This window comes from Emys orbicularis, chromosome 4 (assembly GCF_028017835.1).
Source record: "Emys orbicularis isolate rEmyOrb1 chromosome 4, rEmyOrb1.hap1, whole genome shotgun sequence".
Taxonomy (NCBI): domain Eukaryota; kingdom Metazoa; phylum Chordata; order Testudines; family Emydidae; genus Emys; species Emys orbicularis.
This window is the reverse complement of record NC_088686.1, coordinates 83,465,064-83,609,242: the sequence shown is the minus strand read 5'-3', so window position 1 is coordinate 83,609,242 and position 144,179 is coordinate 83,465,064. Positions and strand designations below refer to the sequence as shown.

Genomic DNA, 144,179 nt, shown 5'->3' with positions numbered 1-144,179 from the left:
TCATTTGGATTTTTTTCTGGATACTCAATCTAATTTCTACTTTGTTTCATTCTATCTCACTATTCCTAATTATATCTCCTTGGATAAAGCTAATGAATTCCTTCTCCTCCTTGGAATTGCAAATGCATGTTTAACTCTGGAGTTCTACATCTCAGCATGCTGCTCAAATATTAGAGGAAAATCCTGTGCTAAGCACACACACCACATGATTCTCAGATACTTCACACAAACTTACTGAGTTTTCTCCCCTTATAAAGATAAGTAACAACCCTGCTTTGCTCTCTTATTTTGGTGGACTAATATAGAAAACTTCCCCATACTTGTGTGTGCAAAACTCTCACTCTACCTTTCAGTCTCTCCAAGTAGCCAGCTGTTGTGCTGTATATTCTAGATCAGTTGCTGGGGTTAGTCTGCTCCCTGTTTTTATCAATTATTGAATTCCTATAGTTTTCTCAGTAATGGGAACGCACATTCCTTTCTGTCAAGGTGCAGTGAAGCATGAGCTGACTTGAATGACTGTCAGCAAGGCCACCTGCTCTTCAGTTTATTGTCTTTTCGATGAGCAATGCACCAGGTGGGTGCCTCTGCAAAGCAATGACTGTTACCTCTCTACTTCCCCTGTTTCATTTTTTCAGTGTCCTCATTAAAGTCCTGTGATGGGCAACTGAGCAGATATGGTTCATGTCTGTTTGACTGATGAGGAAGCAGCACCTGCCCTAGACCCCTAGCACTCTTTTTCCATCCAAGTACATCAAACCTGTCTTTGATCTTGTTCCTGCATAGTAATGCCCATCTGGAGTGTAAAGAGAGCTAGAGGAGAGCTGTGGGGAAAATCTGCATCCTCAAGGTTATAAAACTTCTTGTCAACATATAATGAAGCTTGAGCATATGCACCATCACTGTATGGAAAGGTAGGAGTGGAAGGACTCTATGGGCACCATGTAACAGAAGTAGAATCAAGATATCACCAGCAAACGGAATTGGTCTAGTGTAGTCATGCTCAGCTCCCCTAGACTTCAGTCAAGTTGCACCTGCCCACACCAAGTCTGAATTTGGCCCCAAAACATAAGTAGCTCCAAACCTAAATCCACAAAGAATGAAGACAGAGCTAGTTGCGTCCTGTACCATGCTGAATTGAAGGGAAATAATTTTCTGTCCTAGAAAGGTCCCCTTCATGATCCTAACCAGGACCTTGAAGAACGCAAATAATGAAAGACCCTGAAGAACCCATCCCAAATTTAATATGAAAACATTTTGGGGGCTGCATTAGTTCCAGTCAGATAATCAGTAAAACTATTGACATTCATTAAATCATCCACTTCTTCACAGCAATCGTCAGCCTTAGAGCCAAATTTTGCCCTTTTATACTTGAGCATAACTACAATTGACTTCATTGGGATTTGCGTCCACTTATGCCAAGGTTGAATTTGGTCCCTAATGTATTAATTAAAGGCCTTCAGTTACCTAAGGCACAAGTATGATACCCTCACAGACTGAGGCAAGCAGCATATGTTATTATCTATAAATTCCTTAAGTCAAACTTAAATGAACTCTATGTTCCTCTTTAAGAACAAATGTTCAACATTTTCTCCAATAATTTGAAAATGTTACTGTGACAGGAGCCATCAACAAAACGCTTCAGTGCAGATAAGAAAATTCTCAGTGCAAAGACAAATTGGCTAATCAGAGAAACCTATTGTTCACACCTCTGAGAACTCAGTGAAGAAAGATCAGGCTTCATAATGTTTTAAAGCTATTATATGGAAGCCTATAGTGTTCAGTCACTCACATCTTTTGAAAAGCTGAACGTTCTGATATCCAGTTTTGTAGGTCTTGTAGGAATAGTTCTGGACCTTCCACAACAACAGGATAATGTGTCTGCGATAACAGAACAAACGTACATGATTTTAGAGCTAAGGATAAGGCCTGCCCTCATAACTATCCCTGTGGTTCCCTTTGATTCCATTTTGAGATGTGCATCAATCCATAGAAAAAAATTCGGGTTTAAGCCTCTTAAAAGAGTTTTGGGAAATTTTGCAAAACAAAATGTTAGGAGACTCTTTCTGAGGAGAATAAAGATGAGAAATGTATTATTTAACTAATAAATAGTTCAAGCTAAAACTTTGGACCTGAACACTCTATTTACCCTCACTTAGATAATCCAAACATCAAAGTTTATCCCTACCTGTATACTGGCCTGGAACAAACCCCTGGATCTGTGCATCAGTGAACATCTGGAAAGTTTTAGTCTACACCCAGATCCAAACTCAGAGGCTTTCAGGCCCATCTCTACAACCATCCCATCTCTGCCAAGAAAAGCTGTGTAAAAAGCCAGGAAATGCCAGCAACATTATTTCTTGAATCATGATTTCTAAAATTACTGCTTAGATTATAATTTAAAGTATTCATTTATTAAAGGGCAAAAAGGACTTTAGACATAAAAATATTCTGATTTTTTTAATGAAATTGGTTATTTGATTTTTGAAACTTGAGGGGAAAATATGAAAGAAATTATCTTTAAAACATAGTCCACTCTTTGTGTTCATTAGATGCTATAATGGATTAAACTGTTGCCGCTGCTTAAAGGCTCTGAAAAATAGATCATATAGTTTGTGGATAAAATAAATAAATAAAAGAAAGAGGCTTATGGCCTACATAGCACAGTGTGACCTTTTCTGCTACAAAAGTCTCCTGGCGTTTTCACAACGAGGCATTCAACATCACAGTCCACAGCTACAATGAATGTAATATTGAATTTGCTGTTGCTGAAAACCATTAATAATTCACTCTTGAATAATCAACATGAAATGTTAGGTTGCCATGGTAAGAGTCCTATTCATAAAAATGTATTTGGGCCATTTGAGCATGAATGTGGCATACTTGTCAAAGTGTGCGTGTGTCTGTGTCTGTGTCTGTCTGTCTGTGTACGAACAGACAATTTCAGTTGGGGTTGCCTCAAAATATACAATCTGCAACTCATTAAATACTGTATTGTACCTTTTTTAACAAATCAGCAGAGGTCCACTGAAGTTAATGGAGCTGGAACAATTTATTCTGGTAGAAAATTTAGCCCTTAAACTGTAAGGCACTCAAACGTCACCAGTTTGAATGGGGTGAAGTGAAGAATTGTATTTTACATGTATCTTCTAGTTGCACTCATTTGTGGATACCTGTGAGTTTCATGTTCATATTGTAATAGACCAATGAGAGAGAGAGTGTGTTTGTATTTCACTGCCCTCTACTGTATAGAATCAGAAATGCTGAAGTGTATGTCATTGGGCCATGAATTTAATATATGCTAACATGTGCTGCTGTAAAAAGGTCCATGTCATATTTTTGTGTGAGCTGAAGATAATGAACAGATACCCAAGTAATCACAAAACACTACTCTAATCACATTGGCAGTCTCAGCAGAGAGACATAGGGCTGAATAGGCTATAGAGACTGAATTCCCTCATACTCCTACAAAACAGGGAGGTGGGGGTTTTCAAAGGCATGCTTAGAATTAGGTGTGCTTAGGTGTGCCCAAGTGTGCTTTTAAAAATCTCCCTTGAAGCAGGCACACAACTGAATCAGCTTCAGACATTGGCATAGCTGCTCCCTTTCTGTGGATAAATACAGAGTGAAATCTATTCTCCAGGGCTATCCATTCAGTACCATTCATGAGCACCAAATTCACTTCAATGATCAACAACCATTTTAACCTGAGCTAAATCACAGCTATTGCTGTGGCTGATGGAAGAAAATCTGGGGGGTAGAGGAGTTTAAGGGAGAGATGTATGGAAAAGAAGAGGCAAACATGCAGGGACAAAAGAAGGTAATAGGATCTAGCTATGGGCATCCTAAATAAATACTATAGTTGAAAAGATTTGGGGCCAAATTCAGAAGCAATGGTGGAAGCAAGGTGAAGCTAATGGAATAGCCTCTTCTACCGTGCCTGCTTGTGGCTGCTTACCTTAAAGGGAAGTAGTTATCAGCTTCAGGTCTAGTTGTTAAAGAAGGGAGTGGGGGGAGCAGCATTAACCATGAGATGAAGGATGTTCCAGTGGTTAGGGCGCTAGCCTGGGCAAATTGTCAGACATGGGTTCAGTTCTCTGCTTTGACACAGACTTTCCGCACGAACCTGGCAAGTCACTTAGGCCTAGTCTACGCTTAAAAAGTTAGCTTGACAGCTTCAGTGCTCAGGGATGTGAAAAATTCACACCCATTAGAGTGATAGCTATGCCAAACTAACCCCCAGTGTAGACACGGCTAGGTTGACAGAAGAATTCTTCCATTGACCTAGCTACCACTGCTCAGAGAGGTGGATTACCTACAGCAATGGAAAAAAAACCTTTCTATCACTATAGGAAACATCTACACTATGGCAGTGCAGCACCACAGCTGTGCTGCTGTACACCTATGGTGTAGACATGGCTTTAGTCTCTTTGTGCCCCATCTGTACTTCCTTATCTCACAGGGGTGTCGTGTACATAAATACAGAAAAGACTGAGACATTCAGCTATTTTGGTGATGCTATATAATACCTTAGATAGAACCAAATGTAGAATAGAATAGAAGTATGTTTAATGCTTTCTATTTTCATTTGGAATTTTGTTGGAAGCAGATGTATTTAAATCTCCCCCTGCAGTGCTCTGATTTCATCATAGACATAACAGTACTGGGCTAATGCCCAGTGCAGAGCAGGACGTACAACTGACTAGGAACAAAAGAATAACTGACCTCTCAGGTTATATTGTCCAAACTGGTCGAAGGGCAAAAAGTGAAGAACCAGCATAAGTGGTGACAAAAAAAATAATTTTAAAAAATGATGAGTTTCAATAATACAATGTATTATTATTAATACAGAGAAAGCTACATTTTAAATACATTGGGTCCAGTTCTGCCCTTTGATACATCTGCAGGCAGAAAGCAACACCTGTGTCCTGTGGCATAAGCTTTCGTGGGTGAATACCCACTTTGTCAGACGCATGTGCATGCGAAGTGGGTATTCACCCATGAAAGCTTATGCTCCAATACGTCTGTTAGTCTATAAGGTGCCACAGGACTCTTTGTTGCTTTTTACAGATCCAGACTAACACAGCTACCCCTCTGATATCTGCAGGCAGAGTGGGTTTTGGATTTTTATCTTGACAGTGTCCCTTTAAATACAGGGAAAGCAATACTCTACAATCATTACTTGGAAATGGTAGTGTCTCTGTTATTCCCTTAATTGGGCTTTATTATCTTACTTTATGGCATTTTGTAAACAAAATGTCCACTTGCCATCTGTGAACTCTCGCCTCACAACCTCATAAAGGAAGTTTCTGCTTGGCTTGCTTTGGCTTTCTCAATCCATCATTTTTAGTATTAGTTTCACACTTTCATATAGCTCCCATATGTCATTGAAATTATATTCTATTCATATGGCAGTATTCATCACTATCCGAAGGCTATGTGATGGCAGAACTGGGAATATTGTCATTTTTATCATCAATTCCTATACACCGCATAAAGGTTGCTGAACAGTACACGGGGATGCATGTTACCTTTCCACACAGCCATAAGCAACTGTGTGCTTCTGCTTTCTCAAATTTTGATCTATTGGTAGGGTCTTCCCATGATTGGGGAGATTCAGCTCTGAGATCTCTGTCCTGTTCCTTATACACCAACAGTAGGGTGTGTAGTAACCACACCATAGACTGAACAAGCAAAGGCCTGTTGTTCTGACACAGAACTAAATGATCTTTGTATGATAAGTAGGCATGAGTCAAATTCATTTTGGGTACTGGAAGTTTCATCCACCAGGTTCAAACTTGCAGAGCGTTGTGTATGCCAGCTGATAGCCAGATGCTAGAGTGGATTTGACCATTAGTATAACCCCCATCTCCTGGATGGATTCTAGAGATCCAATTCAAAGCCAGCGCAGGTTGGTGAAACTTCCAGCAAGCTGTAAGAAGGTGTAAGTCAAAGTAAGTCCTGCCAACTCCTTATCTTGTAAGTTATACCACCTTGGATTCCCTTGGACAGTGGCAGAATGTGGGTGAGTACTTCTAAAAGAGTCTCACTGAGTGAGTGGAAGTTAATAAAAGGAGGGCCTGACTTACACATTACCTCTGAATTTGTGGTGTGTTCATGTCTTGTGCATTATAACAGCCAACACTCGAGCAGGGACCAGCCTGGTCCACTGAAAGCAACTTTTCCATGTGAATGCAATAGGAGCCTCTCTGAGCCAGAAAGAACAGAGGGGCAAGTAAAAGTGCCCTCTGCGGACTTAACAGAGCTTTGTGGCTCAAATGTGGGGGAAAGTTCAGCTGTGCATTCTGAGAGAGTCTATAATGACAAACCCAATTAAGCAGTATGTAGCTGGCCATTGAAATAGTGGTTAGACATGTACCACATCCCTCACATTCCTTTCTAAATCATTCTTGTGATGAGTAAATATAACACAAATGGTGACAAACATAAATTGCAGTGATGAAAATAGGTATATGGGAAGCACTGTAGAAAATCCTGTAATGCCTTAATTGAGTTTATTTTAAACAACCCCCTGCATTGTCAGATATAACCCCGATATATTTTTAGCACTAATCCACAGTCATGTGTGATTCAGATATATTTATATTTTAACCATTGTTACTTCAGTGTATGATCAGAAAAGATAAGAGAAAGAATCACTATGTAAAGCACAAATATGATTAGCAACTCTGAGATACTGATATACTGTACATTAGTACAGGCTTTTGGTATAAATAGTATATAGGACTGGTAGCCAGGATTCCTGAGTTCTATTCCCAGCTTTGTAGATGACTCGCTGTGTAACCTTAGTCAAGTCAGTGAGGGGCACAGTTTCAAAAGTAAGTGTGCTAAACTGCACATTGACTTTTAACAAACTTCACGTGCATGCATGTAGCCTTGATTTGGACATGCATATAGATATTTTTACCCACAAGCCACAGTTTGTACATACACACAAACACCAGCTTTTGTTTAATGACCCCACCATGGATCATCAGTGAGAATTAAACCTAGGACCTTCAGCACTGAAAATACAAGCCACTTCCACTCAAGCTATAAAAGTAACTACAGTAGGTTGAAGCAGTAGTAGACTCCAATCCTCTATGTGCACCAGCCATTAGAGTAAAACACTTAAACAATGAGCTACATTTGTATGCTCACACCTTGCACATTTGCATGTGTGTAAATGCAAGTGCCTTTGAAAATGTGTCCTTCAGATTCTGTATTTTAGTTTTCTTCATAACACTTATCTATTACACAGGGATGTTGGGAGGTTTAGACAAGATTTATCAAATGCTCTAAGATCCTCACATGAAATGCACAATTGAGCCCTCATCCAAAACCCACTGAAATGAACAGGAGCCATTAACTTCAATGGGCTTTGGATAAGGCCCTAGAATAGGGTGACCAGATGTCCCGTTTTTAAAGGGACAGTCCCGTTTTTGGGGACTTTTTTTATATAGGTGCCTATTTCCCCCCACCCCTGTCCCATTTTTTCACAGTTGCTATCTGGTAACCCTACCCTAGAAGGGCAAGATGTTGTTGTTGTTAAATCCCAAAAGTAAGTCAGAGTGCTTCTCTTCCACCTTGGAGACTGTTTAATCAACAGTTCTTTGCTTGTTTTTGTTTGCTTGTTTGTTTGTTTTTGAGGATGGTGGGGATACTCAATACATTATTTCAGGTCAAATATTTATGCATCAAAATAACTAGACTAGCTCTTTGTATTTGCTTTTACAATGGAGAATTATACTAACTTCCCTAATTATATACTTAAATCCCTGATACAACACAAAGATCCTTCTTGCCTGACTTATTACTGCTTTCTGACTTGTTTTCAAATAATCCTACGAAGCTCTGCTGTACCTTTTGGCACTCAGTGAAAACAAACACACATCCATCTAGCAAAGTATAAATACTGGCAGCTTGGAAACATCTATAATCATAGACAATGGAATAACTTGTCATGGAATAATTTATGGCCACATGGCATTAAAAGGTGACTAGATTAAGGGTCAGATTCTCTGGCCTGCTCCACTGCTAAGGGAATTGAGAATGCCTTTAGTTCTCCTGCTAAGGGAGCTCCCAGTGGGCACAGAGATGTCATAGACCCTGGACTCTTTAATTCCCCTCTCTACCTGTGCCAGCATTATTCTTCAAAGGGATATTTCTTCATTATATACAGTAAGCAATGTTGAGTCTAGTCATCCTATCTTCTAGAACTGGAAGGGACCAAAAGGTCATCCAGTCCAGACCCCTGCACCTTCACTAGCAGGATCAAGTACTGATTTTGCCCCCGATACCTAAGTGGCCCTCTCAAGGACTGAACTCACAACCCTGGGTTTAGCAGGCCAATGCTCAAACCACTGAGCTATCCCTCCCCCCTTAAGTCATGATCCCTTTAAAGTCAGTGAGAGTAGCACAAATCCTTTCTTGCAATGGCGTAGAGCTGGCCATAACTACAAATATTTCCTCTAGGGTTCAGTAGAAATATGGGTCCCCTCTCCAAACAGGGAGAACTGTTTAATGCATAGAGCCAACAATTAATTGTTGCCTGTTTCACAGACACACACCATTACATTCTTTCTTACTCACATTTTTCCATGAGACATTGGACATCTCCTGAATGGCTGGTTGTCTTTCATAAATGATTATTTAACAGATTTGGTAACTTTTCTTTGCCTCCTGCTGCTCTGTTCTGCTGCACAGGATCTGATATAACATCATAGAGCATAAGTAATGAGAGAGAATCTACTTGTTGCAACATGACACGTTGAACCTTAAATTGTTAAATAAGCCATGGTTTTAGGGTGGGTTTTGACTGCATTTCTTGAATATTTTTCTGTTAACCCACAAAGCAAACGCCAAACCAAGTTTTTGTGGAATGCAATGAGCTGGCTATCTGCCAAGGTAGACATTTCCATTCTGCGCTTCTTTGTATGTTTCACAGTGATACATTCCTAGTCACAGGGAAGTTTCCGATCCAGTCTTCAAGCACATATTGCTTGATGCCTTCAAGTTGGTTTCGTTTCTTCCACTACCTTTAATAAGCACATCAATTGCAGCACAGTTAGAAACTGCAGTTCTGAGAAATGGAATCTGTCACTGCAAAGAAAATGTTGTCGGGTTTTTCAGACATCATTTTAAACTGCAGCAAAAATGATCCAGAAAAAAGAGAAGAACCTCATTATCCCAGAGTAATTTAAATCTGATTTTTTCTTCTTGGGAAAACAAGGAAAGGAAAGGAAGCCACAGCTGTTCTACACAAGAAAAATGGCTTAATTCCCTCAGTTAGGTCTCTCTTCTTTGCTGTCTGCCCAGAGGAGAGGATCTACCTCCTCAAGGTTGAGATGTATGAAAGGGTCGTCTGAAAGGAACTGATGGTCTTGTTTTTAAGGTCCTGGACTGGGAATGAAGGTAATCGGGTTCAATTCCCAGCCCAGCCGCAGACTTCCTCTGTGACTTTGGATAAATCACTTAATCTACCTTATTCTTCAATTTCCAATCTGTAAAATGAGCATGATAGCCTTTCATTTGTCCCACCTTTTGTGTGATTTGTCTGTGTGGGGCAAAGACCGTCTTTTAGTATGTGCAAAAGTAACTAGGCTACAATCCCATTTAGGCTTCTAGGCACTATGTTAATAGAAATAATTACAAAGAATGGATCATACGAAAGGAACAGCTTGCATCGCTCCACAGTGACCAGTGTGGCCAATCTAGAAAAAAGGTTACAAAAAACACAGGTCCTTGAGGGAGGGAAGTGGAAGCAGAAGGAAAGGTGGATGGAGTAACAGGATGCCATATATATTTCTCCTTCCTTCCAACCCCATGTAAAAGACAAGAAAACAATGTATGAGGGATACAAGCTTTTGTGTAAAATAACTACAGTTATGGAAATAAGTTAGTCATGGGGTGATGTATGCAATTTACACTTCAGCCCTTGGCCTCTAGATTGAGACAACCCACATGGGCATCAGTTGATGCCTATGTTTGGTTTGCTGTTATGGAGATGCATATTCAATAGAGCACCGAGTGTTGAAGGTTACCAGGCTTATTCGGATACCAGCCTTCAAATAACAGTGGCTTTTAGTCACTACTGACATAGGATGAATTAGAATGGCTGACCCTAAGGCGAAATGCTCTATATCTCATTACCAGTCAGCTGGAGCCATCCAGCACCCCAGGCTCTTTGTTAGGAATGTTTTAGCAATCTTTGACCTATGATGGTTGGTGTAATCCCCTCAGATTTGCAATGGCTGCTGTATTGATTCACAAAGCACAGGGTTTTTCTACCTGCTATGTGAAGCTTGAATAGAACAGACGTATTATGAATTGTTACTACCAAGTAGGATTAAAAATGTCAATAAACACTTTTTAAAGTCAATTACAATAATTAAATATTGTCTTTGTGTCAGTTGGCCAATATCTCTGCATAATGAATCCATTTCATACATAACAGGTCATGGTGAATGGTGTACAACATTTGGTGCTGAACTTTCAAAAATTAATTGCATTTATTAGAGCGGAAAAAAATCCATAGCAAATGATGGGGGAAAACACCTAACTAGTAAAATATAATTGTTCAGTTCTATAGTATCATGGAAGTGCTGCATACACTGGCCTACTAAAATGCTTCAGTGGAGCTTGCAAGTCAAAAAGGCAAATAATAATAGCAATGCTAGCATTTGATCTTTTTTGTTATTACACCTTAACTTGTTCCCCCATGATATAGAAATTCTCCAATACAGTCAATGTTGCCTGGCTTACTAAATATGACAAACAATGTAGCTGATTTGAAGGTGACTTGCTGCCTATTTTGTAGTGAATAAATAAATGCTACAAATTCAATTTGTCATAGCCCACCTGAGCCCTTTTATACTGCGATGTCAAAGCATCATGGTATCAATTGCTGGTGATATTTTAATCTAGAAAAAGATTTTCAGAACAGGGACAACTTCTGTTAATAGATGTTGGCATGTTCTCTCTATATGGCTTTGAGGGAATCTTGACATACATAGACCCTGCCCCCAAACAATTTACAATCTCTATTTCTTTAATATATGTGTGCATGGAGCCTAGCACACAGTGGTCCCCAACCTGAACCTCTAGGCACTTCCATAATACTAATGAACAATAATAATCATATCTTAAATGTATAGACCTCCTTCTATTCAGATGATCCCATAATGTTTTACGAGATTAAACTGATATGTAACTCACCAGTTTATTTAACCTACTGTTGGGGTGACATTCAGCAACTGCTTCATAGGGCATAACAATACCACAGTTTAGGACAGGAAGTGGAGGATATAATTTAAACTGTGGGTACTATTTGGATATGCAGACTGTAATTATCCATGTCTGAATTTGGCCAAAGCATTGGAGTTAACATTTTTGTTCTAACAAAGAGTGTCATGAACTCCTTAACTGCCACAGGACCTTGGTACTGTCTCTTTGAACGATAGCATTTTCAAAAGTATAGTGCCTCAACAAAAATAGCATTGATCAACATATCACTATCATCTTATTCATGTAGAGCTTTTTCTTTCCTTTTTTTTTAAAGGTAATTGTCATATGTGAGTATGAACCAATCTAGTAAAAGTTTACAACCCCTACTGTATTGTTGCTTTACCTTTAATCATAATTTGGTATTTACAAGCAAGGTAAATCAATGAACTTGCAAGGAAATGAATGTAAATTAACCATGAGTCTTAGCTTAAATAAATAAGAACGCTGTGCAGAATTTTAGAAACATACAGTAAAGACAATAGGTACTCTCATGAACATACTGACATGTATTCCATTAGAATTTGAGGGATTCTCCGAAACTGCTGTTGTACGGATTATCAAATCCAGGGATAGGCAACCTATGGCACGCGTGCCAAAGGCGGCATGCAAGCTGATTTTCAGTGGCACTCACTCTGCCTGGGTCCTGGCCACCGGTCCAGGGGGCTCTGCATTTTAATTTAATTTTAAATGAAGCTTCTTAAACATTTTAAAAACCTTATTTACTTTACATACAACAATAGTTTAGTTATATATTATAGACTTATAGAAAGAGACCTTCTAAAAACGTTAAAATTTATTAAATTAGAGTGAATAAATGAAGACTCGGCACACCACTTCTGAAAGGTTGCCAACCCTGATCAAATCAGTAGCCATAAGAAAATTCCCATATTTTAGCAGAATTCCAATTGACATTCAGGAACTCTGAAAACAATGTATGACTATATGTGGTTTTGAATAAGCTGCAGTTAGAAATGTCATAAAGCATCATGGATTTAAAGAGCTAATTCAGAAGAGATTTTTTTTATTTCTAAATACAAAGCCTGATAGCTTTTAATAGTGGAGAAAGTATTGACATATACTGCCACCTGTTGGGAAATGTATAAAACTTCTCTCTCCCATAAGTATGCAGCAGTGATATCCATACATACTGATCCCAGCATGCATCCAGTATATCTCTCTGTGTTATCACTTATTAGTGTGTAGGAGGATTGAAACATCCAGTTTTTCTATACAAACAGTCTTCTTACTTCCATTTGAGGGCAAATGAACAAAATGAAACCCCACGACTTAGCTTACAAATCAATAGCTAAGTCCGGAGCAGAATTAGTTTTTTGAAATACTTCAAAACCATGAATCTTTGCATGTAATAATATACACATGAAATGTATCTGTTTGCAGGGATCTTTGACATTAAAGCATATGACTTTAAGTATAGTATAAAGTATATTTCAGAGGATATTTGAGATTTCCCTTTGGAAAGCTACTATCATCACCCCAATTCAATAGATCATCAAATAATTTATTCCTATGATTTTCAAAAGAGAAAAACTATAGGTAGCAAATATTAACACCATAGATGTGCTTTAATAATGTAATGAACAAGAAATTATAATGAACAGGAAATTATAATGTTTCTAAGTGGTGTGGCTATTAATGATTCCATGGCACTTTTTATAAGGATAGGGGCATTACCCCAGGACAAATTGCTACATGAGTAATTACAATTTGCCCACTTTAAATTCCCTAATATCAATTGGGTGCTGTGTTCTTCTCTTCCGGTCCTAAATTGTATTGTAGCTGTATGTTATAAACAGCTGCCACATTCCATATTGCAGCAGTGTGTTAATTGATTCCTATGCACATGGGCCAAATCTTTTCTAAGCAAGCATGGCGTGGGCAGCAGTTCTTATACTCTCAAAGCTGCAGATAAATTCAGTGAATGAGACATTGTGCCATCACGGAAGAGGGATATCAGAATCAGGGCAGGGCTAGCTATTTGCTAGGGGAAACTGTATATTTGGTAGCCAGATTTTCCCTCCAACCATGCCTCTTTTACACTGGTCCATGCCCTCTGCTATGAGTAGTCTGGGTCTCGTTCATTAGCAGCACGGGCCTGTTAATGCACCATGGCAGAGTCTCATCTTCACTCCCACGCCTGTTGCAATGCAGCTTGCATGCGTACTTGGATCAAATGAGTCTAAATGAATCCAAGGGCTCAGTTGTGGAACCCTAATATAGGTGAGCACTTACCAGCATAGTCCCATGGGCTTGAGCGGAGCTACTCTTATAAGCGCTTGGCAACATGAACAAGGGTTCCACAGCTGGGCCTTAATTGAGACTAACTGGGCCACATGCTAAGGTGAAAGTTAGATTCCCTTAGACCTTCTTACACCCGCTCTACCAATGTGTAAGACAGGTATAATTTAATGTATTTTGCACCTTCTTCCAGCTGACTCTCCTCTCACTTACCCTGGTTTTATACAGGGGTGGCTCCAAGCACCAGCACATCAAGCACGTGCCTGGGGCGGCAAGCTGCGGGGGGCGGCCTGCCGGTCGCTGTGGGGGCAGCAGTCAGGCTGCCTTTGGTGGCATGCCTGCGGGAGGTCTGCCGGTTTCGGCGGCAATTCAGCGGCAGGTACGCCAAAGGTGCGGGACCGGTGGACCGCCCGCAGGCATGCCGCCGAATCCGCGTTACCAGCGGACCTCCCGCCGGCGCGCCACCGAAGGCTGCCTGACTGCCATGCTTGGGGCGGCAAAATACGTAGAGCCGCCCCTGGTTTTATACTAGTGGAACTCACTGATGTACTCTTGATTTGCACCAGCATAACCAAGAGGTGAATCAGTCCTATTTAAACTCACTTAGGGTACGTCTTCACTACCCGCCGTATCAGCGGGTAGCAATCGATTTATCCTGGATCGATATATCGCGTCTCGTTAAGACGCGATATATCGATCCCCAAACGCGCTCACCGTCGACTCCGGAACTGCACCAGAGCGAGCGGCGGTAGCGCAGTCGACGGAGGAGCCGCGGCCATCAATCCCGCGCCGTCTGGACCCCAGGTAATTCGATCCAAGATACTTCGACTTCAGCTACGCTATTCGCGTAGCTGAAGTTGCGTATCTTGGATCAATCCCCCCCCCCAGTGTAGACCAGCCCTTAGAAATATCTCCTTTCAAACATGGCATTCACACTCTCTCTCCATCTAAATTGTGCCCACTTAACCCAAGGGAGTCAATGATGGCGTAACTCACACTTTCCTGTCCTGCTACTTTGTTTTCTTCTGGGCCTTCAGCATGTAAGAAGCTGCAAGTTAAATCGTGTGAGATTTACTCTAACCTATATGTTCCTTCAGATCCTCATAGTGAAGCCTACCCCAATCTAGCATCCCTTACACATGACTAAGTTGGTTTAAGGGATTTTATATACAATTAGGGAACATGATCATCTGAATTTGGCCTCTTGTCTTCCCTGTATGCCAGTGCATGTACAGTCAGACATTAGCTTTAAAGTACTTTGAGATCCTTTGGAATGAATAGGTTTCAGAGAGGTAGCCGTGTTAGTCTGTATCAGCAAAAACAACGAGTCCTTGTGGCACCTTAGAGACTAACAAATTTGTTAGTCTCTAAGGTGCCACAAGGACTCCTCATTGTTTTTGGAATGAATATAAATGCATAAATAAAAATATAAATTCATATAAGCAGCTTTTTAAACTTAATGTCCAGATTTTAATGATTGTATGCTGTGTTGCTGGGAATGGCAAACCGCGACCACTGGGAGTTGAGGGACTCTGTGCCCAGGGCCGCCCAGAGGGGGGGGGCAAGTGGGGCAATTTGCCCCGGGCCCCCTCAGGGGCCCCTACAAGAGTTTTATGGGGCCCCCATGAGAGTTTTTGGCGGGTCTTCAGCGGCAGGTCCTTCAGTACCACCGAACACACCCGGATCGAGTGAAGGACCCGCTGCCAAAGACCCGGAGCTTCTTCCGCTCCGGGTCTTCGGCGGCAATTCAGCAGCAAGGGCTTCTTCCGCTCCAGGTCTTTGGCGGCAAGGGCTCCTTCCGCTCCAGGTCTTCGCCGGCAGTTCGGCGGCGGGTCCTTCACTCGCTCCGGGACCTGCCACCAAAGTGCCCCAAAGACCCCAGGCCCCCTGAATCCTCTGGGCAGCCCTGTCTGTGCCTGCAGATGCTCCAAGTAAACAAAACGTCCCGACCCGCCAGCGGCTTACCCTGACAGGCCGGAAGCCAACATTTTCTGACCCCTGCTATATTTTAAAAGTTGGTGTCACAGGAAACACTCAAAAAGTTTTGCTAGAATTATTTTAATGTAATCTAACGAAAAACCTGTTGTTATAATAATAACTGAACAAATATGTATTCACCTTCAAAATTACAGTCAATATTTAAAATCAGTAAATGGAGATTTAAAACAAGTACCTTAGAACAATATGAGACTTTAAAAAGTCTTAAAAACCTTCAAAGTCTGAATCAGTCTCTGATTCACCAAACAGTTCATTAAACTCGACTTCAGTCACAGCTGCACGAGCATTGTCATCATAGATGTCGGCAGTGTCGTCTTCAGACTCAGATTCCTTCTCGTTATCATCCTCTGTTGTGTCATCATCAAATATGACATCATCTTCTGACTCATCGAGTGCATTGCTGATACAGCATTTCCAAAATGATTTTTCTATCATTTCCGAGGGAATGGACTCCCACGTGTCCTTGACCCACTGGGCGACCAGATTGATTTCGGGCTTCCTAAAATTCCCGCCTTTTGTCAACTTCGCCATGCCTGAGCACATCCATTCAGACCACATTTTGTGTAGCCTGTTTTTAAAGGGTTTGTTCAAGCAGACATCAAGCAGTTCTAGAACTGAAGTTAAGCCTCCAGGTATTACAGCCAAAGTATTTTTCATATTTTTGGCCACATTTGTCACCTCATCTGTCTTGTGTGCCCTGAACATGTCCCAAACGAGCATAGAGGTTTCTTGAAAAGTGCTCCTGGTCTCTTATTCCACACTTTTTCCAGCCATTCAATAGTCCCACTTTCATCCATCCATCCCTTTTCGTGTGCATGTACGATGACATCAGCAGGAAATCTCATGTTTTTAGGCAAGGTTTTTCTTTTAAAAATAACAACAAGAGGGAGCTTTGGTCCATTTGCCAAACACGATAAAACCACCATAAAATGGATTTTTTTCATGGCCAGTGGTTTTAATTAAAACTGTTTTTTCACCAACATTGGTTACCGTACTGTTGCTCGGGAGATCGAATGTCATCGGTGTTTCATCCATATTTCCTATTTGTGACAGTTCGTTTGATATTTTATAATAAATGTTTGGAAAGATTTGATTTTTTTCTTCCAGATCTCTCGGCAGCTTTTGCTCTATCTTTGTTCGCTGACAAAGACAGAGACCATGACGGTTCATGAAGCGAGTACACTAACCCACTGATGCGACAAACATTGACGGCTTTACTGACTTGTATTTGTCGTCTTTTGACATTTGCAGAGCATGCAGACGAATTCCAGTTCTAGTGACAATGTACCCATTTTGTCGACATTCAACAACCCAATTATTGAGATCTTTCTCCAGCTCAGGAAATGAAGCACACCTTTTTCTTGCTTCTTGGCATGTCTTTTAGCATTGTTTTATTTTTTTGCCATTCTCTTACTTGCTTCTCATTGATACAGAATTCACGAGCAGCAGCGCAATTATTGTTTGCTTCTGCATATTCAATAACTTTAAGTTTGAACGCTGCATGATAAGCAGACCATTTTCTTTTGATTTCACTGTTCATTTTAAATACTAGTATGAAAATAGATTATTATTATTATAGTTATAGATTTTGTAGGACTTTATATAGGAATGTCACCTGCTTTATCACTGTCAAATTATTATTGTTCTTTGTTTATTTCAAAACAACCCTGTAGACTGGCATGTCTGTGGCGATAACAGGCTATTTCAATTTTATTAGCGATTCCATCAATTCTGCGCGTTATATTTTCATATGGGCTCAAGACTTATGAAGTCCATTGGTAGAAATGCATAAAGAGATCAAATTACACAGTAGCGGACTGACACCAGTGCTATAGTACTATCATTCATTGTATTTTTCTGATTGTCTTGTAAGGTGTAGCATTTTGTGAAATGCCTGGGTCAAATGTCATGCAGATCTGCAGCACTGTTCTTTTAGTATTCCTTTCAAGCCAATCTAGTCCACTAAACAAAGCCTTTGCAACTTTAAAAGGCTGCAGTATTGACATCAATAAATGGGTCGGCAAACTTTGGCTCCCGGCCCGACAGGGTAAGCAGCTGGCGGGTCAGGACGTTTGGTTTACCTGGAACGTCCGCAGACATGGAGCCCCTCAGCTCCCTGTGGCTGTGGTTTGCTGTTCTCAGCCAATGGGAGCTGCGGGAAGTGGCAGCCTGGTGCTCCAGGTAAACAAAATGACAATGTATTAGATATTCAATTCAATAATCCCATAGAGTTTAAAATCATCAAATTTTGGTGTAGACCCGTTTATAAGCCAACCCCCGCTCTTTGATGCTTCACTTTTTTACCAAAAATATTCGGCTTATGAACAAGTATATACAGTAATTTATCCCAACCAATCAACACTGCAGCACACCAGGGGAAAAATGAAGAGAGATTCAACAAGGAAGGATGAAGAATTGAAGCATTCTTCTTAGCATAGGGCCTTCTCTCCATCAGTTTTCTAACAGGGTGCCACATTGTGTGAAGAGGGTTCTGTGCAGACATGAGCCCAAGGCCTGAGGTTTGGATTGCAATATGAATTTAACATTTCCTCACATTTGAGGGTGTTTAGATTCAGTGTTCTGGTTTGGTCAAATACACAGCAAAGGGACCAAGCTGTGAAGTACAGGTCTGGATTTGTATCCTGACATCCCCAAAGTCTGTGTGGGTTCACATCTAAACTTCTAGTTTGGGCCCATCTCTAGGTCTGCACTATGCTCCATTCAGTTAGCTGCTCTCCAGATGACCTGGAAGTAAACTAGGAAACCCTAAACTTGACCCTGAAATCTAGTTTTTGCTTGCCAGTTTCACAGACAATTTCAAATTCTTGGAGAACATAACTAGAAAAAAAAATAAAGGAACTTAAAATAAAGCTTAAAAGGAAAAATATAAATTATGGACCAAATCCTCAGCCATCAAATGTCCCATTTGCACTGTTCTGGCTATGCAAAAACCATTGAGCCATCCTAAACTGACAGATGAGGATTCCCATCCAGTCGGAGTCAGCCCTACACCACTTTCTCCTGACCCCACTGTCATGTCAAGGGGGATGGGCTGGCACTCTGGCAGTCCCACTACAAATTAACAGCATCAAGCAGCCTAAAACAAACCAGTTTAACTAAAGCATCCTTGAGGCTTTATGTTACACTAGGGATCAAACTGTACTCCAGCTGGGAATGAGGGAAGCACAGAGGTGGTTTAATGCCACACCACCATCACCCACACCAATAACCTGCACCAATGCAGCCTGGCTGAACTTGAGGATTGGGGACCACATACACATAGATATAGACACAGAGAGAGATTATGGTATATGTATAATTATACACTGAGGGATGGTGGTTGAAGTTTTATTTGCACTTGTTTGGGATGGCCGCATTACCCATGAGTGCCAATGTCATGAGTCTATGCCACACATTTTACAGAAAAGCTCCTTTTGAAATGTTTGAGAATTTAAATTCTCATTTCCTTCTGCTTATAAAACAAGATAGGCCCCATTTAGTATCAAGAGTCCAAGTGCATATGTGAAGGGAGAGAAAAAAATAGGCAACCAATTTTAAAGCCTCTAAAAACACTATAAATTTTATATTCCATAAATCAGGGTGAAAGTTGTAAAGTCCGATATTTTACAACTAACCAGGGCTAGCAATGGATGCTGCATACCAGGATCAATCCTGTAAATGGAAATTTTGTCAAAATATGGATTGCAGTACTGGGGTTATTACTGCGAACGTGTAATCTGTTTTCCAGGCAAAATAAATCCGGTATTTCTAGCCATGACATGTCATCAGACATTAGAAGTGATGCAGGTCGAGAAATGGATACAGTACATCCCACACTTCAAGCCCAGTAATCTTCTACAACATTTGGGACATATACAACAGAACCCCAATTTTACAAACATCTAGCTTATGAACAGTGAGTATATGAACCATTTTTATGCCATATAGTAATTTTTTTGTCCACTGAATGTAACTTCAATCCTTCACCCAAAGTCCAAGCAGCTGTACAGGCTTGAACAGACCGAGAAAGACGTTTCTCTCAAACAAAATAAAATCAGGCACACTGCATACATCTGTTACTATTCATCCCTACTATAATTTGGGGGTGTTACATTTTATTATTTTATTATTTTTATGAACTCGATCCCCAATTAGTTCATTAAATAGGGGTTCTATTTTAATAAAATCTTTTTGTAGCAATTTTTCTTATTGAAAATGGTGGCTGTTTGAAAGCTCCAGAGATTTGCAGTGTTAGAAGTGGGTGGAGGTGGATTAGTGGGTTAGAGCAGAGATGAGGAGGTCCTAGGGGTATAGTAGATACAGTTAATTCCATGGTTCTGCCATGGCTAGAAGAATAAAGTCCTTTGCCCCATGGCTACCAGAACATATGCAGTGTCTCTTCGTGTGCTTGTGCACATGTCTGTGTGTGTTTGTGTGACGTTGCACTCTATATGTTTATGGAAAGATGCTTATAAGTGTAAATATAACATAACTGGAATATGCTTTATGCTAGATACGCCATGTGACATATCTTTGCAAAGGTTATGATCTACTGAATATATTCAGCCTATTTGTATGCATGTATCATTTTTATATCTGAAGTTATGAGCTTTGGCTCTATGCTTGTATTTAAAGTGTTTGCTGTAGGAAACACATAAGGGAGGTTTGGCCAACATATTGTGAAGGGTCTATTCAAGTAATTGGGAGTATTTAACTACAGTGGATTTTGGGAGATGCCAATCCACATCTGAGCTTTCCTGGGAACATTCAAACTAACATGTAAACAATGGCGTCAACCTGCACAAAGCTGAATCATTCATGGACATGTGACTTGCCCAGGAGGCTACAAACTCCATCTTGTTGCTGTAATTTCCTGGCAGCCTCTCCATTTTATTTTTAGCTGGCTCAAGAGATGGCCTCTCTACCCCAAAGAGATGCCTAAAAGAAACTGGAACAAAGGACAGTAACTGTGGGGGTATGAGTGATTGCTGGACCCAGGCCATAAACTACAACGTAGGTCTGAAAAGGATTGTACCTGAGATAACATCTAGGGTGAGAAGTTAGTATTTGTAACTAGATCCTTAGTGTATTAAGTTAGCCTTGCGTATTTTGATTTATTTTACTTAGTAACTTACCTTGTTCTGTCTGTTATTACTTGAAACCACTTAAATCCTACTTTTATACTTAATAAAATCACTTTTGTTTATTAATTAACCCAGAGTAAGTGATTAATACCTGGGGGAGTAAACAGCTGTGCATATCTCTCTATCAGTGTTATAGAGGGTGGACAATTCATACAGAGTAAAACGGATTTATTTGGGGTTTGGATCCCATTGGAAGCTGGGTGTCTGGGTGCTGGAGACAGGAGCACGTCTTAAGCTGTTTTCAGTTAAGTCTGCAGTTTTGGGGGTGTGGTTCAGACCCTGGGTCTGTGTTGAAACAGGCTAGCGTGTCTGGCTCAACAAGGCAGGGTTCTGGAGGCCCAAACTGGCAGAAAAAACAGGCTCAGAGGTAGTCTCAGCACACCAGGTGACAGCCCCAAGGGGGTCTCTGTGACCGAACCCGTATAGTATGTTATATATACTTTGGTGGGAGCAGAGTTATGCCAACACCAAGTGCTTTATAAAATCTCACACAACCTTTGTAAGAAATGGCTGCCTAACTTTGGGCTTTGAAATTGATATTTAGGTGCCTAAATAAGTAATTCAATTTTCAAAACTGCCAAGAGCCCAGAAGTTTCCATTGACTTCTTTAGGAGCTGCTGCTGGATGCTCAGTGTACTTGAAAGTCATTTTTACGTGCCTAGATATGGATTTTAGGTACCTAAGGCACCCGTGCTTGAAATTTTTGGCCTAAGATTATATGGTATCTTTTAGCCCCTTCATTTTCAGTTTAAACTGATTTCTACTGAAAAAAATCCCAGTTTTTACAAAAAGTATTAGGGTTTTTTCCGATTTTCACCCTACTTTTGTATCATTCAAACATATGAAAAATAACTTGTTTTATTAGGAAAATACAATACATTGCATTATATATAATGTATGATAATACATTAGCCTGTGTGTATATGCAAAGCTGCCATTGAAGTACAGCTACGTATTAGTCTAGAAGATACATGCCTGTTTCTTTATTGTATGTGTATGCAAGCTCTGAAGCGCGTGCGCATCTAAACGTACTGGTGAATCTCACACCCACCATGTACACATTTCAAGCTGTTAGCAGAGAATGGTTTAAAGATCTGACACACTAAAATGGGAAGAAAATGAAAACCTGTATTAGAATACATTTCAGAACACAAGGAAGAATTCTAAGATTTAAAAAAAACAAAAACAGGAGAAAAGGATGAAGTGAGTGTATGCGCTGCAAATGGTGTGACCCAATTATTAAATGTAAATATTTATAGGCTAATAGTTCTAAGTCTACAACAGTAAACTGTTTATTCAAATGAAAAGTTTTATTTGGGGATTAGAGATGTATTGTTTTCTTAAACTCAGAGGTGGCATTGTGTTTTGAGTTCTGTTTTAGTTCTGCATCAAACCACATTGATGAACAGAATTCAAAGCATTAATCTACTGAATACTGTTTTCCTCTGTCCTTCTGTCCACCAAAATAAACCCCAGTATTTAGCTAGAAAAATTATTAATAGTTTTTTGCAACGATTTTTACCTGTTTTTGTTGTTGGAGTAATAAACACTGATAAACTCCAAGGAAAAATTAAATACAATAAAAAATGAAAACAAAGGGCCCTAGGTATCTTCTCTTTGAAATTGTTACTCAAGGTTGAACTGAAACCTGGTGTCTCATGGGCTGTTGTGTCATCAGCAGTTAGTTTTAAGGAAAATGCTTTATATTTCATAGGGCCTAATTCTGTCCCATTGAATTCAGTGGGAGTTTTGCTATTGACATCAGTGGGAGCAGGGTCAGGGCCATAGTTCATGTCTTTCATCTGTTCCATCTGCCCCCCAAATGTGGAGACTGAACACAAATTAAGTGGTCTTCAACACTGTTTGGTGCTGTGTCAATAATAAATAAAGATAATAATGAAACACATTTTGGTGGATTCTATAATACAATATATTTAATCATGTATGCCAACACATTTCAACTAATGTCTATGTATACATGAATAGAGTTGTATGAATAAATTATTAAATGAAAATCAAGTGAAGCAAAATATATGTGTGTAACAATGTGGCCGATTCTAGGATCCTGCATGGGGATGAAAAGCTTTTCTATGGAATCACCCTGATGTTAGCTGCTTGAACCCTGCAGACAGATGCAGAGGTAGTTTGGTAGTTTGACCCACTCTGAGGTTAAAATCAGACATGTCCAATTAACTTCAATCTAGGAGTATAAAAAAGTCTGGCATGTCTCAGAGATGGTGAAACTAAGGGCTGAGATAGAGGTCCTGAAGGAAACGCTAGGAACATTCAAGCTTAGGGAGAAAGCTTAGGCTGCAGTTTATGTTGTACTATTGTTAATTGAGTCAATAAAGCCAAACCCCAGGAAGGGATAACTTGACCTATATACTACATTTACACCAGGATGAGAACTCTGCTGGCATACAGTCTATTAAAGAAATACTCTGTATATATAAAATTATAAAGTACCTGGGATGATTTTACTAATAAGCTCATAGGACTGGATAAACACCTTGATACATCTGTATTGTTGAATGTAATGAGAATTCTAGTGAGCTTTTTATTTTTCAGTTGAAATATATATTCATATATAATATATAATACTACTGTTTCTTTTTAACATATCTATACTAGTGCTTCTCTGCCTGTGTCTTTCTTATATGATAAAGTACTTTCTTTTGCTGCCTACATCATCCCAATTTCTTGTCTCTGGATCATTCATGAGAATGTTTTGTAATGCCATAGAGAGAGTTTTAATGGGGAGCTTTAATGAGTAATGGAAATGATATGGGGAGGGCTATTCTGGCTTTGATTGGTTTGGACACTGATTGTTTAGCACTTATTGTATGTGACACCAGAAGTCTCACTACAGTTACATTCTTATTATGGGTAAGTCCAAAACAAAAATCCAGATCTGAAACCCACAAACTCTGGAAGTTAAGTATTTAAAATTCAAACCCAGACCTGTATGCTAATTTTTCAAATACCCCCTGTGACGTTGTGCAGTCTATATGGTTTTATAAAAACTTGATAATAAGTCAATATAATGTAACTGGGATAGTTTTAGAGAAAATATGGTAATAAGTCAATATAATGTAACTGGGATATGCTTCATGCAAAAGGTCTCTTGTAAGGTATCATTACAAAGCTTATAATCTACTGAGTATGATCATCTGATTTGTATAAATGTACCACTCTTGTATCTAAAACTAGAAATATAAAATGTAACTCTGAGGGCCTATTGTAATTATGTAAAGTGTGGGCCATTAATGATGGTTTGGAATCTTGATGACTCCCATTAACCAGGACCATTGTCTGCACATGGTTGTGTTTACCTGTTAGTCTTCCTGTATGTTTGTGTGCTGGCAAGTGGGCAATGAAGTCTTGCAGTGACATGTGATCATGTCACCTGAACTGGAATCCATCTTTAACCTGGTGCTTTTCCAGTGAGGGGGGGTGGAAACCCAGAGGGACAAAGGGTTCCCGCCTTATGCAAAAGATATATAAAGGGGTGGAAGAGAACAGAGAGGGAGAGGAGCCATCATGAAGAATCCCCTAGCTACCACCTGAGCTGGAACAAGAGCTGTACCAGGGGAAAGAATTGTGCCCAGGCCTGGAAGGTGTCCAGTCTGAGAAAAAGCTTACTGAGGTATCTCTGAGGGTGAGATTATCTGTATTCAGTTTGATTAGGCATAGATTTGCACATTTTATTTTATTTTGCTTGTGACTTACTTTGTTCTGTCTTTTACTACTTGGAACCACTTAAATCCTACTGTCTGTATTTAATAAAATCACTTTTTATTTAGTAATTTACTCAGAGTATGTATTAATACCTGGGGGAGCAAACAACTGTGCATCTCTCTCTATTAGTATTATAGAGGGCGAACAATTTATGAGTTTGCCCTGCATAAGCTTTATGCAGGGTAAAACGGAGTTATCTGGGTTTAGACCCCATTGGGAGTTGGGCATCTGAGTGCTAGAGACAAGAACACTACTGTGAGCTGTTTTCAGGTAAACGTGCAGCTTTGGGACAAGTGATTCAGACCCTGGGTCTGTGTCTGGAGCCAGACGGGAGTGTCTGACTCAGCAAGACAGGGTGCTGGAGTCCTGAGCTGGCAGGGAAAACAGGAGCAGGGGTAGTCTTTGCACATCGGGTGGCAGCTCCCAAGGGGGTTTCTGTGATCCAACCCATCACACCCCCATAACAAGAATAGCCTAAAACCAAAACACTTGATCTTGGGGGAAGAGGGGGTCTTCAAAATATAGATCCAAATGTAACAGCTTCAGACCATCTCTAGATTGTAAAAGTAAGTACTAGGCCAGCTCCCTTCAAAAAGAATAAACGTACTAAGAGATATAGAGCCTGATCCCACTCTCATTGAAGTCAATGGGAAAACAGCCATTGACTTCAGTGGGAACCAGATTAGACTGATAAGTAGATACTATGGGACTGGATCCCACAAGGTGCCGAGCACTTTGGCTCTGACCCAAGAATTACATAGGCATATGCTTAACTTTAGAAATAGGACCAGTCCCTTGTAACTTAATGGGGCTACTCATATGCTGAAAGTGAAGCACATGTCCATCAGGGCCACGATTAGAGTGCTCAGCACCTTGCAGGACCAAACTCATAGAAATTAAGTACTACACTAGTTACTATGGTGATGGGCATTTTAGGAATATGTGATAATATGAATGACTCTTTGAACTATGACAGTACAACTGTGAATGTCAGTACCAGGCTCTAAACTTTCCTCCCTGCATTACTTGTTAGCTGTTTCCAATTTGAGACAGCAGCCTGAAAGCTTGGTAATGCTATCCATGTCAGGGGACTCTGTGAAAGGAAGACACAGCAATCAAGATACCAGCCAATGTATTCAGCATTAAGAAAACCAGCAGTGGCTGCGATTTAAGGAACATTGATCAGCCTACACAGGGTTTGATTTTATTATTTCAAGGGACATTTCATTCTACATTTTCATTTTAATTAGGTTTGTTGCTAGCAAAGAAACTTATCATAACAGATTTTTCCGGACAGTAGATTACCACAAAGACAAAAGTCTGAAAAAGCGACTGATGAAGAAACTGAAGAAAGAAAACAATCACTATTGAAAGGGGGTAGGCAAGGAAATCTCCCTCCCCTGTGAACCCTGGCTGTACATAGTCAATATCGTCTGGGGAATGGAATGCATATTTGCCCTCCTCTATGTATATTTTTGGTGCTTTGTGTTATTATTTGCTAAATAAATGGTGAAGTTTTTTGACTCATCCTCAACTTTGAGACTTTTGGGTAAATTCCCCCATTTAGGGATAAATTGTTAAATAACTCACAAATACTTTAATTTTAAATACAGGTATGGCACACACACCTCTGAAAGTTGTGTTTATCTGAACATCAATGCCGCCCTAGATACCTAACTCAGGAGCAGAATGCCAGATTAACCTGTCTCAGTACCATTTTGCTTTCTCACACTAGCCTCTATTTCTCTCTATCTTTTCCCCATTTAGAACACATACCTGAGAGACTGGGTCTCACCCTGTATACTGCTATACAGTGGAGGTCATCTGTGGCCTTCCAGCTAACAGACCCTAGTGTTAAATGTTAAGGATTGTTGGACAGCCATTCATAGAGAAAGTCCCATGCCTCCAGAATTCACTTTCCCTGCTGGTCCAAAAGAGCCTGAGTTTATTGACCTTTAGACCATTGTAGAAGGCTAAGCTCTATCCTCAGATATACACCTGATGGGGGCAGGGGCTGGTAGTTTTTTGGTTTGATTGGGGTTTTGTTGTCATGTTGGAAAGAGGTGGTTTGGGAAAAAACCTCTTTGATAAAAGCAGCAGAGACTGAAGTTATGCTTATATCTGAAGGATCCTAAGACATGTTGGTGCATTTTTATATCAAATACACCAAATAAATAGAGATGACTCATGAAGTCACTGATGCTCCATGCTCCAGATTTTCTTAATCTATGTTTATTCCTGTAGGAGTTTGAAGACAATGCTTAAACTTCTTCCTTCTTTTCCTATCCTGCCCCCATTATGTGCTCCAACACGGAAAGAGAAAAAAAGTGTACTTATTGAAACCCTCTTCTCTCTCTTTTATCTGGCTGTACAATCAATGTATTTAAAAAGCACTACTATGTTTGCTTATATTTTAAAAATGTTTACTTCATCTCAAATTGAAAAATCTACCTACCAGCATGTGTCTTTGCTTATAGTTGATCTCTCTGTTGTGTTATCTTTCCTGTATAAACAATGTCACAGTGGCTAATACATTAGTCTATGAGTCTCTGAAATAAACATATACCTAGTAAATACTTCATAGTTTAAAATAAAAACAGGCATCTGGCTGTATGGTGCACAGAGGAGAGTCAAAGCTGGGGCATGATAATAACGCAATGGTAAGATGTGGCCAACTACAGTCACTTGGACATACCCTGTTTTCCCAGCTTAAATCTGTTCCCTTGCCGCTCCGTTTATCTGTTGATAACCTCTAATTAGTCATTTCGTTGTCAAGGGGGAAATGCTAAAGTGCTGTGCAGTTTACAGGAACAGTTATGTGTATATATATGATCTATAAATTCCCTCCGGAGGCAGCATGGTACCCAAGGCTAAGCTAATATTGCCAGAGAAGAAAGTTTCTGTTGCTCCACTATGCCAGAGTTCTGCTGTGAATACACGTGGAATTATTTTTTTTCTGGAGGTACTAGGATGTCTAGGGAAAAAACAGCGCCTGTAATTTCTACACAACTTCCACAAGTCAGATGGCCTAACGCCCATCTGCCTGGAAGAAGACACAGTTCTTTGCCCAGGTAGTGTGACACTGAGGTGCCTACGCTTTACAGCAATGTGCCCCCTTGCTCCAGGTTACTGAAATCAGCTCATCAAGTCTTTCATCCCAGGAGACACAAACCCAATATATAAACAGAGCCTCCTTTTGCACTCTGTCCTCGGAAGGTCCTGTCTAGAGCAGATCATGCTGATCCAACCTGACAACGTACAGGGATAAAGAGGGAGGCTCACGCCAGACGCATTATAATGCTATTGCTAGACAATATCACAGGAGGGCAACCAGCGATCAAAGAAACCTTTTGCGAGCAGACCTTGCTTTTTAAAAACACACACACACAAACAAACAAACAAAAAACCCAGAGAAGCCAATCAGTGGCTGGTGCTCGCAGACATTTCACAAGAGCTGGAGAGGGATTGTCCTATCATGAACACATTGTTTTTACTGTGCCATAAATAATGTCTCTTGTGTAACATTCAGCACGCTCCAGCATTTCTTATCCCCTCTTACCGCATTTCACTATAACTGGCACAGACCTTAAAGAGTTTTGCAATATAAAAATGGTTTTGGTTAGTTCCTCTGTTCCCTCCCTTTGTTAGTTAGAGCTGCATAATATAGACTATACATATACCCAGAGGTCCATTTATTGTTCATTTTAACCATTGATCTGGGCACCTCGCTTTGAGGCAGGTGGTTTGATCACATTTGCCTTTACATCTGCGGACGGTAGACAAATGAATCCTTCCCAGCGGCTCATTTTTGAAATTCCGTTCTCTCTCCGCCCTGCCTTTGACTGTTTTCCGTCTCGCGCCCTGGTGGTTTCATTTAGGGGGAGAGGCGTGAAGGATACAACGAAACAGATGCAATGAAACTGTCACCCACAGCCCAACACAGCACAACACACACACACGCTCTTCCTCCCATCCCACCCTCCAAAACTGACAGTCCCCCTCACCCTTCTGGCGATGCCATGGTCCTGAAAGCCCCCCTGTCTTCTCAAGAATCCAAGGGAGGTGGGATGCAAAGGAAGCTCTGTCTTTTGGATAACCCCCTTTAGCGTCTAAGTAGTAGCACAAAAATTCCTTGTATAATCCTCAAGGCTCCAAAAGGCAAGACTCCAGAAGCTCTGCTCTTCAGATTCCTCCACCCCCCTCCACTACCACCACCTCCTGTTGGATTGATATTCTCCACGTCTTTTAGGCTTTCATGTCTTGGAGGAAAAAAGCACTGCCACCCCTAGTGGAAAATGAGCAGCGGACGGCAGGGTTAGGCTGTGGAGGACACCTGGGCTTTGATCCCTTGCTTTCTCCTCCTGGAGTGTGTGTGTGGGGGCGGGGGGGGTGCATGTGAGTGAGTATGTGTGGGGAAGAGGTGGTGGGTGACTTCACATTGACATGGTGTTGGCTGAGGCTGGATTGGAAGGTTTTAGCCTTCTAGCTGTGGATTTGCAGTCTATCCTTCTCTATTTTAGGCAAGGGCTGACATCACTAGCTGCTGTTGCCCCTATAAATCCCCCCAGCCACTTATTTAAAGAAGAAGAAAAATCCCACCGAGGGAATGCATGGATCCAGAGGAATGACAGTGATTTCAGCTGCTGAGTTAGTGCAGCGATTCCGCCTTGCTCGGTTTTCATTACCTGCCCCCCTCTTTGCCAGTGGATTTTAAATCTACAGCGGTGAGGTTAAACGCAGGAGATTAGATTAGAACCACAAAGGACGCGTCTGAACAGTCGCAAACACACAAGCTCGTTTCCCTTTGCATTGTTCGTGCCGCTTTGCGAGCTCAGCAGCTATAAATCTCAGTCGGTCCCTAACGAGGACCCTTCCCAGTCTCGTCGTTAGCTTCTTCTCTTTGTTTCCGTGGCTTTGCCTTTGGGGGGTTGTTGACTGGCTTTTCCGGTTAGGAACCGAGGGAGGGGGGGTGTTACTGGGTCCTGCTGTGGCAGCTCTCGAAGCATAACTGGAAGTCTATTCGAGCAAATTAGAGCAAATGTTAGCCTTTTGGCAAACGGGGTGAGTGTGAGACACATTTCTGCAGCAGGTAAATCACACCGAATTATAAGGAGAAAACAAGGGGGAGAGGGGAGAAAGATCGCAATGGGGAAAGGGCACGGAAAGGGATGAAGGCAAAGAGTTAATTTCCCCCGGTAGATAGACTACTGTCACGTTCATGTCCTTTAAACCCGATTAACAATCGGATTGGGACTCCAAGGGAGGGGCGGGGAAGGGTCACACTACTGTATAAGTAGGGGTAGAGAGAGAGAAAAGAAAAACACACAACAGAGAAATTGGAAGCAAGTCAGCAGTTAGAGTTAATGCCGGAGAAGCCTTTTCCTGCATTTCTTCTTTTGATGCCGGAATAAATTAACTGACTTTAAATATTAATTTGCATTACTATTAATGAAGAGCCTTACAGAGTGTAAATCAGAAGGCTGGGGGGAAATTCCTCATACGGGTGATCTACATGTGTCTCTCTCTGGGCCCCCGGTAATAACGTGTCAGTTTCTTCTGCCTCTCTTCAACTGGAATGGGGTCCTTGACTTTTTACTTAGTCGGGGCCTTATTCTGCAACCCTTCCTCCTCCCCCCAGAAGGACTCCTTACGCGCAGGAATAGACCTGTGGAAGTTAAGGGAAATATTCACTTGAGTAACGATAGCAGAATCTACGTTTCTTTCATTCCTGATTTGTCTCTCAAGCTGCCAGAACAAGGGGAAAGTGGCGCAAAACCATGTCAATAACGGAACAGGTCAGGTCAATGGATAGATTAGATAAGCAGGGATCAGATCTGCCTTCGGCATATGAAGACTCACAAGCGAGAAGACTCTGCTTAGCTTTTTAGAAACCAGTAATGAGAGGCAAATGTGTGCTTTGGTGATGGCCTTTTGTATGTGGTGTGCTTTCAGATGCATATGAATGGAATCTTTGCAATAATAAAGTATGAATACAGTGAATAAATGTCTCCAATGGGGCTCTGCTGACCTCTGTTGGAGATGTGGGTAAATCAGTACTTCTGGAAGGAGACAATGAAGCTAGCAGAAAGGTGAATTGTCCCGTGGTTAGTCAATTTTAAGTGGTTAGTTTCGTTTAGTTAAATTAAAAAGAAATAGCTAAATATGCAGGAGACTAATCCCTGGGTTCGAGCTCCTAGAAACAATTAAATGGGGAGAAGCAGCAAGAACACAGATTGCAACACCACAGCGACTAGTTCTGCCAGTGACTATAGAGTCTCTGACTCTGCCCTCCTGCTGGAATTATAAAAATGAACAAACCTCTAATCATGATAAGTGTTCATAAAACCATAAGAATGGCCATACTGGGTTAGACCAATGGTCTGGTCTATCTAGACCAGAAGCCTGTCTTCCAACAGTGGCAGGTGCCAGATACTTCAGAGGAAGTGAACAGAATAGGGCAAATCATATTTAAATAGTTATCTACGAGGAAGAAAGAAAGCTGCACACATACATGCACCAGTGCCATTGAATCAGAAAGCTGGTGTTTTTTGTTACCACAATACAACATAACTGGTCATTTTAAATGGTAGCAATGGTAGGTTGTTATCCTATGTGTGGACTAGGCACTTGACGGGGTTGAGGCATACACTGTGCTAGTGTGTTTTGCCAATATTTGCTGTCAGCAAAGGATTGTAAAGATTCAAGACTCCTACATTCAATTCCAGGTTCTGGAGGGGAGTGTGCTATAGTTGTTATAGACACTTCTGTCTAGTCCTCCTCAAGCTTCTGTCCCCCCCCCCCTTTTCTCCTGTGTCCCCGATCCAGCTCCTGTCCCCTTCCCTTCTCTTTCTATCCACCTCCTCTGCTCATATTCTACTCCGGCCTCCTGGCTCCAGTCCCCTGTTCTTCTATCCACTCACTAGTTCCTTCCTCCCTGCTCCTATCCACCACATCACCCCCAGTTCCTGCATCCCTCCCCCTCTGCTTCCATCTACCCCATCATGCCCCAACTCCTGTCCTCCTCCTCTTCTATCCATCCTCACCCCATGGCTTCTACCCCCATCTGATCTTATCCACCCCCCCCCCCAAGCTCTTGCTCCCCTTCCCTTCTGCTCCTATCCACCATTCCACCCTAGCTCTTGTCTCCTTCCTCCTCTGCTCCCATCCAACTCCTCCAACCTCTTGCTCCTGCCTGCCTCACCATTCTCCATGTCAGTCAGACATCCTATTCCTTCTCCTCCATGTTGCCTAGGCATCACCAGGAGGACCACTGGAAATACAGGAGAGATAGTCCGCCTATTCTTGGTTCCTGTGCCTGGCATCGCAGCAGCAACTGCAGACAGCAACTGCAAGGAAAGTCCAGCTCAGTCCTGGGCTGGCACATGCTCAATGCAAATGGAATCTTTGGAGTTCTTAGCAGTGACGCTGTAGGAAGTCTCTACTGAGCTTATGCAAACTGAGATTTTTTTCCCCAGAGGCTTATAACTTGGCCAAATTAGGGGAAATTAACATGGGGACAACAAAAGGCACATCCCTGACATCAGGGTGACCCCCTCTCTCCCTGCCAAATTTTAAGCCTCTGATCTGAAGCATGTTGATGCTAGAACTTCTCAACCAAACAGGTGTAAGAATATTTTTAAAATAAGCAAAACAATGTATTTTCCCCTACTCTCATTCTTGGAAATGGCTGACCAGTTTTGCTGAAACTTTCCCAAAACATTCAGCCTGAGGCAGACACCAGGGGTAGAAAATTTCAAGCTGAACAGTTACATTTTGGCAAAGTTATAAGCAACTGAAAACAGCATCTTATAATGGAAAGCACTGTGCAACCTTAACTATAGGCAGTGCTACCAGCTCCACATATAATATATTGTGGCAGATGCTAAACTGATGTCAGAGTTGCTTCATTATGGAGTGACAAACAGCAGCTGAGGATCTGGCTGCTGATCTTGGCATTGCCCTCCTCTTAATTCAGGGGTGTCCAACTTTTTTAGCCTGAAGGACCAACATAGTCTTTCACTAAGATTAAGGAGACACAATGTAATACTATAGGTAGATTTTCTGCCCTGGTTCATTCCCCCTTTGCACGGATTAGGCAGTACAAAGGGGCAGACATCACCCACAAGTACTCTGCTGGAGATTACCCCAGAGTCGAATTGTCCCCAGCAGCCATAGAGTCAGCATAACTGGCTCTTATGCCTCCCACTCCACAGTTCATGGTGCAGAGGCAAAGGCGAGGGGGAGGGAGTGTGCTGTGCTTCATCTATCCCCTGCTGGTGTATGTTGCCATGGGGACCATAGCCAGCTGGCACAAGTTAGAGCAGACCTCAAGCATGGCAGGGAATCAGGGAGTTGTATATGGCGGTTGGTTCTCAGGTTTTCATCTTTTTCCACCTTTTCTGTGTCAAGGAGAGGAGCCATCACTTGCTAGGTGCTCCCATGGGCTCAGGTAGAGCAACCAGATGCCTATCTTGATTTCCCTTCCTCCCTGGATGTAACTGGTTCCAATCCTTCTGTTTAAAAATTGCAGGGTGCAGCTCAGAGGACAACTATCCTTGCAGATTCATATGCAAATTTCCTTCTTAACACAATCACCCTGGAAGGTCCTGATTTAGAGCCTTGTGTGCCACAAATACAAGAAGTTTGGACATGACTGCCTGTAAGAGGTCCTGACTCACCCCTGCAGCACCTCCTGCTGGTCGTCCAGGGAATTAGCTCACCAGCCTCTGGAGCGCCCTCTGCAGGCCAGTGATCCGCCTTATCCTCTGCTCTGGCCCCCGTGTCCCTCCCAGGACCCCAGTGCCCCTTGCTCTGGGTACTGCCCCCTGGCAGTACCCACACACTAGGTCTCCCCTCCCAGGGGAACCCCCACCCACTAACCCCACCTCACCTCAGGATAAGGCCACTGCCAGTCACCAACTAGCCCCCACTCTCTGGGGCAGACTGCAGTATAGGCCACTCATCATCGGCAAGGTTGGGACCGGACGCCTTGATCTAGCCATGGGCTGCCCTCTGCAACCCCCAGTACCCCTTAACCTATTACCAGGCTGCAGCCTGGGGCTATCCAGGCTGGATAGCCCCAGCTCCTCAGCCTTTCCCCAGCCCTGTTCCACTCAGGTACTCTCTGTCTAGCTCCCTACAGCCAGGCCCTTCTCTCTCTGAAGGCAGAGAGAGACTCTGAGTGCCTGGCTTCCAACCCCTTATATAGGCCTGCTGAGTCTGTTTGGGGCATGGCCCCAGCTGCAGCCACTTCCCCCAATCAGTTCAGCTTTCACTCTGCCTGCTCCCTGGGCTATCCCTGGCCCTTCCAGGCAGGAGCAGGTATCCACCCTGCTACACTGCCTCACACGGTATTCAAATATAAGCACTTATGTCTGACTAAATCTGCTTGTAGGTGTCTCAAGTGAACATTCAGGTGCCTAAGATGGATATAGCCATTAAATGCAGATTTAAGGGCCCAAGGATCAAATTAATCACTAGGTAATTCTATTGAAATCAACAAAATTATACCAGGAATGAATTTGGCTCTCTTTTCTTGGCTCCTATAGTTAACTTCAGATGTTCACTCTGCGCAATACCATCTTCTACCATGAACACCCACTCCTTTTAGAGGTATTCTAAAATGGTAGGCATATGCCAGCCTTTCGATCAGATTTTGCCCAAAAGACTTATGAATAGAAGCCAGAGAGATGAACCAGTCACTCCAGTGGAGTGAGAGAGAGAAGGTAGAGATTAGCTTTTAATAGGGATCTGTAGCGAGGCCATATTGGTTAACAGGGAGGTGGGTGGGCTCACCCACCCACTTCTAAAGGCCCCTCCCCCAGCCTAGCGGGAGGGACCACTGGACCCAGGAACCAAATAATTTCTTGGGACAACTAATGAGAAAACAGGGAGTGAGGTGACGGTCAAAGGTTCAAAATCAGGGTACCGGATGGGGACACCGAGCAGAGAACCCCGGACAGCGCCCACTGCTCCTCAAAGGTGGCAAAGGAGCCAGCGGACGCTGCCCAGTGGAACTCTGCCCGGAGACGTGAGACTAGGGAGGTACGGAAATAGGCCCCACAGTCGCAGAGCACCCCCACGTCCAACATCCCTGGTATTATAGATGGTGAGTTTGGCTAAAGCCAGGAAGAGGTTGACGAGGAGGTCTCGTGACTTGGTGGGGCCACGGATAGGGTGTGCATAAATGAACAGGTGCGGGGAAAAATGCAGCCAGACCCTCAATAAGAGGTTCTGGAGGAGCCGGAACAGGGGATGCAACCTGGCGCACTCGAGGTAGGCGTGCGCCAGGGTCTCCCTCACGCCGCAGAATGGGCAGGCCTCGGGAATAGGGGTGAACCGCGCCAGGTACACGCCCGTGCTCACGGCCTCGGGAATAGGGGTGAACCGCGCCAGGTACACGCCCGTGCTCACGGCTCCGTGAAGGAGCCGCCAACCAATATCCCCGGCGGGCCTTGGGACTAAGGTGGAATAAAGGCTGGCCCACCGGGGCTCCTCACCCTCCACAGGCATCAGATAGTCCCGCCATTTGGTGTCAGGGCGGGACGCGAGGGTGAGGAGATGCAACGTGTGGAGCACGAGCGTGTACAGGTGGTCTCTGGGCGCGGTTCGAAACCGGACCGGCTGCAAAGCGTGCAGCCGGCTCGGATTATGGGAGCGGAGGAGCCGGGGGGGCTCGCGGAACAGGGGCCCGATAAAAAGGTCCGGAGGGCCCGGGGTGAGGGGTGGGCGAGGAGCGCCCTCTCGCAGGGCCCGCCACAGGAAGCTGAGAGAAGGGGGCGACAAGGCAGCGCCCACCTCCTGGAGTACACGCAGAGGGGTCGAAAGGGTGGAGAGCCCCATGCGCTGGCCGAGCGCGCGGGGATCCACCCAGTCCCCCCTGGCGTAGTCCAGGAGGTCTCCGACCCTGGTGGTTTCTGCCAGGACCAACCTCCGGCGCACCGAGGGAGACTCCGCCACCTGCACCCGGAGAGCGGGGTTGTACAGCAGGGGCTCCGCGAGGAGATACGCGCCCTCGGTGCCCACAATGGACCTGGTCGCCGAAAAAAGCTTCCAGGTCCGGAGGAGGTCCTGGTAGAAGACCGGCAGCTCCGATAGGTCTCGCGGAAGGCCTCTCGGGTGAAGAAAAAGGAGCTGCCGGTCGTATCGGAGCCCTCGGAGGCGGCGGAGGAAGGCGTGCGCCAACGTGCTCCACGCCGGACTACCCGCACCATAAAGGAGCCTCTGCAGGGCCTGGAGGCGGAAGACATGGACCTGGCTACGAAGGCAGACCAGGCCCTGTCCCCCCTCCTCCAGGGGGAGACTCAGAACCCCTGCAGAGACCCAGTGCAGTCCCGGCCAGAAAAACCCCAGGGCTAACCTCTGGAGCCTGGCCAGGAGTCCCGGGGTAGGGCTCAGGGTGTTGAGTCGGTGCCAGAGCATGGACAGGACGAGCTGGTTCAGCACCAGCGCCCTCCCCCGCAGGGAGAGACATCGGAGCAGTCCCGTCCAGCTCCGCAACCGCTCACCCACCCTGGCCTCCAAATCCTGCCAGTTCTCTGGCGGAGAAGGGTGCGTGGCGGAAAGGTAGATACCGAGATAGAGCAGCGGACCCGCGCTCCACCTGATGGCTTGAAGCGTGGGTGGGAGGGAGCTCGCCTGCCACCCGTCCCCGACCACCAGGCCAGAGCTCTTGACCCAGTTGACCCGGGCGGAGGAGGCCGCTGAGTAAACGGCCTGGCAGGCCTCCACCCGCACCAGGTCCTCCGGATCCTGGACCACGAGGAGCACGTCGTCGGCGTACGCCGACAGGACCAGCCGCAGCTCCGGCTCCCGAAGCGCCAACCCCGCCAACCTCCGACGGAGGAGGCAGAGGAAGGGCTCGATCGCCAGAGCGTACAGCTGGCCCGAGAGGGGGCACCCCTGCCGCACTCCCCGCCCGAAGCTGACCGGCTCGGTCAGGGTCCAGTTGAGCTTGACCAAACACTCCGCCTCAGCATATAGCACCTGGAGAAAGCCGACAAACTGGGGCCCGAAACCAAAAGCCCGCAGGGTGCCCAGGAGGTACCCGTGGTCCATCCTGTCGAACGCCTTCTCCTGGTCCAGGGACAGGAGGGCGACCGACAGACCATCTCTACGCCCCAGCTCTAGAAGGTCACGGACCAGGTATAGATTGTTAAAGATACTCCGGCCCGGAACGGTGTAGGTCTGGTCAGGATGGATCACATCCGCCAGCACGGACCCCAGCCGCAGCGAGATGGCCTTCGCCACGACCTTATAGTCCGTGCTGAGGAGCGAGACGGGACGCCAATTCCGTAAATCGCGGAGGTCCCCCTTCTTCGGCAACAGGGCGAGCACAGCTCGCCGGCATGAGAGAGGGAGGACCCCGCCCTGCAAGGACTCGGCCCAGACGGCGACGAGGTCTGGGCCGAGGACATCCCAGAACACGCGGTAGAACTCCACGGTCAGCCCGTCCATGCCCGGCGACTTGTTGGTGGGCATGAGCCGGAGGGCTTCCGAGAACTCGGCCAGGGAGAGAGGCAACTCCAGCCGGTCTCGGTCGCCCGCGCTGACCGTCGGGAGCTCGGTCCAGAGCACCCTGCGGGCCTCGGCGTCGGTCGGATCCGGGGAGAAAAGAGCGGCGTAGAAGGCCCTGGCCCTGCCACGCATCTCCTCCGGATCCGTGAGGGGGAAGCCGTCCTCCGCCAGGAGGCAGGTGACATGCTTTTTGGCCCCCCTCCTTTTCTCCAGGGCGTAGAAGAAGTGGGAGCCGCGATCCATCTCCCGAAGGAGACGGATGCGGGATCGAACGAACGCGCCCCGGGCCCGGTGATCTTCCAGGGCCCTGGAGCTCCTCCCGCTTCTCCCGGTACGCCGCGCAGAGGGGTGGATCCTCGGGGCCGGAGGCCAGACGCCTCTCCAGCTCCAAGACCTCCCGCTCCAACTGCCCTATCAGCGCACCCCTCCGCCGGCTCGCGCCCCGGGCGTAGTCCCTGCAAAAGAGCCGCGCACGGACCTTCCCCACGTCCCACCACCGCCGCGCCGAGGGAAAGGCGCGCCGCTGCTCCCACCAGGCTAGCCAAAACTCCCGGAAGGAAGCCACGAAGCTCACGTCCTCCAGCAAACTATTATTAAAATGCCAATAGGCCGGCCCCGGCCGCTCAGAACTAAGAGAGGCCGTCACGGACACCAGATGGTGGTCCGAGAACGGGGCCGGCCGGACGCTGGAGGTATGGGCCCGGGCCAGATGAAAGCGGGACAAATAGATGCGGTCCAACCGGGAGTAATGCGACCGGTCGGCCTCCACCCGGACATAGGTGAAGGTTGTATCGTCGTCCGGGTGGTGGTCGCGCCAGACGTCCACCAGGGAGTGATGGTCTACAATCTCCCTGAGGACGCCCGCGGCCGTCTGGGAAGACTCAATCCCGGAGCGGTCCTGGTCCTCGAGGGTGGTGTTAAAGTCCTCGCCCAGGACCAGGCACTCGTGAGAATCCAGAGTGCCGAGGAAGGCCGCCGCCTGCCGGTAAAAAGGCACTCGTTCCGGGCCCGTGTTCGGGGCATAGACGTTGACTAAGTTTAAAAGCAGCCCCTCCACACGGGCCCAGACGTGCAGCAGGCGGCCCGGCACGACCTCGGCGACCCCCAGCACCTCGGGCCGTAGCCCGGGGGCGAACAGGGTGGCCACCCCAGCCGAATGGGCGCTGAGGTGGCTAAAATAGACCCCGTCCCCCCACTCCAGCCGCCAGCTAGCCTCGACGGCTGGAGCCGTGTGGGTCTCCTGCAGGAAGATCACAGAGTACCCCCCCTCCCGAAGGAAGGAGAGCACCTGGCTCCTGCGGAGACCCACCCTACAGCCCCGGGTGTTTAACGAAGCAAAGGTGGTGACAGTCATAGCGAGGGCTGGGGCGGATCTTCACGGGCAGGGGGATCGACGGCCTCCAGCGAGCCCCGCAAGAGCCCGGTCTCGACCCCAAAGGTCAAGAGGGAGTCGCGGAACTTGCGGGCCCGCCGATAGGCCGCGATGTCCCGCCTCCCGGTCCCTCTCCCCTCCCCCAAAAGCGCCTTCACGGCCCGGAGGACACGATGGAAGTCCCCCCAGCGCTGAAGGGCGAGCCGCACCTTGCCCTTTGAGCCGCGGGTGTCCGAGAGAAAGAGGCGCAGCTCATCCCTCAGCGCAGGGGGGGAGGCAGCGACCAACGCACTGCCGTCCTCCGGTGGGGCCCCTGAAAGGTCCTCGTGGCCCACGGAGACGGGCAAGCAAGGGGCCGAGTTCCGGCGCTGCTGCGCCGGGCAGCCCGTCCCCATCCCCGGCAAAGGAGAGGGCGGCAGAGGGAACAATGCAGCCCCTACAGGGACGGGCAGGGGAGACACGAAAACCGCCCCCTGAGGGTCGTCAGTAGGCAACGGGAACACGACAACCCCGGGGGCGGCAGTAGAACTGGAAACGGGAGGGAGAGAGACAGGTGAGGCTTCAGGGGCAGGAACAGGGGCATGGGCAGGGGCGGGATCAGGGACAGGGCTCGAAATGGGAACTGGGAATGGGGCAGGAGAGGGGACAGGGGCAGGGACGGGAATGAGCTCTCGACCTCCCGCAGCCACGCCTCCGGGGTGCGGCTCCTCTCGGCCAGGGTCTTGGGCCGAGGGGACGGAGGCAGCAGGGACAGAGGAAGCATCGGGGGCAGGAACGGGGGAAGGGGTGGGATCAAGGGCAGGAACCGGCCGCTTGACGTCGGCCGTCGCCCCTAGGGGCTCGGCGGCCTCGCACGGGGTGGTAGCAGCGGCCGGGCTGACAGGTAGGGCCAGGGGTGCCCCAAGGACAAGATCGGGGGCGGCAGAGTGGGGCGAGGGGCAGGGAGGAGGAGGGGGCTGCGGTACTAAGCCGCCGCCCAGATCGAGGCCCGCTGACGAAGGGTCGTCCTCCCCCTGAGTGACCGGGGTCAGACCCAGGGCCTCGATCTCATCAAATATCGAGGTAAACTCGGTCCCCTCGACCCCAGCTACCTCCCTGCCGGCCACAGAGACAACAACCGCCCCATTATCGGTCGGGGGGGCTTCCACCGGGGCCTCCTCAGAGGGCGGCTCGACAAGGGGGCCAGGAGTTTCTCCGTCCGCTGCCACGGTGTCCATGGCCGGCACCTCCTGCTGGGCACCGTCCGGGGGCGCGGTCGAAAAGTTAGTAGCCTCAGCCCCCCGCAGCATCTTTCAGGGGGCCTGCTCTCCCTCCTCATCGGAGGGGAGGGAGCGAGCCCGCAACCTGCGGGCACCGCGCTTCCTCCGGACGGTCACCCAGCCCTCCGAGGTGGAAGTGGAGGTGGAGGGCCGGTCAGCAGGGGCAGGGCCAGAGGGCAAGGATGATGGTTTCGGGTCTCGGGGTGGCAAGGGCGGGACAGCGGGGGGAAGGGAAACCTCCCCCTGGGGCGGGCCCTCTCCCGCGGCCGGCAGAGGCCTTCCCGCCCTCTCCTCCACGGGCCCCGCCGAACTCGACTCGATGGAGGCGAGGCCCGCCCGCTCGGCCGTCCCCGCGGCCCAAGCGGGGGCTACGGTAGAAGGAGGAGGGGCGGAGGCAACAGCGGTAGCCGGGCCCGCCGGCGGTGACAGGGCCGGCGCCCTCCTGGGTCCCGGGGGTCCCGGATGCCCCTCCGTGCTGGGCCAGGGGACAGTCCCTCCGGACATGCCCCGTCGCCCGGCAGAGGAAGCACCGGGCCTCCCCCGTCGAATAGTGGACCCGGTGGTGGGCCCCCTGGTAGGACACCAGGAAGGACCCCTCGAGCGCCACTCCGTCACGCGCCGCCGGCGGCAGTTGGAGCTGAACCTGCCGGCGGAAAGACAGGATGTGACAGAGGACGGGGTCCTTACAACCGAATGAGAGTGGGCTGAGGACGGAGATGGGCTTCCCCAGGGTGGAGAGGGCAGGCAACAGGGCAGCGTTGGGGAGGTAGGGCGGGACGGAGGTCAAGACCACCCGTACGCCCAGGTCCTCCAGCGGTTCTAAGGGCATAAACACGCCCCCCCACCGCCAGGCCCCTTTCCACCGCCTCCTGCACGGCGGCCTCCGACGCCAGGAAGAACACTGCCTTCCCGTACATTTTGGAGGCCGCCACGATGGCCATGGGCCCCACCACCCTCGCCAACGCCCGCACGTAGGTCTCGATGTGGGGCGAGGCAGGCACCAGGTGGCAGCGGACGCCGTGCCTCCTGGTCAGCGAGGGGAAGGGGCCGCGGCCACCAGGGATGGGTCCGGAGGCGGCGGTCGGGGCAGATGGTGCGGCGGCACGCGGAGGGGCAGCGGCCACCTGGGCGTACGCTCTGGGGGCCCGAGATGGAGCGCCCCCAGAGCTGGTGGAAGGGACGGCAGGAGAGGGAGGGGCCGCGGCGGGGAGGGCAGCCCCGCCCGCAGGAGGCTTGGCTTTTCGGGCGGGGCCCTTGCCCTTCTTATTACCTTGGCCCTTCCTGCCGGTGGAGGGGGCAGTCATGGCAGTGGCGGAGTCCAGGCCAGGGGCAGCCGAGGGGCCAGCCCCTGGGGCAGGCGGGGATAACGGGGAAACCACGGGGTCAGCAGAGGCAGGGATAGGGGCAGGGGCAGAGGCAGTGGCGGGGGGAGGGACAGGGTCCTCTGCTATGATGGTGCGGAGAGGCCCTGCTATGGGGAGGGGTGTAACAGACAGCCGCTCCTCCCTGCTGGGAGAAACGCAGGGGAGGAGGGTCCAGCAGGAGGGACGGGGGAATATGGGGAAGGGGCTAACCTCTCCTCCCTGTTAGGCTGTGGTAAGGGAGGGAGGGTGTCCCTGGGGCAGGGGGGAGGGGAACAAGGAAAAAGCAACCACTCCTCCCTGCTAGGCTGCAGGCAGGGGAGGAGGGCGCCAGCGGTGGGGCACACAGGGGCAAAAAAGGGGGTACAGGTACTAAGGAGGGATACTGGCTCCTCCGGCTGCACTGGGAAGGGAAGGGACTATAGCAACATCAGGGGGGCAGTGAACAGTGTACGTGAGAGGGAACAACTGAAAAGGGGGGGGGGGCACAAGCGCCTACAAAGGGGACAGGGACGCACCTGAAGAATGATCTTAACTAGGGAGGGCAGAGGGACAAAGGGGCCAAGGACTACAAGCGGAAGGGCGGGGCAGGCAACCAAAACTCAAAGTTTGGGGCAGGGCAGGTAGCACACAGGCAATGGCTAGGGCGGGGCAGGCAAACCAAACTGAGAGGAAAACACCCAAGGGGTCAAAGCAAACACCGGGCGGGGCAGGCTACAGGGGGAAGGGAGGGCCAACTAACACAGGGGCGGCAACAGGGAGGGAACCCCACCAGCCAAACGCAGCTGGGGGGACAGGCAAAGTCCAAGGTGGGGAGGCAGGTGCGCCCACGGGCGCTCGTAGAACTCAGTCCTCGCTGCTCACTGCTGCAAACAAACAGTCCCGGATGGTAAATGCAGCGGAGGGAGCAAACAGCCCCGTCGAGGGGCGAAGAGCAGGTCCAGGCAATACGTGGGGCGGTGGAGGGGGCAGCGGCGGGGGCGGTGGCAGAGGGGGAGCAAATGGACGAGGGGGAGGGCTCCGCGCCTCTCCCCCTCGCTCCCTTCAACAGCAACAGGAGTCACCACCACCCCAGGAGCAGAGATGGTCAAAGTCACTCAGTCCACAAACAAACCCCCCCACACAATGTCCCGCAACAGGAATCCTCTCTTCTTACTCTTCGACGGTGGCAGCAGCTCCAACTCAGCAGCAGCAATCAGCCGGCCAGGCAGGACCCCTGGGTGGTGTTGGGGCCTGTGCCACTCCCTCCAGAGGCGGGGGGGGGCAGGCCCCCAAGGGCCCCCCCGTCACTCAACAGCAGCAGTGGCAGTCCAGGGAGGGAAACTCCAGCCAGCAGCAGCGGTGAGCCAGGCAGGGAGACTCCAGCCAGCAGCAGCCCAGGAAGGGGGAGGGAGGCTCCAGACAGAAGCAGAGGGAAAAGAGCTCCAGCCACAGCGGACTGATCCCTCCCTGTAGCGAGGCGGCCTGGCTCCCAGTCGCCCCTGTAAGGGACGAGCCAGAACTGCCGCCAGAGTGGGCGGAGTCACCGCCGCCTGTCCCCGCCCCCCGGAAGTCAAGGAGCGGGACAGGAAGTATAAAGGCCAAGCCACAGCGCTCAGTAGCTGGCTGGTAGCGGGAGAGGACAGATGCTGGTGCCTGAGCTCCTGCTGGCCTGAGCCTGCCCAGAGCCCGGTTTCCTGCGGAGGACTGGCCGAGCCTGCCCAGAGCCCGGTTTCCTGCGGAGGACTGGCCAAGCCTGCCCAGAGCCCGGTATCCAGAGGAGCGGCCTGAGCTTACCCCCACCAAGGGTCCGGAGGAACCGACCAACCTACACAGCGCTCGGGGCCCGGAGGAACCCGTGGTCTGGGACACGGCAGACGAGGCTTAGGATGTGCAGGTACCCATGGAGGAGGAGATGGGAAGTGGCCTGGGGATAGCAGAGCCCGAACCCATGTCAGTGTGTTGCGGTCAGGATCCCCACTGACCCCGCGGCAGACGGACTGCTGCTGATAGGGCCCCAGGCTGGAACACAGTGGAGTGGGTGGGCCTGTGTTCCCCCCTGCCACCCCACGCCGGGTGGCAGTCTCTCCTTTTCCCTGCCTGAGGGCCTGAGCTCTGAACTATTATTTGTGTGCTCAATCCCTGCCTGAGGGCCTGAGCTCTGAACTATTATTTGTGTGCTCGATCCCTGCCTAAGGGCCTGAGCTCTGAACTATTATTTGTGTGCTCGATCCCTGCCCAAGGGCCTGCCTTGAACTGTTATTGGTTTTGTAGCAAGGCGGCCTGGCTCCCAGTCGCCCCTGTAAGGGACAAGCCTCACCCCGGAACGTCTACAGGATCTCTTTATGTACCTTTAAAAATTCACGAGTGTGACGAGGCCTTCCAAACCCTCAAAACAAGCCTCTGCCAAGAGCCAGTCTTATATAGCCCCGATTTTAACCGGACCTTTGTCCTGCAAACGGACGCTTCGGAGGTGGGACTCGGGGCGGTCCTCTCCCAAGAGGTCGGCGGGGAAGAGCATCCGGTCCTCTACATCAGTCGGAAGCTGTTCCCCCGAGAGAAGAACTATGCGGTGGTGGAAAAGGAAGCCCTAGCCGCGAAGTGGGCTTGTGACGCCCTGCGCGACGCCCTGCGCTACTACCTCCTAGGAGCCCCTTTCATCCTGGTCACCGACCACTCTGCTCTCCAGTGGTTGGCCCGCATGAAGGACCATAATATGCGGCTGCAGCGGTGGTACTTGGCGCTGCAACCTTATGCCTTCACCGTTCGCCATCGGGCCGGGAAAGACCACGCGAACGCCAACTTCCTTTCCCGCCTGGGGGGTATGGAAGGGTCTGGCCCCGGTACCCAGGAGCCAGCCTTGAGGGGGGGGGGGGGCCGTGTAGCGAGGCGGCCTGGCTCCCAGTCGCCCCTGTAAGGGACGAGCCAGAACAGCCGCCAGAGTGGGCGGAGTCACCGCCGCCTGTCCCCGCCCCCCGGAAGTCAAGGGGCGGGACAGGAAGTATAAAGGCCAAGCCACAGCGCTCAGTAGCTGGCTGGCAGCGGGAGAGGACAGATGCTGGTGCCCGAGCTCCCGCTGGCCTGAGCCTGCCCAGAGCCCGGTTTCCTGAGGAGGACTGGCCGAGCCTGCCCAGAGCCCAGTTTCCTGAGGACTGGCTGAGCCTGTCCAGAGCCCGGTATCCGGAGGAGCGGCCTGAGCTTACCCCCGCCGAGGGTCCGGAGGAACCGACTAACCTACACAGCGCTCGGGGCCCGGAGGAACCCGTGGTCTGGGACACGGCAGACGAGGCTCAGGATGTGCAGGTACCCATGGAGGAGGAGATGGGAAGTGGCCCGGGGATAGCAGACCCCGAACCCATGTCAGTGTGTTGCGGTCAGGATCCCCACTGACCCCGCGGCAAACGGACTGCTGCTGATAGGGCCCCAGGCTGGAACACAGTGGAGTGGGTGGGCCTGTGTTCCCCCCCTGCCACCCCACGCCGGGTGGCAGTCTCTCCTCCTCCCTGCCTGAGGGCCTGAGCTCTGAACTATTATTTGTGTGCTCGATCCCTGCCTAAGGGCCTGAGCTCTGAACTATTATTTGTGTGCTCGATCCCTGCCTAAGGGCCTGAGCTCTGAACTATTATTTGTGTGCTCAATCCCTGCCCAAGGGCCTGCCTTGAACTGTTATTGGTTTTTGTAGCAAGGCGGCCTGGCTCCCAGTCATCCCTGTAAGGGACAAGCCTCACCCCGGAACGTCTACAGGATCTCTTTATGTACCTTTAAAAATTCATAGACGTTCTCCCTGGTGCACATGCATTGCTATCCCTGTTGTGCTATTTCACAGCCTTCCTTTAGCAGATGGCATAGATTCTCACCTGCTTAAAGAGGGATGTTTGAGCCAGTTTAATGTTTTAAAAATAGGTCCTGGTGGGGAAAAAAAGAGTTGATACCAGCTTGTTTTTCAGATTTTTTTGTTGTTGTTGTTAATTATCTGAGCTCTGTGTTTAATTAACATTTTGCTCAGGCCACACTGTTGGGTTTGACTGTACATGAGGCCAGAATACCAGAGCTGTGACAGCTTGATCATTTCAACTACTAACTTCCTGTGACATCACAACCACAGGGTCAAGCAGAAGTTGAAGTCTTGCTGAAAAAGTCTCTCACGGGAACTCGCAGTAGCCCCTCCTTCAAGATATTTAAAACTAGACTCAGAAAGTACTGGTAAATGCTGAAGGGAACAGCCCTTCATTGGCCTCTGAGCCAGGATGGACCTAGCTGACCTATCAGGGCTTTTCCATCTGTAATTTCTATGATATAAATCAGGATGTGTGTATATGTGTGCATGTCTGTATGAGGGATTATACATGCACACATCTGAACACACAACCGTGTGGGTGTATGAATATGACTCTGTATGTGTGTGGACCAAAATGGATTACAATTCTTGACCTGGAATCTGACAAACTCTCAGCCTGGGTTGGAGTTTTCATGTCCGTGTCCTCTCAGAACAGATTCAGGGACTTTGCAAAATGAAGGGAAATTGAGTTCTGATGTATGTAACAGGTGTAATTATTTTTACTTATTCTGAAGTTCATTTCTGTAATTCCTTCAGCTGAATCCCTCTACTTGTATGATGGAGTACGTACGCTCTTACCCATCTGACTCTTGGATAGCCAGTGGAAAGCTGGGTTATGGTCACTCAGATATAGCCAAAGCCCAACCTTTCAGTTTTTCCTGTCTGGTCTGTGAGAGATTGGAACTAGTCAGGGAGAAGATAAGTGACTGAGGAGTGGATATGGCTGGGGATCATAATGCTACTAGGCCCAGCTGATAGGTATAAAAGGGAGAAGTTGAGGCTGGACTTAACTCACAATGAGATTTTGCGGTGCTGCTTGGACTCCAGAACACTGAGAAGGTTTTATTTGGGCATTGTTTATATCCAGAAAAAGAAGGAATTTGGGGTCTTATTCTCCTCTCACTCACATTGGTTTAAGTCCTCAATAACTGCTGAAGACAATGCAATTACATTGGTGTTACGCTGGTGTCAGTGAGAGGAAAATCAGGCCTGGCCCTTCTTTATTTCTGCTTTGGGAGTGAGCGACTCTTACTATTAAGGATAGAGAGATTCACCTTCCCCTTTCTTTCAGCCATGAAAGAGCTCTCACTGGATAGGACATGTTCCAATAGACAAGTATCTTCCTTTGTCATGCTCTTAGTTCACTCTTTGTTAATAGCCTTAGGAAGAAACACACAATGCTACCATTGACCTTCTGCAGGACAGTCCTCTCCACAAAACTGTCACCTAATTGCATCTAACCTCTACAGTAAGAGTAGGAAATCCCATACATTCACTGGCAAATAGTTCCTCCCACAGGAGGGATGAAATAGACCTGATTTTTCAAATTTAATTAAGACTTTTTTTTCTTGCCATGCAGCATGTCAGCCAAGCATAGTCTGCTGGCAGATGGCTGACTGGGAATTGAACTGGAACAGAAAAATGCAACATAAGAAGTCAATTGCTGTGGCCATATTCCTTAAACTTTTGAACTTTGGCAATGCATTTGTCTACTCATATTGCCAATAAAAATAATACTAGCCAAAAGATAACACATTGAGTCTCTCTGCCACTGAAAGCAAAATAAACTACATATTCCTATCTGCAGCAGTAATTGCCATCATTTTAATAATTTTCAAATCTGTAAATGCAGAGAAACCATTGAGTGCTAACCCTGTCTAACCAAGGTTTTCATGGAATCCTAGAAGTCAGAGCTGGAAATAGACTAGTTAGTTTATCATGACCGTCACTCTAACTCTGCAGGATTCAGTGAAGGGCTTCACTGATCATAAATCAAATCAGAATGTGTTAGAGATCCGCTCCCTTAGGCCTTACTAGGTCTTGGATATGCCCCCGAGAAAGCTTCTGAAAATATCTTTCAGGTTTTTAATACATGACAAGGACTTTACAACTGTGTTTAATCATAGTGTTTCTGTGTAGACCAATAACAGAGCTGGATGTATTCCAAAAAGCTGTCAATTGTTTACACCTTAAACCTGAGGTTTTGTGCCAATTTTGCCTTTCAATGTGCACGAACAGCACCCAGTGAGAGCAATGCACATGCATCCACAGGCAGAAAATACCTCTTGGTAGGAGTGATGTGGTAGACAAACCCCACACTGGAGAGTTAAAGGTGCAGGAACAATTCTGGGCTGGGGAAACCCCACTGCCCCATGGAGGAGGGATGTGGAAGGGAGTCTCTTCAGCACAGCAGGATGGTAGGTGGAGCGAGACAGACCTGCCCTTGCTGCTGCAAAGGAACAATGCCAGGAGGGCTTTCCCAGGGGAGGTCTGCTGCACAGAGCCAAGAATCCCTACCCTGCTGAGGAGGCTCAGGGGTAGGGTGACCAGACAGCAACTGTGAAAAATTGGGACGAGGGTGGGGGGTAATAGGAGCCTATATAAGAAAAAGCCCCAAATATCGGGACTGTCCCTATAAAATCGGGACATCTGGTCACCCTACTCAGGGGAGGCATTAGCCAGACTGCCAGTAGTGGACTCCTGCCTTATGCTCAAGAGGGATCTTGAGTTGGAACAGAGTGGAGGGGGAGGAACTGGGTTCCCCTACTGCATAACCGCTAAGCGGAGAGGCCCAACCACTGACAGTAGGACATAAAAAAGGAGACAGGGACTCTGAATAAAAGTGATATCAGACATGGTTAAATAGGTTAAAAAACAAACCTTCGTTTAATGTGCACAGTACTCAGGAGGGGGAAAGAATACATCGTACTATGGCAATACAGAGAATACACCATAACAAGCTCATCCATAGTAATTACTTCAGGCTACTCTTTCTAACCTCCAAATTCTCTCAAACCTATGCTCCTTTGTGAAATGCACACAGATCCATTTATCCGGCTGGCTATATACCACAGACTGAATTCAGCCATTACCAGTTGTCCTGCTTATGGGTGTCAGACTCAGGAGCCAAGCACCATCTTCCCACCCAGGGAGACAGGCAGGCTGAGATATGTTGAAACCCCTCACACAGAGAGAGCCTGTAAGTAAAGTGGCCTCACTGAACAGCAGAGCCTATGACAAATTGTCAGGGCATATGCCTTAACTGTATCCCAAATGTGGCTCATTGGTGGGAAGAGGAGCCTAAAGCAGTAGAGATTGTGAGAGAAACTACGAAACTTATAAAACGCCATTTCCAGACCCAGCTTTTTATTTCATGTTCTTCTCAATCCAGTCCTTGAATGGAATTGCTTTGGTATAGCCAGTGTAGAGTTCTAGGCTGCAAGTTTTATCGTAACCCCAGCTCACTAATCCCATCAGGTGCCATTTTAGCTCAGGAGACGCTTTTCCTGGCAAAGTTATGGCTGCAATGCCTCCAGTCTCAGCAGGGCAGATGTTAGAAAAGGCAGTGGGGTGCTGCCTGGCACAGAACATGCTGTCAGTGATGATGATCTGGATTCCATTATCCTCATATTGCTGCTCGCACAACAGCGAGTCCACCATCTGAACAGCTCCCATACGGATTGTATCATTCTTGTAGCTGGGATCCTTAATGTCAGCGAGTATCTTCCAGCCAGTAATCACTATTCTTAAATCCTCTGTGGATGGGTCCAAATCATGAGCAGATGCCAGGCAAATGGGTTGAACATGGCTGCTGATTTTGGCTTTGTCCAGGAGTTTTACGACGGCCATGTCGGAATCAAGCAATATGGGGTCATAGTTTGGATTCACTAGGATGGCAGAAATCTAGGCAGGAACCAGAGAGGGGGGAAATTACAGGATTAATAATGATGGACAATAGAAGAATGGGAAATCAGTGACAACTTTTCCATGATATTTTCACATTTCATTTCAGATGATTTCGCACCACTCAAAGGTGCCTTGTCCATGCAAGTTGGTCAAATCCTCTTTCAAATCAAAAACATGCAAAATACTCAAATGCGGTGTTTCAAAGACAACTTTTGCTTGGGATCAAATCAATTTTTACTGACCGTAAAAAGAGAGAAATCATGAAAGGCAATCAATTTTTCAACAACAATGGGCCCATTTTACAGTTGCAATGAACTTGGAAGAGGGAAATATATTTCAAGTAGCTTCACCTTTTATTGAGAAAACTTTGCCTAGTCCTTTAGTGGACAATGACTGACTGCATGTCCATTTCAGTCTGCCGAAATGTAACCGTGTCCTACAGCTGAACTAAAATATATCTTACTGAGTTTCTTCCAATAACTCACCACAAAAGAAACAGTTAATGCATTATGCAATATATAACTTTAGAGCCTAATCCTTTATCCCTTACTGGGCTGATAAGATGCTGTCAGAAGAAAACTCCAGGTAGCAGGAGCAGAATAGGGAAAGACATTCCCTATCAAGAATAGTAAAATACTCTGGAGGGGCAGAGGAAGGTGTGGTTAGGTACCAAAATGAAGCAGAAAGTTGAATATAAAATAAAAAACAAAGCAACTGTATTTTATTGGAGAGAACATATGAATGAACTCAATCAAAAAGAAAAACCCATTTAAAACTGCTGAGTTTCTCCTGATTTTGATATGAAACCATTAGTCTGCCCAGATTAGCTTGGAAAATCAATTAACTCATCAAATTACTTTGATGAGAACTGGGCCTGAACTGTTGTCTATGGATCTGGAGTCAGATCCAAACTTCCCCAAAGTTTGGAGTTATTCAGATCTGGGGCTGAAATGTATAATGAGTTGATGGTCACAGACCAGGATCAGTGGACATGTGTCTCCCTCCCCAAAAACATAATCACCGGTTGGCATCTCTTTTTTTGGCAATCTCAGCCAAGAGGCCAATGGTTTAATGGGCTCAAAAAGCTGAACTAGTCTATTCATCCCTGTTTGTCAGGAGTGAGGGATGTTAGTGGGATGATGTGCAGGAAAGCTTGCAGTGCTGCTAAGCCTCTCTTTCTCCCCCCCTCTCCCCCCCAACAGTTCTGTCAATGAACATGGGACTTCAGGCTCCAGGAATGTCAAAACAAAAGTATGTAAATATATATAATACATATTCCTAAGAATGGGCTTTTTTCTCTTCATTCAAGATGGACCACAGGAGTGGTCCGGGTCTGTATCTCTGTCAGCATTTCTCCACTCCCATCTGAATGCCTTACTCACCCGTAAGTTCTGGATGGTCTTCTCATTTCGGTCATCGTCCCTGTAGAATTTCCCCAAGACCACTTTGAGTTCCGCTGTCTTGAGGACAGTGATCTTTCCCAAGTCAGTGACACAGTGAGCTGCGACCACCACGGTGCGCTCGTTCACCAGGGCCCCACTGCAGATCAGGATCCACGCCCCCTTCCGGAGGCTGATATCCTTAACCCCATTGGCTTTCCGATAGATGGCTGCTTGCCAGGGCCATCTGATAGATGAAGTCTTTTGAAGAGTGATGTTTTCTGTTTTTCCACAGACTGTAAAAATACGAACCCAGGATGAGTTGATTCTTTTTCCTCAAGAATCTGAATGTCTCCATTTCCTGATTCCCAACTATGGTGCACCTTAGGGTACTAAACTTTATTGTTAGCACTAGGAAAATGTTTACCAATTCACCCTTGGATCAGCCTTGCAACATTCTACTCACTCACAAACACCTTGAAAATTTTTATTTTTAAAGGGTGAATAAAATATTAGTTTTTTTCATTCTCATTGGAATTTCTGGTAAAAGGAGGGAAGGTAGATTTTGCATCTGAACTAGTAATTTTCCATTACAGTTTTGTAAGACTGCCCTATAACAATATAACTACATAAAGATATGAAAGAATCAGAACGACACCACAGTTATGTGAAAATTCCACCCTAAAACCCATCTTAAGCAACCACACAAGAATCGACCAGAAATGGGTCATCTTGTAGAAATGGGCTTTATGCAACTAAAGACTGAAAAAATATTTCTAGATACTTGAGATGAGCCCAAACCAAAGCCCCAGATCCAAAGCCCTCTGAACTTTTGTTTGGATCTGAACTTTACAGTTGGCCCTATGCCAATAATGGGCTCTCCCAAATCCCCAGATTTGCTTAGCCCCTAACTCTGAACTAATTTGTACGCAGTTCTGAACTTTGCAAAATAGGCCCATCCTCAGCAGGATCGAGTAAAGGGAGTAGCCTCTTAAAAGTTCACTGGTTCCACTTTATTGCTTTTGGTCTGATATATCTGTAAATTATCTGCCAAAGCGCAGAGACAAGTGAAAAACGGAATTTGCTCTAAGTGGGACAGGAAAATGTGAATAATAGGAAAATGTTTCCAAATCATAGGCAAACTTGGTTATGTCTGTTGCTTTGCTAGATGATTAGAAAGCCTGCTGGCAAATTACAAAACTGAAAGCTTGACTCCTTGCTCAGTGTCATCAACAGAAGTTCCACTGAGGAGTAGAAAGAGTCATCTATCTTCCCAGTGTCATTGCACCTTCTCGCCCAGCTGGGAGCACAGGCAGCCTACATTGTTAGGAATCTCCAATTATCTAAGATGAATACATGTCCCCCCAAGGAGATGTGCACTTCTTTTCTTCTTAACAACTCACTTGGAACGCATGAGGGAGCCCGCCCGCTCCATTTTCCTGTCTTCAGACAGGTTCTCCTGCTGCTTCCCAGGCGGCGGTAGAAGGGAGAAATGCAGTCATACTGAAGCTGAGTGTGCAAATGCTGGTACCCTGGAGGCAGATCTCCAAAGGGCAGCGTTGGCTTCTTGGTTGGATATATTTCAAGCTTCTGTTTGCTGAATGCAGAAGAGTAGAGTTGATGCAAAGGCGTCTCTCTGTTTCACCACACAAGAAACACGGGGAAATAATATGACAAAAAAGATCATGATCATTGCTTTATCACCAGCTGCGCTAAGTACCATTTAAAACATGAGGGCTTTGCTTATTTGCTGGAAGCACAAGGCAAAAAACTCTCCAACACAGTTTAGCAGAATTCCCCTTTTGCAGCTCAGCCTTTATATAGATGGGGGGGAGGGGTTGTTTTTGTTTTTTTTAGTTTACTTTTTCTGGAGTGTCTCCAGTCACATAGGAATATTTTGTGGATAATAGTTCATGTTATCACCATTTGCGAAAGACATGTGATGCTGCATTTTTAAATGGAAAAATTATACTAGAACTGGGTGTCACTATAATTAATTTTCACTAGAGAGGAGTTTAGACTCATTCTTTTTCTCTAGTGCATTATAATAGGCAGTATTGGGGAAAGATTCAGACTAAACCATGTTGATAAAGTAGCTTGATTTAGCAAACAACAGAGATAATTACCATACCAGAGAATATATAATTGCATCAATCACTAAATTTTAGTTTAGGAATTGCACTGATTTGACGAAATATGGGACCTATTTTTAAAGTTTAAATGTGCTCTCAAAATGAAATTAACCAGTCTGAATGTGTACTATGAACTTTACAAAGCCAATATTTTAAATCCTTCATTCATGAGAATTACATGATCTTTGTGAGAAAGCACTTGGAAGTACATGAAGGTCTGATTGCTTGTGAGGAAACCTATTGAAATCTGCAAAAATGGACAGGAAATGAGTTTCCTGTGAGATTCCTGTCGAGCCAGAAATGCCTGGGGAATAGATTTTTTTCATGGTACTTAAGCATATATCCCTTATGGTCCCAGAGAGACAGCTTGTCTTATGTATGTGGATTACATGTGACACTCCTCAAAGCCAAGATACTAAGGCTGAGAGCAGTGGCAGTAAAGTCAATTTCTTTTCTTTAAACAAGAAGTCTGAATAGGAAGGATGGTCCAGTTGATAGGGCACTAGGTTAGGACTTCTGACACCTATGTTCAGTTCCCTATTCAGCTGCCAACTTTCTGTGTAACAGCAGATAAATCACTTTCTCTGCTTCAGTTCCCCAACTGTACAAATGTGGATAATACTTTCCTCCTCCATGGGGAGACAAATTCAATTAATGTGTGAGATGCCCAGATACTATGGTGATAGGGGCCAGATATGTTTCTTGGTGGCATGTGTGTTAAGCAGTGTGAATCTTTTAGAGGTGTGTGTGTGTGGGAGGGAGACTGAAGATATTGGTGATGTTTGCACTGCCTCTAAAAACATACAAGATCAGCACTGCAGAGTGGCACAAAACCAAAAAATAATAATGATTATAAAAAAATTACTCTGAACATGGCAGACTCCCCAGACAGATTTGGGCTGGGTTCTTTTTGAGAAATGAGCAAAAGTTCAGGGCAGGCTCTGATTTTTTTTCTGACTAAGCTTTCCCATCCCTATCCAGCCCAACTTCCTACCACATCATGTAGCATCTCTTTGAGTGATGGTGCCTACTGCAATAGACCACCCTAGGATGCCTTCCCCCTTCACCCCCAGTTTCTTCAGTAAGACCCCACAGTCCCAATTGCAAAACACCATCACTAGCCCCAAGGAGTCTCTGGGGAACCCCTGCTGGCTGTTACAAAGCTCACAACCCTAATTCTGGCTGCATCCCGTAGGGGGAATAAACGACAAACATTCTTAAAATTGAGGCATTACACTCTCACCTTGACTGAACCTGCATTGGAAGCACTTTCTGTCTCACCAGGTCAGAGATCTTTGGCTCTCTGCAGGCTAGAAAAAATACAATGTTGCACAATCCTTTTCCATGTTCAGAGCTCAAATGTTATGGTTCAGATACCTGCCCACCTTTCCTGTCATTAGCAACAATGGACTGGATTAAGAGAAGAGGCAATAAGTAGATATAGTTATATGCATTAAAATATATGCGGTAACACCCCTGTTGGCCCTGTTATAGAGAGATCTGATGATTATGTTACTGTATGTTTCTCTAAACAAATGCTCACTGTTGGAATGATAATTGTTTTCTCGGATATATACATGGCAAGGATTTGTAAACCTGTTAAACCTGCCTAAATAAATAGTGATAGATAGAAAGAAAAAGCTAGGATCCTCAGCTAGTCTCTTGTGGTATATTACATTCCCAGTAGACATTGAAAAGAGTTGAGCTCGCGCTCTCTCTCTCTCTCTCACACACACACACACACACACACACACACACACACACACACACACACACACACACACACACACACACACAAAAACTCTTTTCAATGTCTACCGGGAATGTGATATACCACAAGAGACTAGTTGAGGATCCCAGCTTTTTCTCTGCCCCTAAAAATACTTTTTCTATTTATCTATCTATCTATCTCATTTGCCAGGCACCCATCCTTGTAATATCTGCGTTTCTTCTGCCTTAGGCAGGTATAATAGTTTTAGCCATAGAGAGAGAAATGACCACCAGTGCTTTTGCAGAGCAATAATTAAAAGACCACAGCTGATTATTTGCAATCTGAGTGATCTTTTGTCAAAACTGAATTAAAATATATAATCGCCATCTGCCTAGGCATACATGGATAATCCAGATGATTGGGCACCTGGCAAGAAAATAGTAGGATGTTACAGATAGCTGCCAACCTGTTAGCTTGTACACCCTTCTGAGAGGGGCCTAATTCGAACGAGCATAACAAGTTGGCTCAAATTTGCCTAAGATAACAGAAGGGGGAATCCCAGGACTTTAAATTATGTATATTATAATTATTTTGGGGGGGGGGGAAATAGATATTTGATGGGTCCTTAATAATTCAGCTGATTGTGCCAAGATCTCTTTCCCTCCAGTAAAGTGGATGGACTGAGTGATTCCTGTTGGATGAGGTTCATCTGTATGTTTGAGAAGTCATACACTGTGGCATTCTACAGTATTTAGTTGCATTTTTGATTAATAACATATGTTAAATCTTGGGTAATTGTTAACATCAATCAAAAGGGTTAGAGGGAAAAGGTACTTTCTATCAATGGAGCACTTAACACAATGTGCAGCGAGGCTGTTTAAACCTTAAAATACAGGGAAAAAACCCCAAAAGGATAAATAATTGTCCTTATAATATTTCATTTTGTTTAACAAAAATCTGTAAATATGTATTACAAAATTCTCTCTTTGGGGAAAAGTTTAGACAGTTCCCAATACAAATTCCTTCCTCTTGTCGTGGTTCCCGTCACACGTCTATTAGACCCTGAATCAGCAGAGCACTTAAACACATGCTTAAGTGCTTTGCTGAATGCAGATGGATTGCTGAACCAAGTCTTGAAAGGCTGCAGACTGAAAGCCTGATCTTGCAAACCCTTACTATTGTAAGGAGTTCTGTTGACTAAGCCTGATTGCAAACTGGACCTTGTGAAAGCAAGGCTAATAATTCCTTATACACAATAGACCTTTCTTCATTTTCCAGTTCCCCGGTGGTCTTCTTTGATTCACTGACCCTACCCATATCTGATCCCAATATGGGGGTAGGGAAAACAAAGGTATTGGGGGAAATGAGATAAATTCCTATACTTTCTTAAAGGAAGAAACTTCTGCTGGAATCACTAGCATTTTCCCTGGCTGAGTTCAGCAGCCAGAGAGAGTTGGCAGACTATCAGCTTCTGTATCACGTGCCAATCTGATTGAGCCATTTCACACACTTTTATTGAAGGTATTTAGAAAACAGATAGTTGAACCAGAAAATAATATACAAAACAAACTCCAGGTAAAACATATCAGTTTTTATGAGCTGTAGCAAAGAGACTGAAAACTACCTTTTATGCAGATTGGTTGTTTCCCTGACCACTCTCCATTGTCTTGGCAGGTCCTCTGCTCATTACCACTAAGAACATATGAGTTGTTACAAAAGAAAGCAATGACTGTGCCGATTTTTGCATAGCGTCCGGTCATTAGCCCAGTGTCTTCCACCACTCTTCTGTAGCCATTGAATGGGCCACCAGGGTCTGAGCAGTTTTTTTCTTGTAGAACTAACAAGAAAAAAAAGTAAACATTTTTCACAGAGAATTAATTGTGAGCCCCTGATCATTTGACATTTCACGCAGACAATGCTACACAAATTATACTTAATTTACAATTATTTTTTTAAACTAAATGTGATGCCAGGCTAGTCAGCAACAAATACTAAAGGGACAATGTCAATGTAGAAGTCTTAGCCTAGAACTAATAGCCATACTGCTAACAGCACCATAGGTTTTTTTAAAAGCTGAAAGGCTTTAAACCGAAAACAATTTTAAAAATCTAATTTAGGCCTCAGTCCTATAAAACATTAGGCATAAGCTTAACTTTACACACAGTGAGTTGTTCCATTGGCTTCTACAGGACTACTTACAGTGCATAAAATTAAGCATATACATAAAACTTTGCAGGATCAGGGTCTTTTGCACCATTTTTCCTATTTTATTTACTTTCCACATTTCACTAGGTTTGGATAATGAAACTAAATTACTTAGGTTCACTTTTGTTTATATTCAGTTTCTTTTCTTTTCTCCTTCTCTTTTTTTTTTTTTTTTTTTTAAGCATTAACATAGATATCTTAACAATGCAGGGAAATACTGAAATATAAAGAACACTGATTTTCTCTGAAATAAAGAACAAACATGAAAACGTTCTTATTCACATTAGGTTCTGTCTATAAAAAAACTTTTTTTCTTTTCTTCCTCAAGCCCCTCCCCATTTTTCTTTTCCCTTTATTTATTTTGTTTTTCTCCTACCCTTTACTGCTTTTTTGTGGCTTACAACTAGTTGAAAATGTTCCTTAAAGTGATATTTTCCCCTACTTTTTATTTTTTTCAGCTTTCTGCTGTTTGTGTTACCCATTTAGAAGCTCTGTAATAAAAAGAATATTTCTTATTAATATTGTCCATTGGCAATCATTGACTTCCCCCCCTGCTTTTCTTATGAGGCTGAAATTAATGTGTATTTTTTTGCATCATAGATGGGGTCAATGCAACTCCCATCTATTTTCCTGAACTGGGCATAAGTCTTCATTTTGCCAGATACTTTCTGACTCAACAAAGCACTTAACCATATGACTAGCCTTAATCACATGCTTAAATCCATCCCTATTCTGCACAGTGCTTAAGCATGTTCTTTTTACATTAACATAAATGGGACTTAAGCACGTGATTGAAGTTAAGCATATGCCTGAGTGCCGTGCTGATTAGAGATGGACTTGATCACCTGCTTAAAGTTAGGCACATGCGTAAGTGCTTTGCCAAATCAGAACCATATTGAAGAGGCAGGAAGAGGTGAAGCTGAGCTCCCTGACGCTCAGGAGAGGGAGAGGAAGGAAGCTCTGTGCCTGCTTTTAGTTTAGTTCCATCATTCTCCCCCTTGCTTTACTCCTGTTCACGTTTCACAGATTAATTTCATTGCCTTCACAACACCTTGTGGCTGGTACATTGCTAGTGGTCATTGTGACGTTGTGCAGTCTATATGGTTTTATAAAAACATAATAAGTGAATATAACGTAACTGGAATATGCTTCATGCAAAAGGTCTCTTGTAAGGTATCATTACAAAGCTTATAATGTACTGAGTGTGATCATCCTATTTATATAAATGTACCACTCTTGTATCTAAAACTAGAAATATGAACTATAACTCTGAGGGCCTATTGTAATTATGCAAAGTGTGAGCCATTAATGGTGGTTTGGAATCTTGAGGACTCCCATTAACCAGGACCATTGTCTGCAGATGGCTGTGTTTACCCGTTAGTCTTCCTGTATATGTGTGTGCTGGCAAGTGGGTAATGAAGTCTTGCAGTGACATGTGATCATGTCACCTGACCTGGAATCCATCTTTAACCTGGTGCTTTTCCAGTGGGGGGGGGAAACCCAGAGGGACAAAGGGTTCCCACCTTATGCAAAAGATATATAAAGGGGTGGAAGAGAACAAGGGAGGAGAGGAGCCATCATGAAGAATCCCCTAGCTATCACCTGAGCTGCAACAAGAGCTGTACCAGGGGAAAGAATTGTGCCCAGGCCTGGAAGGTGTCCAGTCTGAGAAAAAGCTTACTGAAGCATCTCTGAGGGTGAGATTATCTGTATTCAGTTTGATTAGACATAGATTTGCGCATTTTATTTTATTTTGCTTGGTGACTTACTTTGTTCTGTCTGTTATTACTTGGGACCACTTAAATCCTATTTTCTGTATTTAATAAAATCACTTTTTACTTAGTAATTTACTCAGAGTATGTATTAATACCTGGGGGAGCAAACAACTGTGCATATCTCTCTATCAGTGTTATAGAGGGCGAACAATTTATGAGTTTGCCCTGCATAAGCTTTATGCAGGGTAAAATGGATTGATTTGGGTTTAGACCCCACTGAGAGTTGGGCATCTGAGTGCTAAAGACAAGCACACTTCTGAGAGCTGTTTTCGGGTAAACTTGCAGCTTTGGGGCAAGTTATTCAGACCCTGGGTCTGTGTTGGAGCAGACGGGAGTGTCTGGTCCAGCAAGACAGGGTGCTGGAGTCCTAAGCTGGCAGGGAAAACAGGAGCAGAGGTAGTCTTTGCACATCAGGTGGCAGCTCCCAAGGGGGTTTCTGTGATCCAACCCGTCACAGTCATGACTCACAATGCCACTCCCATCACCACGTGATCTCACAGAAATGGAGATGGGGGAATTAAGATACCTGATGTGCCTGTCTATAGTTACTCTACAAATACTTGACCTGCCTACAGGCACTGACCTGGGCTACCATTTGGCCTGTCATTCTGGACAGGAAGAAACCACACCACATCAGTCTATCCTTGTTGAGGAATGCAAAGAAATCACATCAAGGAGCCTTTTTTGTACACTATTTTCCATAGTAGCATCCAGCATGGTTGCACCGAGTGGTTAGTAGAGCCCTTGTATTTCAGAAGTACCTGAACTTCTCTGAACCAAGTAAGCTAACTGCCTCCACTTGAAAAGGGCCTTCTCCTATCTGACCCTGCATATCGCTGACTCTGTGAGAGCACTATCATTTCTACGGTGTCAGACTGTGACAGAAGTTAAGAATAGGGCTATGACTTATCTGACAGATTAAACAGAAGGAGAAGCCAGTTGGGAAGAACACGCTTCTTGCAACATAGATAGCTTCAATAATAGACAAGGCTAGAGGCAGATCAAGTTATAGACTAAAGAGGTGCAGCCAATGTCATCATAATGTTTGGGACACTGTCATAGACCCAACTCCAAAACATTTATTTCAGTTGGAGAATTTCTATCCATCCCAAAGGATGTCCTTAATTGTGCTTGCTGACCTCCAAGAGCTCTTATAAAGGAGTTCCCAAACATTCCCCAGAATATTTTGCATTGTTTGCCTCAGCATCTTTTTGAAAGCCCTACTCGAACCAGTGCAAGGGATTCTGGAATCTGGGAACAAAAGCTGTCCAGTGGGAAACAACTGAAACAGAAGCATCTTTCTGGAAGAAGACATATATACATGACACTGTTTGGCTAGGGGGGTGGAAAAGAAAGATTTGGATCTTCAATGGCAAATCTAAGGTTTGCCTTCATACTAGCAAGGCAACATTAACCAAAAGTATTTTTCTTTTTCTAGCATGACTGTCCTGTTGCTATGTTACTCTGTTCTCCCCACAATACGCCATTTAATCACTGCTATAGAGTGCAACAAACCTCTTCAGAAGAAACATCAGATGCACAGTAGTGCTGGAAATAGCTATTCATTAATGCACAAGACACACATGGTCCTCTTTTGTATTTCAGGTTCTAGAAATTGTGCAATCATAGTCCAAGCCCAGCAGTCTTTGCTTAGACATAGATGAAACAATGGGAGCTTTGCTTGAGTAAGGATTGCAGGCCTGGGCATAAAGATAGTAAATTAATATCCACTATAGTGTCTTAAAAATACAGAAATGAAAGAACATAGTGTTAAGTCATGGATGTGCCCAATTCCAAGTGAGATTTGGACATTCCAATATTTAAATCCCAATAGCTTGTTTTAATGACAATACAATGGATTAGGCATGATAAGAATCAAAACTTAAAGCAACCTTACCACATTCAGGATGATGTGTTGACCAACTCCCATCAAGCTGACAGTAGGCAACACGGCTCCCTTTTAAGTTGTAACCTGCGTTGCACTTGAAGTAAACCTGGGCCCCGTATTTAAAGTCATCTCCTTCCACAATACCATGAGCGGGAGCACCTGGAGTCCTACACATCACCACTGACAGTTCAGATATTTCAAAAAAATCCACTTTATTACAAAAACAGGACTGTGTTAGGAAGATTCTTTATGTAGAACATTAAAAAAATAGCTTAAAAATGGGCACAGGAGTCAAAATTACAAGATCAGGTACATGCAAGTTCTTTCAAAAATTCAGTGAGGTCCTGATCCTACAAACACTTATGCACATACTTAACTTTCAGCACGAGTGGTACCATTCAGTCCAATGGGATTACTCATGTGTGCTAAGGTAAGCACACGCCTGAGTGTTTGCAGGACTGGGGCCTTAATTTGCTGAAACTGTCCCTGTTCAAAGCTCCCTCCATCTCAATAGGAGTTTTGAAGGAAGTACCCTGTCAGTCAACAGAGAAATACTAGATATAATTTAGAACCTGGAAACCCCAGTATTGAAATTCTTTAAAATTCTTGTTTCAGCATTCATGTACTCTTTAATATTTCTCACTCACATCTAAAAGCATGTACAGCTGTGTTTTGTGGGGCCCAACAACGACCGTTAAAAATGGACCTTGTCATTTACCATAACGTAATATTTACCATTGCTACAGTATTTTCTATATTGGGATATACTGAAAAATCCCAATAAATTTAACTATTGCAGATAGTAAATGTTCAGGTCACAGCACCTTTTGTACACTGGTTGGCTGGGTAGCTTAATCACACCGAGGAAGAATGTCTCTAAGGACATAATAGAGAACCCAAGATTCAATGTCTCTCTTTCTGTGTATCTTGGGCCCTATTCTACAATTCGCTGAGAACAGATGCACCATTGAAGACAATTGGGCTCCACGCAGGCGTAGCCCTGCAGGATTAAGGCTTTACCTGTTTCAGTGGTGCCTGTTATCTTGTTATATAAGAGCAGTTGTGGCCCATAGAAGATGGTAGTCTCAATGCAGATGGGTGCCAGATAGATCTTTCCTGTTTCACACTTCTTTCATAGGGTTATGATTTTTTCTTTTACTGTGTTACTATTTCATTAACTAGAAGTGTAAAGAATATTGTTACTTATTAACTGATGGCCAAATCCTGTTCCTATCAATGTCAATGGCAAAGCCTCTCTGAGGGTCCAATCCTGTAATCCTTACTCATGACACATGCGAGTAAACTCACTAAAGTTATGCAACTACTCACATAAATAAGGACTATTTATGTGAGTAAGGTTTGCAAGACCAGGTCTGAATGTCGCACCATTCACAAGCATCAAGGGTCCATAGAATTCTGACCATTTTGAGAAATATTACACACTTCAAGCAATCATTTGGCAACGTGGCTCAGGGCCACTATCCGTGAGCCTTGGGAGAGAAAACCGTTGGACATTTAGTAACTAGAAAAGACCCCAAATCCAAACACTCCCAAACTTGGGGGGTTCAGAGTTTAGACCTGGATACATCCTTATCCAGAACACTCCAAATGGTAACCCTAAAAATTCAGCAAAGAATCTTTTATACAGTTATGGTTCCTAGTTGATAGCTTTACATATGTAAAGGAAAGAGAGCAGAGGGGGAATGTATTCATCATACTGTTCAAGCATTTTTTCTAGGTATTTTAAAATCTCTAAACATATTTTGCCTGCCCAGGTGTGGTCTCTCTATTCTCAGTCACTCTTCATATCTTTCTCGGAATGCTAATTTATTCCATCATGCTCCTAATTTTCCTATCTAAATATAAAGTCACAACAGACTTGTGAACTGCCATACATTTAAAAAAAAAGGGGGGGGGAAGTGCTATAAATATCTGTGAAACACACTCAGAATTAGTCTTCCTCTTCCATATAGGGCTTTCTGCATCTCTGGTAGTCCTAAACAATATCCCATATCAGCTCTACAGTATATTTCAACCAGTTTAAATTGTGCTTCCCAATCTTTGGGATCCATTCTGATAGAATCTTTGTCCAGCTACTATAACTTTTTCTGGGAGAATATCACAGACTCAGGGTATCTTTCTTGCTTGATATCTTCAGTTTCTAGTCCTGTTCATTATATTGGTTTCCAGTCTGGTGACCTTCTTAGCTTTGTCCATCTCATGGTTCTCTTTAACAGTTCAGTTCCATTATCTTGGTACAACACCCAACATCAAAATTATGAGCTAAATCACTTGTGCATGGGCTAATTTAATAAAGACACTGACCAAGAGGAATGAGCACCGGGTTGTAAGTCCTGAGTTCTAATCCTAGCTTGACAACAGACTCATGGTGGGGTCTTGGTAAGTTACTTTGCTTTCTATATCCCCCAGATGAGGATAATAAAACTACCTACCTCACAGAAATGGTATGAGGATTAGCTAATATCTCTACAGTGCTTTCATCATATAATGGCTAAGTATTATTAATAAAGACATTCCTTTTGCGACCTATATTTTTACCTGCTGTGTGTCTGTTCCCTTCTGACACAACAGTCTTTCAAACATTTATCTCACTTCTGTCCTGTTCTTTCACCTTTGTCACTGGTAAGCGAAGAATTAATCAATCATTTTGTTTTCTCCTTGGATCATTTTGTACGTTAGTTTTTGTTCTCATCAAACTAATAAGATTTTATATCACGGTGCATTCATCAGATTGTGCTATTGTAGCTGAGTCCTGCATTGTCTTCTATAATAACTGGACTGGCAGTCATAATAAAGTTACCCTTATAGCATCCTTTACCCTTTTGAGTTTCTCTGTTGTTTTGTTCCTTTCAGCTTCTCTTCCTTTTCATCCTTATCCCCTACTGTATTTTAAACAGCTCAGTTGGGCCCTTATCCTTTTCACCTCATGGCCACTTTTTGCAATGAAATCTCCACTGATGATACTGAAAGAAATCCTAGCACCTTGTGTGCTTCATATAATTCTTTCTTTTCATTGTTTGGATGGCTGCCTGTCAGGTGCATGAACCTGATTGATTCTCATCTCCCTCAGATTGTACAGTGCATGCAATTGAATTTTAGGATGGTCTTCGTTGTCTGAGATATTTTGTTAAAGCCTTTCAACATTCTCAGCTCCTTTCAGAATACACCCAACCCCCACAGTGGTCGGTGCAGCTATTATTAAAAAAAAATAGTGGACTACTTTGTGTAAGTAGATGTCATTTATACCTAACCCTGTGCCATACAATCCAGCAAAATGTCCAGCCATCTGCACCTGGTTCTATTTATAATTCTCTGTAGCAGCTGACCTCTGTTGGAGATCTGGTTTTAAGTCAAACTCTCACTCTGAAGCAAGATGAGCCTGAACCTGCCAGCTGCTGAGGATCAGGTCCTCTCTCTGAAAAAAGTGATTCCTATTGTCCTGTGATTCTAGCTTCACACCTTTGGGGATTCTTAAGTAATTACAGCTTTCACATGTTGATCAGATGTAGCATTACATGAGGGCAGGGGACTGGACTCGATGACCTCTCGAGGGCCCTTCCAGTCCTAGAATCTATGAATCTATTAGATGGCTATAGTGGGCCAGAAGAAGGAAAAACCTGTCTTGATAAACTATAGGAGGAGGACTTTCTCGCTGAGTCAAGCACAGGCATCAATGGCTCTTATCCTACTTCTAAGACTCAGGGAGCAACTTGGTGTCAATGCAATGTCCCCTGTTCTGTCATATATACCCTGGCAGTCACTGCCAAGCTTTTCAGATTACAACATTTCCTCCCACAGCACTTTTTCAAGCTATGTAGATGCAGCACCAGTGTGATGGCCATACTAGTTGGGGGTAGGGGAAACTTTGATCAGACACAAGCAGAGTCTCTCTGAAAAGTACCATCAGACCTTTTATGCCCACCCAGAGTCAACAGAACCTTGATTTTTAAGGACTCAAACAGAAGAATAACCATAAACAACTGCAATTTATTTACACTGAAGGAATGACAGATTGAGACAACTCTGCAAGCATCTGAAGCAATAGCTCTAGGCTGCCTAGGACTTTCAGACTCTGCTGCATAGGCTATATGCCTTCCCCTCTGAGAACAGAGGAGAACACCCACCTGCAACTCAGCAGATGGAGTAACTGAGAGAGGTTCTGGGAGGCAAATATGAATGCAAGATGATAATGGGCAGCAAATTAAACATGAGTTTTCAATGCAACCATACCACAAAAGTCAGTGCATTCTAGGGCTATCTAAACACAGATGCATCATGTCTTGGAGCTGAAAATAATCCCTCTCCACATGGCACTGGTGTGACCGTGCCTTGGATACTGCATTTGTTCTGGGCACCTCACTGCTAGAAAAACTGGAGGGAGTTCAAAGAAAAGTGACATAAATGATGTGGAATTTGCCCATGAAGAAAGGTTCAGGGCTGAGCATGTATACCTTAGCAATGCCTAATAGCCTACAATAATCTGAAGTCTGAAAAGATCAAGGATGGCTAGAAATTATTAAGGGCAGCACAAAGGGGTGTGTCTAGGGGTGATAGGATGAAATTAAGAATCAGAAAATTCTTACTGAATATCAAGAAAACTTTCCTTTTAGACTGCAGAATAGACTCCCAATGGAAGCAGTAGAATTTGCCATTTGAGAACTGAAAATTCAACCAGACAATGCACTAGAAAATGCCCTGGAGAGATCAATCCTGCACTGGTGGGCAAATGGACTGGACTATCTAACAGATCTTTCCCATCTTTAATTTCTCTTTGTTTTTCAACCTCCAGTCTTCCTTGGACATTTCACAGCCAATCTATCCTAAGCAGATCCTCACCACTGCAGTACCTAAGGTAAGCATGCACCCAGCCACTGCCTGACTTATATAGCTTGTGAGAGCTGAAAGGGTAAAAGCACAAGGTGGGATGGCTGCAGTCCTTTCTAGCAGAAATGCTGACACAGTTGGGACTGCACTTTTGTTAAAGAGATGCTCTAACAAAAAAAACAGATGTCTCAATTGCTTGTATAACACATTCATGGACTGTGTAATAAAATTTAATAGCACCCTCCTTTGTCTTCTATTGATACATCCTGGAAAAAGAAAAACATATCTGTCTTGTGAAATATATTAAAACTGTTCCTTGTTGGACAGATTTTTTTTTGCATTCAGAAAAAACTAGAATGAACGAACAAATGTTTTTAAAGTCAGATGTTCCATTATAAATAATACAGTGCAGATTCCTCTTCCTTTTTCAGTTGCTTTTGGGAGACATTCCTCAGTTCTGAATCATCTGTCATTTAGAAATGGTTTTCATGCTCATAATCTGCAATAGGAGAAACTGGATCAACTGCACTTTTTCTCCCTTCAGTGTCCTTCAACTCCCTGCTGGAGGTGCCATTTGTTCTTGTCCCATGGCCTCATTGTTGTTCAAACAAATGCCACTTTTCTGCTCTCCCACCCAGTTCCCCATATATATATATATATATATATATATATAATATATATATATATATATATATATATATATATATATATATAACACAATACATTATATCTAAATAATGCATCTCCTATTCAATAATAAATTGCATGCCCAGATGATACCTGATTTATCATCACTGGTCCTAATGCAAGTCTTGTATTTCCAGTCCATCCTCCTAAAATCTGACACAGTAGGGCCTATAAATGTTTTTTGTTTGTTTGTTTTTAAATTGCTTGTGTAGGCTTTTTAATGATGCTGCTGCTAAAGAAGTTGATCTGGTCACACAGTCCCAAGTCAGAGATTTGCTTCCAGTCTGACCTTTGTTCTAATGTGTACAACACGTTGTGCCTATTCAACTGCTTTCAGGGAAGGTTTTTCTATTAACTTGCAGTATTGCTTTTGCATAAGGAGTGTGTTGGCAATCTCACCTGAGAAGCCAAGGATTGAACTAAATGAGCCGCAGAGACTAAGCTCTCTTCTCACCCCTGCTAAGTGCACTCCCTTAGGTCAAGACTGAGGTGCCTTGGCAGTGGGCAGTATGGAGGGGAAGCTGCTGCTGCTTCTGATGTACTTCTTCTGTAGCTGAAGAGAGGCCCACAGACTCCACCTGGAACATTGTTTGTTAGTGTCATATTGAATGAAATTCATATACAGGAGTTAGCAGAGACGTGCACATGGATCTGGCAGGAAACCAGAATTCCCATTCCACAAGAAATTCCAAAATTAAAAAAAATCATTCTGAAATGCAATGAAACAGTGGTTGGTGTTTTTTAAAATTTCCCACCAAATGGGAATTCTGAAATTTCATTTTGATCCTTTTGAAATGTTTCTGAAGCTTCCTGAACTGCACAGAGCTCTGACAGACCACTGGGTGGAGAGTCAGGCAGCTCAGGGAGCTTGGGAACTTGAAAGGGCTGGCTCTGGGAGCCTGGGAGGCCGGGCTGGCTCTGGGAGCCTGGGAGGCCAGGCTAACTAGTGGCCTTCCAGGCAGGCTACTGAGGAGTGAGGGAGCCATGGATCTGGGAACCATTTTCCAACTGAAAATAAAAAATTTCCTGCAAAACTGGGAAATTTTTCAAATTTGCTGAAAGTGAATTTCCTGTCAGAAAATCATTCCAATGGAAAATTCCCACCCAGCTCTACCTGCATGAACTTCATGCAGCTCAATGCCCTTTACAGATACAGGATGCCTCCAACCCCGCTGAAATAAAGAGTGTTAAATCAAAATAGGTTTGAATTTTGCCTCAGGGGGCGGGGGGTCTCATCTGATCACCTTTTATTTTTTCTGTTCCAATTTTTCTTTTGAGGGCAAGATTATTAAAATGACTGCCTGAAGAGAGTTAGTTAGAATAATAATATTTAGCTCTAATCATCCATATATCTCAAAGAGCTATGCATTTTTGTAAAGGGTATCATCATCCCCATTTTGTTGTTGGGGAAACCGAGGCACAGAGTGATTAAGTGACTTGCCCAAAGTCAGCCAGTGAGTCGGTGACAGGGCTAGGAACAGAAACCAAGTTTCCTCACATCTTTATCCACCAGACCATGCTGCTTCCTCTGACACTGGAGTAGCTTGGGACACACCCTCTCAGAAAAATGAGAAACTTGATTCAGTGTAAAATAAATGTATCTTCATTTCAATCTATGTCAGTGGTTCCCAAACTGGGGTTCGTGAACCCCTGGGGGTTCGCAAAATGTTACAGGGGGTTCTCAGAAAAAAATTCCCTAATGGCGGACAGAACTGTCCCTAGGGATCTTGGGCAGCACAGGGCCAGCAGCCCAGAGCCCCTGGACTTCCAAGAGCTAAGCAGCTCAAAGCAAGCCTATCTATCACACTGAGGAGATTTAAACTTCAAGACTCCTTATAAGAAATGGAAAGGGAGGTGGATATTTTTTGATATTTTTAAAATTAAATAGGCAGCTAGTATTGTTTTTAAAATTATTATGAAGAACAAGTTTAAGCTTTGTTGTAACATGCGTTGTTTGCCTGGACTGCTCAAGACCTGAATGCTTGTGTAGGAGGAACTCTTTGAGTTGGCTTCTTAAATACCTTCATGCTCTTTCACATCTGATACTCCTTGATGAAACATAGGAGCCTTGTCTTATAACAGGCTTATTCAAAGTGATACAAGCTACGAAAGTGAGATCTTGGAAGAGTGTTGCCATTTTCATAATATAATAAAAAAAACTGTAATGATAAATAATTAATAATGAATAGTGTGTAATAAACAGTGTCTCATAAAAACAAATTTTATATTACTAAGATCACTGCTTTTATAATTTATATTCAGGTAAAGGAGAAAATCCCTGGAAATATTCATTTTTTAGGAGGGGGTTCACGAGACTTGACATTTTAGCGAAAGGGGTTCACAGGTTCTTAAAGTTTGGGAACCACTGATCTATGTGCTAGTCACAACTGCTACTGTTGCAGACTAGCTCTTCCAGGTGATAGCTCCCTGCAGGCGCCGATGATCCAGCGCCCCAGAGTGATTAGCACATGCTTCGACAGTGCCTCCACTGAACTGCTCAGCAGCTATCCTAGAGCACTGGGATGCACTTCACAAAGCCCCATAATTAACTACATTTTCAGACCTGATCCTTATGGTATTTATTGTCATCTATATTTTTCATAGAGTTTGTTCTCTACTCTTGCTCATTGGGTTCTGAAACTCCATGTGAACAACAAAGTTCTGATAACATTTATTCCAACCACATTTATTCCTTCTCTCCCTAATCTACACTCACGGGGGGTGGGGGGCTGTAAGTTCCTGGCTCTTGTTGGGGGGAGGACTTAAGTGGCCTTCCCCTGTGATAATCATTGTGTGACTGTGTAAAACAGCCAGGAAAGGATTGAGGGCTACCTGCCTGTCACATGATCTGGTAGGGATTTAAAAGAGGGTGTGTCATCTTTCTGCAGCTGAGACAGGGAAGGGGAAAGGGTTTCTGTGGGCTGCAGTACACACTGATCAAGAGAATTGCTTTCTTTGGTGCTACTCATGAGTTTTTGTGTTTGATCAATGCATTGTGTCTTGAAGCAAGGGCCTGCTGAAAGCTGAATTGCTTTGGAGGATATCATCCCTCCTCTCAAGGGGTGGTTGTGTGTGTGCATATGCTATATGTTTGTGTGTTTGGTGCTGTACAGAGAAGGAGGGGGAGGCCGGAGGACCAGGCCGGGTCCGAGACTGCCCCGAAGGAGGGGATGGTGATGACCAGGGCCCAAAAGAGGGGATTGTCGGGGCAGGGAGGCCCCAGACAAACCTGGGATCCCATGGGGGAGCTGGAAGGGCTACCGTGGGAAAGCTCTGCCTTGCACTGGAGAGCGTACGCAAGGAGAGGGACTCCCTGCGTGGCCAGCTGAGAGGAATACTGGGGAGATAGGAACACCCCACCCCCCCGGGATCTTAAGGGGGAGGGTGTGTAGTGGGGCAGCTCCCCCCACTCCAGCGGAAAAAGGGTTAAAGTCAGCCCTGGGAGAAGGTTGTGGCTGACAGCTGCTAAGCTGGGCTGATTGGGCCACGCCCCAATCAGGCCACAGCTGGCCTGTATAAAAAGGCTGAGAGCCAGAGGCTCTCTCTCCAGGCTGGGGGAGAGCAGGGCCTGGCTGCCTATAGCAGGGGTAGGCAACCTATGGCACGCATGCTGCCTGATTTTCAGTGGCACTCACGCTGCCTGAGTCCTGGCCACCAGTCCGGGGGACTCTGCGTTTTAATTTAATTTTAAATGAAGCTTCTTAAACATTTTATAAACCTTATTCACTTTACATACAACAATAGTTTAGTTATATATTATAGATTTATAGAAAGAGACCTTCTAACAACGTTAATATGTATTACCGGCACGCGAAACCTTATATTAGAGTGAATAAATGAAAACTCATCACACCGCTTCTGAAAGGTTGCTGACCCCTGGCCTATAGAAAGGGTACTGGGAGTGAAGCAGGGCTGGGGAGAGCCAGAGGAGCAGGGGAGCTCCAGACTGGCAACCCCCCAGGCTGCAGGGCCTGGTCCAAGGCCCATAGAGATACTGGGAGGCAGAGGAAAACAGCAGGTCTGAACCCCCTTGCCTATGATGAGTGGCTTTTACACTGCAGTCTGCCCCAGGGAGCGGGGGCTTGGTGATGACTGGCAGTAGCCCAGACTGAGACAAGGTGAGGATTAGAGGGTTGGGGGTTTCCTAGAGAGGAGAGACCCATAGAGACTGCTGGGGGTATTGTCAGGGGGCAGCCCCAGGGTAAAGGGGCACCGGGTTCTGGGAGGGACGTGGGGCCAGCTACAAGTGGGACACCGGCCCTGCAGAGGGCGCTCTGATGGCTGGAGGGCTAATTCACTGAGACAACCAGCAGGAGGCACCGCAGGGGTGATCCCGCACCTTTACACTCACCCACATTGTCTCTCTAATATCCTGGGACACTACATGGATACAACACTGCATACAACAATGAAAGGTTTCACCGTATGCACACAAACCTATGCAAAAAATGTTTCCATCAATAGTCATCTAAATTTACAGATAGGCAAAATAAGAAAAATGACCATGAGAAATGATTAGCAATTGATTTAAGGCTATTTACTTTGCATATTTTGACATAGGCTATTGATAATTTGTGTTTCATTAGTTATAAAGCTTTAACTTTTTGAATCTCTAGTTCTACTGTCAATAAATAATTAGTGTAGCCCCCCCACCATAAGATTCCCCAAACGTGAAAGTTTAATTTGATTAAAAAAAAAAAGTTCAAAAATAGACATTGATATTATTCAGCAAAATTATAAAAAAAAAAGAAATTGAATTCTGCCAAGCCTAGATATAAATACTGCAGCAGACCTCCTATCATTCTGTACAGAAGCTGCGGGGCAGGGCAGATCTATTCTTAGAAAAATATTCATGTTAACTGTGGCACTTTTTATAATAAGCTGTATGACCGAATCTCCAAGAACTGGGGAACTCTGCTACTGAACTATTATTGCCACATGAATACCAGCCAACATCCTCTAGCTATATAGTGCCTGTCACCATAGTACAGTATGTTCCAGTTACTAGTACCCCCTCAGTTGCCAGCAAAATGTTGCTGTTATCTGGAAGGCAGGTTTGTGAGGCTCCAGACAGGGAAGGAAGTGCTGGGACGTGCCTTCCCTGGCTGCAGTCTTGCAAACCAGCCTCTGGGCAAGGCAGCAGTGGGGAGAGGTGCTGCAGCCCAGACGCTAGGGCTTTCTATGGGGAGCGGGGGCGCTGGGGGCGTGTGGGGCTGCACTGTACCTCTCCCTGTGCTCTACAGGTGTTTGGACTCATTACGTCTCACTGCTTCCTTCCCGGGTTGCAGCCCCGCAAACCTGTCTGCAGCTGGGGCGTTTCTTCCAAAAAATGTTGTTAATAAGTGGCATGCTGTTGCCAATATTGAAATCCCACTAACATTAAAGTCAATGGGACAGGATTGATTCCCAGCTAAATGCTGCTATTAGCCAGAAGTTGTCAATATCCAGGTTGCTATCAAGCAGAATCTACTGTATCTACATTCATGGTGAGAGAAGTTGGTGATTCCTGAATCCTAACCTCAGCTCCAGCACAGTCACTTTCAGAGGCCTCGGCCAATTAATTCAGGGTATGTCTACACTGAAGCTGGAAATGTGCTTCCCAAAATGAGTAGACAGACATGTGCTAGCTCTGCTTGAGCTAGCATATGAAAAATAAGAGTGTAGCGGAGGGCTGAACAGATGATGGCTTGGGCTAGCCACCTTAGTACATACCCAGGGGGTCCTTTAGCTAGCATGTGTCTGTCCACCCACACTGGGAAGCATGCTCCCAGGTGCAGAGTAGACATACCCTAAGTGGCAAATCCTGTCCTCCACTCCAAGGCCAAGCACAGGGGAACTCCCCAGAAGACTCCTTTCCTACAAGACTGCAAAGAACCTCTGCAGATGATCATGTGGTCAACAGGTTTCTGTAGCTTCCACTTTTGACTGTGCTGGAGAAATGCCAACCAATAACGGTTATGGATCAACTGTCTCTACCCTCATTTCCCTTCTATCTCAGGCCCAGCACCTCAGTGCAGACAAAGGCCCAACAGAGGCAGACCGTTCAGAATCCATTGGGTGTACACCCTCTAGCAACCTCCCAGTGTCCAACTCCACCCTGTGTGATCAGTACTCCCATTATCTGCAGAAGTGGGGGGAGAGGTGAAGGGAACTAGATTGGCTCCTTAACCCTTTCAGTCTCAGTTTACCCATCTATAACATGTCTTTGAAGCTAAAAAGCTCTGTATAAACGTTAAGAATTATCATTCCTCATATGAAGCCCAAAGGAAATCATAACAGTTGATCATCAATCCACAGGTACTCTACCCAGTGGATTTCCAGACCTGCTCTCTGTGCCTCTTCACAAGTAATTTTCTTTTCTGCAACAGTTCCACCAGCTAGGAATAATTAGACAAATCTATGATGTAATCCCTACTGAAACCAAAATCTTTTCATTCCCTTCCAGCCAATTGGAGCACACCCCTGATGTTTTCCATCTCCCTGCTTCTGTGAATGAGAGAGTATCCATGTGAAAATATGCTTTGGTCACCCACTGTGATTTATTCATCGGGAGGCAATTTGGAGGCTGCTGCTTACAATTAGCCACTTGATCTTTATCAGCATTGTTCTTAGTCCTTAGAAAACTGTGTCTCTGGTTACAACCTTTCCGGTATTCAGATGGCCTATTTAATTATACAATTGGACCTATTTGTTCATAGGATGCTGAGCTAACTGAAATCCTAATGATCCCCACCATTCACCTTCTCTATGCACATTGAGAATTAATACATAGAACAAATTACAAAATATGTCCCTTTGTAAATGTTACATTCTCACACCGCAGAGAATGCAACCATCATGCAGCTGAAAAAGAAAACCACAGTAGTATAAAAGATTATATTCTCATCACTACATCCAATTATGAAATTGGCCCAAGTGGCCATTCCACTTGTCAGATCTCAAATTAAGAAGGGACAAGCCTGGTCAGCACTTGGATGGGTGACCTGCAAGGAAAAACCAGGTGCTTCAAGAAAATATTTGTATACGTGTCTTAAATGTAACAAAAATAATGATCAAATAGAAAAACACCATCTTAATGATCTAGACCTGTGTTAGTTTGGGCTACAGAAAGGCCTGTTCAGCCCTTGAATGCATAAGAGAAACAAGAGATTTATGATGGTCTGTGCTGTTTGCCTGTTTAAGAAAATGAGATCAAAACTACCAAGTGATGGTCTGAGGGTATTGGGAGGAAGAGAACTGAATGAAATAAAATGCAGAAACAACACCCTGCTGGAGAATGCTAAGCAGCTAAGCAAGGTACTTTGATTGGCTGAAAAAAACAGTTGCTGAGCATGTGAACAAAACAAGGAGGAGCATGGGGGCAGCCCGAAAGAGAACAAGAAGTGAGTGTGATTCCCCACTGCATTGTAGCTTATATCATCATTCACACCTCTGCAAAGTGGGTGTACAATGCTACCATTCCGATTTGGTAGTGTTTTATATCCACTTAGCACAGAGGTAAGTGGTTCCATAAGGTGCAAGGCAGTGAAGAATTGGGCCCACAGTGTGTAGCAGACAGGAGCACGTAGGGCAGTCAGCTTCACAGATGGTTGAATCCCAGAGTAGCAAAATCTCTGAGAAGAACCGTTGAAGAAAGGCAGAGGGAAACACTTAGTACTTCAGCATACCAGGAAAGTGTTCAATGTGATTCTCAGACTACCACAAACTTCAGTTTGTGCGTTTGTACCCGAAGAGCTATGAATTGTATTAATTAGCAGCCACACTGGCGGTCTCCAGAGAGAGCAAGGAGTAAATGGCGGTAGAGTCCCAAATTCTTGGCTACATTCTGGCTCCTTTGCACTCGTCCTGTGGCATAAAGGAGCCAAAAGCAACCAGGACACCCCAACTAGGTATTCTCCTGATCATAGATCTATTGTAATGACTTTATGCCAACCCTCCTCACAGCCACTAGCATAGGGACATGATAGTGGTAGGCCCAGGTGTGTTGGAGATGGGACTGGGTGTGGCTAGAGTGTTCTGTGCTTCAACTATTCTGGCTGAAGGTCTCTGTGAAAAGTTGCCATAAATTAGCTTTATAAGGGGGACTGTGTTAGCCCCGACTTCAGAAAGTGCAAAGATGGTGAAAACTACCTTTACCCACGCCCTTGAGCTGTGCCTTCTATAAAATGCAGGACAGAATCTGGGCCAGAGATTGAACTGCTCTCACAGAAGGCCTTGTCTTCACTAGGAAAAAGGTAACACATGGTAACTAGCACAAGGTAAAATTCTAGTGAAGACAAGAAAGTTGTAGTTTTAACATGGGTTAGCAGGTTGAAGTAAACCCCAGGCTCCCCCTACTGTTGTACCACAAGGTACCTTAAAATCAGTTTAAAATATACTGTACATCTTTTCCTAATGAAGCAAAAACTAGGAGAACTGAGAGCTCTAACTGTCCCCAGTGGTAGCAGTGCTGGAGTCTATGCTGTAGACAGGGCTCAGGCATTTTTACCTCCATATGGTCTAATCCTGCTGGGTGTCAAATGGGCATTGAAAAACAATCGGTGACAGGACCAGGAGAAACAATTTTAAAATGGTGCTGCTTCCTTCAGGCTTGCTCGAAACATCACCTGTTTCCCAGTAACAATACTTAGCCCATTACAATTTCAAAGCACTGCAACCATATAAACGGATGACTCCTCCCACCACTGCCACCAGGCAGCCAAAGGTTATCAACTTCTTCTCACTGATGGAAAAACTACTGCATGACTTGTCCCAAGCCATACAGTGAGTCAGTGGCAGAGCTGAGACTCAGACTGTATTTCTGTCCTCTGCACCATGCTGTTTCTCCAACCCCAAAACCAAATTTCTCTCCTTACATCCATTACTATCAAGGAAAACGGGGTTTGCATGATAGTAATTCCAGGTGCATGTTTTCTGTAGTCTAAGCAACTCTATGCCTACCTCTTAAACATATCTATCTCCTCAACAGTAGCATAGTGAGGTAAGCAGTGTCCTTTATGGTAGATACACAAGCATGGGGGGACAAAATCAGAAAGGCTAAGGCACACAAAATGAGTTATACCTAGCAAGGGGCATAAAAGCCAATAAGAGGTTCGATAAGTACAATAGGAGAAAGATGATGGAGAGGGGCCTTATTCCATCATAACTGGCCTTCTCCCAAAATGTTGAAAAATACTAGCCACATCACTAAGGCCTATGGTATTACCATAGAATTGCATTGAGACCCCATCCTAAGTAGCTATGAAGAGATGTACAGAGCAGTAAGACCTGCTTGGGTAGTCACATTGGGTATGTCTTCACTGCAATTAAGAGTAAATAACCCAAGTTGAGTTATTCTTCTCAAGTTACCCTAGCTCAAATGGGAGACCCCACAGTGTGCAATAGCACTTGAGCTGCTGTGTCCACACTGTCACTGCACTCACTTGTGTGTAGCACTAAGACTTTTTGGAGCACATCCCATGGTTCTTGTGATGCCGTAAACTAAGATGCTCTATGAATTGTTCCCCTCCACCACCCTCCACCACCCCAGTGAATTGTGGGTGAACTTGTCTGTCCTTTCTGGGCACATAGGAAGGAACTGGAGGACTACAGGCACTCCAGTGGACCTAGCCTGTGTCCATAGGCACCAACTCTGTGAAAATGGTGGGTGCTGAGCACCCACTGGCAGTCCCCCTATCAGCACCTCTCCCTCCCCCCCAGTGCCTCCTGCCTGCCAGCAGGCCCCACCAATCAGCGCTTCCCCCTCCCCGCGCTTCCATGGCGTGTAGGAGGCTGGAGGGGGCGGGAGGAGCAAGGATGCAGCGTGCTCAGAGGAGGGGGCAGAACGGGGCGGGAAGAGGCGGGGGGGGTGGGAAGAGGTGGGGCGGGGGTGGGTCGAGCCCCCCTCAGTACAATGGAAAGTCGGTGCCTGTGCCTGTGCCCACATACAGAGGGGTCATATTAAAAGCACATGAGTTTTGCTAATTCAAGTTTTAGCCTATACCTCCAGACAGGCCAGCCAAACTAATTTAAAAGCACGGTCACATTCAAGTGAAGTGTTTTTGTGTGTGGATGGGACTCAAGTTAACTCTGCAATGAAGACAAGCCCATTAGCACTCACTTTATTACACCTCCAAGTCTATCTGTGTGGGAGGGAGCAGGGCTTGTATTCTTGCTAGTCCTCATCCCAAACAGGTGAGCAAGGACAGAGGATGGGCAGTGGGTGGAGTCTTGGTTTCACCTCCCCAACGCATCAACTAGCAGAGCTGAGCTGATGCAAGGGAAGAAGCAAGCTGCACCCACATTAAAAAGCTGTAGTAAATTATTTCCTACTTGGAGAAATGGGTGCAGGGAGCAGGGAAGTAATTGTGACTGAAGAGTCACATTCTTTTTCAGGGCTCCTCCTCCTGGCGTGGCACAGCTGCGTACTGTCCCCCTGGCTGTCTCAGAGCTGAGCCTAAGGGTTGATAGTGGCTTCCCATGAATCAGAGGCATTTTATTACCATTGAACTACCAAAGTACAACCATGAGGCATGTACTTGGCCTTATGATGCGCATACAGTAGGATAATGCACCTGCTAATTGAAAAAACAGCAGTGGCTCCCTTTGGAGGTACTGAGTTACAATGATGATTTGCATTGATCACATAAGGAGTCCAGTTTGCAAATGTGGACACCTATATTCTATCAGCAAAAAGCCCTCAATCCTGGCCTTATCTGGAGATTTGTCCCTTGAAACACAGGATTAAAATGCTCACTTGTATAACCTCCACACAAAACCCAGCACAGACAGCAGGGCTCCACTTCTCTGACAGCAGGAGGCTGGGGGAGGAAGGATAAAGTTTCCTCCCCTTTTTATATACAACAAGTCAGTTAAGTATGAGGGAATCTCAATGATTTTCTTTACTGACCCTCTCCAAATCCTCAAGCCAGGCCTGTGCGTATTAATTTGTATGATGACAGTGGATGGGGATCAATTATAGTTGCAGTGGGGAGGGGCCTGAAACAATTTTTCATAGGCCCACTCAAAACTGCTAAGGAAAACTCTAGTAGTAGTGAGGAAACAGCATGCTACAGCTGAGTCTGTTGGCTATGCCCTTCATTAGGATGTAGAACAAATCTCTTGCTCCTGGCAAACAGGACTGAGAAACAGAAGAAAAATGGAAATCGGATCTGAGCAATGAATTCCCCATTCAGTCTCAGATCCCTGCATTTGCTCAAGAACTCAAGTTTGCTTGGTTTTAAACAAAGGTAACAGGAAATTTCAGAGCAGAAAGAGGTCAGAGTCTCTTGCTTGTGGGGCCAGCGGGCCCTGGGAGGGCTACTGAGTCAGAACGCTCAGTCCTGGGACGGAAAGAGTGGGGGAGGGAGCACCTCACTCGTTGCTCTCAAGTAGCGCTGCCATCTTTCTACAGTTTGTCCTCAGAGGACAAACTCAACTTTGTGATGTTAGGAAAGACTCCACCAATTCTGTCTGCAATTGCAGAACAATCCATCACTTTGTAAAACATCAGCAACATGATGACTCTGAGTGGCAGTTCCGTGCATGAAGCAACAGGATCAGACCTCTACTCAGTTTACCGTTGCTCCAATTTATATCTCTCAAGGATTTATTACTATTCTGTCCCTGGCTATCGCAGGAAACAACCCAGAGAAGCAAGAAATGAACAAGATGATCAGATCTTTGCTGTCTCTAATGTCTATGACCGCATGATTACTGAAAGAGAGAGAGAGAGAGAGAGAGACACACACACACACACACACACACACACACACACACACACACACACACACACACACACGCACAAACAAAAAGCTTGATTCTGATCTCACCTATACCAGTGTAAATCACAGCTAACTCTGTTGAGGTCAGTGGAGTTGCAATGAACTCAGTGTGAGGACAGAATGAGGCAAAAAGTATTGTTAATGTAATGTTAGGTTTCTCTATTTACTTGATTATCATAACAACATTCTTAAAGGTAGGCAGACTCTGGGAGTGGTGTTTATTGTATTTATGGGGAGAAAGTAATGAAACCCTTACTTAAACTTCTCCGCTGATTGGCATTTTGTTATTTAAGGTCATGTGATAGATACTATTTAATAGGGTCATCACAGAGGAATCGGAATTGTCTCAATTAGTAGTTTCTCATGCATTTTGTATGCAGTGTTGTTGTAGTCATGTTAGTCCCAGGATATTAGATAGACCTGAAGAAGAGCTCTGTGTCAGCTCGAAAGCTTGTCTCTCTCACTAACAGAAGCTGGTCCAATAAAAGATAATACCTCACCCACTTTTTGTCCATTTAAACATGCTTGACTGAATCATTATCAGATGTTTTAACATGTGTCCTCAACTCAGTTCCCTCAGCTGAAGCCTTTAAACCACCATATTAACACCTCTAATTGTAAATAATAAGACAATTTCCTGGCTGCCACTGTATGAGATAGAAGAGAGCATGAGCTGTGGCCTTTAATCACTTTATTAATACCTCAAATTGTAACTGACAGAATAATTAGGCTGAATATTGTCCCAGTGAAGCAGCTTGAACACGGTGGCCATGTCATCACAGTGACAGAATTTAGTTTAGAGGAAAAAAATGGTTCAATGAAGTTTGTACCATTAAAGCAGCTCTCCTTATTGTCTGGAATGACCCTCTATATTAGCGCATTTAAAACTAGACTTGACAGGGAATAATTCTGCATTGGCATGGTCAGAGTCTAGATGATCCAGTACCATACAACTTTTACAATTCTAACTTCGGCTGAGTCTGTCTCAGTCCCATTTACATGGCTTTCACTGTGCCTCACTGAGATGCTCCCTCCGTCTCTATTCCTCGAGAGAATGCAGGTCTAGTTTCTCTAACTGTTCCCCATGAAAATCTTTGCAAGGCGGCCTTCTGTTGCAAATTTTGTTACATCAATTTAATTTTGTTACATCAATTTAATATTCAAAGGCACTAATCTTCCTCTCACTTATACCCATTTTACACTGAGAGAAATCCATTGACTTCAGTGGGATTACTGCCCATTTACTCCAATAAAATTGGAAGGGGACTCAGACCCAAGGTTTCCAGAACTGCTTATTCAATGCTGCAAAGGTGACCTCACTTTAAATGTCCTATGTAAAACTAAAGCTGGCCTACACTTCCCCCTCAGCTCCATATCTGCAAGATCTGGTTGGTGAAAAGCTACATTGCATGATTCGGTCTCCATGTAATTCTTGGAACTACAACTCTGTTAGGAAACTACTTGACTCCATTTTTAAAGTATTACTGCCATGGATATTTTCCAGTTTGTCCCTTTGCTCTGAAAAATATAATCAAACTTGATTTTCTGCTTTTTTCCCCATGTACTTTCTTGGCAAAGTTTAGGATACAATTTGGCAACAATAAAGGAAAGATCTTTAAAAATGTTCCTCAGAAGCCAGTTTGAACAGAGATTTTATCATGATGCTTTCCCACTCAGATGTTTGAAATTCATGCATGGGGGAAAATATCAAGCCTTCTGTATTTGACAGAAAGGGTATGAGGTGTGTGCTGTAAAAATGTTCCTCCACGGAAGCCAAAGGACCACATGCTGCATCAGACATCATAAAATCCCCAGTATTTCATCCAATGGCACTGTTCCTTCTTAAATCAAATTAAAGGATTCATGTCTAGTTAAAAATCATTTTATAAAAGTATTTTAAATTGCTTCTTCCCTGAACTCTATTACTAAGCACCACTTGGATTTCTAAAACCAAAATGGATGTTTGTATCTCTGTTTTTGCCACTATTTATTCTGTTTGCTCTGTGTATTGCCCTGTGAAACTAGACAAGTTAATACCATGTTTATGTATAGTCAGGTTCACTTTCTTGCCTCTGACTCTGGTGTTTGATGAGATGAAGCTAGTCATATGAATGAAATAGTTATGGAACTGTAAAAATCTTACTGTCCTTCACCTCCACTTACAGCCAGGGACATAAGGGGCTAAAGCCATTGCAGCGATGCAACTCCACTCAGGTTGCTACACCAGGGGATGAACTTGGCCCTGAGGAATTTTATGAAATCTTCATCATGAGCAAAGATGTGAAATCACGTAAGGACAGGTTTATAATGGCTTACACAGCCATAAAATGAAAATCTTGATAGGCAAACACTGCATAGTGGGCTTTCATTTGGAGTAGTTTTCAGCACTACCATTGTAAGCTGTTTCAATCATAAGCCAGATACCCCCAGAGTTCAATCATGAGTCAAATACACCTCTACCCCGATATAACACGAATTCAGATATAAAGCGGTAAAGCAGCGCTCCGGGGAGAGGGGGCTGCCCAATCCGGAGGATCAAGCAAGTTCAATATAACGCGGTTTCACCTATAACGCAGTAAGATTTTTTTGGCTCCCGTGGAAGCGTTATATCGGGGTAGAGGTGTACTTGGAATTCCACCTGGCCTAATGACCTGAGATATTGCTGATGCAGTTGACACAGCCATTATCTTAGCATATATTGCACAGTTCTTATTCCTCCTCAGCCATAAATTCTTCATAAGGCAGAATAATTTACTCAGGCATCCAGGATAAAAATGGCTTGATCTCACCTGAATCCAGTTATTTTACCACGTGCTTGTCATGGTAGAAACAAAAGCTCCCCCATTTCAATAAAGAGCCAGAACTGGGACCATCCACCTGTACAGGATCAGAAGCTACCATTTGTTTGATCTGCCCTGCACCTAATCCCTGTGTCAGTGATGACTGCTATTGCTCCACCTTATTGTTGCCTGTAAGGGCAGGCAGAATATCTCTGCCCAAAAGGTTGCCATTTGCTAAAGCAATAGCATCTGGGGCACTACTGAAATGGTTGGTGGTAGAAGAGAGGAACCCTGCCCATAGGATGGAAAATGGCTGCTTGGATACACATCTCTCATAGTAAGTATGCTCCTTTATAAGTCTCCCTGTGTACTGTTTTTTCCAACACAAACTTTCCAAATACTCTCTTTATATGATGCATATAAAATCCTTGCAGTCTTCAATGGCAATCCTAATAGAAAGCAGGTGCTATGCCTTTAATGGAGCTATGGGGAGCTCACTATATCCTCCATTACTATAATCAATCACATAAATAAATATATAAACAGTTACCAATTGGCTAAGTTCACGACAGCATTTGATCACACACAAACACACACACACAATGGCTGTACTCACAGCTTTCACAGTGATTCCCGGTATAGCCTGCCAGACAAGCACATCTGTAGGCACCAACTTTATCAAGAATACATGTTCCATCATGATAACATGGAGATGAAGAACAAGCTGCAAAAGAAGAGGCAAGAATATTCAGTCTTTCATAAGGTTCTTATCTAACTAGCTATGGTTTTCTATAGAACTCATCACAGTAGTTTCTAAAGGCCTCCCAGGTAAATTAGATATGTAGGGTGAAGTACTCAGTAGATTCAAGGAGCCCTCCAATCTTCTTCCTTCCCTGCTTGAAGGAAGATCTCGGGATGTGAAACCTTTTATTGGTGGTTGTTTTTCCTTTTTCTTCTTCCGTCGTGTCCCCCATCTTTCTATCACTGCTTTCGAGTTACAGTGGGTTCACCTGAGGGGTCACATTATCTCTATCTCTTACATACTTCATCCTGGGCTTTGTGAGCAGTATTGCCCTAAAGGAACCTAGCTGTCTTCTTGGGTCCTGGATGCAAATGCAATGATTGATGTTCCTGTGTCCTCTTGACACCTCTTATGAGCTTTTAAATCAGGATTATGATGACCTTGAACTGGCAAAGGAAGCAGGTTGGGAACCAGCCGATTGGGATGCCTCCTGGCACAATTACCCAGGTGCAATTAGTGAAGTGGCACAAAGAGATCAGAAATTTTAAGCATAAATGGGTATCTACATGCATAGCTAATTATTTGCACATGCACCAGGCTTACTAACAAAGGCAAAAGCCACTGTGCTGCACACACATTTGGGCACCATGCCTGCTCTCCCTTTTTAAAAATGTACCCTTAAAGCTACAAATAAATACATTTTAAAACAAATTGCTTAAAGTCAGTTCCTCCTCCACTTATCTGCAGAGATCTGAGTTTAGGCCCTCAGGGTTCTGTATTTCCTCTATTATAGCAGAGGAAAATCCTAATGGAATGTAACACAAGCACTACTTCAAGCGGTAGTGTAGTTCTCAACTGTTTCAGAAGAAAATCAACCTGAACTCAGGTCTTATCAGGTAGAAACTAGTGTCCAAATCATAACATTTAGATCCAGATTCAAATAGGAACATCTCCAAAGTCTGCGAAGTTCTGAATCTGATGTTCTGGTTCAGATCCATCATACCAAGTTAGGCCAGAGCTGTAAAGTTCACATCTAGATCCAAATTGAAGAGTTCACCCCAATTTGCCATAAAAATGCTCTTTTAGGGGACTTTCTAAAGGTTCCTCATAACTTTATTTGTTGAACTTCTAGTCCATCATTGCTACAAAAGTATAAAAAGAGTAAATTCTAATTCACTTAGATCACAGCTGTCTATCAACAATACACCAATTACCACTTAACATAAGGGAGGAATGAACTCTACCACTAAACATCGCTGATGGAGCAAAGCAGGGTCGGTAGTGCTCTAGCTGCCCCCTTAGACCACAATCTCAACCAGAACAATCAGTTTCAGAGATGGCACTAATATATTCAAACTATCAATGTGATGAAACCCAGAATGGCACATGTCAAATCAGCTGATTCTTTTGCAAAGTTTTTTATTGAAACAGGCTTTTCAAGTCTCTTTTGCCCTGCTGGTGAAAGAGAAACAGAACTCCACTCATAACATCAAAACCAGATTTCCGACAAGATTTCATGTGGAGATGTAAAGCTATTTGTATTTAGGTTGGGCAGTGAAAGCCACTGCTAAAACCTTGCACAATCTCTTTAAAGACTTGGATATGAAGATGTGGGGGGGGGGGGGGAGTATTCAAAGTGTGACTGAGGAGGATAACAAATTCCTAAAAACCTTACAAATGATCATTTTGTTCTTTCCTGCTGTTCTAAAATGCATTTGAAAAAAAAGAGAGAGAAGAGGCTGAAGAGCCAGGGAAGCACTGATATTTTGCAACCTACAAGCCATATCTTCCTGTCAGTTGAAGTCAATGCAGTGGGACCAATGGTACGTTTATTTATCACTTCTGTCTTGATAGCACAAGCCATTATTTGTCTGCCAGTTTATTCTGTGGAGCCACTTGTGTCAAATGAATGAGCATGGATGCGGGTTATGATGATGGAGGTGTGACACACAGAAGAGCTGATAAAAATGAGTCTTTATGGCCTGGCTTCAGTCATGTGACATGGAACAAGGTTACAAAAGTTCCCTCCCCATATCACATGGCAGGGATCAGTATCCACTGACCCCAGTGGCTACTGATGACTGTCGTGATTCTCATTAAGCCAGACCCAGCATTATTTCTAATCTGTCATAGTTCACTGTGCCCTTTAAAAATCTAAAACACAGAATGCACCAGAACACCCCCACAGTGACTTAGACATCCAATTTTTGCTCCACTTTTGTGTTCTGGTTTCACCTGAGGAATTGTAACTCCTTCCTGGCTGCATATGAAAACCATTAAGACAGCATCTACTAGGCCTGTCGTACAAACAGACCTATGGACCAAATTTGAATCTCATTGGACTCAATGGGAGTTTTTCTCTGGTGGACTAGGATTTGGCCCTATCTCTCCAATGTGATGGGTATCATGTAACTATCTATAACTAGTTAGGAGAGATGGTTGGAAAACATTTTTTTCACAATAGTTTTTGCAAGGAAAAAAAAAAAGTCTTCCACTTTCCAGCTACATTTTGTTTCAATAGAACTTATCCAACAAACTCACATAACTAGGATATTCCCAGAACCTTTCTATTTCCATGGACACACATTCTATCAAGCCCACCCAGCTTGTCTCTATTATAAATATGAAGAGAAGTTAGCTCCTCTCCCTACTTATGGGATTTCGTATTGACATTTATAATGTTTCACGAGTAATAGTTGCCAGCAAATCAGCTGGGAATCCCTCACCTTGCACGAGGGGATTATTAAAGAAGGACAACCACACACAGGAGCAGAGGGAATTATCCCGCTCATTTTATTTCAATCTTCCTCCCTCCTCCTGTCTTTCACATCTAAGGTCAGCGTAGTCACTTCTGGCCACTCACCAAAGGCTGGATTACCCTTTATCCCTGACACAGTGTTTGTTGCTGCACTCGGGTGGTTAACACCTGCTTCCAGTACAGGCCGTTCAGCTGATTAAGCTGCTTCTTTTATTAACTAGCTGTCCACTGGTCTTTCCTCTAGGGCAGGCCTGCACAACTCGTAACGCGGCGAGGGCCATAGTACTCCAAAGAAAACAGCTGAGGGCCAAAACCCCCCAAACGCTGCCACACCCCCCCCCCAGCGCCACCCAGCCCCCCCGAAACACAACACCCCCCCCAGCACCACCCGCCCCACGGAAACAACCCCCCCAGTGCCACCGAACCTCCCCCCCCGCGCCATCTGCCCCGCAGAAACAAACCCTCCTTCCCCAGCGTCGCCCCACTGAAACAGCAGTATTGAACTTCGGTAATATGTTATAGCGGCCCCTAAGGTAGTATAATTAAGGTAAAAGAAAAATGTCTTTTTGCTAGAAGTAGAATAAGATCTTCCCCCCCACTTTGTAATCGATTGCCCTGTTGAATGAATGAGGTGTGAATGAGGAAGGCGTGGAAGGCAGCACCTCCAGACAGCTGCAACCCTTGGAGAGGGCAGGGCCAGCTCTAGGATTTTTGCCGCCCCAAGCAAAAAAAATTTTGGCCGCCTCCCCTTTCTTTTTCGTGCCCCTCTGCCCCCGGCCCCACCCCAACTCCACCCCTTCCGAACCCCTTCCCCAAATCCCCAGCACCGCCTGCTCCCCCGGCGTGCCGCATTTCTCCCCCCCCCTTGCTTCCTGCGGGCCCCCCGTGACCTCCTGCCCTAGCTCACCTCCGCTCCATCTGCTCCCCAGGGCGTGCTGCCGCTCCGCTTCTCCCCTCTCCCTCTCAGGCGAGGGAGGGGGGAGAAGTGGAGCAGTGGCGTGTTCAGGGGAGCAGGTGGAGCAGAGGTGAGCTAGGGTGGGGGGGCGCAGGAATGGGGGGGTTAGAGGAACCGCTCCCCGCTCCAGCTCACCTCCGCTCCACCACCACCGCCTCCCCTGAGCGCCCGCCGCTTGGCTTCTCCTCCCTCCCAGCCTTGCTGCGCGAAATAGCGGTTTCGCACGTGGCAAGCCTGGGAGGGAGGGGGGAGAAGTGGAGCGGCGGCGCGATCAGGGGAGCAGGCGGAGCGGAGGTGAGCTACGGTGGGGGGGTGCAGGAAGTAACGGGCGGGTAGAGGAACCACTCCCCGCTCCAGCTCACCTCCGCCGCCTCCCCTGAGCGCCCCGCCGCTTGGCTTCTCCTCCCTCCCAGCCTTGCTGCGCGAAACAGCTGTTTTGCGCACGGCAAGCCTGGGAGGGAGGGAGGAGAAGCGGAGCGGTGGCGGCGCGCTCAGGGGAGCAGGCGGAGGGCGGAGCGGAGGCGAGCTGGGGCAGCAAGGGTACTTTTTCCCCATGCCCCGGAGTCGGCACCTATGATGGCCGGCGCCAGAATGCCGCCCCTAGAAATGTGCCGCCCCAAGCACCTGCTTGTTTTGCTGGTGCCTGGAGCCGGCCCTGGGAGAGGGGATGGGAGCCAGACCAGATCAGTAGAACAGGTCAGCCACCGACTCACCACTCGCCTCTTCAGCCCCCTTCCCCCGGCTCGCCTACTCCCCCCCCGCCACTGCCCGCCCACTCGCCTCCTCAGCCCTCCACCCGCCCGGCTCGCCTACTCATTCCCTGCCACTGCCCGCTCGCTCACCTACTCAGCCCCCCTCCCTCACCCGCCGCTTGTCTACTCACCCCCCCCCCCCCCGCGGGCCACACAGTGAGCCCATCTACTCAACCCCCGCGGGCCGCACAATGAGCCCACGCGGGCCGCATGTTGTGCAGGCCTGCTCTAGGGACATACTTTTTGCAGATTATTTTGCATTTACTTAAGTTCCTCTGACCATTTGGTCTCGATACTTCCCCATGTTCGCTCAGTGTCATCGTTTCACGAAGAACATGACTTCTGAGCCGACTTCTGCAAAATCTATCCCACATAGGGTCCCCAGAATAAAGATGACCCAAGTACAAAGTGCCCCACAAAGGTGGACACACGTAAATAAAAAAACTCTGCTCTCACTGCATGAGCCACATTTCCTATCTTCTTCAGTCCAGTGCTAAGCTACAACGGATACCATAGCATCCCTTTGGGCCACTGCTCAGCCTTGGAGTGTGTTTACCTGATCCTGTTCTCAACAATCATGCAGGTGATTGACCTAGTGAGCCCTGTTCAGCCTATTACATGGATGTCAGCTACCCCCTGGGGCTTTGCATTGAGAAGGATTTCAGAAGACTGAATGCTGAAGCTTGCTGCATGCTGCCAGAGCTTTCAGTCCCTCAGCTCCCTCCCCCCTCCCCCCCACGTACATTGTATTCTTCCCATGAACAGTATTGCTGGCCAGGTTAACACTTCACATAAAGAGACATAGTGAGAGCTTCAAAAGCTTTTCACTTCAGCTATTCATCAGGCCAGGACAGATTCATAATAAAGTGCACAATGAGGCCTCCTGACAAACTCTCACCCCTTTGCATCATGCTCTGCATGGATTACCATGCTTGCAGCCACCCAGTCTCAAATAAATACCATTAATAATGGGGTGGAAATAAAGTGCAGAACGCTGCTAGAATACTAAGAGGTACATGCTGAGCAGAGAAAATGGAATCAATTCATCCTACTCCATATCAAAAATGTTAGGCCTAGGAGTGTAGGCAGCCTTATGCAACATACCCCACACCAGGTTTCATTTGGTGGAGGCAACTTTTGCTTTCCATCAGCCCTTTCATTAGCACAGTGCTAGCTCTCATTGTCTAACTGTTCCTGCTGTGACTGTGATTGTATTATAGGGACCAGCACGTAGACAAGTGGGTTCAGTAAATGCAGAAGTGGGGCAGCCATTTGTCCTGTGTGTGTGCATGTTTCAGATTGTTAACTGCACCCTGGGGTATTAGTAACAGCTGAACCCCAATAGGTTTGGAGCTCAGGGGTGCTTTAGCTGCAAAGATTACATGAACTAATTGAACCTCTTGAACTAGATTTACAGCTCATGTGATCCCATTAAATCTGGGACACTGATGTATGTCTGGGGTCTCATATGTCTTACTTCAGGGAGGGATTGGGAAATCCTAATGTTAGCTGTTATAGATCCTGTAGGATTTTCCTATGGCAAACTAGCACACACTGGTTGGCCTCCTCTGCTAAGAACTCTATGGACAGGTTTTATAGACTTGCCCCATACAAGGAAGACACAAGGCATGTATCCCACTTCAGATCAGAAGGCAAAACAGGAGCTATCAGCATTCCCAGTGTTCCTTTGCAGGCAGGCAGAAGGGACAGGGAGTAATGCAGAGGGGAAGGTGCTACCCCGGTGTAAATGAGATCAGACTCAAGCTTAATGCGTTTAATAAATAGATTGGAATTTTGGAACTCAACTTCTTTCATTAAAAACATTTAGCACATCACATTATTCACTGAAGGAGAGAGAGAAATGTTTTTGTTTGCTTTTTATATGGGAAGAGCTTTCTGCATCTTCCCTGTACAAACAATTTTTTAAAAAAAGCCCTACTGATCTGAAATGTGAAGCAGCAGAAATAATTAAAGCATTTTCACATGGGCAATACACCAGAAATGCAACAGGTTTCTACCATTTTAAACTGCTTACTCTGCTTCCACGTACTACTTCAAGCAACTCCCTGACTGCAAGGAGTTGTGCACAAAATTTCCATCTCATCACTCATTCCCAGTTCTGTGGTGCAAAAAGAAACATCACAAACCCATGAAACTTCAGCCCTAAACTGTTGCAATCAGTTGAGTCTTTGCACAAATAATGGGGCTGGGGTCTACTTTAGAAGAGCTTCATTTTAGCAAGCCATATGTTGACTTTGTACCTTGACTATACCTACCTGTATAAACTATGTTGGCAACACAGCATGAAAGTTTTTAATGAAGCAGAACAGCAAGAAAGATTAGTGAGACTGAATTAATGAGGATAAAGTGCCGTGTGCTTTTTTTGATTCCTTTACCTGTAATTTCTTCAAAGATAGCATGAAACCCATCAAAGTTCTTGGATCCATCAGACTGGAAGAGAACATGGAGTGAGGTCCCAGTGCTTCGGATTGGAGGCGGCCTGTCATTGCCACAGAAACGCTTAATTATCCTGCTATCTATATTGTCCCCATCCCGGATCTCCACATAATCATACTGGCACATGTAGTCAAACTCCAGGCTCAGCATGGCAAACCTGAGGCAGAAGGACATCAAAATCAGACTGTCACTCTCACCTGGCTGGACTGTATTTCTAATTCAGTTCAGAGGCTACTGCCCCCCTACAGCATCCATCTAAAGGAGAGGATAACAGCTGGATACCCTGGAGGGGCAGAGAGCTAAACTCTATTTTGGACTTTATTAGTGTTACTTAAATTGTTGTGTTCTGCATTTAGAAACTATGATGATAGGTCCCTTAGAAATAAGATAGAAAGAGATAGAATGGGAACAAAACACAATTTATTTCAGATCAGAAGATAAAACAGGAACTGATTGTCAATAGCCAGTACTTACACCCTTTGCGTAAGAGGGAAGGGACAGGGTTAATGCAGAAGGGAGAGGGTAATATCTGGAGGCTTTTACAGTAAACACTATCTATCCTCTTGTATCAGCCATGGAGCAAGGCTCTCACTAGTTAACAGTATAACATGCTGCTGCTAGCAGAGCACAAAGCCAAAATATTCAAACTGAATATGAATGAAAAACAGACAAAGAGAGCTAATAAAAAAAAGCCTTTAGAGAATAAGCAATTGCCTGAGGTGCTGTGCTCTGCATCTCTGTCCAGGGTAAGGATTCCAAGCTCTGTGCCTGAGAGAACACCACACCACTAACCGCTCAGTAGAATATTTTAAAAATGTAACTTTTAATCTTCCCAATCTCCCTGAAAACTCTCAACTCTGTAGACCATGTTTATTTAAGGGATATAATGGATCAGACCGAGTCTATCATGCTACCTCTTCAAAGGTGGGCTGAATGGTCTGGCAATCTAACATTTTCTAACTGAAGAGAAGGGGAAAATGCACAATCATTTTGGATGCTCAGCATACCCCTACAGTCTACAGTTGATTTCCCCTGACTGTCCTCTTCTGGGGACTCGGTGGCTTCAGAGAGTAAGGAAGCCTATGTTATGTGAAATGGCTGATGCCCTTCTATCCCCTCCCATCAGACTAACATTAATACACACTCACTTGTCTTCACTCAATCCTTATTTTTGTGTTTGGAGAAACAGCTGAACCTCAGCTGGTGTAAATCGGCATAGCTCCATTGAATGAGCAGTTGAATGGAGCTGTACCAAGTTACACCAGAGGAAGATATGGCCCAGAGTTTTCATAAGGGTCTGTTGGAAGGTGGATGAGAAAAAAATGGCAACTGCTTTCAATAAACATCAGAAATTAATTCATCTCAGTTTCACTTAAACTTCATGAGCAATTGGTGAGGCCAAATTCCAGTTCTGTCTGACACTCTGTTACTTACCCATGAGATATCAAGTTACCAACATGACATCCTCAGAACAAACTCTCTTTGGCTGATCAAGCCCTGGGATGTGCTCTTACAGAAGCAATAGATTCATACAAATGCGCAAGGCCCAGGAGCGCCGCCAACTTTTCTGCTGCCCTAGGCGGTGGAAGGTCCCGCCCCGAAATGCTGCCCCCCACAGAGGCGGCGGAAGGTCCCGCCGCCGAAATACCGCCGCAGTCACCGCCTCCCAAATTGTAGCATCCTAGGCTGCGCCAGCCCCGGCAAGGCCTCATAGCTAAGGTGCAGGGATGGGAGCTGACAGACCTGGCACAGGATTTTCAGAAGTTCTCAACATTGTCCTTACTCTGCTCCCAGTGGAGTCAACTGAACACTTTTGAAATCTTGGGGTCTATTGTTGACTAAAGCACAGTTATGGGCAAGTTATTTAACCTTAATTTCCTCACCTGTAAAATTGGGGCTATTTTCCTAACTGTCCTGGATATTATAATGCCAAATTCCCTGATGTTAATGAAATGCTTGGAGAGCCTCAGACTGAAAAGGAGCGCAAAGTACTGTTATGAGGTGATGTTATTAGTGAGTGCATTGAGAATACATCTCTGGGGGATGGGGGGGGTGAGCTTCTCTCCAAAGGAAAAGAACAATTCCAAGATACAGCTCTGTCACAGCATAAAAGAAAATGATTGTGAGTTGTGCGTTACCTAGAGTGCTGTATCTCATCTCCTGATGTGACATGGGCTGAGGGAGCATGATAAATCACAAATTAAAGAAAAATGAGGCTAGAAAATGCACACACAAAACAAACTACTACAGCAACCATTTGTCAAAGCAGGCCTGGTCAGCCAAATCCGCTAAGACAGCATAGCACATCTCAAGTCAGAAGATGATTTATTTTCAGTCCTGTAAGATTAAGAGAGTTTATATTTTGTATTTTTTCTCTATATAACACCCACACACCACTGCAACAGGGCAATCTGCCCTTTTAAAGCCCTGGCTGGGGGGAGGGGAGAAGAGAGAGATAGGGAGCAGCTGACCCTAGGCCAGAGAGCAGCCCCCAAGACAGATGCTGGGAATCAGCTGACACAGCTGATCAGCACTCCTGACTAGCCCACACTCTCAGCTGGAATATAAAGGAGAGCTTAGCAATGCAGGGGAGGGGAGCAGGAGAAGGATATTTGCTGGTAAATAGGACCAGCTGGTAGATCCTAGTCCAAACCTTTAAGCAGATTGTTGTCAGTGTTGTTTTTTTGTATACCTTTCTTGCTATGTTTGGGAAGATAACAAACAGAGGCCTGAAGAAAGCGACAGAAACCTGTCCTGGCTGGTGACTAGGGGTCACTTGTTTCCTTTCTGCTTCACACAGATAGGATCACCAGCATTGCCCTGTGGCAATCACACAGGGTTTGCTGGGGCTATATAGAGACCAGGAATCATGGAGTGCTGTTGTCAGGAATCATGCTGACTCCGCAAACCGTTTGCTAACAATTACTATTCTGAGCTGAGAGTAACTGGCAGAGGGAATCTGCTTGTTTATGTGGAAGTGGAGTAAGTCTAAAGATCCAGGCACAGGCAGCAGGACCAGGATGGAAGAATTTGGTGGAGTTTAAAGTTTAAACTACTGAGTCTCCTAAACCCAACAGTGGGAGCTCCCTCATCAGACTCTGCTTCTGGACACTTTCACCCTAACAGTGGGACTCTGTGGCAAGGGAGGTAGAGGGTTAGTATTGAGTTTGCTGAACTGTGTGGGGAATGGCCACAATGGAAAGATGATCAAATCAGCTAGATGGAAACTCTCACAAGGGTAATGCCACATGTCCATTCAAATCAGATACCTTGCACCCTGTGGCAGCAGTAGTGATAACAATTTCACAGTGCTTGAGTGGTAACACAAATTCACAGGCACAGAACCATCACTCCTCCCCCTGGAAAGGGAGAGGACAGAGTAGTCTAGAGCTGCAGGTTTAATTCCTAGCAGGCTTCCCATGCAGCATACCCTACAATGCTCTTGCGGATGACACCTTAAAAACAAATACCCTGTCTACTCTGCCTGGCAATTAAAGATCCCATTGCACTATTGGCAAGTGTAGAGGTTTGCCCTAATATCCTTCTCCTTTCTTTCTTGTACATTGCTGATCTGTGCCAGTCAGCTGCCATCCTCCCACCCCAGAGATAGCTGCATTCACTGATGCTGTAAAACATAGGACCCAATCCTGCCCCCACTGATAGGATCGAAAGCAGGGTCAAGCCCATCGTTTGTGAAGCACTTTGGCATCCTTAGGAAAGAAAGAGTCTCGTACATAAATATAAAGCAATATCATTTATAATCGTGTTGCTTTTTGCACAGAGTGAGCTACAGCCCAATCCAACAATGCACTTGTAAAAGCAAAGGAAATGTGTCTCAGTCCCATTAAGAGTAATACAGAGCAGCATCAGTCATCTGAACACCAAACTCCCAGTACCATGTTATAGGCACTGCTATATCTGGCCACCCCTGAAGGTACCTACAGAAACTTGCACTTGCTCTGAGGAGGTTTCACCACTGTTAGTATTTGTAATTATTGTTGCTAATAACTACACAGTAGTGAGCATGATAAAGGGACTGGTGGTAATGTCAAAGGAACCCCCACATTTATTTTCTCCTTGGGTGATTTTCCTTCCTCTGATTTAATATTAAAGCTATCTTTAAATCTGTGGTTAGAAATGTGTTTGTGCACCTAACATTGCTTCTTTGCCTGGTCTCCAAAGCTGGTGAAAGATTGATGTGAAGCCTTTAACTCATGTTCTTATTGTAGTTGCTGGAGGGGGCTGAATCTGATCCCCTGCCAAGCTTCCTGCTGTATGTGTGAGCTCTTTGCCACACACATTCAAAAACAAAATTAATTGCACCAAATGAAGACTCTCAGGCACTGGAAAAGAAACCCTGATGAAGGGCTGAGGAGACTGAGCTGTTGGGGAAGATTAAAAGGGCTAGATACGTAGATTGACTGAACAACTAACGATACAAATATAGGAAGCTTATAGGCATCAGGGATGGAAAGGAATTATTTAGGGTAGTTCAAGAGGACGTCACTTGATGTAATTATATGAAATTTAGAAAGGGAAAATTTAGGCTGAATATCAGGAAATACTTCCTGACCGTGAGATCTATTGAAGTCTACAACAAGTGGTGGGCACCCCCTCATGTGAGGCATTTTCCATCTCTGTCTGAGGGAGTTTCCCTCTCTAATGTCTGTGATTCTATAGGGGGGAAAGGTACATTAATGAGAATGAGCTTCAGAACCGCACCAGTTAACTAACTGTGAATTGTTTTCACACAAATTCAGAGTAACCTGAGCCAGTTTCTCCCTGCCCCAAAACACTCCTGAGTTTTGTCTTCAGTGAATCCATTCTACACTAGCCTGGTGCTTCCCTGTTGGACCATTGGATGCTCTGACCATAACGGCACCTAGGGATATATATTGCCCTGGATGTCTCTAGAAACATCCATTGGTATCAGCTGGTGTTCCAAGCAGGAACTGAAGGCAGAACATGGCCAGTAGTGCAGCATTCCCAGATCTCCTGCTGGGCCAGGTGCCAAATATGGAGTACCTTCCTAAGATGGAGGCAGCACTTTCTTTGCCATAGAGCCACCAGAGTCTGACCCAACTGTAGATCAAAATATGATTCCCATCTGTTACACATGCCACCTTGCTTCATACAGAAGACAGAATTTGCTGAAATTCACCTCCCACTTACCTTAATTCGATGATAAACCCAGGTTTAACATGAATGGTCCATTCACAGTGTGCATTCAGTGGATAGCTCTCCAGCAAAATCTGACCCTTGGAAGCCCGAAGAACCTGCCCACATCCTGAAGAGGAAAAGTAAAAACAGCAAGTCCATTAGAGACCTTCAGTCAGCACCTCAGGGAGAAGGGGCCAGAATAGATTTGTTTGACATACTAACATCTGAGGCAACTTCCTGAATGACTAAAATGCCCCACTATATTATTAGTATTATTATGCTACTATATTATTTCAGCATTATCTAGAAATTCAACACCCTTCCTTTAAGCTTATATAGTATCACCTCTCCACATCAGCACCAGATTAATCATAGCTAAGGTCTGGACTCACCAATATTTGGCCTCCCCAAGTCCTACCCTAAAATGTGGGGCTCCCCTAATCCTAGTTCCTTCCCACCCCTCCTCAGAAGGACTCCTTCCCTCAGTCCTTGTCCCCTTCGTCCTCTTTTTTCACATGCCGACATGTGGATGTGGTTAAGAGGGAGACGTTTAACCTTTGCAGTCTCCCACTCAGCAACTAGTCAGAGTGAGGCCTGCAGAGCTGTGGCAAAGTAGGTGGGATACGGGAAAGTTTTGAGAAGGACGGCTGCATCTGGAGCACCACTGGATCCCTTCCCAATCCTGGACCTAAATTTCAGTAATCCACACTTGATCTGCTCCTCTTCCCCACAGCCTGGAGTTAAAGGAACACTTTTAATGCAGAGGACTGGGAGTAAGGAATCCTGGGTTCTATTTTCAGCTCTGCCACCAAACACCTTGAGTATGTCACTTAACTGCATTATACCGCAGTTTCCCCGCTTGTAGAATGGGAATAATAATGCCTATCTCAATGAGAGAATCCTTGTCAAGGATCCTAAAGAACTTTATAAACATTACTTACGTGAAGGTGCAGAGTTATGTCATCACATACCATGCACATCACATCTTTTGATGCCTAATTTTTTGGCTACACCTTTCCCTGGTGGAGTCTTACAGCTTATCAGGATTTTCATTAAGCATTCTGTTAATACACTGCTGGATGATTCTGACCGCATCTTCTGTTCTAGAAATTGCATTGTGGGTAATAACATGCCTGCACTGGGGGATTATGGGTAGGCTGCAGACCAAGCATAGGAGAGAGAACTGTTGGAAGAGGCCAACAGACTGTATTTAAGCTGTGGAGGAGGGGCCAAGAGACTTCCCAGAAGCTTTTCAGCCTCTTTAGTCCATTCACTGCTCCTTGACTGAGAATCAATAAGTTTGATCCATTCCCAAACAGGGACCCTGAGCTGCTCAGTGCACTCCCTTCTTGACTGACGGGACTGTAACTGTAAGTGGCATTTGCCATAAGCCACACTTCCCTTTGGAGGACAAGCGAGTGTGGAAGTGACCTGATTTTCACAAGTGCAGAGCATCCAGAGCTTCCATTGAAGTCAGCCTCTGAAAATTAGGCCTTATGTGTCTGAACTATGGTGAGAGACATGGGAAAATTGAAGGTCAATTGCTCCTGTTTCCTGTTAAGAATTGTCTGTCTAATAAAACACCCTTTGTCGGTTTACCCTCAGCTACCCGCAATTAAGTGGAACCTGATGAAACAGCACTCCAGCTCAGAGGAGTTCATCACAAGTGTTTCATCCTACACCAGGGCTTAGTTGGTTCCTCATGTAAAAGATGAAAATTAATTACTACACTCCTGTAGGCCCATTAGGATGCAGCTAGGATGCCAGAATCTGCTACAGCGCACATGATAATGTGCCTTCCCACAGCAAGGAAAGGGACCTTGCATTGTTACTGGCTCCTGCCTCAAAAACAACCTGAGACAAAGCGGCGGGAAATCTTCAGATTGCGTGACAAGGTTCTTGGATCACCTCAAAGAAAGCTTCCCTTTTGTAACCAGGGCCTTTTGAGCTTCCTTTGCACTCCTGCCTTTCACAAGGGAAGCAAAAGAATGCTTATGTGTGGGGCATACTAAATGCACTTTTCTATTTGGAACAGTACAGTCTGAACTTCTGAACGTCCATGCCAAGGAAGTAGGTTTGGCCAACAAAGCAGGTGGTCTGAAGGCTAAAGAGGAGCCATTCAGAGACTTCCTCCAAAAGAATATTCTCAGATTTGCTTCTCTGCGTGAAGCACATCCGAGATCAGATCAGATCTTCACCCTTTCTCCTGCTCATCTAGCAGACATTGTGCTGCCTCCCCCAGACAAACAGCAGGCAAACAACAGCTCCATCACCTTCTGATCAAATGGGATCTTTTTTCTTCCCCTTCTAAAGCTGTGGGAGACCTGGAAAATTCTCAAGAATAATTTGTACCCCAGCCACTAATGCGGCAAATCCGGCTTCTTTCAGAAAAAAATAATCCACTTTGGAAAAGTGTCAGCATCAGGGTTCCTTTCCTGTCTGGAAAAAAAAAGCTGCTTTCAGCAGCACATAAAGATTCTTCTCTGAGGCCTGGAACTGAGAGAAAAAACAGCTCAAGAGTCCTTTGAGTTCTATCCCATTATGAGAGTTCATACTGGGGGAGGAGACATCTGGTCACAGTTCAACACCTGTTGTTTGGGTTTCCCAGCATCAGTGTGGGGTTCCATCAGGAGCCAAGACGGGAGACAAAGCAACAATGATAGAAGTGTTACATCCACTGGCATTCAGAAATTTGCTGGGGGGTGGAGGGAGCGAGAGAGACAGACAGAACCTGGGTGGCTCAGGAGGACTGGTAATGGTAGAGTCACAGGCCTTCACTTCTTGATCACCACCATTAAGTCTAAGTGAATAATGACCCAAAATTGTTCTCTCCCCACTTGTGCACACTTCACAGTGATGGGCTTAATTTAGCCCTACATATTTAAGCAATCAGCCATCTCATCAGTAATATTTTTACTGTAATGGGAGTGTATGTGTGTACATGTGCACTCGCCTTCTCAAGAATATTTAAGGGTCAGGGTCCAGAGAAAAATTCATATCCTTCTCCTTTATTTTCCCCAAATAAAGACTTTCTAAATCAGGGGTTCTCAAGCTGGGGGTTGGGACCCCTCAGGGGGTCACAAGGTTATTACATGGGGGGGTCACGATCTGTCAGCCTCCACCCCAAACCCCGCTTTGTCTCCAGCATTTATAATGGTGTTAAATATGTAAAAAAGTGTTTTTAATTTATAAGGGGGGTCGCACACAGAGGCTTGCTATGTGAAAGGGGTCACCAATACAAAAGTTTGATAACCACTGTCTAAATCCTCATCAAAACAGCCCAGTGTTAAAATGAAGGCCCCAGAGGCTCAAGTGCAGCTGTGTACCTTTATGCACCATTTGAAGTGAATTTTGTCCTCATTTGTCTTATTCTTACTTAATATTGTGACTTTCCACCCAGCAAACTATGACACAGGGAAAAGAAAAATCAGTTTGCCTCATTCAGCTTATAACCCATTGCAATGTCTGTTGTCTTTACACATTAAAAGAAGCCATTTAAGAGCTTCTGGGCACCATCTGGTGAGTGGATTGCGGTACTGCAGTGTATTTTACACCACACAAAAGGGTGCGTCTCTCTCCCTTTAATCTCTCTGGTCCACATGTATTCACATATGCACAGGTCCCAAGTACTCTGCAGCAAAATGGGCCTCTACTCCGTAGTGAAGAACCCTTCTGACTCTGACGTTCTGGTGTTACAGATGGGAAATGCTATGGTAGCTTCATTTCCATTTAAACATGGAGAGTTTTTACTGCATTAAATATGAAAAGGAATAATACACTCAGGACAAACACCCCTATGTTATTTATTTTGCTACTGAATTTGATTTGACGTTGACACCCCCATTGTCAGGCTTAATGTGCTCCAGATTTTTTTATTCACAATGCTGATCTGCATTGCAGAACTTGCCTGGGCACAGCTGCATCAGAGACAGTTGGCTGGTTGTAGGGTGACCAGATGTCCCGATTTTATAGGGACAGTCCCAATTTTTGGATCTTTTTCTTATATAGACTCCTAGTACTCCCCACCCCCTGTCCCAATTTTTCACACTTGCTGTCTGGTCACCCTAGCTGGTTGGTACCTGGGCAGGCATGGAAGGTAATTTAGAACTGTAGGATGAGCACTTTAGCTGAATATTTCTGCTAAGGTGATCAGCAGTGAAACCGCTCTAAATGTTGCCATTTTTGCCTATCTGAGGGTTTTGTACTGACACCCACCACTGCAGAATGTGTCATCTTTAAGCTTCAGAGTCAACAATTTATTGAGATGAATGGGGCACATCATGCCTCTCAAACTGTAGTGTCAAGATGTCTTCAGATTTAGGAGGACAACATTGGCTCTGCTTTGGTTGTGCTTATTCCCTCCTCTGTTTGCTGTCTCTGAACAGTCAGGTTCTCTAGCGGTCACTTATACAGCCTCTGTTATTTTACAGTCTCTGAGCACCTCCCAAGTATTTAAAAGCAAGAAATAGCGATAACTCACACATATGTTTGTTCACACCATGTGTAAAGTTTGCACACTGAAACCTGATTACCTGGAGTGTTTGCACCTGAAACCTGATTACAGCTGGGAAATCTCCATGTGACTTACATGACCAATCACAACTACATAACAAAGCTCGTATTTCCACCATTTAAGTGTCAAACAGCAAGGCAATTTGCAAAAAATGTCAAATAATGAGTAATCTGAGATCGGCTCCCAGCCATTCCGCCACCAGAAAAAGAAGGGAAAGTCTATTAAACAAGTAAATGATTCTATAAGTGATTATTTGCTCAACTCTAATGGGAAATCACAGACTGCAAACTGAAGTGATGGACCAAAAAATGCAGCTTTAGAATTTTTTTTTTTATTTTTATTTTTTTGCCAACTACAAAAAAGTCTTTCTTTTCATATAGCAATCCACTCTCAATATTTTTCAGACAGTGATTATGGAACCGATTCTGCTCAGGCCATCAGTAAGATTTGACCCTGGAACCTTTTGATCTAAAAGCAAGAGATTCTGTCCCTTAAACTAAAAGACTAACTCCTCTAGCGAGAAGCAGAAGCAGACTCATAAACTTCATATTTGGACCACCACTAGAGGGAGACAAAGGACCACACTATCCTAGTGTAGGCTGCAATTGCTTTTGAGGACAATGCTTTTTGTCCTCTGACCAATGGAAATTGTTCTGGTTTTAAGTAACTATAGGGTCTTTTCACTCCAGAATGCAAACTCTAAAGCCTCATGCTTGAGGTGTGTACAACACCCCAGCTGCCTGTGCATTTTAAATGTTCAATCATAGAATAAAATTAAGGCCATATGGGAAAAAATGATGTGTCCCACATACAGAGGGTCAGATCTCCTAGCTGAAAAGAAACGTTCAGATGTGAGCAGTGAATTTCAGCTGAGAAAACCTTAGAATGGCAGTTTCTGCCAGTTCAGCCACAGAGGCCCCACTTTTTTGGCTCATTTAGCAAAACTATTCCCCACACTGATGATCTTCGTTCAAGGCTAAGCCATGTAAATGTGCAGAACATGGATAAGCAGCCATTCACGGTGCTGGAAAGAGGAATGTGTTCACTAGCAAAGTGCACTCCAGTGTTTAGGTACAGCACCGGGCAGACAGGTCACATTTGTTGCTCTCCTTTGTATCCCCTCAGTCGATTGACACCCTTCTGCTAGCGAAGTGCCCAGAATGAATGCAATATTCCAGATGTGAACACAAGGGCCGTAATGCATCTTGATGCAATGCCTTATCATATGGTATGGGCTGGCTGGTGGATTGCATGCATGCCTTGACCAGCCAAATTTTAGTCCAAGGAACCCATCCTAGTCCCTCCTGCCACTGGAGCCACAATGGCTACATTTTATTTTTAGCACGGTGGCTTGATCAGAGCTAGCACGGGTATGTCTCCTCAAGCTGGGAATTATGCCCCCAGCTCAAAGTGTAGCCATACCCTGTGCTGGCAGAAGGAGGAAGGACTTGATGGACCCAATGGTTCTTTCCTATCTCTACTCTTATGGAAAGTGTGATGGGATCTTTAGTATCAACACAGAGCAGAACGGTCGCTGGTTTTTAAAATGTAGTCAGAAAAAACCCACGTTGCAAACTGTGAGAAACTCAGCTTATCGGCCTCAGAGGAATGGAGGCCTGAATGGACTCTGCTCAAGTTAGAACTTGCTGATCTAGACAGTTTAGGTATTTAAAGCCTGATACTTACACCATGAATTTTTATTTTTATCTACTGAAAGTCTATGGCCTGTGTTACGCAGGCGTCAGACTAGATTATCACAATGGTCCCTTCTGGCCTAGGAAGCTATGAATAAGAGGACACATGATAAATGTGTACAAAATAATGACTAGAACAGAGAAGGTACATGAGGGGCTACTGTTCATCCTCTTTCATAATACAAGGGCAAGGAGATAGGCAATGAAAATGAAAGGCAGCAGATTTAAAACTGAGAAAAGGAAATACATTTTTTTACCATTAGCCTTTGGAACTCCCTAGCAGAAGAGAACATTGAGGCCAAGAGCTCAGCAGGACGCAAACAAAATTTTTTTCCATTATTTTATATACTCTGGAACAAGACCTGAAATAGCCCCACCCTGGTCTGAAATAGCCCCAGTCTTTAGACCGTCAGAGTAAGTTACAAGACACTGCATTTCTGCTGTGGGAGGTGGTTAGATCTGTGTGAGGAGAGATTTGTGCTTTGTTGGGGCCTGAGTTTTGCTGGCTGTGGGGAGAAGCTGCTATTTAATATAATTGTTCTTGTAAATCTTCATGCTTCCTCAAGTGCCTCTGTAGTGTTTGGTTAGGCACCCCTTTTATTTCTGTCTAAATCCAAAGAAATAACATGGATAACTAGAACATCCAGAGTTACAATAGTTAACGATTAAAAAACTACATCAGGAGTTTGGAAGGCTTATAAACACTCATGTTTCAGGGCCTAAGCCCACCTGTCACTGATGAGGGCAAGCAGGTAGTTATCCCTCTGAGCGCTGCATATTATTACATAACCGCTCCCGGCAGGATTTCTTACACCCTCCTCCGAACCATCTGGTACAGGCCATTCTCAGAGGCAGGATGCTGAACTAACTGGACCACTGGTTTGGTATAGCATGGCAATTCCTGACCCGATTAAGTCACCCCCTCCACTATCCCCTCCACTATATCCCCAGTGCCACCCTGCCCAGTTGTAGGGTATCTCACTGAGGGCACTTACTCATGCAGTCCCCTCCATACCAGCCTGCTCTGCACTCCGCACAGTAGATCCCTTTGATGTAGAAGTCGTCTAGCGTTCCACCCCAGGAGCCGTTGCGGCAGGACTTGCAGTTCTCAAAAATGGTGCAGCCTGAAAGCAGAGTCAGTTTGTTGAATGACATCTAGACAGCTGGTGTGGGAGGGAGAGGATGGGGGGAGGAAAGCGGGGGAGGAATCTGTTTGTTTGCGTTTCACAATCCAAATGACCTTGTGATCTTCATGGTGCTGACTATTATGGATCTCATCCGTCCCCCACTTTGGCAAGTTCAAGCTCTCGAATCTGGATCTGATCTTGGTAGCTGCCCTGTATGTCTACATCCCATCCCCCCTGCTCTGAACACCCTTCAGGGAAGTGTGAGTTTGGATGTCAATGCAGCGTGGCTCCATCCCTGGTTGTAAGTAAATCTAATTTGTTCTCAGCTGGTTCTCCCTCTTTCTACTTTTAACTTTGCTTTCCCATTGCTTTCTGAAGAGTCGGAACTCCCCAGCCTCTTTCCCCTCTCATTTAATAATGAAATGTACAAACCAGATCCGGAGGCTGAGGAAATCAAATCCCCAGCCAGAAATGACCTGTGTAAAACTAGTTATGACTTTACCTTGTGGAGAGCTTCCAGGCTTGCACAGAGAACCCTGGAAACTCTCAGCCCATAGTGGGACCAGCAATGGTGCTACATGAGGCCATATGCTGAACGCATTAGCTCACACTGGTGCAGGAGCCGCTTGCACTGGCACAGATGGATCCCTGAGGAGACTAAAAGCAATCCATGAAGTCAGGCAGCCAAAATGGGCTGTGTGCCCCATCTGGCTCTATGCACAACGACCGGCTGCACATGCTGGCACTTCACCACAAACCCTGCGTGAGAGCACAAGAGGTACAAGGGACAATGTTACAAACCAACACACCTGGGTGGATTAAACAGGAGTCACACTCATTTTCCTCATTCCTGCAGCAGGGAATGGTGTAGCCCACTTTTTCTTTCCTGCCGGGGCAGACACACTGTATCTGGTCGTATTCACAGCACTCCCGGCACATGATATTCCATTCAGCTCCAGGGCAGTTTTCATTGATCACCATGTATTCTGAAAACAGAAAGTAAGGTGGGGGAGAAATAATGCATAAAATGCAGAGAATTACCCAGTTCACTGATTGTTATTCAGTTAATAGTCAGATCATACATGGCATGAGGTTGTCCCAGGCCTGCAACATGGCAAATGCCAAACCACGTTATAACATATCTGATCCTGCCAAAATATAAATTGAGTTTGGGTGGCTAAAACACAAAGAGGCAGATCTGCATGGCCAGCCAAAGAGGCACCGAGCCCAGAATTAAGGAAATATGTTCCTTCCTTTCTCTGTTAGACTTCCTTGCTTCTGCATTCAGAGGGGAAAAACCCCAATTTGAAGGGACATTTTCACTTTAAAGCTCTTTTTAAAAATCCCAGGCCTTGTTCACTACCTCATCTCCAATTTAGATTATTTATTCCAAAAGAATTTAAAATATCTGCTGGACTCTTTAATTTTCCTGCCATTTTGTGTATTATTTTGCTATTCATGCAGCTTGGAGAATGGGGAGTCCAAATGGAGAGGTCAATTTCACTTCTGGCTTCTAGTCGAGTTTATTTCCTAGTTTCACTTCACTAGCACAGTGCTGCTTTCATTGATTTTTGTTTGTTTGAAATTTCATTTCATGATAACATTTCTAATTAGATAAGGGTTTTTAAATCATTTTTAATTACCTCTCCCTGCTACATTTTGAGATTTAATCTATCCTGACAGTGCCCTTCTAAGAAACCACAGCTTGAAATACCTTGGATAGTGACTGCAGACTAATACAGTAACTCTACAGATCCCATCTCCCTTCCTCCACCATACTGTCTAAACTCTACAAATTGGAATCGAATGAGCTCATGATGCTGTCAGTGTGTCTCTTAACCAGTTGACAGACCTGATGGCTGTTTTCGTGGAGCCTGATAATAAGAAGTGAGAGAGCAGACTGGAGAGATGAGATGTGAAAGAAACATAATGAGACCCTCTTTTTTCCTTTTTGGCCACAGAATATTCTTTCCCTTTTGTTCTGAGTGATAGAATTGCTTTGTTATTGCAACAAACCAGACATTGCTATTAAGGAGCGGAACTCCCATCCATGCTACCTGGCTTCCTTTTCACACAGTTCCTTTTTGATTCAGTGTGTCTCATAATTTAATTATGAGGTCTGAGTTAACTCTCTGTAGGATTCAGTGGTAGTTCTGCCTCACTCAATTCTCCATGGCCTGATGAAGCCTGAGTCTCAGAAGCTTGCCTTTCTTCTTAATAATAGTTAGTTAGCCCAGCAAAAAGGGACCACCTACAGCTTCTTGATTTTTGTATTTAGCTGGAGAGCTGAATCGCTGTAGGCAAAATTCATCCCTGGTGTAATTCCATAGCCTATTCCTTGCTCTGGACTCACAAACTCCTGGAAACTGCATCACAGTTTGGACTCCATAGTTAGTTGAAAGTCAGTTTGCATTCTAAGCCTGATTGTTGCCTACCTTCTTTCCATCTACAACAAAAAAGCAACTCCTGACATTTGGTGAGGTGGTGGTTTGTTTGGTAATTTTCCAGTCCAATAATATATGCTTGCATTAAGATCATAATAAAACTTAATTCTTATATAACACTTTTCATCCATAGGTCTCAAAGGGCTTTACAAAGATACGTATCATTACCCCCATTTTACAAATGGGCAACTGAGGAGGTGACGGGTCTTTTCCCGTGGTCCCAGAGCAAAAACAGTAGCCAAGAATTAAACTCAAGTCTCCTAACTCCCAGATGAGCAGACAAACAACTGGACCACATTGGGTCCACTAAACACATAACTATACCTCTTTCTTCTACAGAGATATAGATATATGATGTATAGATTGTCTGTGAACTGTATTTTATGCAGATTCCTAAGCAAATTGATTACAAAGGTATAATTATCTGATTTTGCCTGTCCCTGTTCACCACTATTCACCCTAAGCCAAGACCTTCCTCCTAATTAAAACTGCTCAACTTTTGACATTCCAATTCAACACATCTCACCATCCACCATTAAAAAATAACAATGCAATTAGCTGTCCTAGAAAGCAGCTCATTCCTAGTGAAAGCTGAACCCCTGAACAAATACCCTGAAATTTGGAAGTTTTAACAAATTTTATGTAAATCTCTTCGGTTTCCAAAATCAAGCTGGAAATCTCATTTCCTTAAAGATTTCTAGTACATAGCGTTAAATGGGATCTATATCAGTTTAGATTGTGCTGATAAATTTACCAATGCAACTGATATAAGCCAGGTTTAAATCAATCTGAGTATCCACATACAAAATTGTTAGTGTTTTTAACTAAACTGATATCAAATCACAGCTTTAGTTACATTGGTACAACTAGACCAGACCCACAGGCCAGATTCTTCTCTTTTTACTCATGTTGAAATCAACGGGTCTATTTGCAGAGTAAAGCAGCATAGGTAAGGGTTAGCAGGCTCTGGCCCTTAAAGAATTGTAAACATCAGATTTCCTTTTCCCTGTGTCTGCTGTTTGCTCACTTCTTGCACTTAGCTGAGACACTGAAATGGGCTTTCCGTTGATTTATAACCAATTTAATTCACATTCAGGTTCTCATGCACTAACACCGGGCTGCAAAGTTTGGGGAGTACACATGGCAGGGGAATTCGTGTGTCTGGCATTTTCAACCATTTCCTCCGGATTTAAAAAAAATTAATGGAATCTCTTGTTCTTAGGTTTTGTACACTTTTTTTTTTTTAATCTACATAAAGACTTGACAGTGTGTCTTTAATAACTCTGGAATCCAGCTTGCTTTACACAGATGTCTCCTCACCCTGTGTAATAAAAGGCGAAAGGGATATTTTGCTTGGACACTTTAAAGTGGACATAAAAAGAGCGGCTAACATATATTAAAGACCATTTTTGTCTTGAAGGCTAGATTGAGCCTTTAGCAGAGCACATAGATACTCTGCCCCAGCAGGAGCTCCAGGAAGGAACTGTGACTCAGAGAGGCATAATTGCTCCCCTGCTGCTATCCTCTTGCTTTTGGGGGCAGTATGTCACTTCATCCCTTTTTGGGACTCAGTTTACTCCCCCACTCACCCTTCCCATTACTTTCATAATTGAGGGGAGAGGAAGGAAGAGGGGAGGTGGGATTGATTGGTGGAGCTAAATGCAATAAATTAGAAGCTGGACCATTGTGAATCATGGCTAAAATATTTGTGGGGCAGTTAGTGGCTTGACTTTGCTAATAGAAGCACCCTTCAAAGGAGCAAGTCTGACTTGTAGCCAGCAGCTGTATTTCCGGAGAGTGTGAAACATGTCCAGGCAGAGACTTGAAGTGACTCAAAAAGAGGCTGAGTTGCAAAACTCCCCATGCAAAATATTTATCTGAAACATGAAAACAAGAACAAGCAAACAAACAATGGGCTAATTTATAAGGTTTTCATGATGGAAGAAAAGGCCATTAGATCCAGGCACAAACTGCACATAAGAAACCAGCTCCAGGTCATGGAAACTGTGATCAAGAAAGAGCAATGTTATTAAAGAGTGCAAATGGCAGGGGGAAAGGTGTCAGAAAGTGGTTGGGAGTAACTGGTTGACTTAGGAGCATGTCAGTGTAGTGTGGAACTTTTCACCTCTCAGTCACTGGTTCGAGTCCAGTCCTGTTTGGCGGTAATGAGCTGGGATCTGATTTTTAAGAGATCTTCAACCTAGCCTTTGCTATTGTAGGTACGTTTCCAGGTCTATCTACCTGGTCTGCAGGTTCAGTAAGGTACTTAGATGTGTGCATCCTTTTTATTTGCACTCGCGGTTATTAGTAAGCACATAAATGCACCTGTAATGTTGGGGGGCATTATGGTTCATAAGGCCATTACCATCTGATGGTTGTTCAGTACCCAGCAGAAATGAAGGGATCCAGCCTGGCATCCCCAGCTCACTATGTACTAATGACCCCTTTGTGAACTGTCTCATCAGAGAGCCCAAAGACTCACTCGAGGGTCTCACCCCTCGGGTGGTTAACCCAAGCCTCCGCAGGATCCACACAGCTATTTTCAGCACATTAACACGAGCCCTACTAATACAAGTCTGTGCACCAGAGCTGGAGGGCTCACTCCACCTGCACTGTAGACGTGCCTATCAAGGCTATTGCAGAATGGGGTTCAGTTTAGTTTGTCCTGGGAGCTGAATTGCTGAATAGGAGAGTCTGGTCCTGTGGAAAATGCAGGCCTTTGTTCTTAATCTCTTTTTGCCTCTGTAAAAATGATACTCATATTCCCACTTATATACCATATATCACACAGGGCTGGCCCAGGGATGAATCTGGGCCTTTGCACTGTAGCAGCTCCATGGCTAATCTTCAGGGCTGTCAACCTTTCATTAAAAATAACAGGAGTACTTGTGGCACCTTAGAGACTAACAAATTTATTAGAGCATAAGCTTTTGTGGGCTACAACCCACTTCTTCGGATGCATATAGAGTGAACCATATATTGAGGAGATATATATACACACACATACAGAGAGCATGAACAGGTGTAGCCCACGAAAGCTTATGCTCTAATAAATTTGTTAGTCTCTAAGGTGCCACAAGTACTCCTGTTATTTTTGCGGATACAGACTAACACGGCTGCTACTCTGAAACCTTTCATTAGTACCCAATGCACTCTGCAAATGAATCCACAGCAAGACAAGTCCTGAGGAATGCTCCCTGGCTGTCAGTCTCCGACATCATTTCTCTTTCCTTCCTGCCTAGGATACTTTTCTTCCTTGTTTCAAATAGACTTATTTCATCTTCACCTTTCCAAAAAGGCAGCTGCCCCCTCCCACCGAGCGACCTGCTTGTGCTGCCCAGCATGGAGTGTGGCAGAGGAACTGAAACAGTTTATTAATCACATCGCCTTGACAGAAGAGTGTCTGTTTTTCCCATCACTGGGATGGTCGGGGCATACGTATGACTCACCCATCCGCCTCCTTGCCAAACCTCAAATGCAATTCTATCCCAAACTGCAGGACCTCAGAGAACGAGGTGATAAAGTCCCACAAGAAATTATTTTATTACTACTCGGGAAGGTTCACATCTGAGGGGTTGACAGAACTATTGTTTGCAATTCAATGAAAACACAAGCATCCAAAGTTTAGCTTTCACTGCACCCTTCTGAAGAGCTGGAAACCTCTCCAGAGAGGGGTGCAGTCTCTCTTTGCACACTCTGCACCCCCCCTCCCCAAAATAGTTTCATGGTATTTCTTTAAATTTTTAAAAAAAATAAGCTTAAAAGTTTAAAAGGGTTTGCACAGACAATAAGGTCTTACTGAAATAAGGGAGAGGTGGATGGGAGAGAGAGAAAATCTAAATCACCAGCTTTACTCAGTCTGAGGGCTGGGAGAGCATGTAGCTCTTGGGGGCTGACAATGGGATATGGGCCTGATTCCACTCTCGTCAAGTCTTGACACTGACTTCAGTGACAGTTGGAGTGAGCCAAAAAAGCACCAGCATTTCACTGCTAAATCACTGGCAACCCAGTCATAAATCAGGGGCAACCAGACCAGTTCCAGGTTGTAGTGGGAGGGAACTGGATGGTTCTAGGGCATTGGGAGTGAGATACAAAACCTTCCACATAAACATTCAAAAAGTGTTAAGCACCTAAATCCCATTGAAAATCAATGGGATTTAGGCTCCTAAGTGACCAAGGGCTTGTCTACATGGAAAGTTTACGGGTATAAGCTAAGGTTAGTTATAGCACTACAATTCCCCATGGACACTCTCATTCCCAGATAAGAGTCTGTTTTTTCGGTAGTACCAGTATACTATACCAGCAAAGTGCTCCGGGGGCGTCTGCAATTTATATCAGCAGAGCTGTGATTTTGCTGGCATAGCTTATTCGACACCCCCCCCCCCAACAAAACAAACTATACTTCTGGAGGTCTAATTGCATCTATGTTGGAGGCTTTTGCCAGCACAACTGTGTTGGTAAGGGATCAAATCTCATCTCAATATAGCCATGCCAGTGGAAGATTATAGTGTAGACCTAGCCTAAGGCACGTTTGAAAATGTTACCCTGCACCCAGGGCCGGTGCAAGAAAGTTTTGCGCCCTAGGCGAAACTTCCACCTTGCGCCCCCCCCCCCAGCCCTGCGGCAGCTCCCCGCCCCCCCTCCACGCTGAGGCGCCCCCCCGCGACAGCTCCCCCCCTGCCCTGAGGTGCCCCCCCCCGCAGCAGCTCTCCCCCCGCCCTGAGGCACCTCCCCCCCGCGGCAGCTCCCCACCCCCCGGCCCGGAGATCCGTGCGGCAGCTCTGACCCAGGGGAACCCCTGTGCTGCCAGCGGCGTGCTGACCCAGGGGTTCCCCTGCGCTGCCGGTGGCGTGCTGACCCAGGGGTTCCCCTGCGCTGCCGGCGGTGCGCTGACCCGGGGAACTCTTGGGCTGCCTGCCGGCGGCTCAGACTCCCTCTCCCTCCCAGCGCAGCGGCCGCTGTAAAAAAAAAAAAAAATTGGGGAGCCGCTTTTTGGCGCCCCCAAATCTTGGCGCCCTAGGTAACCGCCTAGTTGGCCTAAATGGTAGCACCGGCCCTGCCTGCACCTTTAAGTTATTAGCTGCAACCAGATCCAGGTTAGCATGGACTGGATGTCAGAAGAGAATGGAAAACTGGGATACAGAGACTTTCTCTCATAGGTCAATGGCTTCATACTAGCCATGGTTTGTCAGGGACTGGATAACTCCAGGGGATTCAGAATGAGATATACAGTTTTTCATCTCGAACTAGTTAGTTCATTTAATCCTGATTTTCAAAATACACATCCACGCGTTTGCCCCAGTAACTAGAGAGAAAAGAGGGCAGTGCCCCACTTCCCATACTCTTTATACAAAAATGATACATTAATGCTGTCCAAAACTCACAAAAAGAGAGAGAATCCTATGGCACTGCTGGATCCAACAGTCAGATGGTCCCCAAGAGAAAGGAAGAGAGTATAAACACATTCTTATTATTGTCTGAATTACTACAATTTCAAATCCTACAAGCTACTTCTGCTTTCTCATGGCTCACTTTCTCCAGCTGTAAAATCTAAATAGTGATACTTACCCTCATCCCTAGTCTACGCTTTGAGATCTAGGGATGAAATTTGCTAGATAACAGCTAATGCCTAGATCCTATTGAAATCAGTGGAGGTTATGAGACAAAATATATTTGTGGATCCAGATCTAAACTGTTAAAATATTAATAAGAAACATTCCTGCAACTATCTTGATGTCACTTTTCAGGTAGCAACATCTTCAAATATACTGGACATAAGGCGAAGTTGTCAAGATAAAATAGTTAATTTATAAAAACCTAATCCCACATTTAAAAAAAACTAAAATCCATGTTACTAATCACAGTTTGGGCACTACCAGTCTTAATAATTAAGCATTAATTAAAAATGAAATACTTCAACAGAAATAAATTATTTTGGACTTTTTTTGTATGCTGTAATTTTTTGACCTTCCTTTATTTTTGCCAATGATAAAAGACTGGTCAAGTTCACTTTTGCTTAGTTCAGTTTCCTTAGTACATTGTTGCAAAATTTATGTTGCAAACACTCCAGGGGACTATGGAAATCCATTTAAAAAAACTGTTTTCATTAATGTTAAACAAATCACAGGTTATTTCTATTTTAATAATGGGCTGCACCTAATCTGGAGGCCTAAATTACATGACAGTTTTCCCTTTAAGTAATTATGGCCAGAATTCTGACAATTGTGCTGTGCAAATTGAAAGTGTTTTATAATTAAGAGTAAGCTTGAACAGATATACTCCCTTTACATCCCTTTGGATGTTTATATAACCAATTCATGTTAGACAGGAAAAATATGACCCTTTTTATTTTATTTTCTTCTTACTCTATGATACTCATTAACAACTGTTCTCTTGTATGGAGAAAGCTTGTGTCTGAATTTCAAGGAGCAATTTTTAAAAGCTTTTCATATTAAACAATGTTCCCTAGTGTAATACCTTTGAAATGAGTTTTTCTCATTACAAAAAAAAAATAGCACTGACAGAGGTGAAACCCAACAAGTGGTGATACATTTTCTTTCCCTTTCAGGTCTGTGCTCATTGGTTTTAAATGTGCTTTATTTTTTAATTCCATTGTACTTTCATTCTTGATAATATTGCAATCAGTCTCTGGTCCCCATTCTGTAGGTGTTGTGGGCTGAACTGACATTAAAGTCTATGAGAGCTCTGAGCACACGCAGCAGCTATATAATTTATCAGCTGTAAACAAGAGAGAATCCTGGCTTCACTGAAGTGAATAGCAAAACTCTCCCACTGACTGTAACAGGCCCAGGATTTCAGCCATTGTCTAGTGGTCTGAGCACAAGCCTGGGAGTCAGGAACAATAGCATTCTAACACCGACCCTAAAACTAATTCTTATTGATTTTGGGTACATCACTGAAGCCCTCTTGGGACCCTGGGTATGTACTCAAGTGCCTAGTCCCTGCTGCTGCACTAGCTAGATCAAAGTTAGCTTGGGTACGTTTGTATGTGTTCCAGTCACGCTGCTGAATGCAATGTCAACATAGCCACAGAGCACTAATTTTGGATGCCTTGTATTTTGCGTGCCCCATTTGAGATATCTAGGGACCTGATTTTAAAGGTGCTACACATCTGCAGCCCCAGTGGATTGCAGCCGTAGTAGTTGGTGCTCGGCACCTCTGAAAATCAAGCCCCTTCAAAATATCTCAAGTTGGGCACTCAGAAAGTGAGGCAACCAAAATCACGAATCGCTGCTGAAAATGAAGGTCTTTGTTTTACCCTCTTTTTGCCTCAGTTTCCACGTTGTACAAATGATGCTCATAATACCCAGCTTCCTACAGATGTTGTAAGGATGAAGACAATAATGTCAACTTTAAAAATCATACTCCTCTCTGAAATGTTTGTACTTCTTGTAATTCTTGGAAACAACTAAGATAGCTGAGAGGGAAAAATATTTTCCTGTTCTATTCAGTTTGATTACTTTGTGCATTGGACAGCAACTTTATGAGGACTCAGAGTCATTGTTTCCCCTGTTAGCATGTTTTCCCTGCTATTTGTGTGGCATTTCACACAGAAATAATGGAGGGAAGGAAAACAAAGGGAAAGTGCTTGTATATAAACCACAAAAATTGGCAGGGGAATTCAGGGACAAGTGCTGACGCTGCTTTTAATTCTTTTTTAGGCATTGCTTAGATTCCTGGTTAACATTGTCCCCTTAGTTAGTGAATATTTATAAAGACAAAAAGTGCTGTAAGTGTTATTAAATGATATTTTTGTCATTTTTTAAGCGCTGAAGCTATTTTTAGTTCCAGATGCAGAAGTATATTTGAAGTGGAGTAACTACCCACAAAAAATACTTTCCATTTAAGTACTGTATTTTTTAAAGTATTGAATAAATTATTTAGTATAAATACAACTGCCTGCTGCTGGATCAGGTCTGATCAACTGTGTTTTATAAGCCCTACACCAGTGGTTCTTAACCTGTTTAACCATTGTGGGCCACATATGCAACTCTCTGTGTTATGTGGGCCTCATCCACACAATATGTATACTACCTATATGTCCCTCAGGATGTCACATGGGCCGCAGCTGTGTGCTGATTGGGCTGCAAACAGCCCACAGGCCGTGGGTTGAGAACCACTGCTCTACACTGATAACAGGTAATGGAGACTCTACTGTAGTTCAAGAAGTGGGGCCTGTTTTGATGCAAGAGGCTCTGAGTACTGCAATGAAGTACTGAGTGGCCCAGTTGTGCAGCAAAGTGACAACTGTGAAGTTCCTGGATGGCTGCAGAATTGTTACCGTATATTAAATACCAATACCAAGCACCAGCCAGTCATACCCTTTATAAACACAGGAACTTTGCTTCTTAGCAAGAATACAACAACAAAAACCTCCCATAAGCTTTTCCTCTGTAGAAAGGAAAAGAAAGATTGTTAGTGGGGGAACAAATGACTTTTCAGGTCTTTGTCCTGTCATAAACAGGAATTTCAAAATGGTTTTGAAGTTTGTTTCACTATATGAATGGCCTTGCCTGACCCATCCTAAAAAGCAACTCTGAAAATACCTCCATGTAACTAAAAACAAGGCCAAGTAAAAGTCTGACAAAAGTGAGGCTGTTTGAAAAAGTCTGAGAGTAACTTGGTATGTGCTGGGGCTGGAAGTTGGCCATCTAGGTGGTATGATGGCACGAACAGCACATAACAAGAATATTTCTAGGGTTTTCTGGTGCTTGATCTTCATTGCCGACGTGACACCATATGAGTGGTCAGCAGAACTCTGAGCACAGTCTTCCAACACAAGAAAGTCAATGTTATACCCGTTCTAATTCCAACATGGCAACACCAGCCCTACAAATCCCCCTTGTACAATAAATACTGCAGTGTTCTACAGGCCACCTCATCCCAGCAGGTATTTCTACTGCCATTTTGGGGACTCTAATTTATAGGCAGCCATGACAGGCACTAGGGGGTTGATATTTGCCCCAGCGGCAGCTCTCAGTTCCTTGCTCCCCACATTTCAACGGCACCTTTTTTTCCCCAAAGGCAATTTTTATCACACCCACCATTGCCCCATATTGAGAACTTTCTCCCTTCTTCATTGCCTTATACTGAGCCCACCCAAATTCCCTCTTCCCCTTCAGGCCAGGGTGGTTGGGTCACTAGCCAGACTGCTATGCTACAAGCACAGTCCACAGCAAACCTTGTTCAGATCCCAACCATCTCGAGCACCCTCCTCTTCAACCCACATCTTCCCCTCGCCCTGGAAACCTCAAACCCCACCTCCTCAATGCAGGTTTTTGACCAGTCAGGCCAAAATACAGGCCATAAACCAGAATGAGTGGGATGCTTTCAGCCTCTAAAGCACTCTGGGCCAGTCTGCCCCAACCCTGTCCCCCTCTCAGCTTCCCCTGTGTAGTTTTGGCATTATTATCTTGCTGTAGTTAGTTTGCTATCATGAGTTTGTTTGAGACGGGTCTGTGACTGGGTAAAACAGCCAGGAAAGTGTTAAGGGCTACCTGCCTGTCACATGAGCTAGCAAGGGATTTAAGGGAAAGGTGTGGCTTCCTTCCACCACTGAGAGGAAAGGTGAAAGGCCTCTGAGGACTACAGGCCACGCTGGGCAGGGGAATTGCTTTGTTTGGTGTTACTCCTGAGTTTTTGTGTTTGATCAATGAACTGTGCTGAGAGGCAAGGGCCTGAAATGGACTTGGGCAGGACACTGTTTCTTTCCTGAGCTGGAGGGAGAGCCCACCAGCACATGGACCCCAAGCCCACAGAGCTCAGATCTTTATTAGGATATCGAGCTGAACTTTCCCAAAGTGTGGAGTGTGTTGATCCTTTCCATTCTACAGAGAAGGGCAAGCCCCAAAGTTCAAATCCATCTCCAAACAGCCCCAGCATCTGTGGGTGTTTGGAGAAAGGATTTTGGACTGAACTAGTCTCTAGTCTTTATTATGAATTCTTGTCCATCACCCTGAGCACCTCAGCAGGTTTACTTACAAATAACGTTCCTTGCAATTACATGCAGAAATATCGGGAAAATCCATGAGGCTCCCATCCCAGAATTTCTTCTGAATTGTTCCCGTGGGGATGTGGGATTTACCCCACTCTACACAATGGACATGGGGTTCTCTCCCTAAACTAGAGCATCTATATTGCTTCTATGGCCCCTGACCCCATCCCCCTCTAATATATCCATATGGCAAGACCTCCCCTGGTGGCTGCTGCTCCTGGAAACTCGGAATATTGGGGTTCCATCTCACAGAGGAGACAGCACCCAAAGTAATACTGACACTGGCAGTATTAAGGTGGGGGTCCTTGTGGGTTTGGTGGATGGACAATGTACAGGGCACTGATGAGCTGGTAGGGGAATCCTGCAAGCCTCTTGTTACCAGGTCTGGCCCTTGGGGTCCTATAAAAGATAATCCCAGCTTTCATTTAGAATGAAAGTCTCTAGCCCTTTGTCCTTGTGAAGAGTCTAAAAATACGTAAACTGAGGTAACCCAGTCACTAAGATTGAATGCATCTGGATGTATCTTGAATGCATTTGGGGTCCACTTCTGCAGCAAGAGACTAGAGGACCTCAGCATACGCACACCCTTTTTAGGAAATACGAATCAGCTATGCTTCAGGTTTATTCCAAAACCCAACTCCCTAAGTTTACCCCAGCCTGTCCCCAAATCCCCACAAGCCCTGTACAGTAGGGTGTGATAATCATGGACAGAAATTGGTTACTTCCCTGGGGAGGTGGCAAACCATTGTTTCTGAACCTGCCCCCAAATGTGAAGGCTGCTCTGCTCTGCTCTTTAAAATGGTCCATCTTTTCTGAGTGACCCTGCTGTATGGGGAACTCCCTTCTTGCATCCCCCACCAAATTCTCTAGGTGTATGTGGGGAAATCACCACATAGTCCCTGCACTCCTCCCTGCCACCAGCTATAGCAGTGCAAGAGGAGGAGCAGGAAAGGAGATAGGGCCAAGTGCTGCTGCATTGAGAGGGAGTCCTATAACCACCGTAGCTCACCTCTTGCCATGCTGGTGTCTACCTTCCCAGCATCTGAAGAACTAGTACCAGCAGGGAACCTGGAGGCCCATTCCTCCAATCACCAGCCAAGGAAAACCCATTCCACCACCATCATCAGCCTGGTAAAGACCTGCTCCTCCTCCCACCTCTGAGGCCTTCAGCAGTCATTAGAGACCTGCCCACCTCCAGTTCCACCACCACTGACCACCCAGCCCAACACCTAAGGGGGATTTACTCCCCACTAGAACAACCACCCCATAGCTAGAGGCTGTGGGGTTATTCTTTTGCCACCAGCAGAGGTTGTGGGATGGACGGACCCACCTGCCATCACTGCTGCTAGGGTAAGGAACAGCTGCTGGGTAGCAGAGACACATCAGGTAGAGGGGAGAGTGAAGCATGATAAGTTGTGGGCTGAGGGTTGGAGACAAAAGGTTGATGCATTTGGGAGGGAGAGCAATGGAAAGAATTAATGGGTTTAGTGGAGTGGGAGGCAGAGTATTTTTCCCAGGGAATGTTCACTTGTATCACTGAGTCAGAACCTTTTGGAGGGAGGTTAACATTTTGGAAGCACATGACCTGCATAGAAAGTGCCCATCCTCCACCCAGGGCCTACCTGGGAGACAAGAATAAACCTGCGACAGAGGGAAGCCACTCTGTTTATGTCCCCTCTCCCCACCGAGACTGGGGAGGATCCTGAGCCATTATCATAAATACTGTGTAATTTATAGCTATTGAAAGCTGCATTGTCTGGGTCACTGGAGTGTTTACTTGACATTTACCATCATTAGTTTTTTTAAGAGATACTTACCTTACTGGGAATTCTGATATCATGGGTCTCTCACAACTGAAATGTGAGCAGTGTTTCTCTATCTTTTTGATACCAGGGACCAGCCTGCTGCCTTCCTAAACTATGTCAGGGATCTCTCAGAGACCAGCACTGGTCCACGGACCGGTCGTTGAGAAACACTGATTTAGAGGCACCTTATCTCTGAGTCCTCTGCTTGTTTCTAACGAGTAACACTCCTCACAGAGCAGCACGAAGAGCTGACATTAGGAGCCAGTGTTTATAAGTAGCTAGAGCCGCATTCACGTGTAAACAATGCACATTCTTAGGAATAATCATAGTAAATGTGTGCTTCTATCGAAATGCTCATTGTTAACCTTATCAAGAGGGAACTGAGTATGCTGGTTCAGCAGAAAGTGGAATAAGAATTTGCTATAAAAAGATCATCCAGCTTTAACAAGGTTTCCCCTTTGCAACACTAATACTGGCAGAACTTAAGCTCAGGTCGGAAACAATGTGTGGCTTTTGTTTTCCTTCTTTCCCTCTTGTTTTTTTTTTTTTTTTCCTTGGTGTTGGAGCTGGAGAGGAAAGTCTCTCTGTTGCCAAGATAAACAAATTACACTTTACAAATCATAGACTTAAATGCCCCTTTTATCATTATTTCCTTAGCACGGAGTGTTAAGAAAATAAAGCACTAAGTAGGTGAAGTGATTGCAGCCCCTTCTCTTGATGGCCATTGGCCAATAAATTCAGCCAGTTGTTTCCCTTTTAAGTCTGTTAAATGTCTCGGGAAATTATCCTGGATGTTTCTCCCTGGTGCCAGCAATAAATAAATAAATAAATAAATAATAAATAAGCCCCTTCTATTATTAACATCCCTTCGGATCTCTCCACTTCTCAGGACAGCAGCAAGAGATCAAAGCCCCCTGACCACAGTAAAGGGAAGGGAAGCATTCAGCCATGTATAGAACGCACTCGCTTACTTACAGTACCTCTTGGCAAGCAGGAGATGAAAAGGAGCTGGAGGAGTGCGAGTCCTGTGTGAGTCCAGGGGGCTAGCTCCATGCTGCCCAGGCCAATGCAACGGAGTGACTGCTCAGGGAGAGGGATAGCAGGCGAGCTGCTTTTACTGGGACCTCACCAAGTCCAGGCTGCGAGGCATCTCGGATTTCAGACCTCTGCTCACTCCCATCATCACCAGAGGGGAACTACCTTCAAGAGACTTCTCAGGCGTCCAGAAGCGCGACGTCACCCCAAACCTCTCCACTGCTGCATTAACCCTTTCTGGGCTCCAGCAGGCAACCCACTTAATGGAGCATATATGGGGTGGGGATCAATAAAGGGGAATAATGCCCACATTTAGACAGCATTTTTCATCTTCAAAGGGAAGAAATTATAAAGGGAAAAAAATCCTTTGTATGTCTTACCAGCTAGTGTAAATGAGCAGAAGGTGCCTGTATCCCCAGTAGGAGGTGCTCAGTGCAAGGTCCCTTTAATTGTGCAGGAGTTTGTGTGCTGGTGGAATGATGCACGTTAGTGAAAGGCTGGGCATGCTCTGTGCATAGGGAGAGCATGCCTACCACCCCCATCAGTGGCCAGGAATCCTCGCCATGTGAAATGTGCTGCTCGAGGATGCTTCTGTCATAACATAACCTGAAGCAGAGCTCTGTGTAGGCTTGAAAGTTTGTCTCTTTCACCAACAGAAGCTGGTCCAGTAAAAGATATTGGACCCCCATGTACTTTGTCTCTCCAACATCCTGAGACCAAGATGGCTACAACACCACCACTGTAACACACATTTTTATGCAGGGATCAAATAATGAATAAGGTTATTTAAAGATTTGTTCCACTATGGCTATAAAATGCAAAGTGCAAAAGGAATGGCTCGGAACACCTACCCTAGGGATGGTTGACAAACTTAGTTTTCTATTGGAAAATGTAGTTTTGTTGAAATCTAAATATTTCAAGGGAACACATCAATTTTTTCGTTGCATTTTAATTTGGTTCAACTTTTATATTATGTTTTAATATTCGATTATATTTTATATTTATAATGCTTTGTATTATAGTATAATGTTTCAACATTATCAAAATGAAGTGTTTTGATGGTTCCAAACTGAAAATTTCTACTTTTTGTTCCCATTTAGAACAAAAGCTAATTCAATGTTGGAATTTCCTGCTTCATGGAAATTCTCTTTTCTGACCAGCTCTACCATGCACCTACATCTCCCTATAAGGTCTCTAGGTAGGTTGGGCAACTTCAAGAATCTCAGAGCAGTAGCCTGTGGCATGAACAACATGCCTCCATGACCCATCCCTCCCAACTATTTTCCTGACTGTCACAGAATCCTCCCCTACTGGTGGCTCCTCGTCTGCCCCCAGCCCCTGGCAGGAGGAAGAGCATCTGTAAACTTGTGATAAAATCTAAGGAGTTGGCAGCACAGTTTTTGATTTCACTTTGCAAGAGCGCATGCAAATATTGTTTTCTCAGTTTCGATCCTCGTCGGTTTGAACTCCCAACACCGGTGGCTTCTTGTCTCACTTTGAACCCAAAAGCTCCAAGAGCAGCCTGGTTGAAAACACTAAGCTTCACCTGCTCTCACAATAGAGAAGTAGGAAATCAGAAATCTGACATACTTTAGATGCAAAACTCTAAAAAAGCCCAGGTTCATGAGCCTTATAGGGACCATGTCACTGACCAGACCTGATTCCTGACTGCCAGCTCTGCCACTCCAGTCAGTAAACTAGTCATTCTCCTCTCTGTGTAAGAAAAAGACAAAGGTCACTCAAAATAGCTGAAGGATCTTGGAAAGAATAGAACCTGGAGGTTTTTATCGGCTGGCAAAACAAAACAGCTCTAGTGTCTGTGGAAACATGAATAGCTTCTTTTATACCCCTAGTTTATATGTTACTTGATGAAAGAATGTAACATAGGCAGTCTCGGTAAGAGAGAAACTGCAGGTTAGCTTACAGCTCCCTGAGGGGGTGTTCCACAAAGGTCTGAATAGAAACCTGCTCAGGCTACCGGGCAAGGGAACACTCCAGAGCATTAAAGGATGCTGGATACAGGGAAGTGTAGAGTTAGATACTGGACAAGGGCCAATAACAAATGGAAGGAATTGAGAGGGGCCCACTAGTGTTCCTGTATTTGAGCCATTTCCTGTGGCCCAAGTAAGAGCCGTGGCAGTCCTTGAACACAGCAGACCAGGGGTGGTTCCATTTTAAGGGGCATAGAATGTGGAGAGCAACTTTGCAGGGGCTCCTTGTGTCCTTGCACGGAGGACTATTTTCTGGGTGAGGTGGGCCAGAGCAGAGCAGGGCCAGTGGATCTGACACTAGGCTCCATCCTGCAAAGTGCTAGTACTCCTCTGATGGGCTGAGAACCATCTGCTCCCATTGACTTTAGTGGGAGGTGAGGATGCTCAGCACTACTCAAGAGTGCTTAGCACCTCGCAGGAGGGACCCTCCATGTGGATCCACCACCATAACAGCCCTCCTCTATCCCCAGAGAGTGGTTGGCGCAGCATCCAAAGAGTTGACTGCAGTCATAGACCCCAGAGACCTCCCAGTGTATGGCCCAATATGTAAGATGAACCCTTGACCCAATGGCTCTAAACTGCTTACATAGTGTTCTTGAATATACTTCTTATGTCTCCATTGAGAGGCAGGGGATGAACTAGCCGATCACGCCAGCCAAATATTTCAGGCTGTATGTAACTCTTGCTGACAGAAAGCAAATAGCTGAAAGCTCTGAGCCCTGTGTGCTGTGCTGCTCAGGAATCTCACTGTAGCACTTGGCTACAAACTTTATATCTGTCCTGGTGCTGCACATACAGTGTACGGGTTTGAAAACTGCATGCCAGTCTGCAACTGAATTGTAAAACAGAGCGTGCAGGCATGGTGGTGTGAAAACTGCAGGCAATGTGTTATGACAGAAATTAGAGAGTAGCTACCCATCAATAATCCATCATTTTGTTCTGTTTTTGTACAGTACCTAGCACAGTGGTCCATGATGAGGACATCTAGGTGCTTCGGTACTACAAATAATAATAATTAATAAGTGACTAATTAATGATTAAGGGATAATTTAAAAATAAATTGCATTTCCATAGTGCTCTCCATCCAAAATTGTAAAAGTGCTTTACAAACATTGTGTATCCCAATCTGTGAAGTGGATAAGGATTATCACTATTTTACAGCTGGGGAAACAGAGCAATGAAGTAACATCTTCCAAATACAACAGTGAGTGAGTGACAGAGCCAGGAAGAGAACTCAGGAGTTCAGATTCTTCGTCCTATAAGCTAACCACTAGACACTGACTGTTGGGTATGGGTGAACTGATTTGAATAAAGTCAGATCAAACCTGAAACTAAGCCCATTTCACAGGCTGAGCCAGAAGAACAAAGCTTTTTCTTTTTTTTTAATGTTTAGTGAACTTTTTCTTTGTTCCTATTTCCAGGTACCTCTGCAATCACTTGTTCTGTGTCAGCCCTGGAGTGCTGAAATACCATAAGAGGGTCCGTTCTTTTGTGACTTCCACCCCAGTCTTGCAGTCCAAAGCAATTTAGATGATCAAGATTTGAACACTTGCCTAAACCAAGCATGTCAGTCTGAGATTTGCTCATCCCCAATACCACTGACCCATTGTCCTATCTCTTTCAGCAGAGTTTGGTCCTGATTCTGCAGTTTTCTCTCAGGCAAGATGCCCATTAAAATCACTGGGAGTGTTTTCTGCTAAAGAAAGAATTTGAATACTTGCAGCCAAAACTTGAAGCCTGTAAAGTTTTGTTATGGGCGTCAGTGACAGCATGATCATGCCCACCTTGCGCCGGTCAACACTGAAGAAACCATTCAAGGTAGAATGTAAAAGAAAATGAATTAGTCGAGATGCTGGAGTGGGTTTATATCTCAGAGTGGAAATTACATTCAAATGAAAATCAAACCTGAGGCTTTAGGAGTAGCAGAAGCAACAGTTCAATGAAAGATTAACACTAATGTTTTATTCCTCCCCTCAAAATTTTATTGCTGGATGAGGGAACCCTTTCAGTGGAGAGGTTACAAAGTGTGTACCTTTAAAAGACAGCCTTTAAAAGAAATCCCAGACCTTACTGTAACATCAGAGGACTGTTTTATAAGTTACTCAGTGTATTAAACTAAGGCCATGCTTTTCCCTTTGAGCTTCAAGTTCTACTATATGTGCCCATAATGCAATATCCAGCATTTATGAACTGCAATAGAATTTTATCAGCATTCCTCCAGAGGCAGCTAAAGGCGAGAGCTGTTTGCAGAGCTTTGTCTGGACTCAGTTGTATAGTCTATTCCCATCTCTGAGCAGGACCCTTATCCTCAGCAACAGAAATATTCCTCTTCGCAATCCAGGAGAGCCCATGAGCCAGAATGGAAGTAACCAAAAGAACTGGAGGCCATAAAATTGGCATTAATTATTGACTTCAACCTGATGGGACTTATACCAATAATAATAGTGTTTTTATTTGTTAACATATTTATTCGGAAAATGGAGTCAGTTTAAAGTTTATGATTGCAATTATATTTCTGGGCAGATGACCAGCAAAACAGGGCCAGACAAATGTAAATGCTTAATGGAATCTAACAAGCCATATGTTTCTTTCAACGTTATTTCATGCCTTGATTTGATTTTACTCTTAGTGATTCCTTCTGTGTTCTTCCTTTGTATACAGTATATAATGATCTTCACCATGGCAACCTGCAGTGAGAGAAGAAGGTGGGAGAAGTGATAGGCAATTACAAGACTAACTAATATCCAAGCCCCAACTATCAATCAACCAACCACTGACAGCACCAAGAGTCGAGCAGGCAAAGGCGAACTAGGCAGCTGCATATGGCAACAGATTTCTGGGCAGCTGCCCAGGGCAACAGATTTGGCCCAGCCACCCCACTGTCATGAGTAGTGTTGTGACCCAGTACAGCAGGTTGCAACACCACTCAATCAAATTTGGCCCGGCCACCCCTCTGTCATGACTCAAATTTCACCCAAGTCAATGGGAGTCTTTCTATTGGCTTCTGTGGGCTCAAGTTCATAAATTAAATTATCCATCTAGGTAGTTATACTATACTTATCACTGATATTTTAGGCTCTGATCCAGCAAAGACTTAAGCGTGTGCTTATCTTTCAGCATGTGAATAGTCCCACTGAGTTCTTACAGATATGCATGTTAGTAAGTCTTTGAAAATTTAGGGCCTTAGCACCGAACTAAAATTCAGACAAATAACAGAACTCATCTTGCGATCCAATTGAAAGTTTCCTGCTTGTTACATGCTTTCATGGGCTGAACTACATTCCTTCAGTCTCAAATGATATTGATGATCATTATTGTTATTGTTATTTATTGCAGTAGCACCCAGTGACAACAATCAGGGATCAGGCCCCCATATTGGAGGGCACTATACACACAGAGTAAAAAAAAAAGATATTCCAGCAGACTGGACTTCCAGCTGGGTAAAAGCAGTAAAATGGCACCAGCATCCCTTGCTGCTGTGGAGAGTGACAGGAATTTCTAAACAAGACAGCTGTGAACATTCACTGTTAATAGATATATGTATATCTTCTTTTTTAGTAAATATTTATGTAGCTGACTGAAGGATCAGAAGTCATCACTGCAACTTCCTTTTAAAGCTTTGAAAACCCATGTGAAACAAAGTGAAAAACTTTGTCACTGAGGTGCAGCTCCCCGAGCTAGTGAGTGGTGTGCAACTTGACAGAGAGGTTATTGATTTGTATATTTTCAACATATCTGTGCAGAAATAAGCATACAAGGAGTATCCGAGATCCCTGTTTTGTCCAGCTGGACTTCAATTTTACAAGTGGAGGGAGTACATAAAATAAATAGTCTATTTCCCATCATTCCATCTTGCCAAGGTTCCCACTTTTTTTTTTCAATGTCTTCTAGTTATTTCTCCATCTTTAAACCAGTTCCTCAGTGGTGGCACAGTGCGAAACTTCTGAAATCTATTCATGTACCACTGATTTCCACTACATTGTGACATACAACATTGCCCAAGAAAAAAGTCTGTCTGTAACTAGCAAAATCATTCTCAGGAAGAATCCCCAAGAAACCATCCTTGGATCCAATGGAGCGTTTTCAGTCTCTCCTAGCAGTTCATTCACTATTTGTTGTCATTTTCTCTAGTGGTTTTTGTAGCTGTACACAACTTCATAGTGCTTGTATGTCTTCTTTATCACAGCTCCAAAATTTGTTAGTTGCTGATACATGTTTCTATTTCAGTTTTGTTCACTTTTTTAATCCACTACAGCCTGAGCCAAAGTGCATAGGAGTCAGTGGAAAGACTATCATCGACTTCAAAGGGCTTTGGATCAGGCCCATGAAACTTATGATTTGCAGCTGGTGTAAATCAGCATAGGCTCAACTGAAGTCAATGGGGCTATGCCAATTTGCACCAGCTGAGTATCTGGGTCCGTGATGCTGGAAATAATAATGTAAATTACATTTTGTAGTTATTGTAGATATTTTGTGCTAATGCACTAGAATTCTTACAATAGTCCATCCATTAAGTGTCAATGGTTAGGAACAAATTTTCCAGGTGGGGCAGTTTTTCCATAACTGCCCAGTATGGGTTTTCTTGTATCTTTATATGAAGCATCTGATGCTGGCCACAGGATGCTGGGTTGGATTGACTGGTTTGATCCATTATTGTAATTCCTGTGTTATGGGAGTCTCCAGATAGGTTTCCCATGCAACTTTTCTAATTTGTTTTTTTGAACAGAATAAAACAGATCTCTTTCCTCTAAGACAACTAGTTAGTGCCATCATTTTATTTATGTATTTATTTATTACAGTAACACCTAGAGGCCCAGACGCATATTAGTACCTTGATGTGGATAATGCATACTAAATTGTGATGTAACTACCTGCTACAGTCACACAAATAGTAAAACAAATCATGGCAAATAATAGGCACACACTGTATCCTCAATATTGGGATTTCTGAGCAAATTTCCCCCTGGCATCAACTGGAATTCCACACACAGAACAGGGTTATTACCCAGGCAAAGAGAGAGTGATAATTTTTGTCTTACTGAAAATAATTGTCCACTTATGGGAGAAGCTTCTCTAATAGGAAGAACCAGCTATTAGTCAGTCCTAATTGGCAACCTCACCTGTTCTTCCATTCCTGGTTTCCCCATGCAGTTCTACCACTACACCTCAATCTTAACCTGCCACAGTCCCTAATATTCAAGTCCCGGCTCTTCCATCTTCAAACACCAGCTGTCTTACCAAATTGTGTGGGTTTGCATGGGTAGAAAAAAGTCCTATCCTAGTCAATGAAACAGATTTAAGATCTGTACACTCACATCCACGGCACAAAAGCCCAGTTGCACTAATCTAATTTGCCACTGACAATTAGGTGAAATTTTTGTGTGAGTAAAGCACACAGAGGGTCACATTGTCAGCTGGTCTAAAACAGCATAAGATTATTGGCGCCAATAATGCTATGCTGATTTACACCAACTGAGGATCTGGCCCTCAGTGTTTGGGGCTTGCCAATAAACTTCTGCTATTTACACCTCATTTGTTAACCTGCTGCAACTGCTCCAAATGAAATGCTCTACAGTCTGCTAGAAAATACCATCATCCAAACTGAGCTGCATGTGCCACAGAGTAAACGGGTCAGAGGGAATGTTAATGTCCAGGGCATAGAGTTCTGCATATTCATGGACATCTGGTTCATATGTTGTGCTATAGCATCGCCTTCCTTCATGTGATCCACAGTTAAGACTGAGACAGCACTTCCTTTTAAAACCTCTGCTTCCAAACTTTGATAAAACAGCTGTAAAAAGCAAGCAGAAAGAATTGGTTCTAGTTACTGCATTAGCCTCCAAAAAATTGGTGGGGGGAGTTTTCCCCATTAGACGGATGTCAAGCAAACAGGTTTATCAGTTTAAGATTCTTTTATAAGGTCACCATGCTCAGTATGTGTGAAAACATGAAATTTGGCAGGCAATAAGTTCATAACATGATCTAATCATACTTGGTATTTAAAGGGGGGGGAAATAAGGAAACTGGCTGAAAGATGATGGTTTCCAAATTGACGACCAAGCAAACACTCTAACTTTCTCTATGGAAATCTCATTAGAAGAACAATTTTTCAGAACCCTTCCAGATTTTCTCCTTTCAAAATATTTTTGTATTAATGGAAGTGTTGACTGATAATCCTGGATAAAGCTCCCAGCGCACCTCAGTCCTGACCCAGTATCCCCTGCTATTCCAGCACTGGATTCCCACACAGTTCTGCCAATAAGCCTCAGTCCTGACTTGTAATTCCCCCTACTCTTCTGAACCTACGGCTCATAGTTCTGATGATGCACATAGGAACATAAGAACAGTTGTCTGAATCAGACTGCAGGTCCATCTAGTCCAGTATCCTATCTCCTACAGTGCAGCACCAGGGGCTTCAGAGGAAAGGGTAAGAATCCTGCAGGTGGCAGAGGCCACCATCCGTGCCATTTCAGCCACAGTGCTATTTTTAGTTCGAGTAGAGCTAGCCTGTGTCTGTCTAGTCACGCTGTGAAGCAGTCTCCCAGCTGCTGTGTACCTATACCCTAATAATTAAGAGATTGGCATAAGTCCTGAAGCATGATGGTTAATATCCCTTCCAAAAAAATGTAGCATTAACTATTATAACTATGGATATTCTTATTATCCAGATAAGATATAAATGTCCAATTGCTTTTTTTGGTTCTTGCTAAATTCTAGGCCTCAGTGACAGCAATGGTGAGGCCTCATCTGACAATCAGTTCCATAGTCTGATAACACACTGTGTGGAAACATATTTGCTTTTATCAGGTTTGAATTTGGCACCTTTAATATCCCATAATGCCCCCTTGTTCTTATGGTTCAAGGCAGAGAGAACAGAAACTCCCGATCTGCCTTCTAGACCATTCATTATTTGATATACTTGTATTGTGCCCTCTCTAAGTCAGCTCCTTACTTACATAATTTTAATCTTTTCAATCACATTTCATATGAGAGGGTTTTAATGCCCTTAATCATTCTCATGGCCCTTTTTTGAACCCCTTCTTGTTCTGCAATAGCCGTTTGAGATGGGATGACTCGTACTGCACACAGCATTCCAAGTGAGCTATTGTTTTATATAAAGGCATTTTAATATTTTCCATGTTGTTCTCTGTCTCATTCCTTATGCATCCTAACATCATCTTTGCTTTTTTTGACTGCAGCTACACCCTGAGCAGAGCTCTTCATTGAGTTGTCCACAGTGAGACCCAGTTCCTTTTCCTGAGTTGATATAGTTAATTCAGAGGAGTAGTAGTTTAATTTTTTTCCTCCAGTGTTAACATTGAACTCCATCTGCCTTGTACTGACCATTCACCTCTCTAAAGTTCCTCACAGTCCTCTCTGGACTCAACTAATCTAAATAATGTTGTGTCATCTGCACGTTTTGCTACCTCACAGCTCACCCCTCTTTCCAGATCATTAACAAATATATTAAACTTCACTGGGCCTCGTATGCAATATTCAGGCACCTTACTGTGCCCAAGGCATCGCCTGTGAGGAAAATTGTCATTTAGTCCTATTCTTTCTTTTCTGTGTTTTAGCCAGTTTTTGATCCATGACAATACTTTGCCTCTTTACCTCTGACTACTTAGATTCCTTAATAGCCTCTTATGAGGGACTTTGTCAGAGGCCTTATGAAAGTATAAATAAATTATATCAGCCCCCTCTCCTTTACCCACTGCTTTAATTATATGTGCACTTCAGTTCTCATCTGTGATAGCCATTGCAATTCTAAACCTAGGGCTCCTCACAACTCTCCGAATGTACTTCAATTCTGACCAGCAACACGTCCTGCTATTCTAATTATGGACACTGCACAAACACCCGCACATGCACAGCTCTGCCCGTGTACCTCCATCTTGAGTTGCATTATCACCTGCTATTCCAGTACTGGGCTCATTTATTCAGACTGTAAACCCTTCAGGGCGGAACCATCTTTTATTCTAAATGTACAGTGCTTAGCACAATGGACCCCATGTTACCATAATACAAATAATAATGTAACACGCAGCTTCACTAGTGTACCTCAATCCCGACCCCTCTTATACCCTGCTGTTCTAATTCTGGGCTCCCTTGCAGCTCTCCTAATGCACTTAAATTTTGACCTGCAGCACTCCCTCTTCTACTTCTGATACCAGTTCAAATAATTCTCCCAATGTCTGCTGTGACACAAATGTCACTGCAAAGTCCTTGCAGTTGCAGCTGGACTCACAATTCTTTTCTGATACATTCGTGCAGTCCTTTTGTAAATGTCCAAGCACTGTGCATGGATCCCAATTCAAGATCATTATAAAATGGCAGCATTTTTATATCAAGAGAATTCACATAACAAACACAAATTAGCAGTTTCACTGTCATTTAATAGTGACTCCTCTTCCCAAAAAGCTTTGGCAACCTGACAAAGGGCAAACATTTAGGAAAAGGGAATATTTTTCCAGTATGAGTAAAATGCTCAATAATATAAATATGAACTCCCTAGAGGCCACTGGCCACCAGTATCTAATTTCATCTGCCAAGAAAATACATTGTTGTTTCTTTTATTACTCTGAAGCTCCTCAGGAAAAAGAATGTACTGGGGACGTTTAGTCTGTAGACAGTAGATTTCCCTTGTATAGCACTCACCTTTCCTATATTTTCTCTTTAACCCTTATGCAACTGACTAATACTTAGGTGTTCAAAGTTTTCTGGTTTGAGGCTGGGTCATTGGGGTGTACACAATGGGCAAGTTTCCTTTAGCTTTTATAAACTGTCTCTATTCTATCCCTCTTATTTGCAGTGAGATCCTGTAGGAGTTCCTTGTGGTAACAGAACTAAATAACCACTGATACCGTGAGACAGCTAGCCCCACAGAACATTCTCACGAATATTTCTGCTCTAGACCCCCATCCCGTGAAGCATAAGTATTTAAAAAGCACTTATGCATGTGCTTAACTTCAATTGGACTTAAGCACATGCTTTCCTGAATAGAGATGGATTTAAGCATTGCTTAAGTGCCTTAGCCTTCCAGAACTGTCACACTGTCCAATAGGGAATTCCATAGGGATCCTTCATGACCAAGATTTGCTTTTAATAGGTTTGTTGAATGTAAGGTTTACATAAATTCAGATGTCTTAAGAATTGTAATTGGCTTATATTTTTAAGAACAAACCTTGGTATAAGGCAGGGGTGGATGTCTCTGCGTGCCCCTGGCAAGGGGGAGGTGGCTCCGTGTGCTGCCCCCGCCCCCAGCACCGTGCTCATGGCTTCCATTGGCCGGAAACCGGCCACTGGGAGCTGTGGGGGCAGTGCTTGCGGGCACAGGGAGCGCATGGAGACCCGCTGCCCTCCCTCCCCCTAAGGGGCACGCAGAGACATGCCAGCAGCAGCCAGCCACAGCCGCTTCCGGGAGTAGCGTGGGGCCATGGCATGCAGGCAGCCTGTCTGAGCCCCGCTGCGCCACTGGCCGGGAGCCACCTGTGGTAAGGGCCTTCCAGCCAGAGCCTGCACCTCACACCCCCTCCCACACCCCAACCTGCTGCCCCAGGTCAGAACCCCCTCCTGCACCCAAACTCCCTCCCAGAGCCCATACCCCCTCCTACATCCCAATCCCCTGCCCCAGCCCAGAGCCCCCTCCTGCACCCAAACTCCCTCCCAGAGCCCACACCCCCTCCTGCACCCCAATCCCCTGCCCCAGCCCGGAGCCCCCTCCTGCACCAAACTCCCTCCCAGAGCCCGCATCCCTCACCCTCTCCTGCACCCCAACACTGTGCACCAGCCCGGAGCTCCCTCCTGCACCCAAACTCCCTCCCAGACCCCCACGCCCCCTCCATTAATGTAGTAGAAATGTGCGGCCCATGACGACTTACCAAAATTCGTGGAGTGGCCCCCCTTGCGAAAATTATTGCCCACCCCTGGTATAAGGTGTCAATGGGAATAGCAGCTGCTTATTGCTATCCTCAGATTTTCTATAGGGCCCATCTCATAGCATCTAAGCATGTATTCCAAGGCTGAATCTGACCCAACCCAACACATTTTAAACATAACTCTCCTTGTCTATGCTAAGGAAAAAATCCTGATTAACATCATGTTAGTTATAACTGTTACAGCAATATTGTCTTTAATTAAATGATCACATGTTATTTTCCCACTGCACACTATTCAAACCTTTCTCAGAAGACAGAATTATTAATTTCCTTGTGACTTTTTATGGCACTCGTCACCACAGTACCTGAGTGCTTCAAAAATATTAGTGAATTAATTTTCACAACTCCCCTATGAGATGAGGAAGTATTATTATTGTCTCCATTTACAGATGGGTAGCTCAGGCACAGAGAGCGTAAGGGCAAAAGTGTCCATTAATTTTAGCTACCCAATCTGAGACTCCTCAGGACTCTTTTTTTTCCAAAAGTATTTTGACATTGTATAGCACTTTGATCCCTTTATATGTTCAAAATACAGCTCCCTTTGACTTTAGTTGTAGCTGTAACTGGTCAGCACGTCTGCAAATCAAGACCCCAGGGTCTCAGATCAGGCACAATTAGTCACCACCTGTGAAGTTTGGTTTAGTAACTTGCTTGGAATCACAGAGGAACTCTGTGGCAGAGACAGGGATAGAACCCAATTCTCCAGGGCAGCATTCAACTGCCTTAGTCATGAGACCATCCTTTCTCTCCTGAAAGCCTGTCTTTAATTCACTACACACCTCCCATCTTCTTCAAAAAATGAAGCTGTGAGCCTACAGACAACAGCTTCTTTCACTCCATAACCCTAACTCATCCCCACAGAAGGTCCATCCTATGCACCTAGTGAGGCAGAGGTCCTGTAGAAAAAATAGTATGTGATCATGTAATTAAAGAAAGTAGTGGAGAACTTTAAATACCTGGGTAGTGTCATATCCAGTGATGGATCACTGGATAATGAGATCAACGCACAAATATCCAAAGCAAGCCAGGCGCTTGGCTGTCTGCGTGTCAAAGTTTTAAATCACCACAACATCCGGATGTCAACAAAACTGCTTGTGTACAGAGCTGTTGTTCTTTCATCTCTTTTGTACGGGTGCGAAACATGGATACTATATAGGCGTCACATCAAGCAGCTCGAAGCATTTCACATGTGCTGCCTCTGCAACATCATGAAGATCCGCTAGCAAGACAAAGTGCCCAATCTCGAGGTCCTCAAGAGAGCCCAGATGATAAGCATCGAAATGATGATCATGAAGTCACAGCTACGTTGGACCGGTCATGTTAGCTGCATGGATGCCAACAGAATCCCCCGTCAGCTTCTGTATGGTGAGCTCTCCCAGGGCATCCGGCATATAGGTCGTCCACGGAAACGTTACAAGGACACCATCAAAGCCAATCTGCAGTACAGCAGTATCAAACCTAGGGACCTTGAGGACGCCGCCAGCGACAGAACACAGTGGCATGCAACAGTCAGAAATACCTGCATCGCCTTTGAGGAAGACTGCTGCCGGCGTCTACAAGAGGCACGCGAACGACGTCACAGAGCATCAGCAGCGCACAATCCACTGACCGCGAACTTCCCATGCACCATCTGCAGCAAAATGTGCACCTCTAGAATTGGCTTGTACAGTCATCAGAGGGCACACCATGAGACCAACAATAGATGATCTGCACAGATTTGTCATCATCAGATTGATGGACTACCAAGACATGCTGCAAATGCACACAGGGGGCAAATTAAGGTTGCATAGGCAACCTTAATTTTGGCATTTCCTAACTTTTGAGCACTTGACTTTGCAACCTTAACTTTCTTTTAACATAGTTTTTTGTGTGTGGTGTGTACACACACACACTTCTGTGTGGGCATCATTTAAGCCATTTGGTACCCTGCATTGGCCCTCTTAATGAGTTACATCCGGTAAAAGCTTTTCTTTTGTATCTTTTTTTTTTTTTTTTTTTTACTGGAAATGCAAAGCATTTGATAGGAAATTGTTGTTTTAATGGGTTGTTTTGGTGTTGATTTAATTCCAGTGTGACCTTTCAGTCCGTCCTTGAGCCACTTCCACAAATTTCTGCTCTCTGCATAATTTGTTTATTTTGTTTTGTTACATTAAGCAATGTTGATATATTAAAAACTGCAAGCATTAAAAATGCTGCCATGAAGAGTCAAGGCTAAGAGAGTATATTTTGAAAACACAGCTGGCCCCACTTTTGATCTGGGATATCTCTAATGGTGTCTCAGTTACACCAGAACTGACTTGGGCCCAGCCTGTTCACAAACAATGACTGAGCTTCAGAGTGACTTGCAAAGGAAAAAGCAAAATAAATGTGTGTCCTTCTTTGTTTCTTTTTGATGCATAAAGGAGGCCTGAAATGCTGGCATTTTCATCCACCAAAATCTTCTTTCTCTGCTTGATGCTTAACCTTTGAAGTATCAGGAATGTATAAGATTCTGTGGATGTCTCCGGTGTAGTTCTCAGCCCTGATGAGTGAGATTAATTGAATCTTTAACAAGCTCATGTTTTCTTCCAAATGTTTACAAGGTTTTTGAGTTAAATGGGTGTTAACAAAAACAGAGTTTTACAGTCTGGAAAAAAAAAAACTTCCCTTCTCAATAAATCCAGTTATACTTTCATTATAATCCTATTCATTCACTCGTTTTCCATAGAGTCTACCAAGAAAAACAGGGGAGATAAGAGCTAAATTTCTAATATAAAAGGTATGCAGGGAAAAAAACTTTTAAAAAAAATCTATAAAATGAAACCTTTTCAGGCCTTCTTTGTACATAGTAAAAAGAAAAGAGCATAAACCCATTTTCCCCCTTTTCAGATCACCTCTAAAAGATGTGAAACAGCAGCTTCCAGCCTAGACAAGCTCAGCACAACTCCTACCAGATTGTCTTTGGGAAGATTCCCTTTTGGCTCATCTGGCACAACTGCTGCCTAGAGTCCACAGTAATCCTAGTCCAGGCACTGTTGTCACAGTTCAGGGCAACTGCACTTGTATTCCCCCTCCAACATTCCTTGAGGGCACCCACATTAGTCTCCTGGCTCCTCAGCCATCACCATCCTGTGAGGAAACCCATGTCTCTCCCCATCCTGACTGAGGTTTTTCCAGGCTTACAGTTCCCTCCTGCCAACACTATGATATTCCCAGCATACCAGACTGCCTAAACAGGCAGTGTCTGCACTTTGCTTTCTCTTCAAAGGCTACGAATAGTGTAGTTGCCCAGCGTTATAAGGTACCACACAGCTCTTTCTGTGCAAGCACATTTGTTCTTAAGGTAACAGCATTACAGAGAAAACATATTAAAAACAATAAAAAGCCACATGCTAATAAAATTACGAGATCACACCACAACTCCAACAAAGGTTCTGGTAGGACTCAGTCCTTCAAACCCCGCAAAGGGTTTTTTCTGTTGTCACAAGCTCATAATAGCCTCAGCTCAGAAAAAGCACACTCATGAATTAGTTAGTCTTTCCTCTATACCAGTGGTTCTCAAAGCCAGTCTGCCACTTGTTCAGGGAAAGCCCCTGGCAGGCCAGGCCGGTTTGTTTACCTCCCGCGTCCACAGGTTCGGCCGATCATGGCTCCCACTGGCCGCGGTTCGCCGGTCCAGGCCAATGGGGGCTGCGGGAAGCGGCGCAGGCTGAGGGATGTGCTGGCTGCCCTTCCCACAGCCCCCATTGGCCTGGAGCAGCGAACCACGGCCAGTGGGAGCCACGATCGGCCGAACCTGCAGACACGGCAGGTAAACAAACCGGCCTGGCCCGCCAGGGGCTTTCTCTGAACAAGCGGCGGACCGGCTTTGAGAACCACTGCTCTATACAGCTTGGGCCTTTGATCCTGAGACTCTGGGAACAGGTAATCAGTAGACAGTGGTTCCCTCCTCAGGGCATGGCTTCAGCGGGTTGGGTTTTTGGATAACTGGAGGTGGGGAATTTGCAGCATTCACATCTCCCTAGAGAGTCCCCAGGCAAACCACTTGACACTGTTTGTCTCAAAAGTCAATTTTTGTCTGGCCCATTGTTCAATACAGTCTTTTGAAGTTCATAACACATCCCAGGGTTCACATAACATCACTATCCTAGAAAGATCACTGTGACCCTAGGCACGCCTCAGTGCCAACCGGCAAAGGGTTCACTGTTCTGTAACAGCAACATCTGACAGGCCTGACAAACTCACTACACCCAACACATTACTTTCAAAATATTTATCCAAATATGGTCAAGTGAGATATCTAATAAAAGCTTATGGCTTACTGATCTTCATAACCATTGTGAGATGTATGTACTGATGATATTTAGGGAGTTGTGTATATGTACTGAAAAATATGTTTTTAAAAATCATAACAAGGCAGAGTTGACAAACAGGTTTCCTGCCAGACCAGAGATGTTTATTCATCTCTCTGCCAAATGTAAATTAAGCATTGTAAGCTGACACAATGGGTGCTCATCTACATACAAAGTCAACAGAGACGTGAAGTCAACATGAAAAACAAGCAAGGGGGAGAAGAGCCTTATCTGGAGGTGCGCTTCAAAGAGTTACTGAACTATAACTGGTTTCAGAGTGGTAGCCATGTCAGTCTGTATCAGCAAAAACAACAAGGAGTCCCTGTGGCACCTTAGAGACTAACAAACTTATTTGGGCATAAGCTTTCGTGGGCTAAAACCCACTTCATCAGATGCATGGAGTGAAAAAAACAGTAGGCAGTATATATAACTTCAAAAACAGACTTCAACGGGAAATTGCAGAACTGGAATTAATTTGCAAACTGGACACCATCAAATTAGGCCTGAATGAGAACTGGGAGTGGCTGGATCACTACAAAAAGTAATTTTCCCTCTATTGATACTCAAACCTTCTTGTTAACTATTGAGAATAGGCCACTTCCACCTTGATTGAATTGGCCTCATTAGCACTGACCCCCTCCCCCCCACTTGGTAAGGCAACTCCCATCTTTTCATGTGCAGTAATATATATACTGCCTACTGTTTTTTCACTCCGTGCATCTGATGAAGTGGATTTTAGCCCACGAAATCTTATGCCCAAATAAATTTGTTAGTCTCTAAGGTGCCACAAGGACTCCTCATTGTTTGGACTATAACTGGGAATCAAGTAAGGCACCCTGTTATCCAGTCACTGAGGAAAACCCCTGGTGGAATGGGGTGATTCATGAATGTTTGAAGTCATAATATCAAAAACCAGCTAGCTCTGCAAGGGACTGAGTCTGTGGGGGGAAATCTATTTTATTATACAGACGCCCCCTGACTTACACAATCGTTCCATTCTGGAAAGCCTTGCGTAAGTCGGAAATGTATACCCGTACATTACGCAAAAATGTCCACAACTCGAAAATCCTATTTCTGACTTATGGAACATTTTCCGTAAATGCGAATTTGCATAAGTCGGTTCTTGCGTAACCCGGGGAGCATCTGTATAGGAAAGGTAACCATTGATAAGTGTAGACCAGGTTTGGGTTTTGTTTTTTTGTTTTATATGTAACCATTCTGTTTTCATTATCTTTACTCACTCTCTCTTGGGGCATGGATCAGTGTTCACGTCGCACTCCCTGTCAGTATTCGGCCTAGACCAGGAAAGTTAATGATACGACCTGCAGACCAAATTCAGTTGTGAATCCTGGTCACATGCCACCTGAGGCATGCTGCCCGCATGCTAAGAAGAACCTCAGTGCTGTGATATTATATTGGAGCTGACCCTCAGTTGAACAAACACATTTGTGTGCACACTGTTCCTTTGGGGACAGGTTACCTGGTAATTTCAGTGAATGTCCAGGGGTTATTATGGCTGGATATTGCAGGATGTGCTTGGGGGATGGGGATCACTAGCCTGCACAAATGGGATGAAGTCTGTGGAAACCTGACACAGTGCTTGTGTGGCCAGAGGCTGGTGGTTTCAGGGAGCTGAGCTATAGCAGGCACAGACAAGACTGCTTCCTGCTAAGGGCAAGTAGTGGTGAGGTGTCTCACAATCTTGGGTACCTCTGAGGAGCACCACAGTAGCATACAATCTTGGCCTTCAATAACACATACCCTTTGCATTTAATACCATGGACCCCAAAGATACTTAAACTTAATTCAGTAAGGTTCTTCAAGGACGTTGCAGGAAATTGCTGTATCTGTCACAGCTATTCCATGAGTCTTTGCTGATTTCATCTGTTCTGGTGTCTGTCTGGCTACTGACTGTCAAATAAAACAGAGCTACACAGTCATCACAATCAGAAAAAAGAAACCTTTCGATCCTCCAACAAAGAAATCCAGTGGAAGGACAAAGACTCCTATCAAATGTAATATTTCCTAGTTCCATGCAAAGTTTAGCTGTGTTGTACCAGGTGGCAAATTCCCCCCAAATAACAAAGGCAATAGATGTCTGTATTGACACTGGGTCAGTATGTAGCCATTGTTTAGTTCAGGCTGTATTTCAGCATCAAGCTTTTCATCACTGTGACATAGAGATGGCATATATGCCCTTACTGGACAGGATTACAGGAGCATGAAATTTAATGTACTGGCTGTGGACATGTATCATTGGCCACTAGTGGTTGTCATACAGAAGATATAAGTCCTACTACTAGTCCAGGCCAGAGCTGTGCAAAATGTTCCCCGCCAAAAGATGAAACCACATAAAACCAATGTCACATACTTGAAACTCAGATTGGGTTGGTCAGAAAGGATCCCCTGGTTTGGAGTGTGTTGGGCCTCTTTCTGAGGAAACTTGAGTGAATTTATGGAAACAATAAACTCTCCATTTTTTACTTTATTATTACTATTATTATTTATGAGTATTTCCACAGCAAAGAACTGCCCCCCTCGCCCTTGGCAAATGACATCCTTAATTTTATCATGCAGAAACACGAGCAGTTGGACGTGAAGACAGCATCTTGAAGAGAGAGGGCAGATTTATTGTGGCTTTTCTTGTCCTGTAGCTGCTCTGGTCAACATTGTGTGTGCCTTTCTTTTTCTTATATTTTGTGAAGAAGATTTACAGTGTCTGTGCACTGAAACCTGAAGCGAAGTCTGCGTATTCCAGTAGCCCATTAAGTCCCTGGAGCAGCAGACATTCCAATCCACATACCTCATGCTTGCTGCGCTTTCTAATTCCTCGCAGCCTGGGTAAAGAGTGAGGGTAAAGATGAGAAGACCCCAGGAATGGCCCCTCAAAGGCTTAAGGAAGGCAGAAGAGAAAGAGGCATATAGTGCTATGCATTTAAGAAGGTCCTTTTGGGTTGCTAACAAATGACCCAGATGTTAATCCTGGTGGGTTTCAAGGAGTAGAATCTTGTAGAGGAGTTTGAATAAAACAGGGAAACAACCTTAGAAGCCTATTTCTTTTCTTTTTTTTCAAAGGGAGCATGAGACCGACAAGATTACTGCACCTTCCACATTTCTATACAGAGCTCACTAGGTAGCTGTTCAGGAAGCTCAGAAACACAGTGAGCAGCATAGTATAAGAACCTGCATGCAATACAGTAGGAAATCTGGGAGCTCCTGTCAATCTAGTCGATGTACTTTTTAAAAGAATTTTTTGTATGAAAGTCACACTTTCAGATTTTAGCTGAAGTTGAGGTCCCATTGTGATAAGTGCTGTATATACATATTGTAAGAAAGAGTGCCTGCCCCAAAGAGCTTATGATCTAAATTAGATGGACAAAGGATGAGAGAAAGGAAGTATTAATATTCCCATTTTATAGATGGTGAACTGAGGTGCAGAGAGATTAAGTGACTTGCTAAAGGTCACACAGGAGACCCGTGGCAATAGCACAAATTTAATCCAGATCTCCTGAGTCCAAGTTCAGTGCCTACAATACCAAGCTTCCTCAGCTGAGCCCTATTCTCAGCTATAAAGCCTAAGATTTAGTGTTTGCCCATATCTACCTCCACACACATCTGTCCCAAACTCTTCTGCCTTGCCCACATGGGGCAGTTCAGACCCCCTAGGGAAACTGAGAGACCCAAAAGAAATTATGTTCAGAATTGCATATGTGAAGGAAGTTAGATGACGTGTATTGAGATCTCCTGTTAGCCAGGGAGCCTTGGGGTGAAAGGAAACCTGTGATATACCACTGCTAGCTAAATAGGGATGCGTCCAGAATCTCTATGAAACTTAAGTAATTATTACCAGAGGGTTCTCAGTCAACATGTAGCCACCCACTGGAAAAAGCTCATGCTAGCATTGAGACCTGCCTTTGGGAGGGTGGGACTCTGCCATCAGGGGTGGCAAGTTGTATGGGCCCATGGTGCCCAGAATTCATGAATATTCAGGGCCTGGGGGCCCGGCTCCACCAATGTTCGGGGCTGGGTCTCTCCCCCCGCACCACCTGCCACCCCTGCGTGCCTCCGGCCCCTCCTGCTTCCCCCGGGTGATTTAAAAGGGCCCAGGGGCCCCCAGATGCCGCTCCCACCACCAGCAGTGCAGCAGGACTGCCCACATTACAGTGCGGCCGCGGCAGCGCTGTGACATGGGCAGTGTAGTCACACTTTATCGTCGGGAGAGAGCTCTCCCAGCGATAAAAAATAACCACCCCAAATGAGCGCTAAAACTTTGGTTGCTCGGAGGTGTGTTTTTTCACACCCCTGAACGACTAAAGTTTTAGTGCCGAAAGTGGCAGTGTAGACACAGCCTAAGGCAGCTTCCTTTCCGCCCACTCCGCGCTGCTCCGGGAAGTGGCCAACATGTCCCTGCGGCCCCAGGGTGGGGGTGTCTCCACGTGCTGCCCCAGCCCCGAGCGCCGAGCTGCTGCCAGAGGGGTGTGCAGGTCACTTTCGGGAGCTGGCACCCCCCAAGGTAAGCGCCAACCCCTTGACCCCCTCCTGCACCCCAACCCTCTGCCCCATCCCAGAGCCCGCACCCCCACCCAAACTCCCTCCCAGAGCCTGAACCCCCTCCTGCACCCCAACCCACTGCCCCAGCCCAGAGCCCGCACCCAGCACCCAAACTCCCTCCCAGAGCCCTGGGAGGGGGGGATTTGGACCCGTTCTGGGCACCACCAAAAATTATCCAAACCTGCTGCCTCTGTATGCCACAACTCCAGAGAACTGTGCAGCAGAGGTTTGGCAGCAGCATCTCAACCAGCCCTATCTGTGGCTTAACAAATTACAAAGATATGCTCCCTACTGTTGTATCTACAGTACATGAATGGAAAGAAGGAAGCATGAGCAATGTCCGTGAGAGTAATTAACCATTGGAACAACTTCATACATGCATAGATTCCTAGGCCAGAAGGGACCATTGTGATCATCTGGTCTGACCTCCTGTATAACACAGGCCATAGAATTTCCCCAAAATAATTCCTACAGCATATCTTTTAGAGAAGCATCCAATACTGATTTTAAAATGGTCAGTGATGGAGATTCCACCATGACCCTTGGTAAACTGTTCCAATGGTTAATTACTCTCACAGTTAAAAATGTACAACTTATTTCCAATCTAAATTTGTCTAACTTCAAACTCCAGCCATTGAATCATGTTATACCTTTCTCTGCTAGACTGGGAAGCCCTTTATTAAATATTTTCCCCCACTTTTAGACTGTAATCGAGTCACCCCTTAAACTTCTCTCTTTGTTAATATAAATAGATTAAGCTCTTTGAGTCTATCACTAAAAGTCATCTTTCTGAATCCTTTCATCATTCTCATGGCTCTTCTCTTAACTCCCTCCAATTTATCAACATCCTTCGTGAATTGTGGACATTTTTGTCAAAAGGGATAATGTGAGAAAAGAAGTTCAGTTTCCAAATGTCACATGTCACTTTAATGGACTTCAGATGAAAGCCACCACACTAAATGCTATCTATCTATCTATCTATCTTCATGCATCTGATTTATATCATTTTAATAGCTAAGTGAAAAGTTACTCCATCTCTTTGGCCCAGCACAAAAAAACCTCAATAGTTCTGTTGTATGTATGTTTCCCTCCTCTAGGCTCCAAAAGTCTGAGCTTTGAGCCTGTCTCTTTAAGCCTTGTTTGTTATGTCCCTTGTTTCCATAGCACTTGTGTTTCCATGTTGTAGGCTTCTTTTATTTTTTTCCAGACATTACCCCACCAGCACATGTTCCAGACCTGGGATTCCACCCACTTTCAGCCAAAAGGAAACTAACTTTTTGTGGTTGTAAAAATACCAGGCCATGTAAATACCTGTGGCTGGGATCTAGGTCTCTCTGGCTAGGAATAGCAGCACAGCTGAGAGCGAGCACAGGGTGAAGAAGAGAGGCCTGGAGAAGAGCCAAACAAGCCTTTGTGCTTCTCTTCTCGCTAATCTGAGCCAGCCTCTCCTGTCAAGAAGAGGATGAAAAACAGGAACTGTAATTTCTCTGCCACAATAGCACAGCCCAAAGCTTTCCACGTACAAAGGCTTTGTGCCTTCACCTTGCACCCATGAGAAAGGTCCACCAGAGATGGGCCATGCTGCAAAATCTGGATCCCGATACCAACTCATCCCAAAGCTGAGCGGTTCAGATCCAGGGACTTAGTCTGAGCCTGGGGCTGATCCAAAGGGACTGGCAGGCCAGGGAGAAGTCAGTAAGACTCCAAGTGATTTTAATGGGGAGCTGGATCAAGCTCTTAGCCTCAGTTGTGCCTAGTCATTAGGCAGGTGGGCAGTCAGAGTAGGGGCAGAGGTGACAAAAGGAGCCACTCCCCCTACATCCCATTCCCATAGCCTGCATAAGGGCCATGCAGGAGAACATCTGAGAGGGTGGGAAGGAGGGAAGCGGGGGCGGGGTCTCCTTTAGAAAACAGGACTGGTCCAGTGTAGGAGGGGAGGCATGGTACAGTTCTGCACTGCTGCTTATGCTGGGCTGTGCACAGACAAGCCCTTAGAAAACATCTCTATGGAAAATATGACAGCACTCTCCACAGTACTGGTCCCAGAAACTCATGCTGCACTGGCAGACATTGCACTGCTCTGGGCCTCAGGTTCCCCATCTGGAAAACAGAGGTAATGATAGTTATCTATGGATGGAAAATACTATATAAGAGCTAGTTAGGAATAAATACTGGCTATTTACTTACAGCATGATTAAATTGGCTTCTCACAAACTTTGTTTTGCAGGGCTCCTGACTGACCCATTTAAGCCACTGAAATTCTTTGTTAAAATTGCCCCATTTAGTGTGCTGTGCATGCTCTGCTCATCTGTTGGTTTATGCATCTCTCATCAGGACAGCTGTCTTGTGAAATACCCAGAGTGTCCTTTCACAGATGTCCTCAGATCTGAGAGAGGCATCAGTGACCCTGACCCCAACCCCCAGCCATCAGTCTCCGGGCTCCACAGATTTCCCTTTAGAGACGGATCTGGAGATAGCAGGACATAGAGGTCTGAAAAATCCCCAACATTATGATCTAGCTAAATGAATTTAGTGCCAGACACTGAAGCTCTCTGCTCATCCCCAGACTAGATATGGCACAGGCGACAGCAATATATACACTGTATCTATATCACACTTTCCGTATTCTTCACCTGTGAAAGGTAAGAGGGAAGTTCAGATACCACGGTCCTTTCAATCTATAACCTCTGTGAGACTGCCAAGGAGAGTGGCAGACAGTGTCAGTAATATGGACCATTGTCCAGTAGGAACTGGATTGAGGTTTTTTGCTCATTTAATCTGAACCACTAAACAGTCAGCCGACAGAAACAACTTTCCCTTATTAACAACCTGGCTCGATTGTAACTGGTGATATAGAGGTGGGAAACTCTATATCCGATTCCCCCAAACAGCCAGCCCCCCAGCCAATGTATCACTCATTTCTCTAAACAGTGTGAGTGTATCCATTTAGTCATAAGGCTTCACTGAATGGACTGGGTGAATGAGTTTCGGACAACTGATCGTTCATAAACTGTTGTTTTTGACTATTCACTATTTGTCTTGTGCGATTGGTCACCTAAATCACACACAGTATTGTTTCTGCTCTCAGACTGAATGACTGGAGCTTCGTAAGAATAACTAAACACTGAATGCTCTCTCTTCTACAAATTTTCTGTCAATCTTAGGTACTTATATGGCTACCTATACTGTAATATCTGAGCGCCTCAGAATCTTTAATGTATCTATCCTCACAATCCCCCTATCAGATAGGGAAGTGCTATTATCCCCATTGTACAGATGACAACTGAGGCACAGAGAAACTAAGGGTACATAGTAGTCCTGATGTTATAGCTAAATTTGACATTTTTTTCTACATTCTGCCTATTTGGGTTCTCCCTGTGGTTACACATGGATGTCTTCTTTACTTCCTGTCTTAAACTCTTGGGTAGAATTTCTGTAGAGTATTAAACAGATTTGGCAGTCATCCCCAGAAGCAGAACATTTCACTGATGAATCTTTCTGGCTGACCCAGTGTAAAATACTATTATTTTATTATCTTGATTATTAAAATAAAAAGAATTAATAACTCTAGCAAGGGAGAAAGAGTTGATAAAAAATGTTATGTGACAGTCTCCTGTTGAACTTTTCCTGAATGTCAAGGAAAAGGAGAGGGATAATGATCGTAGGAATGAAAGAGTAGGCTAACTCATGATTAAGAAGTCTGAGAACACTGAAATGCCACACTGTTCATCAGGGAAATTAAATTACTAATCCTTATTCCATATGGGGCGTTGTGCAACTATGCAGGAGCTTTCAACAGCTGGCTGTGAATGGCCAGTGCAATGGAAAAGGGCTGTAGATCCGCTGGGTTCTCTATGAATGCTATCAAATAGGAGTTGATCACTGCTAACAAAATGGAAGGCAGGGGTGCAGAAGAATGTGAGTTATGTGTACGTTTGTAGGGGAACCAAGAATAGTGAAATCTCTGGTATATACCACTGTTTCTGGCTGTAGCAGATAGGGGGCAGCAGACGTCCTGACTGAGACCTTTGTAACTGTATGGTCTATGGTATTATGTCCGTGCCAGTCCACTATAGAGTCTGTTATAAAGGCTAACAAGACACATGTCTTGGAGCTAATAAAGACTGAGCCACACAGCAAACATTCTGTGTCTGATCCTTCTCCTGCAGTAAAAACCAAGGGAATGTAAAAAGGGTTGGAAAGGGGACATATGCATTCAAGAAACCATCACCTGTTCTGCACAGCAGAACTGCCAGTCTGAAAATCAAACTGAGACTCTTCAAGGACAGAGACTTCAGACACAGCTGCTAACATGCCAAAGAGTCAGTATTGAGTATCACCAACACAGAGAGCTTTGTAGAGATTTCTTAGAGACATACATATGGCCCCAATATAGTACCTAAACTGCAGATCTGAGATCCCTGGCAGAAATGTGCTATAAGACATTATTTCTGTAGGACCACACTTGTTCCTGACTTACACCCCATGTAAACATATTGTAGTCATAGTCAGGGCAGCATTTGACCTATCCTGAGTACGCATAACAATCATTGTGCTCTCTGATACACCTGCCATTTATTCTAGGACTCGTGTCATTTCTGTCACACTCCCAAATTCCTAACTCTATGCACTTCCCCAAGCTGATTTTAACTCTCTTTTTTCCGGCCATTGGAGCCATCTGCATTTTTAATAATAAAACTCTCCTGCCAACCCTACATGAAGGAAAATGCCACAGGCAACCACCTTTCCTGAAGCAAAGGTTTGATTTCATTTGTAGTTGTTGTTGTTTTAAAGCTGGCATATGTAGAAGCTGGCATATGTATAACCCAGTTCATGGCATATTCTCTCTAATTATGCTCTTATCATTGCATTCAGCTACATCCAAGAATATAGTGTCAAAGGAGCGGAGCTCCAAGAAATGTCTCTACTGGCTCTTTGCTTCTCTTGTCTTTTGTACTCAATTTTCACACAGAGAAAAGCCAATCTCTATCTCGTGTGTAGCTGACATCCAAATCTGCAGGGCTCTTATCCCAAGGATTGCTTTTTATTGCTTTGTTTGTTTCTCGCACAGACAGGAACAAACCCATGTGCTGCAGATGCAGTTAAAATATAAATTGCACACAACAGAGCTGAGCTCAGAACCCTCATCTTTTATATTTAAACATACAGTTATCTAATACATGAACTAAATAAAAATATGTGTAACTGTTGGGAGTAGTAGGTCATTTACCCCAGTATTAAGCCAGCCACTAGAGGGCAACATCACTCACTCGCTCTTACATAGCTCACTCACCCACTACCAGTACATTACAGCACTGCTGTTTGCTTAGCTCTCAATGGATGCTTTTCTTTTAGAATCTAGGTGATATAATGATTTTTTGTTTGTTTGCTTGCTTTTGGTTCTGTCTTTTGCTTTCCTGGTTCCATTTCAAGCAATTGTGGGAAATTTAAGGGAAAGAAGGTTAGCATAGACAAGGCTTTAGAGAAATGAGCTGTTTGTTTCGGTGCTGATATTCCTGCCCCAAGCCCTACCAAAAAACAATAAATCACAGAGCAAAAACCACACTTACATTTAACTACTGGCTCTTAATGGCTCATTGGCAGCATTTTAAATACTCCTGGATATCACAAAGCATTTGACCTTAAGCAGAAATGGTTAGATTCAACCTTGACATTTTAACATAATAAAACAATTTAGGTGGGTGTTGCACATTAAATATTATTTGGTTTCCTGACCAGACTCCATAATGCAATCCCAGTTTGGCATGCTGTATCTCCTGACTCTAGGTCACTGATAAAAATATTTAATATAACAACAGATCCCCGTAGAACCCCACTAGAAACACACCCTCTCAAAGAAGATTCCCCATATCAGTTAGTCAGCTTTTAATCCATTAATGTGTGCCACGTTAATTTCATAACATTTTAGTTGTTTAACAAAAATGTTGTGTGGTTCCAAGTCAAATGCCTTACAGAAGTCTAAGTATATTATATCAACATTATTACTTTTATCAACAAAACTTGTAATCTCATAAAAAAAAAAGATATCAAGTTAGTTTGACAGGATCTGTTTCCATAAACCCATATTCATTGGCGTTAATTATATTATTCTCCTTTAATTCTTTATTAATCAAGTGCTATATCAACCGCTCCATTATCTTGCCCGGTATTGATGTCAGGCTGACAGGCCTATAATTTCCTGGGTCGTCCCATTTGCCCTTTTAAAAAATTGGCACAACATTAGCTTTCTTCCAGTCTTCTGGAATTTCCCCAGTGTTCCAAGTGTTATTGAAAAGTAATGAGGTCCAGTGAGCTCCCCAGTCAGCTCTTTTAAAACTCTTGGATGCAAGTTATCTGGACCTGCTGATTTTAAAATGTCTAACTTTAGTAGATGCTGTTTAACAACCTCCTGACATACTAGTGGAATGGAAAGAATTTTATCATAATGACGAGACTGTTTTTTCCCCAAATACAGAACAGAAATATTTATTGAACACTTCTGCTTTTTCGGCATTATTATTGACAATTGTACCATTTCCATCTAGTAATGGACCGATACCATTGTCAGGATTCTTTTTGTTCCTTATATAATTTTAAAAACTCATTATTATTATTTATTATTATCTTTAACTCTGCTGGCCCTAGATTTCTTATTCTATGCCTTTTGCTTGCTTTCTGAGTTTTCTACAGTTCCTAAATACTGATTTATATTTATTACTATCAGCTTCCCCTTTCTTCCACGTGTTTTTATTTTTTTTTATTTTTTTATTTATTATAGCTTCCTTCATCCCCCCTCTAAATCAGGTTGTTTTTTTAATCAATACAGACTTCTTCCTTGACTGTGGCATTTTGGGAATCTAGCAAAGTGTTCTTAAACAATTTTTCTGATTAAATTCTTCCTCCCAGCTGATTTGGCTCATAATTGGTTTCAGCTTTGTGAATCTGACCCTTTTAAATCACCAAGTATATATATATTACTGCTCTGGACTTTATTCTGTTTGCACATTATAAATGTGATCAAGTCATGATCACTTGCACCTAAGCTACCATTAATTTTTAGTTCTGTGATCAGTTCCTCTTTATCTGTCAAGAGCAGGTCTAACATAGAATTCCCCTGAGCTGATTGCAACACTCTTTGAGTTACAAAACTGTCATCTATGCCTTCCTGGCGCTCCGGGGCTGGGGCTGCGGGCGCGTCACCCGCCCGGCGCACTGGGGCTGGGGACATGCAAGGGGGCCGGCTGCCGAGGGTGGAGGGGTGCTCTGGGCTCCAGTGAGGAACAGGGGGCAGAAGGGAAGGGGCAGAGTGGGAGTGGCCGGGGTCTAGCCTCCCCCAACCGCACGTTCACCTGCCGCCCATGCATCAAGGTCACCAAGAAGCAATACATTTGCTCTGATAGCTCCTTCTCTTTAACACATTTTTATACACAAAGGAAAGGACTGGGACCTTCATGTTTCCTTTATCTTCATTGCTGGGCTGGTGGAAAGAACATGTCTGGGCTGGTTAGAAAGAGATGAAAACTGATGATAGTGAGGCTTAAACAGAAAGGGAGCCTAGGAGAGAAGTGTGGCTAAAGGTCTGTGTATACTCTAGGCACAGGTGCATTGTGAGAAGAGGTCTGAGAGCCCAGGTAGTCCTGAGTTTGGATCCCAGCCCTGATACTGAATCCCTCTCTGGTCTTGACAAATCACTGTTATCCCCATCAGTAAAAGAGAATCATATCACACAGAGGTCCTGGGAGGATTTGTTAATGTGAAAGCAGTATAAAGTTGAATCATTCCATGTTATTATTATTATTATTATTATTTGAATTACCCTAGTGTCTAAGAGCCCTTGTCATTGACCACAACCCCAGTGTGAGGTGCTGTACAAAGACAGAACACATGACAACTCTACAAACACTTGCATAGAAGAATAATTATCAAAGTTCAATGTATAATTTCTTGAAACGTCCTTAGTCCTGACCCAGAATACAAAAGGTCTGGTCACCTTGGAATGGAATCTACAAGGACTGCCTCTACTTCAGTGACTCCAAAATCCTGGTCTGAACCCGGAGGTCTTTCTACTAGAGAAGATTTTCTTGCACTTGGAAGAAA

At 44.6% G+C, this 144,179-nt stretch overlaps 1 protein-coding gene across 4 annotated transcripts; it reads right to left on the bottom strand.

The window, feature by feature from the left end:
- Positions 1-48,110: 48,110 nt before the first annotated feature.
- PAMR1 (peptidase domain containing associated with muscle regeneration 1) lies at positions 48,111-115,289 on the bottom strand. 4 transcript variants are annotated; one of them, XM_065403988.1, is made up of 12 exons: positions 115,208-115,289; positions 100,782-100,958; positions 99,841-99,969; positions 92,651-92,765; positions 87,418-87,635; positions 80,431-80,538; positions 59,750-59,920; positions 55,497-55,709; positions 53,405-53,471; positions 51,433-51,665; positions 50,033-50,325; positions 48,111-48,647 (listed from the first exon to the last, which is right to left on the bottom strand). In XM_065403988.1, exons 1-12 carry the CDS (start codon positions 115,287-115,289, stop codon positions 48,111-48,113), a joined length of 2,343 nt encoding a protein of 780 aa, XP_065260060.1. The 4 variants fall into 4 exon arrangements, with proteins under 4 accessions (XP_065260060.1, XP_065260061.1, XP_065260062.1 ...); XM_065403989.1 differs by having other exon boundaries at positions 115,217-115,289; XM_065403990.1 differs by lacking the exons at positions 59,750-59,920; positions 115,208-115,289 and having other exon boundaries at positions 100,782-100,956.
- Positions 115,290-144,179: the final 28,890 nt, after the last annotated feature.

Excerpts from the sequence above, each read along its gene's own strand:
- PAMR1 (XM_065403988.1), bottom strand. The coding sequence starts at position 115,289 with ATGGAGCTAGCCCCCTGGACTCACACAGGACTCGCACTCCTCCAGCTC. Across the intron at positions 99,970-100,781 it reads CTCCTGTTTAATCCACCCAG|GCTGCACCATTTTTGAGAAC; the intron begins GTGTGTTGGTTT and ends CTCTGCTTTCAG. Across the intron at positions 50,326-51,432 it reads GGCTCCCTCATGCGTTCCAA|TCTGTGGAAAAACAGAAAAC; the intron begins GTGAGTTGTTAA and ends GTATTTTTACAG.